The sequence below is a fragment of the Panthera tigris genome, chromosome A3 (genome assembly GCF_018350195.1).
Source record: "Panthera tigris isolate Pti1 chromosome A3, P.tigris_Pti1_mat1.1, whole genome shotgun sequence".
Taxonomy (NCBI): domain Eukaryota; kingdom Metazoa; phylum Chordata; class Mammalia; order Carnivora; family Felidae; genus Panthera; species Panthera tigris.
The window spans coordinates 27,130,137-27,256,061 of NC_056662.1; the positions used below are offsets into that span (position 1 = coordinate 27,130,137).

Genomic DNA, 125,925 nt, shown 5'->3' on the forward strand with positions numbered 1-125,925 from the left:
GTTGAGAAGTTGCTACAACGCTGATTTTTCTGGGTTTATGTAAAGAATGTTCACTTGGGTCTTCTAAAGCTTTTTTACTCTGAAAGAAGAGTGATTCTTTTGGCCATATCTGATCCAAAGAGTAAGTGCTCATGAAAAACAAAATCATAAACTTACTCTGCCTAGCAAGTCCACCTCTAGGAACTTATTTAGAAATTTTTTGTCCAGTAAGTAAAAGCATATGTACAAAAAGTCAGCTGCAATTTTGTTTGTCTTATCAAAGATCTGGTTGGGAATGCAAGCTGGTGCAGCCACTCTGGAAAACAGTATGCAGGTTCCTCAAAAAACTAAAAATAGAACTACCCTACAACCCAGCAATTGCACTACTAGGCATTTATCCACGGGATACAGGTGTGCTGTTTCAAAGGGACACATGCACCCCAATGTTTATAGCAGCACTATCAACAACAGCCAAAGTATGGAAAGAGCCCAAATGTCCATCAATAGATGAATGGATAAAGAAGATGTGGTATATATATATACACAATGGAGTATTACTTGGCGATCAAAAAGAATGAAATCTTGCCATTTACAATGACGTGGATGGAACTGTAGGGTATTATGCTAAGTGAAATTAGTCAGTCAGAGAAAGGCAAAAATCATATGACTTCACTCATATGAGGACTTTAAGAGACAAAACAGATGAACATAAGGGAAGGGAAACAAAAATAATATAAAAACAGGGAGGGGGACAAAACAGAAGAGACTCATAAATCTGGAGAACAAACTGAGGGTTATGGGAGGGGTTATGGGAGGGGGGATGGGCTAAATGGGTAAGGGGCACTAAGGAATCTACTCCTGAAATCATTGTGGCACTATATGCTAACTAATTTGGATGTAAATTTAAAAAATATAAAAAATAAAACAAGATTAAAAAAAAGATCTGGAAAGATCACATTTTACCCTGAATAGGGATTAGATGCACAAATTATGATCTATCTACACGATGGAACAGTATGTAACTTCTAGAAGCAATGAGGCTAATTTTTATGTGGCAACAAGGAAGATGTCTACCATATATTGAATAAAAACATTTTAGAGAAACACATAGTTACTTTTTGGTTAAAAAAAAGAGCTGTAAGAACACACATACTTATATGCATTTATACGTGTATAGAAAAAAGGTTTTAAACATCAGACAGATGAAGGAAATTTTACCTTGTCTAAAAATTATTCGGGCCTTCATAAACAGTAGTTTCAGAGCTCTGGTCACTTGTTTATAAAATCTCATCATAAATCATTAACAAAATCAGACTTCTATAGTTGGAAAGCAGCGGAAAGGACTGTGCTCTTTTCCACGTGACTGCTCTGCAGATATATTCATTCCAGACTATGAAAGGATTTCTTATGGAGAGGTATTAGAACTTAGTGTCTAAGAAAGGCTTCAGGACTCATGATCTGGTAGGGATTGGAGACACAGCTGAAGTCAGGCAGCTGCTCAGTTGGGTCCTTGGGACATTGATACAAAGTACCAAGGACAATTTGGGATGTTGAAATTACACGTGAGTATGAGAAGGACTTTTTGGAAGATATCCTGCCCATGGCTCTAGGGATCCTGACCAGATACACATTCCCAGTATGGGGTATCAGGTCTGTCCTGGGAGTACATTCTAATAAGGTCAAGCAGATTTCAGACACCCCTGAAAACCTTGTCTGAATGGATGGACAGAAAGATGACAAACCTTCCATGGGAAGTTCCCCACCCTAGCTCTCTTCCTTTTTCCTTGGTTCTGGTTACCTGGCAGCATCTGGAACAGGATCAAAAATACAATAAGGGTCAGGAGCGAGAATTTCATGGTCTTTAGGAAGAATGTGGCAGATCTAGGAGTCCAGAAAATTCTGCAGTGGGGCTCTGGACTCAGGTTTTTATTTGCCTCCATGGGGCGGGGTTCAGGAGGTGTGTCATAGGCGATGAAACAGAAAGAAGTACGAAGGAGCGATGATCAATTGATTGATTATTCACTACCCAGAACCTTGTTCTGAGGGGAGGCAGAAGAAAAGAAGAGCAGGTAAACAAATGATGGCAATATATAAAAGGGAAACCCACACACTAGAGTCTTCCTTGCCCCCCACCCCACCCCACTCATGGGAGTGTTGCCAAGGCTCTGCTCACAGTGCCTCCCCTCTACCTTGTTTCCATAACACTGCACTGGTACCAACCGAAAACTCTCTCTCCTTGTACTATGTTTCCAGGGAGAGGGGCTTAAATTAAGAGGGACTCAGAAAGGAATAGTTTAATGGAGCGAATAAACACGTTTGTATACAATGGGTAACATCCTGGAGACTCTTATAATCAGGATCTTTGGAACCAAGCAGGTCAGACTTCCTTATTTTATAGATGGAGCAGTGAGGTCAAGAGAGGACGAGTCACTAGCAGGCAGGAGAGTTGGGGAGAGGACTCTTAAAACCGGTTCTGAAATCATCAGACATGCCTTGTTTCCAGGGCAGATGAAGCGCAGCGAGGATACTTCCGAGATGGGCACCTGGGAAACAGCCCAGTGACTTCTGTGAAGACCTCAACACACAGAGCTGACTCCAGACCCAGCTGACACACAGATACAGCTCAGTCTTGTCTCTCTTAGGTTTCATTTTTGCCTTGTATCAGCTCTTGCGGGAATGAGTTGTATAACCTTATGTCCACATACCTGCTTGGACATAGAAGTATTAATAAATCTTCAGAGGAAGCACCTGATGTTCTCCATCTGAATGTTTGTGTGGGGGGTATTTCTTCTGGTCGTTTGGGAGGAGGCCATGGTTTATTTCTAGTTTTAATGGACTATGGTCAAAAACTGGGGCCTGCTGTTCTTTAATTTGGGGAATGTTGTAATGGTTTCTTTCTGCCAATGAACCAGGGTCTTTGGGATGATCTGGGACAATGTCCCCTATTAAATTAAGCTTGTCTACTCTTAATCAAATTCAAATATTCTTACTTAATTTCTATTTACATGAACTATGAAACACTCAGATAATTGTATTAAAATCCCTCTAGTGTAACGAAGCACTTAATAAAATTATTCTTATATTAGATTTTATACTACGAATGAATTTTGTTGCTTTATTTTATGGGGCATCTGTCTTTATTATGACTGTCACAACTTCTCTGTAGATTGTGAAATTTACTTTATTTATTTATTTATTTATTTATTTATTTATTTATATTTTAGAGAGAGAGAGAGAGAGCACAAGTAGGGGAGGAAGCAGAGGGACACAGAGAGAGAATCTCAACCGGGCTCCATGCTTAGCTTAGAGCCCAACGTGGGGCTCAATCCTATAACCCTGGGATCATGACCTCTGCTAAAATCAAGAGTAGGACGCTGGGGCGCCTGGGTGGCGCAGTCGGTTAAGCGTCCAACTTCAGCCAGGTCACGATCTCACGGTCCGCGAGTTTGAGCCCTGAGTCGGGCTCTGGGCTGATGGCTCAGAGCCTGGAGCTTGCTTCTGATTCTGTGTCTCCCTCTCTCTCTGCCCCTCCCCCGTTCATGCTGTGTCTCTCTCTGTCTCAAAAATAAATAAACGTTAAAAAAAAAAAAAGAGTAGGACGCTCAACTGAGCCACACAGGTGCCCCTTATTTATTTATTTAGTTGGTTCAGGTACAGTGTTATATTAGTTTCAGGTGTACAATATAGTGATTCAATAATTCCATACATGGGGCACCTGTGTGGCTCAGTCAGTTAAGCGTCCAACTTCAGCTCAGGTCATGATCTCACACTTCGTGGGTTCAAGCCCCGCCTCGGGCTCTGTGCTGACAGCTCAGAGCTTGGAGCCTACCTCGGTTTCTGTGTCTCCCTCGCTCTCTGCCCCTCCCCCGCTCGTGCTCTGTCTGTCTGTCTGTCTGTCTCTCTCTCTCAAAAATAAATAAACATAAAAAAAATAATTGCATACATTCCTCAACAGTCATGGTGGTAAGATTGTGAAATTCACTTTTACACAATAATTTACTTTTGTCTGGTCCTTGAATTCCACTTTGACTTTCATATTCCAGCTGTGCATCTGCTTTAGCATTTGCAGTTATTTTAATAGTCTATAAAGATTATTATACTGGGGCACACGGGTGGCTCAGTCAGCTAAGCGTCTGACTCTTGATCTCACCTCATTTCTTGACCTCAGGGCCGTGACTTCAAGCCCCACATTGGGCTCCACGCGGGGCATGGAGCCTATTTAAAAAAAAAAAAAAAAATTGTGCTGCACTTCCAACTTCCAGAATTGCAGATGAGAAGAATTCCAGAAATGAAGATGAGATGGTTTGATTCTTTTTCCTTTTGTCTTTTCCGTGGAAGTTTCTGACATGTATGACCTTCCTATCCTGAAAATATATATTTCTTTCTGTTTTGTTTTACCAGTTTATGTCTAGATGTGTGCTTTCTCTCATGGATAATGTGTGGAACTTGGTGAATACGGTCAGTACTAAATACTCAACAGTTTTCTTCAGTTTTCAGAAATTTCCTTCTATTATGTCTCTAATTATAACTTCCATATGTTTCCCTCTTAATTCTCGAGCTCATTCTTTGGGTAGGTAACATGGAAGTGTTCTTTAAAATACTTGTCCCTACTGGAGCGTGTAGCGAAAGCCTTCCCATGAAATCATGAACAAAGTGCAAGAAGCGTTCCTCCTGCTAACCATTTTAATTTTCTTGTATTTTGCTTTGCACTGTGTAGTATCTCTTCCATTTTGTCACGTAGATCACCAGTTCAGTTCGTCTTGTGACCATCCTTTGTTTACCTCCATTCATACATTATTAAATCTTTAATTATTTTATTTCTTTCCTCACTATGTCAAGCTAATTCTCCAGGCCTTCTGCCATACCTCCCAATCAATTCATGATGGTAAAAATATATGTGGGTGCTGTGGCCCCTGCAAACACCTTGTGTACCACCTGGGGCCTTCCAGGCTCTTCCTTTAATACAGTCTTAAACTGAGCATATTGCTTTGAGATCTAGAAGGTACTTTTTTGTGCTCCATTTTTATTTTCTTGATAGTCTTCTTTATGTGAGACAATAAAAATTTTATCTGGTTCTTCTATTAGTTGAACTTCCAAGAAAATGAGTAGGAGTAAATTGCTTTTGTCTGCACAGCGTGTCTCTTGGGGGAAGTGGCTCCCTCGGTGAACCTGCTAATCATAGGACCATAACCCTGTAACTGCTGGGAGGACACAAGAGCTGTAATGTGTGAATGGATTTTCTGTGTGGAATTAGGATCTCAAGCAGAGAAAACATGGAGACTGGAGGTCCCATGTCCTCATGCTAGAGGGGCTGGGATGAAAAACTGTGGCCCTCCCAGCTTTGAGGAGGGAGATGTGCTCTCTCTCACCTCATATGATATGGAATTACTCAAATATAAGTCAGTTCAGATTTGGGGCATCAAAAACAGGTGAATGACCACCATTACCCTTGATGTAATAAGTGTCAGAGCCAGATTCAGACCCAAGTCTGTCTGACATCAGAGTTTTTGGTCTTTATCACTATGATATACTTACTGTGAAACATTCATGCTTTTGCAAAGAGAATGTCCTCTGTGCTGTTCAGAAACTGTTTAGTTTGATGTAGTTTCACTTATTTATTTTTATTTTTATTGCCTGTACCTTTGGTGTCAATTCCAAAAAAATCATTGCCAACACCAATGTCAAAGAGCTTTTCCCTGTTTTCTTCTAGGAGTTTTATGTTTTCAGATTTTACATTTAAGTCTTAATCCATTTCAGGTTATTTTTTGTGAATGGTGTAAGACAGGGGTCTAGTTCCATTCTTTTGGATGTGAATGTCCAATTTCCCAGCACAATTTATTGAAGAGTCTGTCTTTTCACCACTGACTATTCCTGGCTCTCTGTCAACTATTAGTTGACTGTATATATGTGGGTTTGTTTCTGGGCTCTTAATTCTGTTCCATTGGTCTATGTGTCTGTATCATACTATTTTAATTATTAGTTTGAATTCAGGAAATGTGATGCCTCTAGGCTTATTCTTCTTTCTGAAGATTGGTTTGGTGGTTTGGGGTCTTTTGTGGTGCCATATGGATTTTAGAATTGTTTTTGTACCTTTGAAAAAACTGCCATTGGAATTTTGATAGGAATTGCATTCATTCCATACATGGCTTTAGGTAGTATGGATATCTTAACAATATTAATTATTTTAATCCAATATCATGGGATATCCTTTGATTTACTTGTGTCTTCTACAATTTCTTTCATCAGTGTCTTATAATTTTCAGATTGAGATCTTTCACTTCCTTCGTTAAATCAGCCACTCTATGGCTTTGGTTTGGAGAATTTAATCCATTTACATTTAAAGTAATTATTGATAGATAAGGATTTAACAGCACTATCTTATTACTTTCTAGCTATTTTGTAGTTCTCTTGTTCCTTTTTTCATCTTTTGCTGTCTTTGTGGATTGATCATTTTCTTTAGTGGTATACTTTGACTCCCTTCCCTATGTCTTTCATGCATCTACTGTAGGTTTTTGCTTCACGGTTACCATTAGGCTTACATAAAACATCTTATAGAAATAACAGTCTATTTTAAGCTGAAAAAAACTTAACTTTGATAGATACAAAAACCATACCCTTTTACTACATCCTCATTTTTTGTTTTCGATGTTACAATTTATGCTTTTTTATATTTTGTCTTCATTAACAAATTACTGTAGCTATAGCTAATTTAATACTTTATATGAGAGTTAAGTGATCAACACACCACCATATTCAGTATTAGAGTATTCTTAATTTGATTAAGAATATTATCTTTATCAGTGTGCTGCATATTTTCATGTTTTCATGTTACTAATTAGCTTTCATTCTAGTTTGAAAAATTCCTTTCAGCATTTCTTGTAAGAAAGGTCTAATGGTGATGAACTGCCTTAGCTTTTGTTTGTTTGGGAAAGTCTTGATCTCTTTTTCATTTCTGAAGGACTATTTTGCTAGGTAGAGCATTCTTGGTTGGCAGAGTTTTTTCTTCTAACATTTTGAATATATCATCCCAGTCTCTCCTAGCCTGCAAGGTTTGAGTGAGGAATTCTTTTTATCTTGCAACTTTTAGAGGTCTTAAAAGTTTTAGGACTATGTGCCTTCTCTGAATCTCTCAAAGCCAAGCCAAGTGCTAAGTACCTCCCATTTATTCCCCCTAGTACAGTTCCTTAAAGTATTCCGGGTTATGTGCCTTCACCCAATCCAGCAGAGTTGAGCCAGCCACCTGAGTGTGCTTGTGCATGCCATCTATGGGGGAATACATGTGATGCTGGCTACAGCAGGGAAGGGGTATGTGGAGTGCAAGTGATGTGTCACATGAGCTTCATGGGCAGACCTCTTGGTAGAGCCCATTAGGTTGTTAGTAGAATCCATGGCTCTTTGCTGGATTCACACCCCAGTTGCTGTGAGCCCCCAGAGCCCCCCTTTTTTTGCTCCTCGTTGCCACCAGACTAACCAGTCATGCTCAGAGTTCTGGGTGGGGCAAGAAAGAAGTGGGCCTCTCGGGTAGTGTCCTGCACAATGGGAGAAGCCAGGCACTCACTATGCTCTCACTTTCCTCATGGGAGAAACCGCAGGCTGAGGTGATCTCTTTTGGGCACTGAGCTGTGCAGTCTTGGGAGAGGGGTGATGCAGGTAATTTGAAACCATTCTTCTCACCCTTTTCACTGTATCCATTCTAATAGTTTTGCTTCACTGGGGTTCTGGGATTTCTGTCCTAGATTCTTGGGCTCCCACAAAGATACTCAGACCATGGGTGATGGTCAAAATCAGTGTTTCTTCAAAAATAAACTCAAAATGGATGAAAGACCTAAATGTGTGACAGGAAACCATCAAAACCCTAGAGGAGAAAGCAGGCAACAACCTCTTTGACCTCAGCTACAGAAATTTCTTGCTGAACACGTCTCCAAAGGCAAGGGAATTAAGCAAAAATGAACTATTGGGACCTCATCAAGATAAAAAGCTTCTGCACTGCAAAGGAAACAATCAACAAAACTAAAAGGCAACTGGTGGAATGGGAAAAGATATTTGCAAATGACATATTGGATAAAGGGTTAGTATATAAGATCTATAAAGGGGCACCTGGGTGGCTCAGTTGGTTGAGCCTCTGACTTTGCCTCAGGTCACGATCTCACAGTTCATGAGTTCGAGCCCCGCATCGGGCTCTGTGCTGATAGCTCAGAGCCCGGAGCCTGCTTCAGATTCTGTGTCTCCCTCTCTCTCTGCCCCTCCCCTGTTCATGCTCTGTCTCTGTCTCAAAAATAAGTAAACATTAAAAAAAAAAAAAGTCTCTTGTGGTTTGTTTCCCTCTCTTTTTTTTTCCCCCCTCGCTTCCCATATGTTCATCTGTTTTGTTTCTTAAATGCCACATATGAGTGAAATCATATGGTATATTTCTTTCTCTGATTGACTTATTTCACTTAGCACAACACATTCTAGCTCCATCCACATCGTGGCAAATGGCAAGATTTCTTTCTTTTTGATGGCTGAGTAATATTTTGTTGTAGTATTATGCTAAGTGAAATAAGTCAATCAGAGAAAGACAGCATTTCCCAAATGATTTTTTAAAGTTTGCATACTCTTATTTACACACTATGTCCTGGGGGGTTCCGGAAGATGGCGGCGTAGGAGGACGCAGGGCTCACAGCGCGTCCGGCCAATCACTTAGATCCCACCTACACCTGCCTAAAGAACCCAGAAAACCGCCAGAGGATTAGCAGAAGGGAGTCTCAGGAGTCAAGCGCAGACTAGAGGCCCACGGAAGAGGGTAGGAAGGGCGGCGAGGCGGTGCGCGCTCCACGGACTGGCGGGAGGGAGCCGGGGCGGAGGGGCGGCTCGCCGGCCAAGCAGAGCCCCCGAGTCGGGCTGGCAAAAGCGGAGGGGCCGGACAGACTGTGTTCCGACAGCAAGCGCGACTTAGCGTCTGGGAGGTCATAAGTTAACAGCTCTGCTCGGAAAGCGGGAAGGCTGGAGGACAAAGGGAGGGAGAGCTGCTGAGCCCCCGGACGGCAGAGCTCAGCTTGGCGGGGAACAAAGGCGCCAGCGCCATCTCCCCCGCCCATCCCCCAGCCAAAATCCCAAAGGGAACCAGTTCCTGCCAGGGAACTTGCTCGCTCCGCGCAAACACCCAACTCTGTGCTTCTGCGGAGCCAAACCTCCGGCAGCGGATCTGACTCCCTCCCGCTGCCACAGGGCTCCTCCTGAAGTGGATCACCTAAGGAGAAGCGAGCTAAGCCTGCCCCTCCAGCCCCCGTGCACCTTGCCTACCCACCCCAGCTAATACGCCAGACCCCCAGCAACACAAGCCTGGCAGTGTGCAAGTAGCCCAGACGGGACACGCCACCCCACAGTGAATCCCGCCCCTAGGAGAGGGGAAGAGAAGGCACACACCAGTCTGACTGTGGCCCCAGCAGTGGGCTGGGGGCAGACATCGGGTCGGACTGCGGCCCCGCCCACTAACTCCAGTTATACACCACAGCACAGGGGAAGTGCACTGCAGGTCCTCACCACGCCAGGGACTCTCCAAAATGACCAAACGGAAGAATTCCCCTCAGAAGAATCTCCAGGAAATAACAACAGCTAATGAACTGATCAAAAAGGATTTAAATAATATAACAGAAAGTGAATTTAGAATAATAGTCATAAAATTAATCGCTGGGCTTGAAAACAGTATACAGGACAGCAGAGAATCTCTTGCCATAAAGATCGAGGGACTAAGGAACAGTCACGAGGAGTTGAAAAACGCTTTAAACGAAATGCAAAACAAAATGGAAACCACAATGGCTCGGCTTGAAGAGGCAGAGGAGAGAATAGGTGAACTAGAAGATAAAGTTATGGAGAAAGAGGAAGCTGAAAGAAAGAGAGATAAAAAAATCCAGGAGTATGAGGGGAAAATTAGAGAACTAAGTGATACACTAAAAAAAAATAATATACGCATAATTGGTATCCCAGAGGAGGAAGAGAGAGGGAAAGGTGCTGAAGGGGTACTTGAACAAATTATAGCTGAGAACTTCCCTGAACTGGGGAAGGAAAAAGGCATTGAAATCCAAGAGGCACAGAGAACTCCCTTCAGACGTAACTTGAATCGATCTTCTGCACGACGTATCATAGTGAAACTGGCAAAATACAAGGATAAAGAGAAAATTCTGAAAGCAGCAAGGGATAAACGTGCCCTCACATATAAAGGGAGACCTATAAGACTCGTGACTGATCTCTCCTTTGAAACTTGGCAGGCCAGAAAGGCTTGGCACGATATCTACAGTGTGCTAAACAGAAAAAAATATGCAGCCGAGAATCCTTTATCCAGCAAGTCTGTCATTTAGAATAGAAGGAGAGATAAAGGTCTTCCCAAACATACACACTATGTCCTGAAAAATTTTATAGGTTTGGATAATGGGTCACATCCACTGTTACAGTGTCATACAGAATAGTTTCACCACCCTAAAACAATATCTCTCAGTCTATGAGAATAAAAAAACAAGCCACAGATGAAGAAATATTTGCAAATCACATATCTGACAAAGGACCTGTATCCAGAATACATAAGTTCAACAATGAAAAATTCAATTTAAAAAATAAACAAGAGACTGGGTGGCTCAGTCTCTTAAGCGTCTGACTCTTGGTGTCAGCTCAGGTCATGATCTCACAGTTCATGGGTTCGAGCCCCACATCAGGCTGACAGCATGGAGTCTGCTTGGGATTCTCTCTCTCCCTCTCTCTCTATGCCTCCCCTGCTTGCTCTCTCTCTCTCAAAATAAATAAATAACCTTTAAAAATTAAAACATCATAAAAAATAAACAAGATTCAGACACTTTACCAAAGTTGTAAGGGTGGCAAATAAGCATGTGAAAAGATGTTGAGCGTCATCAGTCATTAGGGAAATGCAAATTAAAACCGTAACAGGATACCTCTATACACCTAGTACAGTCACTAAAATCAAAAATATTGGCAACACCATTGTTTTTCATTTCCAAACTTTCCATTTTTTTAAACAGGTTTCATTTCTCTGCGAGAACTTTTGTCTTTCCATTTATTTCAAAACTGTTTACCTTTAATTCATGAGGCATGGTTATAATATCTACTTTGAAGTATTTACCTGAGAATTTTAATATCTAGGTAATTTAGGATTGCCATCTGTTGATTGTCCTTTCCCTTGAGAATAGGTCACATTTCCCCAGCTCTTTGGACACGGGTAATTTTGGATCATATTTCAGGCATTTGAATATTATGCTGTGAGATTCTGAGTTCTATTAAAAGTCCCCGGAGCATGTTGATCTTCTTTTGTTTTTGACAAGCAATCAACTTCAGATTCAGGTTGCTCGTTCTGCCTTACTTTCTGTGGGTAGTGGCTTCGGATCCATTTTCAAAGACTTTGCTGTCCTGTTTTGCATCTGTCTGGCCCATGCACCTTTCATGGGTTAATCTGGGAACTGGGTGGTTTTTTTTTTTTTTAATACTGTAAGTCAACACAAAAGCACGTGTCATTCTGCGTTGGGCCTTTAACACGCATGTGCAGCTTGCGGGTAAAGCCTAGCACTTATGCCAATTCATACATAGTAGTTGGTTACCCTCTTGTCCAACTCTCCTCTACGCTACTTCCCTTTACGTTATCTGGATCCCAAGGTCCTTCTTGAGTCTTCTGGCTAGAAAGATAGGTGTTTGTTGGAGTTTTAGGTATCTATACTACCGCACAGTTGCTGGAGTCCAGCCCCAGCAGGTCCAGGGGTTCCCGAAAGATGAACGGCGGCGTTGGCGACGATAACAAATGGATACAGACGACAGCAGCGTGTTAGACTGGCCGCTTTATTGTGGCAAACGCGGCATTATATTTGTTAGCAATTTCCTTGTAGCGTGCGTCATCTATGTTTCTCAGCTTTACCTAATTCTAAAAATGTTCCTTTGTGTAATCACCCATTAAGGAACCTCATGGTTATTTCTTTGTCACCTTCCCTCCTGCCTTTTGCTTATTGATTAATTTCTTCATACTACTTCCATTATGTACCTACGTTTACTTATAGCTTATAAAGCATTTGCTTTGCTATTTTCATGAAAGGTCATCTAGCTCTCAACACCTCAAGTGGAACGTTTACGGGGACATGACTTCTTAATTGTTCCTTTGAACCATTTGCGGTACAAGGAACAAAAGTATTCGCTTTGGTCTGGGGTGCCGGGAGGGAGCCAAGCGGGCCCTGGGAACCCACGCCTTATGCGCTCCCAGAGAGACAATGTATACCTAGGAGCTAATGAACCATTCTGTACCTTAACCCACCAGGTCCAATTATCATCCGGAATGCCTCCTGGGGGCCAAGTGGGCCTAGGGGTTGGAGTAACTTGTATCCATGGATACATTCCTTTGTTGCCGGAGTGGGGACTTCGAACCCATTTGTCCGCCTCCTTGGCTGGGAAATATATGGGGCTATCCTTCCTTTAGGTAGGGGACAGGCAGGCGGGGGTGGCACCGGCTGGATATAATGTTTCTTTTTTGTACTGGGGGTCATCCCCAGAAAATACCCCCAAGTTTGCCCCCATGGGTTTATTTTGAGTCATCAATGCCAGTTGGACCTTGGGGATGGCCATGATGAGTCACAGGAGGGATATCAGTAGCTTCCCATTCGGAGGGTCGCTGTGCGTTGCCCTTCTGCCAACCACCTGGGCTGTGCCATCAGGAAGGCTGGATGGATCGGCTCCCGGCACACAGTTATATGCCACTTAGATCACCTTGGGGGCAAAACAGTGAGGGGAAAATATAATGGAGATCTCTTTTATACATATTGGACCATAAAATATCCCTTTCCATGTCTTTTGTTTGTTTGCACAGAAAGTTGAGTTTTTAAAATCAGAATTTTGCACCTTTGTTACCATGGATGCCCTGTAGGTCCACAACTGGGCCTGTCCTTGGAGCTGGGCAGGGAGGGAAAAAGACAAAACCGTGGAGATCTCCGATCCATACACACACATTCTTTGGTTCACAGGGGACCCATTTTCTTCCTGCTTCTCTGATCAGGAAGTTAGCTTCCCCCAAAGGTTTTGCTTCTGGCACCTGCTGTCCAATTCTGCACTGAGGCTCCCTTTAGGTCAAAGCTGAGAGATAAAAGAAGAAAAAATCCTTGAGCAAATCACCCTCGTGTGTCATCCCTTAGATTTTAATTCCCATCTCCAATCGGCCTATTTTTAACTCTTTCCTCAGGTAGCTGCTTCTTGCATTTTGTCCAGAGTTGTAAGTTTTAATCAGTGGAAACAGGTTCTAGTGGACTTATTTCAACTTGATTAGCACACGAAGCCTCTATATCCTTCTCTGATGTTCAAATTGTCACAACTTTGGCCAGTGGGTACCCTTCCCGCGGATTCCTGTGTCCTTCTGTTTTGACCTCATTAATTTTTTTTTTCAACGTTTTTTATTTATTTTTGGGACAGAGAGAGACAGAGCATGAACGGGGGAGGGGCAGAGAGAGAGGGAGACACAGAATCGGAAACAGGCTCCAGGCTCCGAGCCATCAGCCCAGAGCCTGACGCGGGGCTCGAACTCACGGACCGCGAGATCGTGACCTGGCTGAAGTCGGACGCTTAACCAACTGCGCCACCCAGGCGACCTCATTAATTTTTGAAAGCTTCCTTCATAATCCCTAAAATGACAACTCTGTTTTATTAATGACATAGATGCTACGGGATTTTTCTTTGTTAGAGAGGAAAGAGATTACTGGCATTTCCTTATTTTCTACATGAATAGAGGAAATAAAATGATTTGCTGTTTCTTATTTCAACAAAATTTTGAGAGACTTTAATCATTTGAATTAATAACAATGCCAGGTGATAGATTGGCTAACCCCAGCAGAGAATTCGAAGCTGAGACTATGAGCTGCCAAAGGAAAGGTAAAGATTTATTTCTGCTTGAGTCTTAAAAACACTTCTAAACAACCATTTCCCCAAGAACATATAGGCATTGGGAAATTAAAAAAAACAGACGTTGTATTTGTTGCCAATTGTGGACTTATGGCTTTTGCCCCATGTATGTTCATGGAATATAGGTATATTCATGGGATATAGGTATATATAGGTATATTCATGGGATTTATTTGAGAAGCCATCAGCAATGATCTCAGAGGAGGAAACCTTGTTTCTGTCCTCCTGCAATGGATTTTGAGTGTTGATTAGTGTAGAATTTTATCTGCTTCCAGGCAAATAGGCTTACTTATTTTGTGACAATGCTTCTCTACTGCTTGTGAACAAGGACTGGAGTACCGGTGATCCCAGAAACAAAAACCTGAATTTGGAACATTCCTTGTCGTCAGTATCAGGGAACTGCTGCCCCCTGGTGGGCAAGCTTTGACTCACAGGAGGCTCAAAGCCACTCGGTAAGCGTGTTTTCTGAAGAGAGACTTAGTTTTCTTCTTTTCCTTGAAAAATAAGGGTTGCTCCACAAAAGTCCAGCTTGACCAAGAATCTGTAGTGTCTTCTGTAGTTTGCGAGACTTTTTCTTAAGGGTGAGACCATGTGCACTGAGAGGCCGGGAGTGGAAGATCCAAGAGGGTTCTGTGATCCCAGAGTCTCTGTCTGTCTTTACGACGCTCTGTGATGCCACCAAATACCGTATGGTTGCAGAGGCCACGCATCTTTGAATGTTGTAGAATGATATGACTGAGAAAAAAAAGTTTCCTTGAAAAGGTATCACTACATGGAACAGGTGAGGCGGAGGCTATGTACGGAGGTTATTGGAAAGGGTGTAAAGGTTTTATTAATGCCCCGGGGGGGGGGATTAAAAATCACCCCCAAATTCTTAATGCCTTAAATCTTCCAGAATTTCAAGAAAAAATCTTCAGCCTAGGAGAAAGAGCCAAGCACTTGAGGGCTGAACCATCAATTAAACTTTGTAACGTGCAGAATATGTTAAAGAAGTTAAAGAAGTCTGTCCTGTCTTCAGAGGACTTAATCTCATGAGGGGTTTTTTTACTTGAAAAGGTTCTTTGCAAATGAAAAAAATTAAGGTACTAAATTGTAAACTCTTTTGGTCCAAAAAGAATATTATGCTCTTTCCAAAGCATAAGAGACTGTTAAAAACTGAGAACAAACTGAGGGTTGATGGGGGGTGGGAGGGAGGGCAGGGTGGGAGGGAGGGCAGGGTGGGTGATGGGTATTGAGGAGGGCACCTTTTGGGATGAGCACTGGGTGTTGTATGGAAACCAATTTGACAGTAAATTTCATATATTAAAAAATAAAAAAAATAAAAAAAAATATTATGCTCTTTCAGGAATAAAATTTAAAAAAATATATAAATAAAAATGTATAAAGACCCTGCAAAATCACAGAGTTCTTAAACATTATTTAAATAGTGTTCTTGTATTCTAATATAAATACTTCCAATAAATAATGATTTGGGGTGAAAAAAGAGAAAATCTAATGTTAGTTTAATGATCTGAGTGTTCCTACTCGGTATAATATCAAGAACAAAAGATATGCAAATTGACTTTAGGTTAATAATGAGTGACCATAAAAAGACATTATGAAAAATTCTGTGAAGTTTTTCACATTACTTGGTTGAGAGAGAGATTTTTACAGTTCTCTGTTCTCACTAGTTCTCCCAAACAAGGGAAACATTTTTATTTTTGCTTTTGAAGTTTGGGTTAAATAATTCTGGGTTAAATATACTGTTTCTGAATTTGCCTCAGGAAATAAAAACACAAACATTAAATTGTTTTTTAATCCAAGGCTTTTAGTTTATTTATTATTTTATAAAATAGTTAAATACCTAAATTCCTTATTCTTTGTAGCTCAGTTTTTATTAATTATAATAATATTTAAGGAGATGAACTGTAAACCTAGGTCTTCAATTAAATAATTGATACTTAAACATAGAACATTTATGCTGTGTTCCTTGTAAATTTCAGATATGTTTCATTTATGTGGAGTGACAGTTTCACCACTTATGTCTTTGTTTCTCTGTCAAGTTGTTACTATAAACTATGACTTCATTGTCCTTTCAAGTGAACTTACATATATTTCCTGAACGACATCATTGAACTAGGATCTTTAGAACAATTTAACATTATGGCCAATAGAATAGAAATCTTTGTTCATCTTGATAACTCTAAAAAATGAAACTTTAGAGGGACAGAAAATGAAGTCTATAGTTACCACATAGTTTTAATTTTTAAACCTTATGTATTCCTATTGATATAAATTATTTTTTTCTTCTACCTGCCTAAGTTAAGTTGTTCTGCCATTCCAAGTATTATACATATTGTATTAAAATATGCTTGATAAGCTATTTTGTTTTCAGGGTGCCTGGGTGGCTCAGTAGCTTAAGTGTCCGACTTCAGCTCAGGTCATGATCTGGTGGTTCATGAGTTTGAGCCCCACATCCGGCTCTGAGCCATCAGCCTGCTCGGAGCCTGGAGCCAGTTCAGATTCTGTGTCTCCCTCTCACTCTGCCCCTCCCTCACTCACGCTGTGTCTCTCTTTCTCAAAAATAAATAAACACTAGGGGCGCCTGTGTGGCTCAGTCGGTTAAGCATCTGACTTCAGCTCAGGTCATGACCTTGCCGTTCCTGAGTTCGAGCCCCGTGTCGGGCTCTGTACTGACAGCTCAGAGCCTGGAGCCTGTTTTGGATTCTGTGTCTCCCTCTTTCTCTGCCCCTCACTTGCTCACGCTCTGTCCCTGTCTCTCAAAAATAAGTAAACTTAAAACAAATTTTAAAAATAAATAAATAAATTTTAAAAAGATATTTTATGTTTTCAACATTAAAGCTTACATTGCCATTTAATCATTGTTTACTTAAACACATACTGTTTATATACCCATAAGTACGTATCAAGATATATTGAAACTAGTGCACAAAGAAATTGGAGTTAAGTAGAGGAGAAAGACTGGTAGATCAGAGATAAGAAAGTTGCACTCAAAGTAGGTAGTCTGTTCTCAAAATGAATTAGCCAATATTTTTGGTTTTCTATGCATTTCGTACAGGCAGGCGGCAGACCTTTCTCCCTTCATCAAATATGTTTTCGCATATCCCAAAAGAGCGCTGACTCTCATTATGCATTTAGGGTATTTTATGACTTCGATAACTGTAAAAATAAGGGTCCCCTAGCTTCTGGAGTAGCTAAAATTTCTAATGATCCTTGTTTTAACATCTACAGTGGTCATTACGAACTATCGTGGCTCGAGTTATTCACACAGGCAGGTCTTTTCCTGATCTCACGCAGCTATGATTTGCTTTTTCTTTCCTTTTCAAATTACAGGTTTATCTTGAGGGCTCTTGGATTCCTTGGCTATCCCCTTGGTTGTAGCACCACCTGGTACTCAGAAGACCCTCCCAGTTCAAAAAGCAACTTGCTACACGGCACACGCCCTTCCATGCACCTATGCTTCTATGTTCAACTGACCAACTTCCTATGATGCTGCTCAAGATATTGCCCTTGTCCAAAACTGGGACTCAAATTTAGACCTTCAGAGACTGATGGGCATTTTTTATATGCAGACCAGCTTTGGTGTTCATAGGTAACGGCTTATTTGCACCAAAAATGTACTCTTTCACCTTGCTTATGTAGTCTATGGCCTGATGCACACAGAGAAAGGACATTTTAGCTCTAGCTAGGCTTGATTAGTATGTTCTATTTAGAGTCTTTCCAAATTGCTTAACGGTATTATAAAAGTGGTTTTACGTTTACGGGGTTCAGGCAAAGAAAATAGTTCATATCTACATTTGAAGGCTTTCTGTAAATATTTAAAGAGATTTTCAAACACATGAAGAGTGGTGCAGATAATTTTTTTTTTTTTAAACTGGACCAAATCTCTTTATTAGAACAGTTCTCTCTCTCTCTCTCTCTCTCTCTCTCTCTCTCTCTCTCTCTTCCCCCCCTCTCTCTGGTATAATTGACATATAACGTTGCTTTGGTATGGCAGCTTCTTCAAGTAGAGGGCAAGTCCAGAGAGGCTCAGCTGTGGGCTGTCAGCAGCCAGCTCTCCTGGCAACTAGGGGAGTAAAGTCCCGATGGCGATTCTAGCTGGGGCACCACAGTGAGAGATATTCTATAGTTGGAGGCCTTTCTGGACACCTCTGGATGTTGACCAGGTATAAGTCTAATGGACACTCTGAAAAAACTGTGGGTAGTCAGGACCTCTGCTGTCCTGGGACACCTGGGAGGCTCAGTCTGTTAGCACCCAAATTCAGCCTAAGTCACGATCTCGCTGTATGAGTTTGAGCTCTGCACTGGGCTTTCTGCTGTCAGTGGGGAGCACACTTGGGATCCTCTGTTCCCCTCTCTCTGTGTCCCCCCTCAAAAATCATAAACTTAAAAAAAAAAAGACCTATGCTGTCCAAGAACTGGAAGGAGCCTAAGAGCAGAAATTGATTCTCAAAGATTAGACTCTATTTTCTTTTCAAATGCATGCAATGATTTATTAAATAATAGTTTGTTGGCTGGACCAAGGAAGTATCAGTCTTGCAGATGAAAGGTGGCTGGCTTTGAAGTCCCAGTTTATAAATCCTTAACTAAAATGGGTGACTTGGAAGGAGGATGCAGGCTTGACATTAACTGATCTCTTGTAAAAATTCATATATAAAAGTGACGTTATCATCTGATTAAGGGACAATTAAGAAGTTTCAGAAAGGTTTGAGTGAATAAAAGGGAAAGTTAAGGAGAAAGAAGTGTGAAGGGGCCCTGAGGGAGGAGGTCTGGTAGAAGAAAAGTATATATATATAGAAGGTTTCTGGGGCGTCTGGGTGGCTCAGTTGGTTAAGTGTCTGACTTCAACTCAGGTCATGATCTCACGGTTTGTGGGTTCGAGCCCCGCGTGGGGCTCTGTGCTGACAGCTTTGAGCCTGGAACCTGCTTCAGATTCTGTGTCTCCCTCTCTCTCTGTCCCTCACCCTCTCACATTCTGTCTCTCTCTGTCTCTCAAAAATAAATAAGCATTTTTTTTTAAAAAGAAGGTTTCTGAGTATTTGGATATGAAAAAAAAGGAATTAAAAAAATCCTTCAGCTTGTGTTTTCTTGACTTTAAAATGTACATATAAGGGCCCCTGGCTGTCTCAGTCCATTGAGCACATGACTCTTGATCTAAGGGTTGTGAATTCAAGCCCCACATTGGGCAAAGAGCCTATTAAAATAATTAAGTTTAATTTAAACATTTTTTTAAGTACAGTATAATAATGGTGCGGGAAGAAACCATTTATATTTAGCAGTGATAATTATGGAATGTTGCACAATTTGCAGCCCTAACTCACACACAGGAAATGTTCTCACGTGGACAATATTAAAGGGTGGTGCATTCCAGAGGTGCCTGGCTAGCTCAGTCAGGACAGCATGCGACTCTTGATCTTAGGGTTGTGAGTTCCAGCCCCATGTTTGGGGTAGAATTTACTAGGAAGAAACAAACAAACAAACAAACAAACAAAGACAAGAGAAAAGAAAAAAGAAAAAAAAGGGGTAGTGCATTCTAGAAAAAGATCTCCTGGAAAAAGGGGCTAAGGCATCTTCTGAAACCTCAAATCTGAAGTGTCACTTAATGGCAATAAAGAGGAGAATTTTATGTGTAAAACATTACATGCTCCATATCTTATTTGTTAAAAACTCGCTTCGTCTGTCTGGAAGTTTTGAACTGGCTTCTCCTTCCCCCTCTTATTACTCATTGAGATTCCAGCACCTGTCCTCAAACTCTAACTCCTACTCACTGTTGGTGAAATAAATTTCAACAAGATAAGAAGAAAATGTTCCCTCCTCCCATGCAGTCTGCTAGGGAAGGAGACAAGATCCAATTTGATAAAACCATTCTGATGAAGATTAATGCTAACAAAGCAGTTTTGTAAACCACCCAGGCTTTATCGTTATGCCCTAAGAAATTAGCTGTAACTTCCGTGAGGTCTGTGATTCCAATTGGTGGTCCTATTTATTATATTTGTCATATTTTATCTTCCCTTACAGATAAAACGCCCCAGGGGATCACTGGATCTTCCAACTCCTCTCATGAGATAAAACAAATGAGGAAAACAACCCCCCAGGTTTCTCATCTAAACCCCAAACTGGCTATGTTTAAATTAATAGTGGCTGTTAAGAAAATATCGATTCAACAATATCATTTGATAAATATCTCTTCTACTGGCTTCCATGCCACCCAGTGTCTGTAAAGAAAATGGACTTTGTTGGGGCGCCTGGGTGGCTCAGTCAGTTAAGCGTCCGGCTTCGGCTCAGGTCATGATCTCACGGTCCGTGAGTTCGAGCCCCGCGTCGGGCTCTGGGCTGCCAGCTCAGAGCCTGGAGCCTGTTTCGGATTCTGTGTCTCCCTCTCTCTCTGACCCTCCCCCATTCATGCTCTGTCTCTCTCTGTCTCAAAAATAAATAAACGTTAAAAAAAAAAATTAAAAAAAAAAAGGAAAATGGACTTTGTTTAAGACTTCAGATAATTCTTCGTTCTCCTCCCGGTTCTCAGCCGCTGATGTCCTTGGGAAAGTTAACAACCGGGTTTGAACTTCCATTTCCTTATCTCTATCTGTAACTATTGCACCAATTGTTGTTTAGAACAGAGCCTGACACAAACTAGTTGCTTGATAAATACTGATTGACCTCAGTTTCCTCTTTCCCTTGTTTCCTTTGTTCCCTCTGTTTTTATTCCCACCTCTCCGCCTTCTTCGTGCCCATGGGAGCCAAGAGGACACGGATAGTTAATTATTTTAAAGTTTCCTTTTCTTAAAAAAACAAATCCAATGTGTCTCGCACACAAGGGCCAGTGGTTGGAATTTGCCCGTTTGTCTTACTAGGAGGGAAGGCCCACTTTTGTTACGGGTGCTGGCCAGTATCCACTAACTCACTCTGTCTAGCCGGGACATGTGTTAAATGTTGTCAGTCCGCTAGGTCAACTTCAGGCAAGTTCGGTCCCTGTCTACATGGCTGACTAAAAACTACCCTGCTTTGGCTAACATTGTCAGAGCTCAGCCCTGCCGCAAAAACAATTTTCCATCCTTCATGAACTAGCCACCCACTTCTGGAACCCTGCAGCCACGGAGCTTCGTATCCTGATCTCTGGTCCACAGAACTCAGATAATGGAGGACTCTCAGGGGTGCTGTGGTCCTGGCCTTGTTTTAGGAGACCGATCTTACATGAGGATAGCCAACAACTGTAGCCTGGCATGAAAAAAACAAAACCCAGCCAAGTAAATCTGAGGATCTAATTGGTTTTATTAAGCAATTTATGACATCCCATCTAGCAAATAGAAGGGAGCTCTGAGGAGTTGTACAAAACAGAAGGTTTTTATAGGAAAGAGTGTAGGGCAAGGAAGTTATTAGCAAAAAAAAGAGAGGACTGTTGTAGGCTATATCCCTTTTTGTGGGGAGTGGGGGAGAACAAGGGGTTTTATCATGCAGATAAAACTTTGAATGGGGTAGGGGTGGCGGGTTAGGGATGGAGAGGGCCCTGTGACAGATGACCTCATTGGTGCTGACAAAAAAAATTCCAGACTGACTAGTTAAGACTGCATTTCTGGGGGAGGCTGAAACTGCCATTAGGTTAGGTGTTGAGCCCTGGTTTGGTGACGTGGCTTAGCAGAAGAGATTCCATTTTGGGGCCTGTGGTTTTCTCTTTAACACTGGTTTCAGGCATCTTGGTGAATTTGCCCCCATGTTCATTTCTTGTCAGTATCTCTTTCCGGCCCTTTTCTGCCAAGGTAGATTTAAGAGACTGGGGCTGCAGTGCTCGAATGGTAGGAGGCTCAGGCAGGGGTCTTAAGTCCAGGCTGGCACTGATACGTGGGCCACTTATTATGCTGTTACCTGTTGTCTCAGCTCCAAATCCAACCGACCGTGGCCCTTTTTGTAACGCTCAGGCCAGCGCCCTGCACAACGCAGTCTTTCTTTGCAGTCGCTTCGTTAGGCTCTGCCAATAGGGGGTGCTAGAGGGACACTGCGAGGCTCGGGGAGGAAAGCGCCCACATCCTGTTTGCTTCCTAAGGGTTTCCCGTCCTCTCCACCAGCACTGCCCAGCCTTGCTCTTTCTTCACTCTGGCATCGGCAGTGCATTTCCTTAGCCGTAGCTGGGTCCAATCTGCAATATTCGAGTATTTACAGAGCCAGCTTCATTGTGCCTCACGGAGAAAGCAGCTCTAGCTGAGCAGAGCTCTTTGCTCAGAAGTCTGGGTTTCAGCTCGATGGGCCCCTTCCTCCAAGTTCCTAAGTTTTAATACTTTCCATCTCTTTTCTTGTTGCCCCAGCCATAGTGGCTGATTCCCGAAGTTCCTATCTCTGTGATAGCTTTGTGTCCTAATTTTTCAGTTCTTAAATGCCTCGTTCGTGATTCTTTATATTAAAGTTAATATTAAATTAGTTAATATTAACAGTCATGGTATGTTTCAGTATTAAATTCCTTCCGTAAAAACAAGTGATAGGGCTCTGACTGATACAAGACTGATACACCATGCACTTAGATGAAGGGCTAGGGTAAAGAGACTGAGTCCAAGTTGGGGAGAGACAGGGATCTCTGAGGGACTGCACTGGACATGGACAGATGGATTGGGGTGAACAGTGGGGGAGATATTGGGAAGATGGTTCAGGACTACTCTTAGGTGGAGAGTTGTAGTAGGGAAGTTAATGATTTGGATGGTCTGGATAGAGGATGAAATTTAAGGCCAGATGAACCTACGTGTGGGAATTAGGCAGGGTAATGGGCTATGTTGGGGCTATTGGTGGTACAGTTAGGTTGTGGTTAGCTTAAGGCTAAATCTGAGTAGACCCAGGGTAGAGTGGGGTTGGAAGTTGGATTTAGGATTGAGTCTGACCTTTGGCTTAGTCTGAGTGATGGTGTGAGTGATCAGAACCGAGGATTCGTTTGCACTTGGGTTGAACCTGGGTCTTGATTGGCCTTATCCTAAGTGGATCCATGTAACTGGGGTGAATCTGGGTCTACTGGAATGGAATTCAGTTACCTCCTCAGAATGAAAAGTGTCTAGTGGCTTTTCCCCATAATTTCCTAAATTACTTGGGTGGGAACTTCACAGGCACTGACTGGTTCAAGCATAAGAATTTGGAGGTTGGGTAGAAGAAGAAACAGGGCTGGTAGGTTCAGAGGAGGCGCCTCTTGAAGCATTTCCAGAAGAGCACCTTGGGGGAAGTTTCTCACAGCCTTCCACTATTCAGAGTCAACATAACCATTCTCCCACCCTCTCCTTTCCTTTCTCTTCTTTCCTAGCCCCTCCTCAACTCTCTGCTTATTGGAAATGGCCATTGCTCAATGGTTATTTTTGAATGGCCACCATTACTATCATACTAACATAATGGCAGTTTCAGCCTGCCACAGAAATGTAGTCTTAACTAGTCAGTCAGGAATTTTTTTGTCAGCACCAGTGAGGTCATCTGTCACAAGGCCCTCTCCATCCCTAAACCACCCCCACCCCTCCACGTAAACACACACACACCACCAACACAAAGGAAGATGAGGTAATCTGCATGATAAGACCCCTAGTTCTCCCCCACTCCCCACAGAAAGGGATAGCCTACAACAATCCTTTCTTTTCTTTTGCTAATAACTTCCTTGCCCTACATTCTTTCCTATAAAAGCCTTCCATTTTGTACAACTCCTCAGAGCTCCCTTCTGTTTGCTAGATGGGATTGCTTGATTCATGAATTGCTTAATAAGACCAATTAGATCCTCAGATTTACTTGGTTGGATTTTTTTTTTTCATGCCAGGCTTCAGTATGACAGTAATGACCAACATTACTGTCATCTTCTTGTGAAGAAGATGAAACACAGTCAAACTGGGCCCCAGAGAGGAAAGTGACCTTCTGAAGGGCATTTAGTAGGTCACAGGCAATGTTGAAACTACAATAGCCATCACACAGATATCTGTATGTAGTGAAGTTGGTATTTAAGAATGAAGATGTACTGTAGACATTTTTAGACAAGCAAAAATGGGAAGAATTTGCTGTAATAAGGTCTCATGAAAGGGCATTCTAAAGGACATGCTTCAGGCAGAAGGTCTGAGATTCCGGAAGGACAAAAAGTATGATATTTATAAAATACGTGGCAAATACAAGCAATCATTCACTTATAAAACACAACAATACTCTTTGGGGGAACCGAAAGCAAACAAGATAGAATTAAATTTGTGTATAAATTAGGAGATGCGTATTTGATATGAAAAGGTAAAGAAAGATTGAAAGGAAAAGAAGACACAAAGATTTCCAAGTGAATACTAAGCCGAAGAAAGCTTTTTTAGCTCAATTAGTGTTAGAAAAAATAGATCTCGAGGGAAAAAGCATTGCTGAGGTACAAAGGATCACTGCATAGCAAAATATGTTTTCGAACATATTCTTGTATCTAATAATACACCATAGGGATATATGTGTATAAAAATAATCAGAAATATGGAAATTGATGAATCTACAATTAAAGTGAGAGATTTAAAAACCCCCTTTCTCAGTAATTGATATTATAAACAATCAAGTTAATAAGTACTACTTAATAAGATAGAGCTAATATACACATGTAGAACACCACATCCTAACAATATTATTTTCAAGTATAGACAGAACATTTATAAAATATCATGACATACTGGGAAAATCTCAACACATTTCAATGGATTAATAACATCTGAGTCTCTCTTCTGATTATGTTGTAGGCATGAATTAGGGGCTACTTTTATTTGCTTTTCTTATTGAATGATATGGCTTTTTGGAGGGCTCTAGAGATCCAAATTTAAGTGGCTACAAAAGAATATCCAAAAACCCCATAGGCATTTAAAATATAACTCTTTTAGGGGTACCTGGCTGGCTTAGTTGGTAGAGCATGTGACTCTTGATCTTGGGATCATGGGACAGGTGAGTTAGACCCCCACTTTGGGGGTAGAGTTTACTTCAAAAAAAATCTTTTCCTTAAAAAAAAAAATCTAACTCTTTTAGTTTTATCAACTGAAATTTCTAGAAACAATAGCATCCTATTGGCAGTGAGCCTAATGCCCAGATGTTGGCCTCGAAGTCAGCTCTTTACTAATATATATATATATATAAAGTATATATATTAGTATAATATATAATATTACATAAATAATAAATATAAATAAATAAATAAATATAAATATATTTATAAATATAAATATATAAATATAAATATATATAATATATATAAATAAATATATATAAAGTATATATATTAGTATAATATATAATAATAATAATGTTATACATATATATAATATTATGTTATACTACATATAATCTTATACATATATATATGTATACGTATATACATATATATAATATTATGTTATACATATATATAATATTATGTTATATTACATATAATAATATTCCAATATATATTTGGAATATTATTCTGCCATAAAAAGGAGGAAGTCCTGCCATTTGCAACAACATGGATAGATCTTGAAGGCATCATGCTAAGTGAACTAAGTCAGACAAAGATAAGTACTGTATGATCTCATTCATATGTAGAATCTAAACTGGACTTACAGAAACAGGGAACAGATTGGTGGTTGCCCGGAGTGGAGGGTGCAGGTGGGGAAAATGGGTAAAGGTGGTCAAAAGGTTCAAACTTCCAGTTATAAGATGAATAAGTTCTGGGGACCTAACGTAGAGCAGAGTGACTAGTTAACAACAGAGTATTGTACACTTGAAAGTTGCTAAGAGAGTGAATCTTAAAAGTTCTCATCACAAGAAAAAACATTGTGTCTGTGAGTTGATGGATGTTAACTAAACTTATTGTGGTAATTATTTTGCAATATATACATATATCAAATCATTACGTTTTACTCCTTAAATGAATACAATGCTGTATGTCCGTTATATCTCAATGAAGCTGGGATAGAGACTGAGGCAGCCCTAGATTGCCAAACCATTTGTTTTCACTGCAAGGCCAAAGCTTTTCCCACTAGTACATGTTCATAAGTTGAGGGCTATATATACGTGAATGGAGAAATAATGTCTTTATTGTCAAAAAAGCTCTAATTGAAATTTAAGCATTTCCTTGATTTATGAATGTGGACAATAAATTCACTAGTATTAGTTATTCCTCTGACTTTACCACCAAAAGAAAGAAAAATAATCATATATTAAAGATGTTGTATATATGCTGAGATATCATTTATGCTCATCACTATTTTGAAATTGCACTAGTTATCATACCTGTTATTTGAACTTATTTAAGACACTAATAAATATTTATAGTTTTATTTCAATATTTTAAAAAGTATGAGGCATGCAAAAGGACACAGGATCCTGCTGGAAGAAATGTCTGCTTCCTAAAGTGATGATAATCTGGGCGTCAAACGTCATGCCAAATATAATGGATTGAAATACACTGAATCAATGAAAAGACATAATTGCCTAATGATACTCAGAGGATGGATAACCAGAAAGACTCATATGTCACCCTTTAGGGCAGCCACAAAGCAAACTTCTTACTTTGAACACCAGTAACTAATTTGAATGCATTACGTAGTCATCCTGCCTCTCCAGTAGGAGCTGTATTTCTAGTAATCAAATAGCTCTAGTTGATGAGGGAAAGTCCTATTTTACTGAGTTGTATCCTGAAAATCCTAAGGAATTTATTGACTCAGGCAAGGACTACAATTTGTGTTAAATCCATTAGGTGTATGATTGACATGGGATGACACATTTGTATAGGAAAAGTAGCACATATGGATTAATTGCAATATAAAAGGGGGAAACCAGCACTGTCCGATAAAAAGATCAGACACTCATCACTTTAATCCAGTTGTGAATCTGAATAGTGAGTGACAGGCAGATATTAAGTGATCCCTGATGTGTTGCAATATCAAGAACATAGCTTCACCTCTGAGGCATTTTTGCAAAAAAATATTACTTTGATTCAATAAAACCATTAGAACCAACCTCATATTGATGTGATACATTGGTGAACAGGCTGAAGAATACCAGACAAAACAGAGGAGGGGTCACCGTAAGAACAATGGGCCCAGTGCCTTCAACAAGTCAGTGTGCGACAAAATGGGGACCGTGCTAGATTGAAAGAGGTTGAAGGGATATAAAAATCACATACGATGGTTTGGGCAGGCCAGCTTTCCAGAACACTTTGCTCTAGGATGAACAAAAATGCATAATAAATTTTAAAAATACTTCAAAGAAAAGCAATCTATCAAGAGTAGTAATGGAAGAAATATAAACCTGAAAAATCAACCAAGCATGAAGACATTGGCATGGTGCTCAGAAGGCTCTCCTCCCACTAAGTCTCATGCTCATAAAGTATTAACACTGAGTTCTAGTTTGTTTTGCTTAAAACCATCCTTGTTCACACTCTTTCGCCCTAGCGTAATTATTAATAATGCTTTCCTTTATTCTCAAATGTGTTCTTTTTACATTCATTAATTATGGTTGAGTTAGATGGTCATCTCAGATCTTGCAAACTTTAAGGGAGCAATTAATTCCTGTCTTACACAAGATGTTCTGGAAAATAGAGGAAATGTAAGAGCTGCCCAGATGATTTTAGGAGGTATTATCTTGATTTCAAACACAGACAATGATAAAGAACAGAAAAACAATAGGCCATATTTCCTTTGTATGTATGTGCTTGAATTCCAAATGAAATTTGTAGATAATCAAACTTAAGAATATGTTAAAAATATACTATGATTAATTAGGGTAGATCTAAAATTGTAAGGATGATATAATATCAGAAAACCTAACCATGTAATTCTGTTAATAAACAGAAAAGGATTATAGGATTACCTTAAATGATCCAGAGAAAGTATTTTATAAATTAAAAAAACTAGAAGAAAAGAACTCACTAAACGTGCTAAAGACTAAAGGTCAAACTCTTGGGGTGAATGTTATATTTAAACAAGGAATTTTGGATACATTCCATTTAGAACTGGAAGGAAATAGTGCAAATGTTTACTGTAACAAGGGAGAACATGGCCCATGCTATTAGGAAAAATAAGAAATAGGTGCAAGGACGGAAAAGGTGGAGATATAATCGTCATTATTTGCAGATGAGACAACCCCTTACCCAGAGAAACCAACAGAATCAATCAAAGAACAAACTAAGAGAATTCAGAAGAGAGTTCAACAGGTTTGCTGGATATAAGGTCAGCTCATGAAAATCAAAAGCATTTTTCCATGTTACCAACGATCACGTGGAAGCACAGTCTTCCCACTTAACCATTCTAGTAATATCCAAACCATTTGTCAATTTTTATAAATTGTTGATGCAGTCTTCTATTTTGCTTGGCTGTTACTGTATAAATGTTGCTTTGGTTTGAGTTGGTTAAGAATAAGAAAATACATCCAACTGCTCTCAAAGGGCCCTTTGTTTTATGGCCCTTGTTAAACAGCAGGACCAAGGCTCACATTCCACACTCTATATGGCTCCAAAGCCCATGCTCTTTCCACTGGACTACATTTTCCCCTTGATGTTGGGACTTTGAAGGCTATGCCTAAAATCCAAATTCATTAATCTGGTGTTCAAAGTCCCCCACAATCCAACCTTCTCACTACTTACTAATTTGTATTTGCTAGCCCTTGGGCTAGATCTGGCCTTGCATCTGCTGCTAGGGACACAGAGATACTCAGTGCCCAAACTAATAAATTGGGTAAATGCAAAGTGAATAGGCAACATCACCTCTTTATCGTAGTTTCTGCGATTCTCTTTTAATGGGGAAAGTGAGCTTGCTTAAGCAAAAGTGAAGTACAGGAAAGGGAAGGAATAATGTTTCTCTTTGGCTTTACCCAAGGATGGATTATGAATACCTCAGTGCTAGGGGTTCTGTGCTTCTAAGTTCTGATAGATCTCCAAATAACCCTGAACTGCAGCTTGCTCAGCAGCTGGCCTGCTGGTCAACCCCGGGAAGGACTCAGGAAAGTTGACCGTGCTTCCCTGCTTTGGTGTCACAATCTCACTGCATTCTCTACCCAGCCTCAACAAGACAGAGGTCTGCCCTCTGCTTCCAGGACCCTCCTCCTTCAGCTCCACTCTGCTAGCAGGGAAAAAAGATGGAGATGTTTGGTGGCTTCCATAGAGCAAAGCTTACATCTGTTCTGTCTTTTTTTAATGACAATTTTTAGAAATTGTTTTTATTTTTAAGATTAAGCATACTTGCTAACAATCTAGACACAGTTCTTGCTGATTCTTTGCATATACATACATAAAATGGTTAAAAAATGATTCCCCAATTTTCAGGGATGGGATAGGAAAAAAGAACATGTTCATGGATGTAGCTGAATTCTTCTCGTTCTCAAAAAAATCTTTATTTTGCTACCAAGGTGCTCATCAAACCATAAGGAAAGGCAACTTTTCAAAAAGCAAACAAAACCCTCAATAGAGATCTAAGTACTGGGCCCAAATTACACCCCCCCCAAAAAAAGACACTGCTATTGTAAAAAAAAGTAGGAAGCCAAATCCCTATAGTTCATTAAAAAGCAACTTTAAAAAGAATTCAGAAAGTTAAGATTGGAACTACAGTGATGCAGACAGGATAAAAAAGCAGATAAAAAAAAGTTTAGCTCGAGAATATAATAGGTTTTGTCCTATTCTAGCAGAGGTAATGGAACTCTATGCTGCTGGAAATAATATTAAAATTGTCCTTACCAACAGAAGGTAGGGTGAGGTTAAAGGGAGAGAATATAGAACAAAAGACAGCAAAGGGACAAATTGTTCTGAATCTAGGCTTTACTTCCCAGGAAAGATGAATGGGGTTGAACTTCTTCTGAGCCACTCTCATTAAATTCTAGACTTGACTCAAAACCAGGGACCATGCACCACTAAGAAATAAAGAAGTGACTCACAGTCTTTATGGATATTAAAATATTTTTTTAAATTATCTATAAATTTCTATTCTGAAAAGCAGTAGATCAAAATGAAGCTAGGCCATCCAGTCAGTTATAGAATAAAGGGCTCCCTCCAAAGAGAACTAATTTAGCAGAAATCTAGGTTGGAAGGGACGTAACATGGAATAAATGAGATGAGGTTCTCAGCACAATTTGAATAAGGCTTCTTCCCCACCTCCATTTTAAGTAGTACCAAAGGGGCTCACATAAAATATATTAGAGGGATGCTTCTCAGAGGCAAGCAGGTCTATATGTCTAACTCATGACCCCATCTCATTACCTAACGCTTGGGGAAGAAAACAAATATTTAATTTTTATTTATTCATTTTTATTTTAATGTAGTTGACACACAGTGTTACGTTAGTTTCAGGTGCACAACATAGCGATTTGACAAGTTTAGACGTTATGCCGTGCTCAGCACAAGTGCGTCTGTCCCCATACAACACTATTACATTGACTGTATTCTTTATGCTGTACCTTTTATTGCCGTGACTTATTAATTCACTGGAAGCCTGTATCTCCCACTCCCCTTCACCCAATAAAAATTTAATTTTTAACTATTCAAAGTTTGGGACACATTGTACTATTTATGTTTGATATCCAGTTTTCATTTGCTGAGACTTACGGCTTATAATTTTCCCAATTATGCTCATTGAAAAATGTATGAACGTGCCTAAGTAATACCATATGAAAATATAAACCTTGTTCTTCCATATCTTTTACATAGGAAGAGTGAATGAATGGCCCCCTAAAACTTCTATGAAGTTACTTTGCGTATTTAATAAAACTAAGCTAAACTATTCCACTTTCCCATCTTGTGCAGTAGGAGGTAACTAGTCTTCAATCTCATCTGCCCAAATATCTCCATTAACATCCACGGCCTGTGTTAACTGTTACAACCAGTTAAGACATGGGGAATCAGGATCAGTGAAGTGTTCATAAGGGCCTGCTCTAGAGAAAGAACTCAATCCAACAGAAATATTGCATCCACACCATCTTGTTATATCCATCTAATTTCTCCACGGGAGTCTCACAACACGGGCAGGTTTTTAAATTCTTTTCTCGTCACTTCTTACTTTCCATCTCTCCCAGTGCCTTCTTACCACACCTCTGTTCCAAAAGTCTTTTATTGGCCTCACCTGCTTGCAAGTACTCATTTCATAAAACTTAATTTTTCTGCAGTCACCTTATGTTGAGAGATCCCATATGGAAGCGTCAGCCTGAACAAGGTACAGAAAGCAAAGTTGCAGCCAGGGAAGATGTCCATTGTGCAGCCAGGCTCCCACATTTCAGGTAGCTGGCAACATGACATCACATCTGCCATCGAGTCCGCGGTGGCTGGAGGGGAGGGCGATCATAACGGGAAAATAACTCTGCTTCCACTAGTTCTTTGACCTGACCCAGAGTGGCCACCAAAGGGCACCTGGGTCCTGGGCAGTTGAGGCATTGAACTTGGCCATCTCTGATCTGGATTTCAAAGTAGTCCTTCGGACAGCCTTTGAAGTACACATGCCTGCACTTCCAAAAGTACATGCATTCACTCATTCACCACCCACCTTCTCACACAAACAGATATTGCACAGGAACAAGCATTTTATCTGCTGAGCTTGATCCAAGTCCAAGATTTCCTGGCTCAGACTCAACCGTGATTCCACATCCTGTGTGGGGCTCTCACCCACAACTTCCTCTTGTTTATATCAGGTCTGGCAGGTCCTCCAAAGAGGCTTGAGCCATCCTCTGCACTTTTTTCTGAGAACCCATCTTGAGGTCAAAAGGAGAGACAATATTCAGCTAGGGTCTCTTCCTTAAGAAATTGCATCTAGGCAGGGTGCCTGGGGGGCTCAGTGGGTGAAGGCTCGGATTTCCGCTCGGGTCATGATCTCATGATTTGTGAGTTTGAGTCCCGCGTCCTCTGTGTGGACAGTTTGGAGCCTGGAGCCTGCCTCGGATTCTGTGTCTCCCTCTCTCTGCCCTCCCCCCGCTCGCCCTCTGTCTCTGTCTCTGTCTCTCTCTCAAAAATAAACAAACATTAAAAAAGAAAGAAAAGAAGAAAGAAAGAAATTCCGTCCAGGCAAACAGGACCACGCTGTCATGGTGTTCTTACAGCAGGTTGTCTAAGTGTTTGCAGAAGCAAATAGCACTCAAAAATGCCTTCAGATTTTGTGAAAAGTCTAAATAGATCCTGGTGTCTCCACCTTGGAAGGATTCTTGGGGTTTTTTTTGTTTTTTTGTTTTTTTTTGCAAATTCATCTCCGTCATAAATACTCACCAGGGCCAGCAATTCATCCTCCTGAGCTTCTAGGTTTTCTGACTACATTTACATCCGAGAAGCCGAGGACAATATGACACTACAGCCCGTGTTTCATTCCACTTTTGAAAGTGGTTCTTTTGGAAGGAGGAGAACTCTTGAAAAACAGTAGGTGTTCATTTATTGTTAGCAATCGTCATCATTATCCTTATTATCCTCACAACAGTCCTGGGAGGTAGGCGCCCATTCTTATCTCCATGCCTTTGCAGAAAATGAAGAAGTATCTACAAGTAAATTAGTAGAATTAACAGGAAAGCTTAATAACTTTTCTTGCTACAAGATCAACCACAATTGACAAGTGAAGGAAGAGTATACAGTAGAAACCAAGGGTACAATGGTAGTTACCAGGGTTCTGAGGGCAGGTGAGGGGAAATGGAGAGACGGTGGTCCAAAGGTATAAACTCCCAGTCATGAGATGAATAAGTTCCGGACATCTAATGTACAACATGGTGACTAAAGTTAACGATACAGTATCGTATACGTGAGGTGAAAGTTACTAGGGGAGTAGATCTTAAATGTCACCCCACAGAAAAAGGGTAACTATGTGACAGGATGGAGGCATTAGCTAATGCTACAGTGGTAACCATTCTGCAATATATAAGAGTATCAAATCATCGTCTTATACACCTCAGACTTACACAATGTTGTACATCAATTGTATCTCAATAAAGCTGGGGAAAAAGTCATTAGGACTACTCAAGGTATTTTCTCCCTTTCTGAGAAAAGTTATTTAAATCAATGCGCCCGCACATAAAATTCTGCCAAAAAAAGAGGATAAAGGTAAAAGAAAAGACACATTTACAATGGAATAAAAAAAACATCAAGTAACCAGGAACAAATCCAAAGAAAGTCAAGATTTCTATGTGGGAAACAAATAAATTGAGATCAATTCAAGAAGAGTAAAACAGATGGAGTACCTCACCTCCTATATGATGTCAATATTCTCCAAATTGATCTGTAGATTCAGTGTGATCACAATCAAAATCCCATGTGTTTTCTCTTTATGTGCATTGACAAGCTGATTCAAAGATTTGCAGACACAAATGGGCAAAGAATAATCAAGATAATCTTGAAGAACAACGTCGTAGGATTTAAATTCTGATATTTTAAGATTTATCATAAAGCTATAGTGATTAGGAAAGTGTGACATTGAGGCAAAGATAAATGAACTAAGTAAACAAAATAGAGTCCAGAAATAGACCTAGTCATCCATGACTAGTGGAGTTCTGAGAAAAATGTCACAAGTAAGGGAGAAAGGATAATGTTTTCAATAAATGGCACGTTATCAATTGGATATAAATATTGAAAAAAATCTCACACCATCCACCTAAATCAATTCCATATGGATTATAGATCTCAATAAGAATGTAAAACCTTCTTACTAACTTTCTAGAAGGAACATAAGAGAATATGTTTATGATCTTAGCATAAGTAAAGATTTTTTTTTAAGCATAAGTAAAGATTTTTAAACAGGACATAGAATATACTAACCATAAAGGAAAAGAGACAGATTTGACCTCATTAAAATTAGGAACACTTGTTGAACAAAAAGATGTCAATAAGATAGAGAAAAGAAAAGTCATGGAAGCTATTTTTAAAACATATAACCAACAAAGATATTGTATCCAAGCTCCATAAAAATTTCTTACAAATCATTAAGAAAAATTCAGACCATACTGCAAGAGAAAAGAAGGTCAAAGTCTTGAATAGACATTTCACAAAGTAGAACACCCAAATGACCAATGATCATAAGAAAAGGCTCTCAATCATACTGGTTATTGAAAAAGTGCAAATTAAAACCACAATGAGCTACCATTACACATGAACACCAGAATGGCTAAAATTAATAAAGACTGACAATATCAAATATTGTTGGGATGTTTTAAAATGGTACAACCACTTTGGGAACTATTTGACTGTAGGTAGAAAAGGTCATCACATGTTTATCTATGACCTATCAGTTTCTCCAACAGAAATGCCTATATATGTGCATAAAAAGATGTGAGCAAGAACAGTAGTATTCAGGGGCGCCTGGGCGGCTCAGTCGGTTCGGCGTCCGACTTCAGCTCGGGTCACGATCTTGCCATCCGTGAGTTCGAGGCCCGGGTCGGGCTCTGTGCTGACAGCTCGGAGCCTGGAGCCTGTTTCAGATTCTGTGTCTCCCTCTCTCTCTGACCCTCCCCCCGCTCATGCTCTGTCTCAGAAATAAATAAACATTAAAAAAAATTTTTTTAAATCATAGTATTCATAGTAGTATTATTCATAAATGACTCCAAACTGGAAAATATCCAAGGCCTATCACCATGTGACTCTCACAAACATAATGATGAACCAGACACAAAAGCCTAGTTATGTAGGATTCCATTTATATAAAGTTCAAAAGCAGGCAAATCCAATTAGTGAATCTATGACAGAATTAAATTCAGGAGTGTGATTAACTTTGGTGAGAGCTGTGTGGACAGTGACAGGGTAGGAACAAAATCAGGGCTTCTGAGTTGGAAATAATATCATATTTCTTGCCCTAAGTGGGGTTTACACAGTGTATTCACCTTGGGGTAATTCCTGTGTTGTACATTTTTTATTTGTGTATTTCACTGAATGTAGTATACACACTTTGGTAAGATAGTTCATTGAAAAAGTTGTGAGCAAATCTGAATGAACGGTAGGTATATAAAACAGTAATATTAAAACCACGTTTTAAAAAAAAACCATTTTTTCAATGTTTGTTTTTCAGAGAGACAGAGACACAGAGTGTGAGCAGGAGAGGGGCAGAGAGGGAGGGAGACACAGAATCCGAAGCAGGCTCCAGGCTCTAAGCTGTCAGCACAGAGCCCAACGCGGGGCTCAAACCCATGAACTGTGAGATCATGACCTGAGCCGAAGTCAGACACTTAGCCAACTGAGCCCCCAGGCCCCACTTATACCACATGGTTTTAAACCGTAAAAACATGACCAAAACAAGATATAATTTGGGAAGGGATATATGGGTTAAATTGTTGTAAAGCTCTTACATTCTCTAAGAAATGGTAAACTTCCTAATTTATACTATATTTTGATAACTCAAGCATGTATATTTTATTTTTTTTATTTTTATTTTTTATTTTTTATTTTTTAATATATGAAATTTACTGTCAAATTGGTTTCCATACAACACCCAGTGCTCATCCCAAAAGGTGCCCTCCTCAATACCCATCACCCACCCTGCCCTCCCTCCCACCCCCCATCAACCCTCAGTTTGTTCTCAGTCAAGCATGTATATTTTAAATTTTAGTGGCACAGCTAAGAAAATAATGGTTTCTTGTGGACAAGCTAATAGAAGGGTAAATAGAATAATAAAAATACCTAAGCTAAACCATGGTTTACTTTTAGTAAACAGCAGATATCCAATTTGCATTGGTATTTACACTGAGTTTACCATCACATCCTGTTTTTTATAATTCCTTACCAGTCTTGCTTTGATGTTCTATTCTTTATAATTCTTTATATTACCTCTTGGGTTTGCTCCTGACAGTGTATGTAGCACATAAGATTAGTCCCATGTTTCAACATACCCCAGTAAGGGTCTATTAAACTCAGTTTCCCTACAATCATTTCTTCTTTTTTTTTTTTTTAATTTTTTTTAAACGTTTATTTATTTTTGAGACAGAGAGAGACAGAGCACGAACGGGGCAGGGGCAGAGAGAGAGGGAGACACAGAATCGGAAGCAGGCTCCAGGCTCTGAGCCATCAGCCCAGAGCCCGACGCGGGGCTCGAACTCACGGACCGCGAGATCGCGACCTGAGCTGAAGTCGGACACTCAACCGACTGAGCCACCCAGGTGCCCCTCTTTTCTCCTTTTGATACTGTTTTGTAGTAGCAGATTCTCCATACAATTTGCACTGTAGTGTTGATTTCTCTTTAAACTGTTAATTAATATTCTATACATCCAACAAGCCCAAAGAAGTATACATACTAAAGCCATAATTAATATTATGATAGGATGACTTTTAAAAATTAAAAGAATACTGGTTTTAGGTAAATAGCCTTTGAAATTATCATTTTAACAATGTACACTTAAGGTAGATTCTTTTTTTAATTAAAAAAAATTTTTTAAATATCTATTTATTTTGGGGGGGGAGGGGCAGAGAGAGAGAGAGACAGAGGATCCGAGGCAGACTCTGCTGACAGCAGTGAGCCCCATGTGGGGCTTCAAGTCATGAACCGTGAGATCATGCCCTGAGCTGAAGTCAGCTGCTTAACCGACTGAGCCACCGAGGCGCCCTGTCTTTTTAAAATTTTTTAAAAAATAATTTTTATTTTTATTTATTTTTTAGCATTTATTTATTTTTGAGAAAGAGAATGAGAGCAAGCAGGGGAGGGGCAGAGTGAGGGAGACAGGATCTGAAGCAGGCTCTGCGCCGTGAGCACAGTGCCCGATGCAGGGTTCAAACTCACGAACTCTGAGATCATGACCTGAGATGAAATCAAGAGTGGGCCGCTCAACCGACTGAGCCGCCCAGGCGCCCCCTTAAAGCAGATTCTTGATTATCTATGCATAAGAATTCTCCTTTATCGGGGATGCCTGACAGCTCAGAGCCTGGAGTCTGCTTTGGATTCTGTGTCTCCCTGTCTCAATTCCCCTCCCCTGCTCTCTCTCGCAAAAATAAATAAACATTAAAAATTAAAAAAACAAAGAATTCTGCTTTATCAAACTGTTGATTAGTTTTAGTAGCTTGGTTTTCTAAATGCTCTACAGTGTGAGAGTTATTCTTCAGCTCTCCTTTTAGCTTAACCCAACTGATACCTAATGTACCATCAACATGTGGGGCTCAGTTGTCTAAAGCTTTCTGTAGACATTTTTCTTGCATGGGCCAATATATTTCCGGTCAATATCCATCAATTATTCTTACAAGTTAAATCACTGCCCACAGAAATAGTCTCATCTTCCCAAGTGATCCTTCCAAAATGACACAATATTTTATATTACTGATCATTAAAATTTGATTATGAGGTGCTCATGGGAGGGTACCTATAAAAATATTAGTGTAAGAAAATGGGCTGTTTGTTCTAAATCCTGGGGACAAATATGTCCAATCTGCCATTTCTAACATTTTCAGTATCAACAGTAACATTTGGATTATGGCGCCTGTCTTCTGTGTCCCCACGTCCTTGAACGACAGGCATCCATCGAACACACTTCTTCCACATCAGTGTAGGAGAAAACTTCCCTCCTTTAGTCTAATTAGTTACATTGGTTCAGCTTTCAGTAGTTTCGGTCTGCAAATCCCAACTTTCCGCTCTCGTATCTATGGTATGACCAACCTTTTTACATTATCCTGTAATCTTTCCATAGAAGGCTCCATGCCCAATACCAGTTGTTTCCATAAGCAGGTACAATCCCGTAGTTCAGCACCAACAAGTGTATCCTGTGATTGTTGAACAGCTAGTTGTTTGGGTTTACAGCTGAGGGCTTGGGGCGGTTCTTTAGCCATATTTTGTGGCCACAGAACTTCATTTCAAGCTGTCCAATTCCAAATTCTGCCTCAATTTCATTCTAGTTTTGTTCCTACTGCTACTCCTGTGGTCGACTATGATTCCATCCTGTTTACCTTTGAATGATATGTTTCCACAATTGCCCCAACGTATTAAGTTGTTGATGAGTATTTCTATAGGATAAGAGTTTGTAATTCCAGTCCTGGTTCTGATTCTTTCTAAACTAGTACTTCATGGCTCTTTGAGTTCGATCCTGGTCCTTTTGGCCCCTCTGTAAATATTTTCCAGAATGGTAAAGGCCACTATGTTCAAGTAAAGTTGATTCATATTAGCAGCAGTAATACTAAGAAATACAGTTCATTTGGTTCTCCTAGAGGCCTTAAATATGGAGACTAAAGATTGCTAGGTTATAAACAGGATAAACTCATTTTTAAGGGACTGTGTATACATCTGGCCACACGATGGCGGAATGAGCCTAGGGAAACAAGCAAATCCTTTCTATCTGAAGTGTTTTCTTTCCATTTTATCAGGTGAGGGGTTATCCTTCACCTCTAAATTCATCGAACTTCCAAACCTTAACTCAAAGGGAGAAATACCATACTTGCAAATGGGAGTTGGCCTTAATTTTCACAGAAACAGGTAAGGCTGTTGATCACCATAAACTAGCGGTTTGATATAATTTTGCCAAAGAATTCTTTAGGGTAAGGTTCATGTATTCTACTTCTCTGGAAAACTGGGGCTGAGAAGGAGCGTGATAAGTTATTGGTGTTTGTAAGTTCTTACAGATCCTCTGATTTACCATAGAAGTAGAGTGACTTCCTCTTCTGGATTCTAGATGTTTAGGAATTCCAAAGATTGGGATGATAAATTCAGTAAGGTTTTGCTCATTATTTGAGCATCTGCTTTAACCAATGGCAACACTCCTGGCGTTCTAGAAACCATATATACCATTACTGAACAGTATTTATTACCTTCTGATGGCAGAACTTCTACAATATTCAGCTATCACCAGGTCCTAGGTAATGTGGGCCTCAGTGGGCTTCCTTGATGTAACTTAGCTGTTGCATGTAACGTTCTGACAAACGGCACATGTTTGTATTACTTACTGATTTGGTCCTTATACAGGGGTGGTATAATTCCAAGGCTTTCAGTGTATTCATTTTGTTTGAATGATATTGCTGGTTAGAAGGCATGAAAAGCTATGTATGCGTAGAATTGGGGTATGGGAATAATCTCATGGGGTAATCCCCATATTCCTATGGTGCTTTTCTTAGCTCTCCTTGATTTCCAGTTTTCCAATCTGGGGGAGTTGCACATGTCTGAAACTGTGAATAGGAGTCCCTGGACAGAAGTAACAAAACTTCAATTTCCCCAGTCCAAACCTTAGTAGACACTTTTGTGCAAATTCATGTCCTTCAGAGAGCTCGTCTCGTCTGGTGTAAGTTCTACAAGGAATTCCATAAATTGCTGGGGCAACTGCAATGACTCTAATAAACTAGCAATCCGTTTCCATGTGATATTTTAGTTCCCGCCGATATTAGAAAGACTTTCTTCATCCAAACAGTATGCAGGCCTCACACACATATTTACTGTCAGTAGAGGTATTCACTTTAAGACCGGTGGCTAATGTAGAGCTCGCATTTACAGCTATGAGTGCGGCTGGTTGGCTGATTTTATGTTTGTGACAACATAGCCTCTAAAATCTCGTGAGGAGTGACTATTGCATAATACGCTTTTATATTTCCCCATGTGTCTCTCATACGGGTTTATTAGTGAACTGTATTAAGTCAGCACTGGGAATAGAAATATTAGCTATGGCAGCCGGAGGATGAGTATCTTCTACTAACGGCAAGGCAGTCACGTTCACTTCTCATTTTGGATCTGGCCACTGAACAGCTAGGTCAAAAAGTTACACCTGACTCGAATAGCATTAGCAGTAGACAAACTCTGTACCCATTAAACACGAACTCCCCTCCCCACTCTCCCCTTCTCCCCACCCCCCCCCCACCCCCTGAAAGTAAAAGTAATCACTTCACTTTTTGTCTCTATGAGTTTGACTACTCTAGTATGTAAGTGGGAGCATACAATATTTGTCCTCTTGGGACTGGCTTAATTCACTTACCATAATATCTTCAAGATTCATTCATGTTGTAGCATGTGTCAGAATTTCTATCCTTCTTTAAGACTGAATAATATGCCATTGTATGTATACATAACATTTTGTTTATCCCACCTTTTGGCTGTTGTGAATAATACTGCTACGAACATGAGTGTACAAACATCTGTTTGGATCCATGCTTGCTTTTTTTTTTTTTTTTAAGTATATTGGAATTGCTGGATCATATGGTAATGCTATGCTTAACTTTCTGAGGAGTCACCATATTGTTTTCCATAGGACTGCACCATTTTACATTCCCGTCAGCAGTGTATAAAGTTCCAATCTTATCGTTGCCAATATTTGTTATTTTCATTTTTTAAAAATGAAATCCTGAGGGGGTGCGGGAGAGGGGAAAATGGGTGATGGGCATTGAGGAGGGCACTTGTTGCGATGAGCACTGGGTGTTGTATATAAGCAATGAATCACGGAATCTACCCCCAAAACCAAGAGCACACTGTATACGCTGTATGTTAGCCAACGTGACGATAAATTACGTTTAAAAAAATAGACATGGTTGTATGTTTTCCCCTAGGAATACCTAGTGGTGGCAAGTAAGGGCTGCAAGATACAATAGGATGTAGTCCATTTTTCTAAATGGAGAGGGAAAAAAAAATCAAGGCAGCTAGCTTGGTAGAACAACCAAAAATAGAAATTGAGGAATGAAACAAAACTAGAAAACATATTTCTAACTCTGTATGGCCAGTTGAAGAGAGGAAATCTTAAACGATGAGAAAAAATTGTTTGAGGGAGAGTTAACTATCCAGTTCACAGCAGACAGCATTAAGAAGATCTTCATGAACATATCACTAGGGCAACAATTCAGATTGCCCATCTTTGAAGACACTAAGTACAGATCTGAGAACTCGCTCGCTATCAGATTTGAACTACTCAGCTCAGAGACGGGCCGCTGGGAAAAAAAGGCATCATTTCATCGTTTCATCACAATGAGGTCATCACCATCGCCACGTGTCATCACAGAGCTTTCAGAGTGAATGTAGTCGCACACCATCCAACTTCTGTTATGTGGACAGGCGTGTCTCTACACAGACAGGGCCACCATTTGAGAGTAAACGCTTTTGTTTCAAAAGTTGAAAAAAAAAAGTAATAAAAATAAAACCACCCTAATGAGTATGAAGTGATAGCTTATTGTGGGTTTGATTTGTATCTCCCTACTGATTTGTGATTTTGAGCCTCTTTTCATGTGCTCTTGGTCATTTGTATATCTTCTTTGGAAAAATGTCCATTCAAGTTCTCTGCGCATTTTTATTTTTATTTTTTTATTTAAAAAAAATTTTTTAACAATTATTTATTATTGAGAGACAAAGAGAGACAGAGCATGAGCATGAGAGGGGCCGAGAGACGGGGAGACACAGAATCTGAAGCAGGCTCCAGGCTCTGAGCTGTCAGCACAGAGTCCGACAGAGGGCTCGAACTCACAAACCGAGAGATCATGACCTGAGCCGAAGTCAGACGCTCAACCAACTAAGCCAGCCAGGTGCCCCACTCTTTGCCCATTTTTAAACAGGCATCAGTTGAGTTGTAGGAGTTCTATAGATAATCCGGATATCACTACTCTATGCCTTTTTAATATCCTTACCAGATAACATGATTTGCAAATATTTTCTCTCACCTCATGGGTTAGCTTTTCAATTTTTAATAATAATTCGATGCACAAAAGTTTTGCATTTTGATCAAGTCCAACATACCTACTTTTCTATTGTTATCTGTGCTTTTGCTGTCATATCCAAAAACAATCATCGCACATTCCAATGTCACGAAGCTTTCTCCCTGTTTTCTTCCAAGAATTTCATAGTTCTAGTTCCTATACTTAGGTATTTCATCAGTTTTGAATTTTTGCATATGTAAAAGGTAGGGCTAACTTAATTTATCTGTTTTGCATATCGATATCCAGTTTTCCCCACACCATTTATTGAGAAAACAATTCTTTCCGCCATTGAACAGTCTTGACACCCTTGTCAAAAATTACCCAAGCATACGCATGAGGATACCTTTCTGGGCTTTCTATTCTGTTCAATTGGTCTATAAGTCCGTGATGTTAGTAATGCACTGCTTTGTAGCTCTGTAGCTCTGTAGCAAGTTCTAAAATCAGAAAGTATGAGGCTTCCAACTTTGCTCTTTTTTGAGATTATTTTTGGTGGTTCAGGGTTTCTTAAGATTCCATATGAAATTTAGAATGCATATTTCTTTTTTTTTTTTTTTAATTGCTGGAACTTGGATAAAGATTGCATTGTATCTGTAGATCACTTTGGGTAGTACATAGACATGGGTGTCTTCTGTCTTCTTTATTTATTTTTGTCTTCTTTAGTTCTTTAGACATGGTGTCTTTCCTTGTTTGGACTTATTTAAATAAAATAGCTTATTTAAAGCCTTTGTCTACAAGATTCAATGTATGGGCTTCCCCTAGAACACTTGTTATTGATTGTTTTTTCCCATGTATGAGTCATACTTCCTTGTTACTTTGCATGCGTGAATGCGTCAGAGTTTTTCAAAGCCCATATGGACATCTCACTCTCCAGCCTTTCCTCCGAAGCTGTTTGATTAATCTATTTTTTCCCTCAACTGTTATTTATCTCCTCAGGCAGCTCTGACTAAAATATATGCCTGTAATTTTTTTTTTTTGACAAATGGCCCCTAGTAGGGTCTTTAGCAGTCAGTTCTGAGTCAAGTGAAATAAAGTCAAGTCTTTCAAACCAGTTTTCCAGGGAGCCACCAGACAGATCAAATAATGACAGTTCTTTGTGAATAAGGTCGGTTCTGTTCTTTCCAGAACTAAGAATGCAGGCTATCACTTTCAAGACTCTGAGTTTGGGAGTGGGAGATGATACGGGGGTAAAGGAAAATGCTAGAAAACTCACTGTCTCACTGTGTCCGCCTTTTTTCTTAAATAAGTGCTCTGAGGCAGTTAACAAGCCTTCGGTTAATTTTCAGAGTTCTAACAAAGTTGATTCTGACATTTGGCTGTGTTCTCATTGCTTTTATGGAGAGGTGAAATTTCAGCATTCTTGACTCCACCCTTTTTACTAGTGTCAGTCTAGACCTTTTACATTTATGGTAATTATTGATATATTGGGGCTTAAGTGTTCCAGTTTTTGTTATTTGTTTTGTTTCTTTCCACGCTTTCTCTTTTCTAAACTACCTGTGTGTTATTTCAACGATGTTTAGGATTGATCTAGTTTTGCTTATAGTGTTTTTTCTTTAAAAAATATTTTTTTAATGTTTATTTATTTTTGACAGAGAGAGAGAGAGAGACAGAGCATAAGCATGAGGGGCAGAGAGAGAGGGAGACACAGAATCCAAAGCAGGCTCCAGGCTGTCAGCACAGAGCCCGATGCGGGGCTCGAACTCACAGACCGCGAGATATGACCCGAGCCGAAGTTGGACGCTCAACCAACTGAGCCACCCAGGCGCCCCTAGTGTTTTTTCTTTTTTTTAGCATATTGCTTCATACAGTTTTCACAGTGATTGAAATATACATATTTCATATGTATATTTCATGTTCATATGTATATGAATTTCATGAATGTATTTCATATTTCATATGTATATATACATATATAACTTATCACAAACTGCTGGCATAAACATCTTACCATTTCAAGTGAAGTGCAGTAATCTTACTTCCATTTAAGTTTCTTTAGTCTTCTTACCTTAAAAAAATATAATTGTCTTAATTATTTTCTCTATATGCATTGAGCACTATGTCAAATGACATCATAATTTTTGTTACAACCATCAAATATGATAAGAAACTAATGAGAATTAGAGTGGTCTATTATATTTACCTCTATGTTTACCCATTTTAGTGTTCTTTTTTTCCTTTCTAAACTTTCAAGCCTTCTTCTCTTATCATTTCCCTTCTGTTTAGCTACTCTTTCAGGGTTGGCTTGCTGTCTACAAGTTCTCTTAGTTTCCCTGTGTCTGAGAATGACTTTATTTCCTCTCCACTCCTGAAGAATATTTTTGTCCAATACAGAATACATGGTTGACATTGCGTTTCTTTCAGTACATGAGAAATGTTATATCACCTGCTTCTGGCCTCCACAGTTTCAGATGAAAAATCATTTATCATTCAAATCTATGGTCTACCAAAGGAAGTTAATCTTTAGCTGTTTAAAAAAAATTTTTTTTTAGTATTCAGTTTTCAGAAGTTTGATTGTAATGTGACTAGGCATTGATTCCGTTAGGTTTATCCTATTGGGGATTTTCTTGGCTTCTTAAATCTGTAGGTTTATGCTTTTTCCCAAATTTGGGAGTATTTCAGCCATTATTTCTTCACATACATTTCTCAGTCTCATTCTCTCTCTCCTCTCATCTGGGACTTAGATGATATGGATTTTTTAATTTTTATTTATTTATTTATTTTTTATGATGGCCAGAATGTTTTTATTTTTATTTTTTTATATATTTTTTATTTTTATTTTTTTTCAATATATGAAGTTTATTGTCACATTGGTTTCCATACAACACCCAGTGCTCATCCTAAAAGGTGCCCTCCTCAATACCCATCACCCACCCTCCCCTCCCTCCCACCCCCCATCAACCCTCAGTTTGTTCTCAGTTTTTAACAGTCTCTTATGCTTTGGCTCTCTTCCACTCTAACCTCTTTTTTTTTTTCCTTCCCCTCCCCCATGGGTTTCTGTTAAGTTTCTCAGGATCCACATAAGAGTGAAGCCATATGGTTATCTGTCTTTCTCTGTATGGCTTATTTCACTTAGCATAACACTCTCCAGTTCCATCCACGTTGCTACAAAGGGCCAGATTTCATTCTTTCTCATTGCCACATAGTACTCCATTATGTATATAAACCACAATTTCTTTATCAATTCATCAGTTGATGGACATTTCGGCGCTTTCCATAATTTGGCTATTGTTGAGAGTGCTGCTATAAACATTGGGGAACAAGTGCCCCTATGCATCAGTACTCCTGTATTCCGTGGGTAAATTCCTAGCAGTGCTATTGCTGGGTCATAGGGTAGGTCTATTTTTAATTTTTTGAGGAACCTCTACACTGTTTTCCAGAGTGGCTGTACCAATTTGCATTCCCACCAACAGTGCAAGAGGGTTCCTGTTTCTCCACATCCTCACCAGCATCTATAGTCTCCTGATTTGTTCATTTTGGCCACTCTGACTGGCATGAGGTGATATCTGAGTGTGGTTTTGATTTGTATTTCCCTAGATGATATGGATTTTAGTTATTGTCCCACAGGTGCTCGAGACTTTGTTCATTTTTTTTTTTTCAATCTATTTCCCTCTGTTGCTCAGATTGGGTAAATTCTATTGACCTTTCCCTAAGTTCACCAATTATGTCATTTGTCATCTCCACTCTACCATTGAATGCCTCCAGTAAATTCTTAAAACTTCAGTAATTATATTTTTCTTGTCTAATATCCAGGTTTTTCTTTTCTTTTTTAATGTTTTAAAATTTATTTTTGAGAGAGAGAGAGAGAGAGAGAGAGAGAGAGAGCATGAGCAGGGGAGGGGCAGGGAGAGAGGGAGACACAGAATCCCAAGCAGGCTCCAGGCTCTGAGCTGTCAGCACAGAGCTCAACTCGGGGCTCGAACTCACGAACTACAAGATCATGACCTGAGCCGAAGTCGGACGCTTCATGGACTGAGCCACCAGGCGCCCTATCCAGATGTTTTCTTATAGTTTCTATTTTTGTGTGTGCGCCAAATTTCCTACTTTTTATTTGTTTCAAAACGATTATTAATTGTTTCTTGAAATATTGTATGATGGATGCTTTAAAATTCTTATCAGAAAATCCCAACATCTGATTCATCTTGGTATTGGTGTCTACTCACTGTTTTATTCTGCCATTCATGTTGTTATCTTCCTGTTTCTTGGCAAGAATGAGTTTTAAAAAACTATGTTCTGAAAGTTTTGGATATAATATTCTGAGACTCGGAGTTATTCTCCTCCTCCTCCTCCTCCTCCTCTTCCTCCTCCGCCTTCTCCTCTTTCTTCTTCTTAGCAGGAAATCCTCTGCTGAGATCTAGCTTGAAGGCTGGGCACTCGTATATATTTACACTCCCCTTTGGATCCTGCTGCTACTATCCTGGCAAAGCAGGGTGGGGCAAATGTGAAAGTACTTACACTAGTCCTGACTTACACTACGTTACTCAGTCTCTGTTGATGGTGGATGGAGATAGAAGCTCAGCTGCCCCCTGAGCTTAGCGGACGCTACTCCACAAGGGAATCACAGCCACTCCTGCTTCTGCCATTCAGGAGATGAAAGATTACCTCCCCATACGTCCCCACCAACATCACCTGGTGAGGAAGTCTGAGCACTTGCTTCTATAGAGAGGGGGTGAACACCATGGGTAGGGGGTGAAAGCCTTGTGAAACCATGGGGAAAGGAAGAGTGAGATTTTCCCATTGGTGTTAGGCTGGAGTAGGCGGAGTATTGCCAAGACGGTTTCTGTTGTTGGGCTACCCTTTCCCCAATCCTTTGGCCAGGCATAGGCTTTTCTTTGAGTGTTCCTTTTTTCACTTATCTGTTGATGAACACTTAGGTTGTTTCATGGATACTGTAAATAATGCTGCAATGAACATGGAAGGAAGTGCAGTTAGCTCTTTGACGTAGTGATTTCATTTCTTTCAGGTGTATATCTAGAGGTGGAATTGCTGAATCGTTTGTTTTCCGTAATGGCTGTACCGATTTACATTCCCACCAACGGTGCACAAAGGTTCTCTTTTCCCCACGTCGTCACTAGCACTTGTTACCTCTTGTCTTTTGGATAATAGTGATTCTAGCAGGTGTGAGGTGATATCTCATGGCTTTGATTTGCATTTCCCTGATGATTAGTGATGTTGAGCACCTGTTCATGTGACGGCTGGCCATTTGAACATCTTCTTTGGAAAAATGTCTACTCAGGTTATTTACCCACTTTTTAACTGGATTATTATTATTATTTTTTTATTGACTTGTATGAGTTCCTTTTATATTTTGGATATTAACCTTTTATCAGATATGTGGCTTGCAACATTTTCTCCCATGGTAGGTTGCCTTTTCATTTCTGCTCTGTCTTGAATTCAGTAACTGAAATAGTTCCTCTTTCCCTGTTTTTTCAAGTATTACAGTTGCTTTAGTGGGAGGGCTAGTATAACTCCATTTACCTTTGGGAGGACTAGTCCTGTTCCATTTGCCTTGTTGTGGCAAGATGTGGCAATACTATTCTAGACTTTTGAAAAGAGCCTTTTCACTCATTTCCAGATTTCCATTCAAAAGACTGGATCCCACCCATCCATCTTCCACATGATTCACTGGAGTCAGTGTGGCTTCTTCTAAAAAATTCTTTCATTCTCATTTCTCGGGAGATGAGCACTGAATTCCTCAGACTAAACTTATTGTCTTGAATAGTGAATTACTCTCTGATTTTTAGCAGTTGATTATGTTTTTGCCTTATCTCTCATTTCTGTCTTTCCACTCACTGGAAGAATGAAACACCCCAAAGGCACATACTTTCAGACAGCTATCATTTCTAATCTAGGCTCTATGTCTCATAAGATGGGTGGCTTAGGCATGTTACATCACCTCTTCAAACTTTCTTGTCCTCATCCGTGATGTAGAAAATATTACCTAACCTCACAGTGTTGTCATAAGTGTTCATATCTAGACCACGGTATTCAGTACAGAAACTGACACATGGTAGGTTCATGGTAAATATGAATTGCCATTATTTTTGCCTGATGTCTTTTCCTCCCTTCCCCCAGTTATACTTTCCCCTTCAGTTTTTCTTCCCCATCTTTTCTTTCATCGGTGCCTTCCCCCCAGCCCCCTTCCCCTTCTCCTTCTCTTTTTTTGGTCCATGATGCCGAGGACAGGATTGGACATACAGTAAGTATTTCGGAGAGAGGGAGACACTCTACTCTCAGGAGGATAAAGACAAATGTTTAAGGAAGGATTCCTTATTTCTTATAATTATGTATTACTTTCTCACTGCTTGCTTGCTTGCTTGAGCCATTCATTCATTCATTCATTCATTCATTCATTCAAATTTGTCTCACACAAAATGCCAACTGCCTCTAATTTGGCTTTGTTTCTTTCTGGGAAGGAAGGCCCACCTCAACATGGGTGCCGCTGGCACATCTCCCACACTTTCACAGAGTGCCCAGCTGAGACATGTGATGCATGTGATCCTTCTGCCTGGCTGACCCCAGGTATGTCTCATCCCTCTTAGTTCACTGCACACAACCCTGGCCCATTTCCAAAACTAATAAAGGCAGGGCATCGCTCTGCTGCAGTGATCTCTGTTCTGTCCTCTGCACCTGAGCCCTCCATTCTCTCAGGACATGTCAGTCATGAAGCCCTATTTAATGACCATTTCCATCCTCCTGATCCTGGTTCCTAAGACTCCAGGTAACTCAGGCCTCTCTCAAAGGTTCTGGGGTCTTGCGTGTGGTATTGTTATCTTGATGACCTCTGAGATGACTCCCACTCACATATCACAGGCACTACCTAAAGCCTTTCTGGTCTCAGACACGTTGGGAACGTTACTCCCAAGGTCCATCTCATGTCAAGATCTCCCCGGGTTCCGCTCTGCCAAGACAAATTTAAGAGGTTGTTGCTTCTTCTCTCCTGGGCTAGTGGAGTATCGAAGCATGAGGCATTTTAGGTAGTGCTGTTGCTGGGAGGATAGATTGATTCATGTGTTTGGTGTGCGAGATTGGATCCAAGTTGGGGAGCTATCAGATGAATCAACGGTAGTTTGGGAGAATGAGTTGTGGTGGGGATGGTATATGACCTTAGAGAGAGAGTAATATTAGAAAAATGAGTGGGCATGAGGAAGGGGTAAGCAATTCTGTTTATAGGATTGGTCTGGATTGATGCTCTGGTATAGTCTGGAGAGGGAAGGCTATTTTTGCCGAATGGAGCTGAGGGCGGAGTTGGGTAGGACTGAAAGTTAGGGTGAAGCTGGTGGTGGGGTTGTGTTTTGGATTAATGCTGTGCATTGGGTTGGGTGGCTTGGTTAGTATCCTGTTTGTGTTGAATTTTACAACTGAGCCTTAGGTGTTAGCTGTTAGCCTTGGAGTTAGCTGTTTGTTCAAGTAGGTGTGTTATTCAAGCTGGGCATATGTGGGGTGTGTCCGGGCAGGGGTTGGCTTAGCCTGAGTTTGGGGGGGTGATTAAGCTTGAGTAAGACGGTTGCATTCATCAGAGCAGAGCCGTGGCTGTTGAAATGGTGAGAGTGAATGCTGCGTGAAAAATATCTGGTAACTATTTTCAAATTCTTAAAAAAGTTTCTTGGGTGTGATTGGGGGTGGGGGGAGCACTGCAAAGCAATAAATATAACTGTAGGTAGTGAGGAAAAATGAAACTGGGAGGCTGGAATGTCCTTAAGTGGCTCTCCTTAAACTTTGACATGTACAGAAAGACACGGCAATAATCTCATCCCAGTCCCACAGAGAGCCAAGGTTGTCTCTTTTCTTGGGACTGAATTCAGAATTACTGTTTTCTCCTCCCTCTCTTATTTCTCTTTCCCCTTCCCACCCTCTCCCTACTTCACTTTCTCCTACCCCTTACTTCTCACTCTGTTTCATCCTCTTCACCTGAGAGACACTTGTCCTCATGTTCCGTAAAGTTCAGTTCCCATGTTAGAACAGTGGTAAAAACCACAGGTAAGTTTGCAGATAACAACAAAGGAAGACAAGTACTCCATGCTTCACAAGTTGTACATAGTGTTGCCTCCCTAATAACTATTTGATACTCTCACTTGGCAGTTCATGGGCAGGAACTGTTCCGGACAAACTTTTCTGGGGTAACCAAAGTCATTTTTTTCCTTTCGTCACCCCAAAACATATACTTAGGAAATTAATGTGTTTGAAAGCCGAGACTCTGTCTTTGCAACTTATGTATTCCTAGTATTGAGGTGAGTGCTTTGCACAGAGTAGGTTTATTGAATGAATTAATGAATACATATAAATGACTTATGCCTAATATATAAATAAATATATATTCTATATTTTATATATTATATATTTATTAAATATATAAAAAATATAAATTTATAAATATATATAAATTTTATAGATTAAAATTTTATAATTAAATTTAATATATAATTTTATAATTAAATTTTATAATTAAATAAATTTTATAATTAAAATTAATCTATAAAATTAAAATTTTATATATTAAAAATTTATATATTTATATATATTTAAATATTTATTTATATATTTTATATACTATATAAAATATTTATATATTTTATATACATTTATATATTATATATATATTATATATATATATATATATATATATATATATATATATATAAAGAACCTTACAAGTTGGGTGGGGAAGGATCGTGTTTGGGGTGCACAGGTGGCAAAGAAATCATGTATAACATTGCTTTTGGCTGTGTATGGAACTGTTAGAGTCTAGAGCATATGTTTTATTTTTTGATTCAAGCTGGGCATATGTCCAAAGTCGGTGAATGAGCCGGGCCATGTCTATGGGTGGATGTGAGAAGGTCAGGCAGGGTTGTGGCTCTCACTTCAGGCAGGAGCCCGTATTTTCTGGGAAACTCATGCACAGCACCCCTCCTCTGGCCTCTTCTCAGACCTGTCAAGTCAGAATCTCTAGAGACTTGATGTGAGTATACTTAACAACTCCCCAAGTTATTATAAAGTATGACCCATCTTATTAACCTCCTCCTTCAGAAACACAGTTGAGATTTCCTGATCTGGTGCAAACTCTCTCATTCCTATTTCTGACATGGGGAGACTGGGTACAGAGTACAGAGGGTCAGAGGCAAAGCTGATATTTAAAAGCAGATCTTTAACTTCAATTTGGAGATGGAAGGATGATCAAAGGTGACATTAAATGAACGTGGATATTACAATTTGAAATGGCAGGGAACTATATAGGGTTAGCATAGCTGCAGGATTGAGAAACTAGAAATATCTATAACAAAACCTTTGTTTCTTTGTTTAGCCACTGTAAGCAGAATCCTCCTGGGTCTGCCTTGACCTGCTTCCCATGTGGAGAGTGAGGGAAAGGCAGCTTGCCTGATCCTCATTCCTGCTATCTGTGTTCCTATCCATCTTCTGGTGATGGAGGTGACCTTGGGTGCCCTGGCTCCCATCCACTGGATTTGGGAGAAAATAAAAGTCCACCAGTTCAAATATTAGCCAGAAGAGTGTGAGTATCACTCTAGCGGGGCCCTGCAGACCTCCTCCTTTTGTAAGTAGGATGATGCCAAGAGAGGGAGGGGTTCCACGATGAGGGCAAGGATTAAAGTAGGAAATGCAGCGGTACCCTGATGTTGGAACATGGATGACGGGGCGCCATTTTTTACCTCCTTGTTCTGGTTAACCAGCAGGCTGGCTGATGCCGCAGCAATTGCGTGCCTTCCATGGGCTGGAGTGCCAATTTCTGGGGAAGTCCATATGTATATCAGTGCCCAGATGCTATGGGATGTCTGCCATTAAGACAGAGTACTTTATACTTTCTTTCCTCTCACATTATCTGACTTCACCTAGACTTGGGACATCTTGCTTTCTGTTGATACAAAATTAACAGAATGTTCTTTTTGCCAGACGGAAAACAATGTCAAATTTGCTTGTCCAATTTTTATTAATGTGGGTGGGCACTGGAGACCTCTGTGTGCTTAGCACGGAGTACGTGGCCTGGCACAGAGTGAGTGCTGATAAATGGATGTGAAATGAGGGGATGGGTGGGTGGTTGAAAAGGTTCTTGAATGTGAAGCTATGGAGTCTGGACTATCTATTGATAGCTGAAGAAGTCCTTATGCCTAAAGACATCACGCAGGAAGACGCCACCCTGCCCTAGAAATCCTCTCATATAGGGAGGCAATGTCACACAGAGAGGAAAGAGCATGGGCTTAGTATCAAATAGAGAAGAATTGAATCCCAGGCCGGGTCAAGTGCAACGCTGTAGAAATGTGGACAGAACAAGATTTCTCTTTGAGCTTCAGTGTCTTCATCTAAAGAATAGCAGTAACAATAAGCTTTTATGAAGGTTCAATGAGATATCATTTGTCAAATGCCTGACACATGGTTGAAGCTGGACGTATGATATGACTGTTAGTACTGTTTTCTTTCTAACGTTTATTTATTTTTGAGACAGAGAGAGACAGAGCATGAACGGGGGAGGGTCAGAGAGAGAGGGAGACACAGAATCCGGAGCAGGCTCCAGGCTCCGAGCTGACAGCACAGAGCCCGATGTGAGGCTTGAACTCACGGACCATGAGATCAGGACCTGAGTCGAAATCGTCCGCTCAACCGACTGAGCCACCCAGGTGCCCCTGTTTTCTTTCTAATGGCTCCTTTGCCTTTGAAAGTTGCAATAAGTAACTAAATCTATTGATGACTAGCATTTATAGAAAGCTGAGTGAGTGTCAGGAACTTTGTCACTGGGGTATTTCCAGCCAAGGAGCCCATGTACACGTGCACGTATTTGGATGACTGATATATAGCTATCAGTGGTCAGTGAGGGGCTTTAGCCATTTGTGGAAAGCGCGTGGCAGAGGTTTGTACAGTGAGCACATGTGTATATGCTCAATATATGTGTGAATGCCGACGTGTGCACTTGTGCCTGTGCGTGTGCTCCAGCGTGTGCTCCCCAGGTACACGCAGCATCTGTTTCTGTGGGGCCAAGGTACAAAGAGAAACGGGTGTGGTACGTGTTTGCTCAAATGCTTCAAAGGACAAAGGCACGCAGGGGCTGGATGTGCGTGCCCTGCCTCAGCGTGGAGCCCGGCTGCCCCTGACGGAGCTCTGTGTGAGAAGCGTACCTCTGTACGGACACTTGAGAACACGTCCAGTGGGTGCCCCTGAAACCCTGGACCCTCAGGAAAAGCCTTTCATATCAGCAACAGTGTCTAATATTTAATTACTTCTTACTAGGTGCCAGCTACTTTTCTGAGCACGCTACATATGCTAATCTAACATCACAAACGTTGTTACACCCATTGTGAAAACAATGCGACGGTGGGCTAGCCAACCAAAGTATCTGGCTAAAGGATGACAAGTTATAATGACGGAACCCGCATTTGAACCAAGGTGGTTTTGACTCCGGATCCTGTTAATACTCTCAGGGCTTGTTCTCTCGAAATCATGCTTCCCCACTCCTGTTATCACTGCTGCAAGGACACTAAACATGACTATGTTTTCCCCAGGTGACCTGTTCAGATCCTACTATGGCAACAGCCAAGAGCCTTGGATTCCATGCCAGCTGTACCACGGCATGTGCAGAAACACCTGCAGAAACAATGAAATTCAATACTTAACCTGCTCAAGTGATCAAAAGTGCTGCCTGAAACTGTCTGTGAAGGTAGCCCGTCCTAACAATGTGAAGGATTATGACTCCGACTCCAACCTGTCAGTTACAAACATTTCAAGCTACTCTAAAATTTGAACATCACCAACCATACCACCACCCCCCGGAGTAATTCTTCCCTCATTCTGGAACACCCTCTCCATAAAAACGCATTCCTTCTCACGTGTGTGTCTTTCGTCTGTGAGCCGTCATCACTGGACAGGGGAAGGTTAGGCAGAAGCTGGGGAGCAACAGAGTACTGGAAAGGACACTGGCCAAGAAAGCAAATAGGATCCTGGAGTAGCTCGGTAAATGTTGAGGGTGCCAAGGAAGGGAGGAAATCACATTTCGGCTCTGCTTTGGTACCACCAAGAGGGCTGTGATTCATTCTTAGGCAGCAGGGGGAAGGTGACGACTGTACTGAGTCTGGATTATCCAGTGAATATGTAGGGGAGATCACTGAGTCCTCTGAGTAAAACGTCGTAAGATTACGACGAGGGCAAGATGGCTGTCTTTGATATCCAGACAACCATCCTGGCCTGTTTGGTATGATGTGGTGTCCTCAGGAAGAACCAGAACCAGACAGATGGATGACGAGGACTGAGTATAGGAATCTGTTGGACAAATTCGAGCAACATTTCCTGAGAGGTAGAGGCGTTGGAAAGTGGACCAAGCAGGGTTGATCCTGAGCATTCTTCCGGTTTCGAGTCTGGAGGACCATTTCTGGGTGTGAGACAGAGGTGGTTGTGGTCATGGTGAGAGAAAGGGAATTGAAACAGAAGCTGGATACTGTACTTGATAACCTTTAAGATTCCTTTCATTCCTGAGAATGTAGGGATATTAACTTTCCACTCCAAACTTAATCACAACTAATAGTTGGACATACTATGGAATTATCATTGTGTTATGTAGACTCCTTTTCCATGGCTAATGCTTCATCTCTCCCCTCTTTGGATCGAAACTTCTAGAAGTTTGAGTCTGGATTATTTTAATAATAATTTAATAATCTTCATAATGTTTCCCATTATTAGACAAATGACAATTTCAGCCCAGATGGACCAAAGGCCATGCACTCACTAAATGACCAATTCATACAGCCGGATTTTAATTTTCATGGAACTTAGAAGTCTGGTGGGAAATCTTAATGATGTTTATGTCTTTGAGATCCACTGACATTCAGACATGTTTGTCAGACAGGGGATAGGGGCTTGACAGAAGCCAGGTTTCAAGAAGGGAGGCAGAAATTTTCTGGAATAAGTAGCATGATTGGACACAACTTTTAATATTTAAAAGAATATATTGGTCCCAGGTTCAGCACAGGAGTAATATTTCAGACTTTCTACTTCAGAAGTTTTTGTAAAGGGAAAATGGTTGTGGAATTCTAGGCTTAAAGCAGATTCCCATTTCCTTGGTTTCCCCATGTCTTCAAGAAAGAAACATGCATATGAAGTCAGAAGGGTTTGTTCTCTGTTCCCCATCACTGCTCAGAAGCTGTGTGATCTTGGGCAAGTTCTATATTTACATGTTCAACCCAGACGACATCTCTGAGGCCCAGACCCCCATATTGAATTATGTATTTGCTAGGTTATCATGGATTTCTCAGCTCTCTCAGATTCAAGTGTCCTAAACTGAATTTCCACCCTGTTTGCCTGGCTTTTCTCTGGTCTTCCCTTTTGAGTAATCGACACCTACCAGTCATCCCATTGCTCAACTCAGAAACTTGGGAATCATTCTAGATCCACCAATTCATCTCAAGTCACCATGTCCAAACCATTAACATGTGCTTTTGGTTCCAACTCAAACTGATCTCCATTTAATGATGAAGTCAGCTTTTGCATAACCAAAAGGAGAGGAGGGTTCACTATTTCCTTAAAGTGAAAAATCTTAACTAATCAAGAAATCCTTCATGTCTTAGTCCCTTGAATGTACTTTTTTTTTTTTTTTATTCTTTTAGGGATCTTCAATGCCATCCACCTTTGCTTTTCTCAACAAGTAATTTCCTTTGTTCAAATGTGTATTTGTCTGTATTTTGATCGTTATTAGCATCCTTATCAAACAGTGTCTTTGATGTTTGCTATTTCATAAGGTCCACCATCAGCTTCTCTCATTGTTCCTTCTCCGGTTTCACTTTCTCCACTGCTCATCAACACAAGTCTTACAAGGATTTTTTAGGTATATTAAGTTATAAAAGAAAGCCTGTGATTTTGATGGGTTAAAGAGGGTAGAGAGTGATTCCCAGCCTCTGCCTGATGGGTATTCTTCTTCCTTCCTAAAAAAACAAATCTAATAAATGGCAGACATTTATTTTAAACTTTTGAGTCTGGTCATTCTTGCCCAACAAGTTGGTGTCGTTTGTAAGATCTGAGGAAGGGTGGAGGTGGAGTGTAGGATGAGGAATGAATTTACACACAGTCTTAACTCTCAGATCCTCCTCTGTATCTCCCCTCTGTGGCCTGGAGATTCCATGGCTCCATGCCTGAGTTCAGAAATGCTTTGTATTTCAGGTAGGGACTATAATCTGAGTTCAACCACGTAGTTTTGCTGGTCTGTTAACCCTTACCACCAATAACTGAGAAAACTCGGGTCTACTGTTTTTTAGGTGAGACTCTATTCAGTGGGGTTCTCAGTCAAATGGTTAAAAAGAAAGCCTCATCTCTAATCTCTGTTTAGCTTATTTTAAATAAGCATAACTTTAAATATAGCATGACTATAGCATAACTTAGTATAATGTGGAATTGGTGACCGGAGATTATCTCCAAACTAGTATTGTTTTCCTGCTTCATTCTTATGCTAGGATGTTCCAAAATATCTAAGAGAAAAATCTGGAAATCTCCCATTTTGGCCAGAAAGTAGTCATGATATTTATGGTGAGAAGAAGTTTACAAAAGGAAATAAAAATTCTAAATTCTCTCCTTTACAGATATATCTACAAGAGTTTGAAAACATCACTGATGAACTTCAAAGGGAAAAAAACCCTGTAAGCTTTTTCAGATACACATAGAACAAATGCCTTTGACAAAATAATAATAATAATAAATAATAATAATAATTTGTACTCAAAACCATCCTATTGCCAGCCTCTATATGCCTCAGATTTTCTACACAACAACTCCAGATACTCTATGAAACTGCCTCAATATAAGATTAAGCCTTCAAAACATTCTTGCCATGTAATTTTTTAATGTTTAAATGAATACCACCTAGAAATGATGGTAAATAGATGTTATTCCATTTAGATTAAATACTCCAAAGACTTTTGAGCAGATTCACTCTGTGTTATGGAAATTAACTCTCCTGCTGTCCAGAACATAATCAAAAATGAGATCAAAAATGAGAACTTCTCCTCAGAGTATGTTTAGGATTACGAAGGGCAAAGGGGTTGAGGAATTATTATATTTTAAACAACAAAAGTGAGTGTAGAAGGAGGTATTGAATACATGCTAATATTGAATACATGTAACAAACAACTCTGTTTTAACATGTAAGGTAATCCCTATTTTATAGATCAAAGGCTTTATTTCTTTCAGAGTCCAGAGTGTTAACCATAACACAACGGAACCAAGGCTTTATTTCTTTCAAACACACACACACACGCACACACACACACACTGAAAACACCACCCCCCAAGCAAAAGCATTTTGGAGTATTACATATGCATTGTAAATTATTTTGAAATAAAATCATGTTTAGAAAGGCACCATTCTATCAAAAAATTGTGAAGGAAAATGATCCAAAATTTGGAAATAAGTAAAAGAGATTACTGGGTGTTCTTTCAGTGGAATGCTGGACATGATCTAGTAGATCCCCTGGGATTATAATTCTATTAGGGGTGTCCACGATTAAATTAATTTTCCACTGACTAAGCTATTTAGAAACTTTGTATGGGTAGTGGTTAATTAACAGAGAACTGTATCATTGCCAAAATTCTTTTGAGAGTCATTACAAACTATTCCCATCCATAGCAATGCAAAGGGACAGATACAGTTGGATGCCCCTGACTTCTTTCTGGTGGGAAACAGCCCTGAATGTTAGAGTTTATTGCTCTTCAGTATATTAAATAGGTTTACAATTTCTGTACATTTGCAAATTTATTTCAGAGTTCATTTGATGGATTATATTCATCACTGTTTCTCTGAACCGGTCTTAACATCTTACTGATTTCTTTATTCTTTATGAGTTAAATGAAATCACGGAAATCTTTTCATTTTATGTCTACCTGTGACATGTTTTTAACTTTAGAACTTTATACTATGCTCTGTTTCATCACAGTAAAGATACACGATAGACGTACAAAACGTGGAATTTGTATTTGTGGTTTTGTAATTTTTTGCAAGAAAAGCAGAGTGATACTGACTGCGTATGAAACAAAATTACATGAATTAAATGGTTTTTATACTAATGATACATTTTTTTTCTAGTAGAGTTATAAAATCAGATGGACAATTTTAGTTTTGGCCTGATACAGCCAAGCTATAGATCGGTAACTGACAAAGTAGTTGGGCATCCGATCAGGGTCCCCTCAATGGATAGGACCACTCTGTGTCACTTTGTCAGTCTTTTATTTAACAGTAGCATTTCCTGTGTTTTTCTAGAAGAAATTCTTTCTTAAAACAAGGCCAGAAAGATATTAACCTATATTTCCTGGATATTTTAGCTTGCCTTGTTTATCTTTGAAGCTCCAGCCATTCCCAGAGGGTCTGGAATACAGTTGGCATTCAGTACATATACGTGGGTAAGTGAAAGAAATGAACAATTTTGAGCCTTGCTTTCACTGCCTACGAAGTCTTTAAAAATTTACTTTTGATATTCCATTTTTAATATGGAGTACATTTCTCTTATGTTTGTGAGAGGGAGGAGTATAATTACACTTTCCTGAGAGGTACAACCAATTTAAAGCTGCACTAACTGGCTAGTCCTATTTTCCCCCTGATTTTCCACTTATGTCCATCATATATCAAAATTCCCTGTATGCATGGTCTGTTTCTGGGCTCCCTATTGTGTACCATTGGTCATTATGTTTATGCCTGCATCGATATTTCTCTATGTTAACAACTATAGTCATATAAATAGTTCTAATATATGGTAGATTAAGTCGCCATCCTATTTATTTTCCTTCAGAAGTTTCTTGGCAATCTTGACCTTTTACCTCTACATAGTTTTCTATTAATTTTTTTTTCAATTTCATAAAACTATGTTGGGATTTTGGTTGGCCTTGCACTGAATCTGTTGGGATTTTGACTGACCTTGCATCAAATTAACAAACCAATTTGGGAAGAAGTTACATCTTTACAAAACTATGTCTTAATATTCACGATCATGGATCATTTTTCCACTCACTTAGGACTTTTTTTTAATGTTTATTTGTTTTTGAGGAGAGAGTGTGGGTGAGGGAGGGGCAGAGAGAGAGGGAGACAGAAGATCCAAAGTGGACTCTGCACCGACAGCAGTGAGTCCCACGCGGGGCTTGAACTCACAAACTGCGAGATCATGACCTGAGCCGAAGTCAGACACTCAACTGACTGAGCCACCCAGGCGCCCCTACTTAGGATCTTTTAATGATTTCTAGTGGAATCATATCTGAAGACACGGCTTGTAGGTTTGCTGAGAGGTAAATTAAGACAAGAACATGTAGGGCTTTAATGGTCACATCCTGGAAGTAACTTCCATAATTTCTCTCTTCATACTCCTGTTTAGAACTGCATTGCCAAGAAAACCATAAGACTTTACTGAAAATTCTTTGACTTTCCCAGAATTAGAATAACTTATGGTCTCCATCTTTAAGCAGAAGGCAGATTTTAAAGGCTGCATCCCCTCAAAGGGGGGTAGGCTCCCTGACTTCAGATTTGGCCAGGAAGAACAACGGACAAGGTGAAACCTTCTAAAGTGAAACCAGAATCCATAGAGAACAATGACGACAAAGATTTTTTTTTTCCCAGAAAACTTATGCCTCACAAATAAAATGTCCCTATTTTTACATTGATGGCATTGCCATGGACCAGTGACTGCTGTGTGTCTTCTTCTCTTTTTTGAATTGGAGTCTTTGTTGCAGGTGTCTTGTCTCTGCTTCATTATTTTATTTTATATCTAGTGTGTGTATCAGGGGAAGGAGCAGAAAACTTGTTCTTGGTTTATAGGTCATGATTAGGAGGAAGTAATCGTGAAAATTGATTACCTGGAGATCCTGGAGTTTTGAGCTGGAGACGGTGACTGGAGAAGGCGCTGGCTTGTCCTCTCAGGGGAGGAGAATGTTCTGTACACGGGAGGAAGACAGAAATACGAATTTGGTAGACTGGCAAAGAGCGGCTAGGTAATCTTAAATTCTATTTCTTTTTCCTACACATTCCAGCCTCCTTTACAGTTAGTTAGCTGGGGGCCACGTAACTGGCTCTGCTAATGGAATATGGACAAGAGTATAATATGCCACTTTAAGGCCTTGCTCCTAAAATCTCTGGTGAGTCAGCTTTCCTCATCCTCCATATTGTGCAACTGGAAACCAAGTACTTAAAGCTGGCACAGCCACAAAATGGGAAAAATCAAGATGCTGGAGTCACCACTTGGAATCACCGTCCTGAGTCGTCCAGGAGAGTCAGGTGACCAGGAATGGAGGACGATGTGAGCAAAAAACTAACGTTTATTTTCTTCAACCAACGAGTTTTTCGGGGTTGTCTGTTGTAGCAACTGGTATTAATAATCATCCCAAACCATGTATTTTCAATGACCCAAGAAAGGGATTCTAGGTATCCCAGTCAAGGATAAAGAAATCTTCCCCCATTATCTGGTTCACTCCAGATTTCTGACATCCCATTTCTCTTTGTAAGTGTGTTTTGCTGAATGTGTTAGATCACCTTAATTTGCAATTTCATGAAGGAGTTACCTGTTGGATGGGAGGATGCACAGGGACTGGCTGGTCGATTTTCCTGGGAGATAATGGAGTTGTTTGGGGCAGCCTATGGCTCTTCTGGCTAGAAATTTTCCCTTTGTCACATGTTTACTTAGCCAAATTTTCAGTATTTTCTGTAGTCTTCTTCATAAGTATTCCAATTAGTTTTTGGCCTCTACTGCCTGCAAAGCAGAAGGAAAACCACAATGACTCAAAGGTATCAATGAACCATTCATAATAATAAATGTAATAACATATGTGAAGAAGGACCCGCAAACTTAACAACTGTGGTCAATAAACATGATTACGTGTGTAACACATCTAGCTCAGGCCTCATATATACCTATTTCCTTGAACCTCAGATACATTTTCTTGCATATTCCAACACTTGTGAACTTTGGATGCATTGTACCATCGATGTTAAGAGCACCTTGTTAATCAACACAACATCGGAATAAGTTGTAAGCTACATGCTTAATCACATTGAGAAAAACCATTAAACGCTATGGTGTCTTAATATGCCTTGAAATTGTATTGTCACTTTAAGCATTATTAAAGAGGTCAAGGTCATTCACAGAGATTCTAAACAGTAGTTTGGGAATACGATCCTATGCATAATTGCCAGGGGCTAAACTTTCATGAATATTTTATTGATATCTTATATACTTTGTAAATGATAAAAGGATATCCAAGAATGAGATTGTTCCAAAAGATAAAATTGTTGCAGGCACACAGAAAATAGGATGTGTCATAGTTCAGCCAGCGGATAACTGAGTAAAAATCAAGGTGTTAAGTCATACTCCTTACTATATTAGATTCGGTTGCATTATTTTCAGCATTTAGCTGAACCAATTTAAAAGGACCCATTTTTACATGCCTCTCCAGATTTCCTTGACCCCATCTGCTTCACAGATCTTTGGCTATTTGCTCACAGGAGAGCCCTGACCACCACTGACATCACCACAACCCCGATACCTGCCAGATGGAACAAGGATTGTGCTCCTGCATGATGCCTACATCATGCGGGGAACCCAACCAAAGCAAAGCCATAGAGCATCTGGATGCTTTCACCATTTCTGGAGAAGTACATCTTGGGGAATGGAGTTTGGTTATGCAATGACTGCTCAGAAGGGCTGTTTGATGCAGTTTAGAAGAGGCAGGGAAATAATGCTCATGAGGCAAATTTTGATCAATAAGGGCCTTAAGACAGGAAGAGGCCAGCAGGTTTGTTCCTTTGTCTTATTCCCCTGAAACACTGTTCTGATTGGCCAAGCAACTGATGATGTTTTTTCTCGAAGCCATGGAGAAGCCATCGACAGCTTGGTAAGGCATCTCTGGGGTCCATCTCTGTTCTGGGATTATCATCCCAACTGAAGTGTTAGTATACAAGCTTTGCCTCAAATTCTGCTTTCTAAGGCAGTGTTTTTCAAACTTGTTAAAACCCAGGTTGCAGAGCCCACCTCCATAGTTTCTGTTTTAGTAGGTCTGGGATAGAGCCCAAGAATTGTATTTCTAGTAAGTTTCTAGGTAATAATTATTGATAATAGTCCGTTATGATCCTTTTTATTTTGAGTCATCTGCTGCAATGTTTTCCTTCATTTCTGGTTTTATTTGAGTTTTCTCTTTTTTAGTTAGTCTGGCTAATGGTTTGATTTGTTTATTTTTTCAAAAACAACAAATCTTAGTTTTGCTGATTATTTGTGATTGCATTTTTTTCCATTCTTATTTGAATTATTCCTACTCCAATCTTTATTATTTCTTCCCTTCTGCTAACTTTGGGCTTAGTTTTTTTTTTTCCTGGTTATTGGAGTTGTATTGTTAAATAGTTTATTGAGATTTTTCTTCTTTTTAATGTAGTCATTTATCACTATAAACTTCTCATTTAGTACTGCTTAGCTGAATCCTATAATTTTGATATGCTGTATTTTGTTTTGTTTATATCAAGATTTATTTTATTTTATTTTTATTATTATTTTTTTTAGAGAGAGACAGAACACAAGCAAGGGAGAAAGGCAGAGAGAGAGAGAGGGACAGAGAGAGAATCATAAGCAGGTTCCACACTCAGTGCCAAGTCTGACACTGAGCTCGATCCCATGACCCTGAGATCATGACCTGAGCCAAAATCAAGAGTTGGACACTTAACCAGCAGAGCCACCCAGGGGCCCCTGTTTATATCAAGATGCTTTTAAAATTCCTTTTTGATTTTCGCTTTGATCCAACATTTGTTTGAGAGTGTATTGCTTAGTTTCCACTTACTAGTGAATTTTTCTTTTTTCTTGATGTTATTATTGATTTTTTATTTTATCGATTATGTTTGGAAAAGGTGCTCGGAATTATTCTGATTTTCTTAAATTAAGACACGTGTGACATATGTGATCTGCCTGGTGACTGTTTGGTGTTCACTTAGGGATGTCTGTTCTTCCACTGTCGGGTAGAAAGACCTGTGTATGTCTGTTAGTGTTCAACTCAGCCATATCTCCATTGATTTTCTGTCTGGATGTTGTATCCATTATCGTAAATGCGGTTTTGGAGCCCCAACTATTATTTTATTGCCATCGATTTCTTCCTTCAGATCTGTTAGTATTTGCCTTATATATTTAGGTGCTCTAATATTGGGTGCAAATACATTTACAATTGTTATGTCCTCTTGATGAATCAACTTCTTTATCATTATATAATGATTTCTTTGTCTCTTGTGACAGTTTTTGACTTAACATCTTTTTGTTAGATGTAGCCGCTTTTCTCTCTTGCTTAACAATTGCACAGATTCTCTTTTTCCCTGTGGCTTTACTTCTTTCCTCTTTCTCTCCCTCCACTCTTCTCTCTTTTTGCAAATTGTACACTTTTAATTTAATTTCAAAAATTCCCTTTGCATGACAACAAGGGGTCTGGAGAAAGCAAAGTCATAATAATGAGGAGAAAGGAAGAAGAAGAACACTCACAAACATGATGCCAAGTGCTGACTGCCCACTGTGCTCCCTGGCTAGGAGAGACGTGGGATCAAAGGGAAAAGCAAGAAAAGTTTTTCTTGACACAAATAAGGGTCCTGGGGCATGCCACTCTAATCGAATTGCTTGGCAATGCAAGATGCAAAAAAAAAAAAAAAAAAAAAAAAAGGAGACTGTGACATCTCAGGACCATGGAGCAGATGCACCAACATGAAAGGGAATCCTTTAGGTACCTTCCAAGGTGCATACAGGGTCTGAAGCATAGTAGGGTCTGTATCCGTGTCCATGAACACGGTAGGTTAAGAGCACCAGTTGAGAGGCTTACAGCAGGAGAGAGACTGAGACTCTGAGACTCTAGCACCCACTTGCCTGGCTGTCCTAGGAAGAAAGTTACTTCCCTGATGGCTGCTCTTGCAGCATAAGCCCCTCCCTCACCCTTTTGCCCTCACTTTCACGTAGGTGTGTCTTTAAATTTAATGTCTCTTGAATTTTGTTTTTATTTATTTATTTTTATCTATTTAGCCTCTTTGCCTTTGAGCTGAGAAGTTAATCCATTTATGTTTAAAGTAATTCTTTTTTTTTTTTTAATGTTTATTTATTTTTGAGACAGAGAGAGACAGAGCATGAATGGGGGAGGGGCAGAGAGCGAGGGAGACACAGAATCGGAAGCAGGCTCCAGGCTCTGAGCCATCAGCCCAGAGCCTGACGCGGGGCTCGAACTCACGAACCGTGAGATCGTGACCTGAGCTGAAGTCGGACGCTCAACCGACTGAGCCACCCAGGCGCCCCTAAAGTAATTCTTGATAGGTGAGGAATTACTATGCCATTGTGTTGTTTTTTGTTTTGCAGTTTGTCTTTCTCTCCCTCTCATGCTGTCTTCCTTTGTTATTTGCTGATTTTTTTTTGAGAGTTATTTGCTTTGATTCTTTTCTTTTTATCTTTTCTATATCTATTATAGGGTTTTTTTTTTTAGGTTAGTTTGAGACCTGCATAAAATATCTTATAGTCATGATCATTTAAGTTAGTAACAACTTTAGTCTCATAAAAACTCTGTAATTTTATCCCCCTCCATGCACACTTGGTGTTCTTGTAGAGTTTGCTTCTTTTTATATTGTGTATCCATTAACAGATGTTTGTCTTCTTACTTTTATATTACAGTTTATATTAATTTATGCACCTCTAAAGTTCTACATTATTTTTTATCTGTCTATATATTTAACTTTACCAGTAAATTTTATGCTTTTCATATTTATGCTGCTTAGTGTGTTTTTATTTCAAATTGAAGAACTCCCTTACCCATTTCTTATAAGGTAGGTCTAGTGGTGACAAACTTCCTCAGTTCTTCTTTGTCTGGGAAAGACTACCTCTTTTAGAGGATAGTTTTGCTGGGTATAGTATTCTTATATCAATGTGGGATCTGGGCAGTTCTATTGGCTAGGGTTAGCACTGGTGAAAACTAAAGGGCAAAATCTTCAGTGGCAAAAGCTTCGGTGGCTTCAGGTGTTTCCAGTAGCAGTGAGGGCTGCTTAATTCCTTGGTGGCAAAGAGTTCTGAGGTCTTCTCTCCTTTTCCCCTGCACATGGAGGCCATTGCTGAGGAGACTCCTTTTGATGCTGAGATTTGCTAGGCTGGGGGATGGGGTGATGCAGGTAAAATGCTTCCTACACTTCTATGCAGGTATCCTTGGGTTTTGTGCTCCACTGGTAGCTTCTTAATTGTACTCTGACACTCCCTCTGAGCTATCTGCATCAATGGAAAGTTATTATATGTTGTTGTTGTTGTTGAGGGATGAGCACTAGGATCTCCTAGTTTGCCATCTTACTGACATTGCTCCCTAACTTTTGTTTTTTACCTTCCATCTATTCCTACTTTTCTTACCACCAATTTCCCACTCCCATCTTTTTTCCCCTTCTTCTATTTTGATGGCTAGTATAGTGCTGGATACGCATTAAATACTACTGATAAATGTGAAATGCTCCTGATAAGAGTATAAAGAAATGTATTTTTTAAGTTTCTTTTTTTCCTTATAATTACTAGATTTTTTCATTGTTTAGCTGATGGACTCATTCTAATTTGTTTCATGCAAAATACAAACTGTTTGTTTCTTACTGGGAAGGAAGGCCCACCTTTCTGTGGGAGCTGGCAAGCTCCTACACTCACATAGTGTGCCCAGATGAGATATATAATACATGTTATTTTTCTGCCTGGCTGACCTCAGGCATATCCCATCCTTCTTAGTTCACTGCCCACAACCCTGACCTACTTCTGAAACTAATAAAGCGGGACATTGCCCTGCTGGAAAGATATTTATTCTGTCCCCTGTGTGGGCTCTTCATTCTCTCTGAATCTGTCAGTTATGAAGACCTATTTAATGATCATTGTCATCCTTCTGATCCTGGCTCTTAAGACTTCAGGTAACTCAAGCTATTTTCAAAGGCTCTGGGGTTCTGCATATGGCTTTGCAATTTTGGTGACTTGGCATAAGGCAGCTCAGAGATGTTAACCTCAAGTTTTTATCATGCCAGGATCTTACTGGCTTTGTACTGCAACAATTCATTTGAAGGTTTGGTGCTCCCGGGTAGAGCAGTGGGGGAGAGTATTGGATATACAGCAGTGTTAGGGTAGCAATGTCACTGGGATGACAGCTTGGGACATGGCTTATGTGTGATAAATTGAGTACAAGTTGAGGATATGTAGGATCAATCAAGGGGTTACTTTGGAGACTGGGAAGTGAATTGTACAGAGAGGATGGGACCTTTTGTTTGGGGGTAATGGTAGAAAAATAAATAGTAATTAGCTGGAAGTGAGTGTTTGTATTTATGAAATTAGGCTGGGCTGATGGTTTAGGATAGGCTGGGCTGGGTACATTTGTAGTTAAATGGATCTTGCAGTGAAGTTGAGTGAAGTTGAGAATTGAAGTAGATGGAGTCTCCATGTGGGCTGGTTGTTGGTTTGAAGCTAGGTATTGGTCTTCGGTGACTTGATTAGTGTTGTGTTTGTCTTGAGATTGGGGATTGGGTTGGCATAAGATGGAGGTAGGCCTGGGATTTGGAACTAGGTATTGGTGTTGGGTGACTTGATCAGTGTTGTGTTTGTCTTGAGACTGGGGATTGGGTTGGCATAAGATGGAGGTAGGCCTGGGATTTAGAACTAGATTTTGTCAGGTGTTTGTTTCAAGGAGACTGAATGTGAGGTTGAAATGGATAGAGTTTGTACTGGGCTGGAGTAGAGGCTGGCTGGACTTGAATCAGACATCTGAATTGATAACAGCAGAACTGTTATTAAAATGGCAATCAGTTGGTTCTGGATTACATATCCAATGTCCTTTTCCAATTTTTCAAAGACTTCCTTGAATGTGATTCTCACTGACCATAATAACACTAATGTAAGAGAAGGTAGCAAAGGTAAATGAAATCAGAAGGCTCAAATGTTTCCAGATCTCTTCAAATCGTGGCATTTACAGTAAACACATACACCAGAATACAACAAAAGACAACAAAAACAGAATCTTTAACTATCCCTTTAGACAACAAAAGTTGTTGCTTCTTTCTTGGGTTTGAGCTCCATTACCATGTTTAGCCTTTTCCCCTTTTCCTCCCTCTTCTACCTTTCCTGTTCTATCACTCTTTCCTTTTTACCACCCCTTTCTTCTTACTTTCCTCTTCCTATCCCCCTCTTCCTTGACCTATTTTACCTTTTTCCTTGAGGGATACTTGTTCCCATGCTCAGTAAAACATTGGAGTAGTTATGGTCACTGCAAGTGGGTTTACAAATAAAATGAAGGTAAAATTTTATGCTTCAAGAATTATAAATAGTTCTGCTTCCTTAATGAACTTAATGGTTATTGAACACATCCATCTTGAAGAATGCGTTCCCAGGAAGTATCTTTTTTTAAATTTAAGTATAATTAACATACAGTGTTATATCAGTTTCAGGTGTACAATATGATTCAACAATCCTACACATTTCTTAGTGCTCATCAAGTACATTAAGTGTACTCTTAATCCCCTTTATCTATTTTACCCACCCCCACCTCCCCTCTGGCAACCACCGGTTTGTTTTCAGTATTTAAGAGTCTGGTTTTCTTTGCTCGAGAGTCTCCTTTTTTCCCTTGTTTGTTCATTTGATTATTTCTTAAATTCCCCATAAGAGTGAAATCGTATGGTATTTGTCTTTCTCTGACTGACTTATTGCACTTAGCATTATACCCTCTAGGTCCATCCATTTGTTGCAAATGGCAAGTATATACAGCCATATATATATATATGTATATATATATATATATATATATATATATATATATATATATACATATATATATATGGCTGTATATATGTATATACATTATGGCTGTATATACATATATATCACATCTGCTTTATCCATTCATCTATTGATGGACACTTTCATTGCTTCCATATCTTGGCCATTGTAAATAATGCTGCAATAAACATAGGGGTGCACATATCTTTTTGACTTAGTATTTTCATTTTCTTTGGGTAAATATCCAGTAGTGGAATTACTGGATCATATGGTATTTCTATTTTTAACTTTCCAAGGAGGCTCCATACTGTTTTTCACAGTGGCTGCACCAATTTGCATCCCACCAATAGTGCACAACGGTTGTCAGGAACTATTTTCGAACAATCTCTTCCCATAAGAAAATCAAAGTGCATATATGCATATGTATGCTCTGGATGGAGCTCTTGTTAGAAAGGGCACATTGCAGGTTTTTGGTTGTTGATGTAGTTGCTACTTGATTTATGACTTGTTAAACTGATCTTAAAACACAGATTGTATATAGAGAGTAAACGGTCTGGGCAACATCTAAATGTGAGTGTAAAAAGGTCAAGACTAGGAAAAGTTGAACAATTAACATCAAGTAGAGGTTTATCACAATTGGGGGGCCACTCTTGCAAGGCATCCTTCCTCTGATCTCTGCCCTTACTGAATGAATGTCTGGAGGAGGTGATTAAGAGTGAGGATTTTAATAATTTCCCCAAGACAATTATACTGTATTCATGCCCCTATAACTTCTTTTTCTTATACCCACTTGATATCTGATGCAAACAAACACTTCTAACCCAATTTCTGAGACAGAGACTAGTTTTAGAGAGTTTAGGCATTAAACCATTGTTAGAAGCCATGCTGGGATTTGAAAGCAGATTTCTATCTCCTGATCAGAAGAGGAAAGGCATTCAAAGGTGATATTAAGGGGCGCCTGGGTGGCTCAGTCGGTTAAGTGTCCAACTCTTGATTTCAGCTCAAGTGATGATCTCACAGTTTGTGAGATTGAGCCACCAGTTGGGCTCTGCACTGGCAGCACGGAGCCTGCTTGGGATTCTCTCTCTCTTCCTCTGACTCTGCTCCTCCCCCACTCAAGCACACTATCTTTCTCTCTCTCAAAATAAATAAAAATTTTAAAAAGTACTCAGAGGTGACATTAATTTTATTTGTGTATCAAAAATGCATGATCATTCAGGGCAATATGAAGTGAGAGAAGCTGGTTTGGAGCAAAGAGGAGCAAAGGCCCTTTAACAAAACTTTTGGAGATTTCTTGAGGTGCCACTGTCGGCAGAATTCTGCTGGGCTGCCTTCAGTCACTCTGCATTGGAGAATGAGGAAAATGTATCCTTCCTGATACTCATTTATGGCATATATGTTCCCACCCATTTTTCTGGTGACTGCAGATAAGGGAGGATAGGCTGTTGCAACTTCCATATAAGGTGGTTGGGAAGGGAAACACTCCAGGTGAGTTGTTAGCCAGGAAAATGTAAGTGTCACTCTCAGGAAGCCCCTTGCAGATCTCCTCCTGTAAGTGGGATGGTGGCAGGAGAGAGAGCTTGTCATATAAGGGGAGTGAGGATTATGGTGGAGAACACATGGTGGATATCCTGATGCTGGAGTATGGATGAAGGGTGCAATTTTTCACCTCCTTCCTCTGTTTGATCAACAGGTTGGCTAATGTAGCAACTGAGTGCCTTCGCTAGATTTCTGTGCTAGTTTGTATATACCCAGCATCCCAATGCTGAATAGAAGTGAATACTTCTTATCTTTATTTCCTTTTCTGTATCACAATCTCATCCCTTCTTTTTTTTTAATGTTTATTTATTTATTTTGAGAGAGAGAGAGAGAGAGAGAGAGAGAGAGAACAAGAGCAAGTGGGGGAGGGGCAGAGAGAGAAAGAGAGGGAGAGAGAGAATCCCAAGCAGGATCCGTGCTGTCAACACAAAGCCCAACACGGGGCTCAATCCCACGAACTGTGAGATCATGACCTGAGTGGACATCAAGAGTCAGTCGCTTGACTGACTGAGACACTCATCCATTCTTTAAAAAGGAATTTCCCATTCATTCTTTTCTTCCCCCGGCTTTATTGAGGTATGACATGTGTAGGGGTAAGTGTACAATGTGATGATTTGATACATGCGTATACTGCAAAATGATCGCCACAAAAAGGTTAGTTAGCACCTCTATCTCCTCACATAATTCCCTCTTATGGGATGATAACATTTAAGATCTATTCTACTAACAACTTTTAATTATACACCACATTATTGTTAATTATAGTCATCATGCTAGACACTAGGTCCCCAGAATGCCATCGTACAACTAGAAGTTTGTGCACTTTCACCAACAACTGCCCATTTCTTCCACCCCCAGCCTCTGAAAGACACCATTCTACCCTTTGTTTCTTTCAGTTCAGCTTTTTTAGATTCCACTTATAAGTGAGAATAGGCAGTATTCGTCTTTCTCTGTCTGAATTATTTCCCTTAGCATAATGCCCTCTATGTCCATCCATATTGTCATAAAAGGTAAGATCTCCTTCTTTTTTATGGCTGAATAGCATTCTATTGTGTGTGTTTGTGTGTCTGTGTCTGTGTCTATACATACATTTGTCCCATTCTCTTTATCCATTACTTCACTGATGGGACAGTTAGGTTGTTTCCATGTTTCGGCTATTGTGAATAATGCTGCAATAAATATATGGGTGCCGATATGTTTTCAAGACAGTGATTTCGTTTCCTTTGGGTATGTACGTGGAAGTGGGATTGCCAGATAACATGGTAATTCCATTTTAAATTTTTTGAGGAAATGATTCCATTTTCTACAGTGGCTATACAAGTTTACATTCCCACCAACAGCGCCCAAGTGTTCCCTTCTCTCCGCACATTGCCAACAATTTCTATCTCTTGTCTTCTGGTGATAACCATTCTATCAGGGGTGAGGTGATTTTGATTTGAATTTCCCTGGATGATTAATGACGTTGAGCATCTTTTCATGTACCCGTTGGTCATTTATATGTATTATCTGGAAACATATCTGTTCAGGTCCCCTGCCATTTTCTAATTGGATTGTTTGTTGTTTTGCTAGTGACTTGTATGAGTTCTTTTATTTATTTAGTTAGTTAATTAATTTTTATTAATCTTTATTTTTTTGTTATGATTTTTTAAAATTTATTTTTTAATTTACATCCAAGTTAGTTAGCATATAGGGCAATAATGATTTCAGCCCTTGTTTTACATTCATCCGCATTCACCCACAGCCCCTCCAGCAGCCCTCAGTTTGTTCTCTATATTATGAGTTCTTTATATATTTAGATATTAATGTGTGATCAGGTCAATAGTTTGCAAATGTTTCCTCCTATTCTGTAGGTTGCCTTTTTATCTTGCTGATCGTTTCTTTTTAAGTGCGAGAGTTTTGAAGTTTGATATAGTCCCTCCCGTTTATTTTTGCTTTTGTGGCCTGCGCCGTTGTTGCCACATCCAAAAAATTGTTGCCAAAACCAGTGTCAGGGCACTTTTTCCCTATGTTTTCTTCAAGGAGTTTTGCCGTTTCAGGTCTTACATTCAAGTCTTTAATCCATTTCAGGTTAATTCGTGTGAGGGGTATAATACAGGGACCCAGTGCACATGCACTTATCCGGTTTTGCCTGCACCGTTTACTGAAGAGACTCTCCTTTCTCCGTTTAATCTTCTTGGCCCCCTTGTCAAATATTAGTTGACCCTATATGCATGGCTTATCTCTGGGATCTGGGTTCTATCCCACTGGTTGATGTGTCTATTTTGATGACAGCCCCATCCTGTTTGATTACTGTACTTTTATAATAAAATTTGAAATCAGGAATTGTGATGCCTCCCATTTGGTTCTTCTTTCTCATGACTGCTCTGATTATTCAGGTCTTTTGCGATTCGAGGCAAATCTTAGGGTTGCTTTTTCTATTTCTGTGAAAAATGTCATTGGAATGATCGCATTGATGGCTTTGGATGGTATGGACAATAACATACCATATGTAAAAACATATGTTTTAACAATAATAATTCTTTCATTTTGCACATGGGATATCTTTCCATTTATTTGTGTTTTCTTCAATTTCTTTAACCAATGTCTTATAATTTTCAGTGTTCAGACCTTTCACTTCACTGGTTAAATTTATTCCCAAGTATTTTATTGTTTTTGATGCTACTGTGATTGGAAGTGTTCCCTTTATATCTTTCTCAGATGGTTTGTTAACAGTGTACAGAAATACAACTGATTTTTGTATGTTGATTTTGTATTCTGCAACTTTACTGAATTCCTTTATCGGTTGTAACAGTTTTGGGGTGGAATCTTTAAGGTTTTCTATATGTAAGATCATATCATGAACGTAAGGGAAGGGAAGCAAAATTATGATGATTTTACTTCTTCCTTTCTGATTTGGATGACTTTTATTTCTTTTTCTTGTCTAACCACTGTGGTTAGGACATCTAGTACTATAATAAATAGTAGTGTACAGCCTTTTCTTGTTCAAACCTTAGCAGGAAAGCTTTCAAATTTTCACTATTGAGTATGATGTTAGCTGTGGGGTTGTCATATACGGACTTTATTATGGTGACGTATATTATATTCTTTCTATACCCAATGTCCCAAGAGATTTTATCAGGAAAGTATTTTGAATTTTGTCAAATACTCATTCTGCATCTATTTAGATAACCATATGATTTTTATCCTACATTTTATTAATGTGATGGATTTCATTTATTGATTTGCATATGTTGAAGCTTCCTTGCATTCCAAGGATAGATCCCATTTGATCGTGGTGTATGATCCTTTCACTGTGCTGTTAAATTTGGTTTGTAAGTATTTTGTTCAGAATGTTTGCATCTGTATTCATCAGGGATATTGATCTGTAGTTTTCTTTGTTTGCAATGTCCTTAACTATCTTTGGTATCAGAACAATGCTGGCCTCATAAAATGGATTTGGGAGCATTCTCTCTCCTCTTTGATTTTTTGGAAGAGTTTGAGAAGTACTGGTGTTAAATTTTCTTTAAATGTCTGGTAGAATTAGCCAGTGAAATCATCCTGAGCTTTCCTTTGTTGGGAGGTTTTTGATTACAGATTCAATCTCCTTACTTATTATTAGTGTGTTCAAATTTTTTATTTCTTCGTGATTCAGTCTTAGTAAGTTGGATGTTTATAGGTATTTATACAACTTTTTGTAGGTTATCTAATTTGTTGGCATATAATTGTTGATAGTGGTCTCTTACGATTCTTTGTATTTCAGTTGTGTGAGTTATAATTTCTCTCTTTAACATTTTATTTATTTGATTCTTCTCTTTTTTTCTTTTTTTCTTAGTTAATCTAGCTAAGGGTTGTCCCTTTTGCTTATCTTTTCAAAAAGCCAGCTTGGTTTTGTTGATCTTTTCTGTCTTTCGTGGTCTCTATTCCATTTATTCCAGTCTGATGTCTGTTATTTCCTTAACCTGTGCTAACTGGCCACTCATGTTACACTCCCTCTCCTACAGGGAAAGTGTCTCTTTCCGAACTGGGCTGCCTGAGCGTGGGGGAGGGGTGACAGCGTGACTCAGTGTACCTTTTCTTATTTCTGGGCTTCACCGAGGTTCTGTAATCATTCACCTGAAATCCACTGGCTCTTGGGAAGGTATTTTCGTGCACAAGTAGTTGTTCAAACTGATGTGTGTCTTTCTTTTTTTTCTTGAAGGGGGGGAGTGGTAGAAATTCCTGTGTCTGCTGTTAAATCCCTACAGTAACTTTCGTTTCAGTTGTTGTATTTTTCAGCTCCAGATTTTCTGTTTAATTCCATTTTTACAATTTCTCTGGTTGATATTTTACTTTTGTTCATGTATCATTTTCCTGCTCTTGTTTGGTTGTCCGCGCTCTCCTTTAGCTCCTTCAGTATATTTGAGACAGCTGTTTTAAAGTCTATCGGCAAGTCTCAGGCCTGTGCTTCTTTGAGGTAAGTTTCTGGAGATTTATTTTGTTTCTTTGAGTTAGTCTTGTTTCCCTGTTCTTTGTATGCCTTGTGATCTCTTTTTGAAAACCGGTCATTTGGAAAAACGGCTCCCACTCCCAGTCTTTACACACTGGCTCCATTCAGGGGTAGACGTCACTAATCTCGTGAAAGCTTAAGGTCCTCTCTGGCATCTTCCAGGCATATGTCCTCCCTGGGCCTATGGTGTGCTTCCCCCAACCCTGATTCTTCCATATACACGTTGCTTTAAATGCCTTAATTTCTCTTAGAAACTTACACCTGTTTACTGTCAAGGCCTTATATTCCTCTTTCCATAATCTCTTGTCATGAGGCTCCTATGGGACCATAGTCCCCCGAAACTCTCACAAGTCAAGGTGCTCTCCGCTGCTTTCAGCCCTCGCCAACCTGATACCCAAACTGTGCCACCATTCTCATCAATGCTCTGAGTCAAGCAAGGCAGATATGAGTTCCTCAGGCAGCCCACACACAAGCCGGAATATTGTAAGAAGATGCCACTCTTTTCCTTCCTTCCATGCTGAGGGAGGAGCTGGGAATCGGGTGGCTTCCTCCTGACCATGCCACCTTGCACCGAGGAGTGGGTGGAGCAAGACTGGGCAAAATGCCACAAGTGTTCCTACCATTCTGAATGTGGCTTTTTCTTGCTCAGGTGTTCCCTTGGTTAATGCAGCCTCTTCTTCTTCTTCTTTTTTTAATGCTTACTTATTTATTTTATTTTGAGAGAGAGAGTGCGAACAGGGAAGGGGCAGAGAAAGAGAGAGAGAAAGAGAATCCCAAGTAGGATCCGAGCTACCAGTGCAGAGCCCGAAGCCAGACTCGAACCCATGAACCATGAGATCATAACCTGAGCTGAAACCAAGAGTCAGATGCTTAACTGACTGAGCCACTCAGGTGCCCCCCAGTTGATGCAACTTTTTTTTTTAATTTTTTTTTTAATGTTTATTTATTTTTGACAGAGAGAGAGAGAGAGAGAGACAGAGCATGAGCGGGGGAGAGGCAGAGAGACAGGGAGACACAGAATCCAAAGCAGGCTCCAGGCTCTGAGCTGTCAGCACAGAGCCCGATGCGGGGCTCGAAACCACAGACCGCAAGTTCATGACCTGAGCCCAAGTAGGACGCTCAACTGACTGAGCCACCCAGGCGCCCCTTGATGCAACTTTTTAACTGGTTTCTAGAATTCCCACAAAGCTACTTTGGTCCACATGATGCTTAGTTGGTGTTTCTGTGGGGGAAATGAGGGCCTGGAGTTTCCTAGCCTATTGTCTTCCTGATGTCACTCCAGAGTCCTGAGTCACGTAGACCAGAAATTAAACCTTGGCTCTCTCGTTTTTCAATCTGGGGGCCTTAGCAGGAACAGTCTCTCTTGGTGCTTCAGATTTCTTATGTGAACAATGGAAATAATGATAGTTTGTTGTAAGTTTTCATTGAAGTAACATACAAAAATTCTCAGCACAAGTAGTTTTAAGTGTTTGATAGTCATTATTTTCTTTCCAAGGGACTTTTTTTTTTTAAGAAACCCAACTGCTTCTAATGAGTAATGCTTACAGAATACAAGCTATATGAAGGGAACTGTACCATTAAAGTATTTTCAGACAGAAGGCTTGTATACCCATGTGTATATATCTGAGTAACTAGTTTGTTGGCCTGTGCATTGATGCGTGGTTGTGAACACACACCTATGGGTGTGTCCGTGTTCAGTTTGTATGTGATAGTGGATCTGTGAATAAATTGAGTTGTATACATGTATCCATGCCAACGTGCACATGGATACACAGTACCTGTTTCTGGGAAGGTGGGCACTGCAAAGGGGGTTTCAGCTGTAATACATATTTATTATTTCAAAGCAATGAGGCACTGATAAGCATGTGCACTAATATGCATGTGTCCTGCCTTAGAGCAGAATCTGGCTATGCCCAAGGAACTAAGCATCAGAAGCACATTTCTGTTCAGGCAAATGGGAACTTGCCCCACAAGTACTCACATAGGCGAAGCCTGTAGTCTTAAACTTTCAGGGAAATACCTTTAATAATAATAGCAATAGTAGCAACAACAACAACAATAACTATAACAAAGGCTGACGTTTACGTAACTCTTAGCAAGTGCCAGACTCTATTCTAGGGACTTGACATGCCTTAACTCATTTAATGACCACAGCAACCTCAAGAAGTAGTCTTTATTATTATTATTTCCATTGTTCAGATGGGAATGAAGGGACAGAGAGCCGAAGTCACTTGTCCAAAGACCAAGATCTCGTAAATAACAGAGCCCAGGTTTGAATCTAGATGGCTTTGATCCCAGCTCCCGTGCACTTCGCATTCTATGTCTTCTGTCATCATGGCTGCATAGAGACTGACCATAGCCGTATCTTTCCCAGGAAGCATGAAAAAAGCATTCAAAAGATCGAAGATAGAAGAAACCTCTAAATGTCACCAAGGCTATGGAGTATGCAGAGATCGATGCGGAAAAGATGAAACGGAAGTTCACTTCTGTCGTAACAACAGAAGGTGCTGCATTAACTCAGATTCAACCATCCTTACTAATGTTATAGCGAAGGAAATTGAGTGGCCAAGATTAATCACCACAAGTATGCCTTTTTACTGAAGACCCTCAACGATTTCCCCTTCTGGAAAACTTCCTGTCAAATATTTTCACGATAAAATTGCATTCCAGCCTCCCGTGTCTGTCTTTCATTCTATGAAGATTCATGATCGGAGGAGGGAAGTTAGGTGGGAGCCGTGGACCTTGATAAAAAGGCTCCAGCCAAGAAAGCAAATAAAATTCTGGGATTGTGCTCAGTAGATGTAGAGGGTACAGAGGAACTGAGATTATAGTTTACCTTGCTTGCTTACCACGTAGCGTGAAAAAGAATAAGCAGGCACTTCACAAAATTGGGTATCTAAATGGTCACTAGACATAAGACAGGGTGTCCATACGCATTAGCTATCAAGGAAAAGCCAACGAAAACTTCAGTGAGATGTTACTCAGCATATGCCGAAGTGGCTGAACACATGACAATTTCATATGTTGGTGAGAATAGGGAGGGACTGGGACTCTCATATACTGCTGGTAGGTAGATAAAAGAAAAATTGAACATACGAATTCCATATGCTTTACCATAGCCACTTGAAGCACATACATAACAGAAACATACTTTCACCAAAAGGCATGTACAAGAATGTTCATGGAAGCATTATCTTAACTCTAAAGCATGTCAACAAGAGAATAAATATGCTATATTGCAAAGAAAATAGACTATTTCTCCACAAAATAACACTAATTAAACTCAAAAGTACAATGGTGAGTGAAGAAATAATTCCCTTTTATACAGAGTTTAAAAATAAGAAAAAATTAATATGGCATTAGATATCAAGATAGTGAGGGCACCTGGGTGGCTCAGTCGGTTAAGCGTCTGACTTTGGCTCAGGCCATGATCTCACGGTTCATGAGTTCGAGCCCCAAATCGGGCCCTGTGCTGACAGCTCAGAGCCTGGAGCCTGCTTCTGATTCTGTGTCTCCCTCTCTCTCGGCCCCTCCCCTGCTCACACTCTCTCTCTCTCTCTCTCTCTCTCTCTCTCAAAATTAAACATTAAAAAAAAGGTTTTTAAAGAAATCAAGATAGTGATAACTTTTACGAAAGAAAATAAGATGAACTTCCATAATGCTAGTAAAGTTTTATTTTTTGACCGAGGTAATGGTTACATGGGCTTGTTCACTTTATGATAATTCATCAGACTATGTACTTAGGATTTTTGCACTTTTCTGTAGACACGTTATGATTCAATTAAAATGATTATTTTAAAAAGAGACCTAAGAGACTTAGGTTATGCCCAGAATTCTCTGCAAGGGTATTCACACCATGCTGACTTCCAATTCGAACGGCCCTAATCTTTAAGGGCGTGTTTTTTTTTTTTTTTCCCTGAAACTTCCCCGTATGCAAATTAGTCACACATTCTGTCCAGGAGAGAGAGGCTTTGTCCTGCACCTTTTCAGTTAAGCCAGGCTACACAAAGGTAACAAACGATGAGGATCTCAATATCTCTAGGAAATTGAGGCCCCAAATGAGTTATTAATAAAAATAGTGTACTCATACTTTTCCAAAGAAGATATCCAGATGGCTAACAGACACCTGAGAAAAATGCTCAACATCACTCCTCATCAGGGAAACACAAATCCAAACCACAGTGAAATACCACCTCACACCTGTCAGAATGGCCAAAGTTAACAACTCAGGCAACAACAGATGTTGGCGAGGATGCGGAGAAAGGGGAACCCTTTTGCACTGCTGGTGGGAGGGCAAGCCGGTGCAGCCGCTCTGGAACACAATACGGAGGTTTCTCAAAAAATTAAAAATAGAACTACCCTACGACCCAGCAATTGCACTACTAGGATTTTATCCAAAGGATACAAAAGTGCTGATTTGAAGGGGCCAAATTATGGAAAGAGCCCAAATGTCCATCATCTGATGAATGGATAAAGAAGATGTGGTATACATATACCATGGAATACTACTCGGCGATGAAAAAGAATGGAATCTTGCCATTTGCAACAATGTGAATGGAACTAGAGGGTATTATGCTGAGCAAAATAAGTCAGAGAAATACACATATCTTGTGATTTCACTGACATGTGGAATTTGAGAAACTCAATAGATGAACATAGGGGAAGGGAAGGAAAAATAGGACAAAAACAGAGAGGGAGGCAAACCATAAGAGACTCTTAAATACAGAGAACAAATTGAGGGTTGCTAGGCGGTGGGGGTGGGGTAGGTTACATGGGTGATGGGCAATAAGGAGGGCACCTTTCGGGATGAGCACTAATTATAATAATGTTTTGGGGAGCATTATAATATTTGCAGAGTTAAATGTGTAACCATAGTAATATAAAATGTACAATGGAGGTTATTGGCGTGAAAGTGTTCTAAGGTCCTAGTATGTTGGCAAAAGCAATAATTTACATTAGACTATAATAAGTAAAGGATGCGTGCTATAATTTCTAGGGTAGCCACTCAAAGAACTGTAAACCAAAAACAAAACCATGTAACTGACAAGTTAACAGAAGGAAAAAGAAATAATAAAATTTCTATTAGGCCAAAAGAATACAAGAAAAGATGGGTATAAGAATGTAAAACAAGGGCTCGCTGCGGCAGCACATATACTAAAATTGGAACAGTACAGAGAAGATTAGCATGGCCCCCGTGCAAGGATGACACGCAAATTCGTGAAGCGTTCCATATTTTTAGATATGTTTTGGGGCCAAAGAAGGTTGTTTGGAGAATGCATCTGGGATGAACGAGGGCTACCCCTCCCCCGGCCCACCCCCCAACTGGGGTGTCTCTGCAGGCTGCTTTTCTAGGGATGCTAGTCACAATAGTCTTTATTTTTGTGTCTGTGCGAAAGTGCCAAGAACCCCTCCACATTTGTAGATCCACAACTGTGTTTATAAGCTGTGTGTGTCCTCTGTATTATTATTAACTATTTTTTAGATTTTGCCTATAAGTTATTAAAGACTGATGATGCTGTAAAAAAAAAAAAAAAGAATGTAAAACAAGAAGGAGAAATTAAAAAAAAAACCCACTATTTCTGAAATGACTGATGGGGCCCCTGGGTGGTTCAGCCGGTTGAGCATCTGACTTCAGCTTGGGTCATGATCTCACGGTTCATGGGTTCAAGCCCCATGCTGGGCTCTATGTTGACAGCTCAGAGCCTGGAGCCTGTTTCAAATTCTGTGTGTGTCTCTCTGCTCCTCTTCCACTTTCTCTCTCTCTCTCTCTCTCAAATATAAATAAACATTAAAAATTTTTTAATAGAATAAAATGACTGAAAAAACTGAAATAAATTCATTAACTTAAATGCAAATCAGCTAAATGCTCCAATTAAAAGACTATTATTTCCAAACTTGGTAAGAAACAAAGTCCAACCATATGCTGCCTATAAGAGCCATACTTAACTATAAGGATATAAGACATTTTATTCCATACTGGTCGCAGAGAGCCCTTTTCTGACTTTACCGTCCTGTGAATTTGTTTATGTTCAGCAGGGAAACACCATGGTCCACCTGGTAGCAACTAGTTCAGCTATCAGATGTAGGCTGTGTTTTTTCTTTCTCGGTGCTGACCAAAACGGAAAAACAAAATCGCCAATTGACGCCATTGGCAGAAAGAAAAGGCAAGCCACCGAATTGTATATGTATATATACATATACAATTGTATATACATATACATATACAAATACATATATACATATATACATATGTATATATACATATACAAATGTATATAATACATATACCTACAACCTGACAAAGAACTCATATCTGGAATATAAAAAGAACCCCTACAAACCAATAGGAAAAGAAAGACAACCCAGGAGAAAAATAGGAAAAGGCTTGAGCAGGTATTTCACAAAAGAAAGTAGCCAAGTGGTTAACAAACATGAAAATAAATATGAAAATGGGTTCAAGTTCATTTGTGCATCAGGAAAAGGCAAATTATAGCCATAATGTGATACCCCAATACAGTTATCAGGTGGTTAAATTGAAAAGATATACAACAGCAAGTGTTGGCAGGGATGTGTACCAACTAGAACTCCCGTCGTGGTGGGAGTATAATTGGTTCAGCCAAATTGGAAAACTGACGGTATCTACTAAAGATGATCAATTACATGCCTTGTGGTCCACCATCCCTAGATATATACTCAACAACAAACAATATGGACATATTTCACTGTAAGACATGTTCCAAGGATGTTTATAGCATTGCAATTTTTACTAGTCAAATAGTGGAAACAACCAAATGTCCATCAAAATTAGGATGAATAGGGGCGCCTGGGTGGCTCAGTCGGTTAAGCGTCCAACTTCAGCTCAGGTCACGATCTCGCGGTCCGCGAGTTCGAGCCCCGCGTCGGGCTCTGGGCTGATGGCTCAGAGCCTGGAGCCTGCTTCCAATTCTGTGTCTCCCTCTCTCTCTGCCCCTCCCCCATTCATGTTGTGTCTCTCTCTGTCTCAAAAATAAATAAACGTTAAAAAAAATTTTTTTTTTAAATTAGGATGAATACATGACTTCTGGAATGTTCATAGAAGGGAATGCTGCACAGCAATGAGAATAATAAACTATTGTGGTATGTAACAACATGGAAGAATCTACAAGTGTTCCACTGAGCTTAAGCCAGATACAAAGGAGAGTTTTCTGAATGATTTCAGTTCTCAAAAACTTTTTAAAAGCAAAAGAAATTGGTAGAAGTCAGGATCACGGTTACCTTTTTGGGATGAAGCATGATGGGAACTCAAATGTGGGAACAAACTCTTTTCTTACTCTTTGAGTCATACTTTCTCACCTGGGATGAGGCTGCTACCTCAGGTTCTATCTGTGGAGGGCTATCATTTGAGTTCTTATAGGCTGGTCAAAAGGACCAATATTAAAATTGTTGTTGTACTCATCATTCCTTAACCAAGGATTAAACCCCTTCTTTCTTCATCTTCCACTAAAACAATTAAATAATATATGCACATATCAACATCTGGGTCATCAAACATGGCCAGATGTTTCTGAACTTTAGCTTGCTCTTAAGCCAACAACTACTGTATCTATCGACAATCTGTATCCAGAGAATACTGCCTAGTTATTACACAAGTTATTCTCATGTCTGGGGAGAACAAAACATCCCTTAGCTTATTCCCACCTCAAGGAAGGACTCATGGTGGGATTACCTGGCTCATAACTATTTTTCTAGTTATATGCATGCTGGATCCTTCTGTCCCCAGCACACATGTTACCCATTTGGAAAGAGCTCTCCTGACCACCTTATCTTAAGAATTTGCAGAGCCCAAGTCTGAGGAAGGCCATTTTGAGAAGGCAGGCCAGCAACCAGATGGCAGGCTAACCAACCATGGTACTGGCTACAGAGCCAGAAATAACCCTGTCCTCCTGTGGACTCAGCTACAGCCCCATCTGACCGTGATCTTGTTACCAGCACCATGTCAAAGGACCTGGGATGAGTCACACCTGCCTTTGCCTCAGGTAACAGGCCCATGGGCCTTGCTCCAATCCCTCTCAGTCATGGTTCAGAAGCAGTCCTGCCCACACAAGAAACCCAGCAGGAGACATCTATACACGCCCCTGGAGGGCATAACTATAAAAAAAAAAAAAAAAAAAGCAATTAATCAATAAATCTCATTTACAAAATCATCAAAAATAATTAAATACTTAAGAATAAATCTATCCAAAGAAGTGAAAGACCTGTACACTGAAAACTATAAAACACTGATGAAAGAAACTGAAGAAGACACAAATAAATAGAAAATAAATATCTTGTGTTCATGGATTGGAAGAATTAATATTGTTAAGGTGCCCATACTACCCAAAGCAATCTACAGATTAAATGTAATCCTTATTAAAATTCCAATGGCTTTTTTCATAGAAATAGAGAAAATAATCCTAAAATTCATATGGAACCACAAAAATCTCCAATGAGCCCAAGCCATCCTGAGAAATAAAGCTGGAAGCATCACATTTCCTGATTTCAAATATACCACAAGGCTATAGTAATCAAAACAGTATGGTACTGGCATAAAAACAGACACATTAGACCTATAGAATAGCCCAGAAATAAACCCGCTTATGTATGGCCAACTAATCTTTAAAAAAGGCACAAAGAAAACACAGTGGGAAAAGGCTAGTCTCTTCAATAATGTTACTTGGAAAACTGGGTATCTACATGCATCAAAATAAAATTGGACACTTATCTTATACCATACCAAAAAACATCAACTCAAAACTGATTAGTGACTTAAACAGAAGACCTAAAACCATAAAGCTCCGATCAAAAAACATAGGGAAAATCTTCATGACATTGGAAATGATTTTGTGAATTAAAAAAAAAAATTTTTTTTTAATGCTTATTTATTTTTGAGAGAGGAAGACAGAAAATCCCAAGCAGGCTCCAGATTCTGAGCTGTCAGCACAGAGCCTGATGCAGGGCTCGACCTCATGAACGGTGAGATCATGACCTGAGCTGAAGTCAGACACTTAGCTGACTGAGCCACCCAGGCAACCCTGATTTTTTGGATTTGACTCCAAAAGCATAGGCAACAAAAGTAAAAGTAAGTAGACCACATCAAACTAAAATGTCTCTGCACAACAGAATGAAGAGGCAACCTCCAGAAGGAGAGAAAATATTTGAAAACTATACATCTGATAAGAAGTTAATATCCAAAATATGTAAAGAACTCATACAGCTCGGTAGCAAAAATCCAAATAATCCCTTTAAATAATGGGCAAAGGACCTGAGCTGACATTTTCCCAAAGACGACATGCAATGGTCCATAGTTATATGAAGAGGTATACAACATCACTAATCATCAGGGAAATGTAAATCAAAACCACAATGAAATATTCATTCAATCTGTTAGGATGGCTATTACACCAAAGACAAGACAGAGAACAAGTGTTTACAAGGACGTAAAGAAAGAGGGTTGCTGGTACACTGCTGGTGGAGTGTGAATCAATACAACCATCATGAAGAACAGTACAGAAACTCCCCAAAAAGTTAAAAATGAGGCTATCTTATGATCCAGCAATTCTACTTCCGGGTATATATCTGAAGGAAATGAAAACAGTTATCTTGAAGAGATATCTGAAGTCCCTTGATCACTGCAGCATTATTCGCAATAGCCAAGATACGGAAACTACCTAAATGTTTGCCAGTGGATGAATGGATAAAGAAAATTTGGTACCTAAATATCACATGTACATATACAAGTACACGCATTTACAGTGGAATATTATCCAGTGTTAGAAAGAAGGAAATCCTCCCAGTTTGGAAACTTGGATAAACCTGGAGGACGTTACGCTAAGTGAAACAAGCCAGACACAGAAAACAAATCCTCTATGATCTCATTTATATGGTGAATCTAAATTAGCTGAACTCACAGAAAAGAGCAGAAAGGCGTTTGCCAGGGTTTGGAGGAGGAGAAGGTACGCACGAAATGGAGAGACGTTGGTCAAAGGGTACAAACTTTCAGTTATGAGATGATTAAATTCTGGTGATGTAACATACAACATGGTGACTGTTATTATTAATACTTTATTTTATACTTGAAATTTGCTAAGATTGCAGATCTTAAATGCTCTTATCTAGAAAAAAAGATAACTATTTGAGGTGATAAGCATGTTAAATTAACTAGATTGTGTGTTCATATATCAAATCACCACATTATACGCCTTAAATATAAGCAAATTTTATTTGTAAAAAAATTTAAGGTAAATAAATAAAAGGACCCTTCTGGTGGCGAGGAAAGAAAGAATATACATGGCTTAGGGCAGGTAGAAGTATTGTTTAGGTGTTACTTACAGAGAAGCATGTTTGTCTGGCAAGAAGAAGCTTCTCAGCAAAAGGGGAAGCCTATTTTTAAAAAGGGTGAGGGGGTGCCTGGGTGGCTCATTCGGCTGAGTGTCTGAGTCTTGATTTCAGCTCAGGTCATGACCTAAGGGTTCATGGGATTGAGCCCTGCATCGGGCCCTGCCCTGATAGCATGGAGCCTGCTTGAGTTCTCTTTCTCTCTCCCTCTCTCTCTCAACGTGAATAAATAAACATTAAAAAAAAGGAGAGAGAGGGAGAAAAAAAAGGGTGAGAAACATTAATTTCAAAGAACACAAGTTGCTTGTGAGGTCCATGGTGGGAATGGAAAGGGAGAGTTTGAGGTGAACAGGGATTATCACAAAGGAAGTATAGAACTGTGTAATCATCATACAGCTTTTGAAGAGTTTGAAAGGAAAAATAAAAATTTCAGATTTGGGTTTTAGAAATGATCCACTGGCAACTATATGGAAACAATGGAGGGAGTCAAAGTGATGATGGGAGACCAAAAGACAAGTGGGATATAAGCGTTACAGTATGTGTATTAATACTTCAAAGTATGTGTATGTGTATGTATGTTGTATTAATACAACAAAGTATCACAGGCTGAGTGGCTTAAACAACAGACATTTATTTTCTCACAATTCTGGAAGCTAAAAAGTCCACGGTCAAGGTGTCAGCAGAGTTGACTTCCTCTGAGGCCTTGTTCCTTGACCTGTAGATGGCTATCTTCTCCCTGTGTCTTCACGTGGTTTGTCTTCTGTGTCCTCACCTCCTCTTCTTATAAGAATGCCAGTCATATTGGATTAGGGTTCAGCCTAATGATTTTGTCTTTATTTAATTGCTTCTTTAAATTTAGACTCTATCTCCAAATGTGGTCATGTTCTGAGATACTGGGGATTAAGACTTGACCATATGAATTTGAGGGGACACAGTCAGCCAGTAACAATGGGCAAGAAAAGATGATGGCTGAATGGGAATAGCAGAGGCCGGGATGGAAAACAGGTGCTATGGAGGCAGCCTTGGAAGGTCTTTGTAGCCGACGTGATGTGTAGGGGGCAGTGAGGAACGAGAAGATAACTAAGATATATTTTAGGATTATGGTTTGAATACTTAGGTTGAGGCCAATTTCCTGTTTCTCCGTCTTGTCATCCTCCATGCCTTTGCTTTCTAAAGTGGAATCTGAAGTCATGGATCCAGAGAGTGGATTTTTACCATAATGTGAAGAATAAAGAAGGCTTTGGGAGTTGAAAGGCTTATGGAGTTTATTACCTAGTCCAACACTTTCATTTTGGGAGTGGGCAAAAGGAGGCTCAGAGTAGTAAGGGGATAGATACAGTCACATCCTATTAGTGCATCTGAATTTCCGCTGCACCCTTTTCACTTCTTTGGGACTATGGTCTGGAGGCATGTTTATACAACCCTCTGACACCTGCGTCCGTTTGTAGGCATAATTGCTCTAGCCAAAAATGCAGAAAAACGTGTACAAGAACAGGTGGCTTCTAAGGCTTTTCTGCAGCCGTTGGTGTGGTCTGGGTTAAAGTTTAAATATTATTTGGCATCTCTGTGCCTAAGTAAGCGGAGATCCAGATCCATTGGCCTCTGAACTAAGACTGCTAAGTGGGAACAACTCCTTCCTTAACTGCAACTCGGGATCATTTCTATTTGTGCCTGGATATGCAAGTTAGGGCTGGATTTGTTACACATTTTAACCACAAGGAGGCTCACAAGTCCTTGCCTTCCGCCACACCTTCCACATTAAAGAGGTTGGGTTCTGGGTGCTGCAGTAATGATTTTCCACTGGGAAGAAGCATAATGTCTAAACTCGGGCATCATGGGTTCAAAATCCTGCTACTGAACTATTAGCTCAGTGGTCAACGGTACCTGGGGCAAGTCGCTTAAACTCTCTGTGACTTGGTTTCCTCTTCTGGCAAAGAGACATAAAACTACGCTGTTAACCTCATGGAGCTGTTAGGACAAAAGGAGACTATGTATGTAACATGCTTAGGACAAGGCCTTGCACCCATAAGTTCTCAGTAAATGTTGAGGATTCGGGGGGTTGTTTTTTTTGTTTTGGGGGTACTGGTTGTTTGTGTGTGTGTGTTTTGTTTTGTTTTACTATTTGCCCCTTTCATTTGGGTAGGGTGGCAATGGTTGTTTCCCAGTCAGAGGGCACGCCAATCTTTGGAAAGCCAAGTGCGATTAGGGAACTGGGGTAAGGGATAAATTCCAAGAGTGAGCCCATGAGGCAGAATCTTGGGCTAAACCTTGAGCTAAAGAGGCAAAAGAAGACCTCTGGACCAAACACACTGACCTACCTCAAGAGTCTAGGATGAGGCGTTAGATAAGAATGTGTGGCTCAGATGGAAGCTGTGTTAGCCTGGAAAACTTCCATGTTGAGGGACGTAGCAGCGCCTGGTCAGAGGCTTAGGAATTCAGAATCTAGATCCTATAAGACTGTCTTACAGTGAGAACCAGTAATATCAGTCAAACCCTGGGACAACCTAGAGATATCAGGCTACAGAGGACTAGAGAGGCAGGACGGAAAGAGAGCTGGAATGAGCATATTTTCTTTAATGGATTATGTGAAGACCCAGCAGGTGTCTAAGGAGCTAGGGACCATGTAGGTCCTTTACTGACTCATTATTCTGGCTGTTAAAAGTCTTACGTCAGGAGTTGGTGCATGTTGAGTTGTTCTTGCCTTAAACTGACATCTTATCTGTTGTTTCTCATAAGGGTTTAAGGATATGTGCTTTCCATCAGGGATGCAGCAAATTCTTTTTGGCCCACATTTTTCTTTCTTCTTCTCATTTTCTTTGCAAGATTGCCTGCATCTGCCAATTCTATAACTGCACCTTTTGACCCATCCAGCTATCAAAATAAACAAAAAGATGAATAAACAAAATACATGAAAAAGAGTAGAGACTATTCGACTAAGGATGTTAGTATTATAGTAATAATGGTTAGAATGAACTACTGAAATGTAATGGCATTCTTGGGAAAATTAAATAAGTCTGTCCACGTAGAAATGCTTAATACTGGTCGCGACATGTACAAGATAAGAGTAGTTATCTCCCTTCCTTCAACCAGCTCTAACTGGACTTTATTTCTGTACTTGTGATGTTTTCACTTGTCGTTTTTCAGTCTCACCAACACTCGTTCCTCCTTGTCCCCAAATCTAGGTGCCTGCCAAGGAATGGACCTATACCTTTAATTTCCTGTTTTTTGCCCCACTCTGTTCATTATTCACTCAACAGTGCTTTGTTGAACACCAGAGCGTGTCCCAGGCACTGTTCCAGGTGCGTGACCCAAATGACGCCCTAGAACAGGGCTTTGAACATTGAAAGATCAGTGTATATTGCCGACCTGCAGGCTGATATTCTGGATGGTGTAAAACTCTGCACTTAGGTGACATTGTGGCTCGACCTTATCTGGATCTATAAAACACAGAGTACACACCCAACTTCCCAACACCCTGGGTTCCTTTGAGAGATCATAGTATCTTGATTACCTCTATTTGTGTTTTTCCCCAAACTCCCCTCCTGGAAGATAATTCCCAAGTCTCTCTTTCTCACTTGGATGTTCAGAATGGAAAAATCAGAATTAAGATGACTCTGATTCCATGAATCAACGTGTAAATTCTTTCCCCAAAATGTCTTTTGCAGCTCTAATTCCCTCCCCAAGACCAATTAGCCCTCACTAGAGTTTAAAGCAGGCTGAAACCAACTCAGTATTAGCCCAGAATTACCTTCTTTTGCTTCTAGAACAACTCAGTGATTGACAAAGATTTTCAGTTTGAAAAGCTGATCCAAGAGAGGGTGCAGCTTCTAGCAGCAATAATCCAAAAGGAAATCATGAAAATAAAAATCATAAACTTTAGGGACGTCTGGGTGGCTCAGTCAGCTAAGCATCCCACTTGGGCTCAAGTCATGATCTCATGGTTGGTGAGTTCAAGCCCTGCATAGAGCTCTCTGCTGTCAGGGCATACCCGCTTCAGATCCTCTGTCTGCCTCTCTCTCTGCCCCTCTTGCTCTTGTTTGCTTGCTTGCGTGCTCTCTCTCTGTCTCTCAAAAATAAATAAACATTAAAAAATACCTTTAGGGGTGCCTGGGTGGCTCAGTCGGTTAAGCGTCCGACTTGGCTTAGGTCATGATCTTGTGGTTTGTGAGTTCGAGCTCGAGCTCCGCATCTAGCTCTATGCTGACAGCTCAGAGACTGGAGCCTGCTTCGGATTCTGTGTCTCCCTCTCTCTGCCACCCCCCCCCGCCCCGCCCAAGGATAATCATTAAAGTTTGTGGTTTTTAATTTTTTTTTAACGTTTACTTATTTTTGAGAGACAGAGAGAGCCGGCGGTGGGGGGGGGGGGGTGGATAGGGGCAGAGAGAGAGATACACAGAATCCAAAGCAGGCTCCAGGCTCTAAGCTGTCAGCACAGAGCCCCTCACGGGGCTCAAACTCATGCGCCGTGAGATCATGACCTAGCCGAAGTCGGATGCTTAACCGACTGAGCCACCTAGGTGCCCCTCTCAAGGACAAACATGAAAAAACAATAAACTTTAGAATCCCCAGGAAGCTTAAGCAGAAAATATTTCCGTCAGAAAGTTCTTCACTGCTCAGTCATAAAATCTATCGTATTGTTAGAGCTACGGCCATGTTCAGTCTGGAATCCAGAATCACCTGCCTTAACCCCAGCTCCACGCCTTGAGCCTGTTTTTGCAAAACTCCAGATATCGGGCGTCAACCTACAAATTTTTCACTACACGTATTCTAAGACAAGAGCAAGATACCTCTCCTGACTGCTTTAAAGGAACGTTCAAATCCACATAACAATGGAGAAGCAAAGTAATGGGACCTGTTATTATCAGAGGCAGTAGCAATTGAAAGTAGGTTGGAGTGAGAGACACCTGGGATGAGACCCCGTTGACATTTGGGACAAGGATATTAAGGACACCAGGGATGCTGCAGTTGCTTCTACATACGGAAGGGACATCATATGAGAAACCTTGGGCTCCGCCCATATTTGCCATCATGAAAAACACCATAATGGTCGGAAGTGACAGACCACCCTTATTATGGGACGTAGTCACTATACCAAGGCTTTTCACTACATCTCAGTTATCTCTGTAGATTGTCTTCACGGCCGCACATGATCAGTTTTTCAATAATTCTATGCGTAGAACCCCATTCTCACTCCCTTTTCCCTCCTCTCCATGGTCTGGTTACCTGGGGAAGCCTAAGCCAGGAGCACAAGGACAGGTAAGGCCAGGAACAAGAGTTTAATGTATCCTGAGAGGGAAGAGGAACGATCCGGCAGCATACTGATGTGCCAGGAAAGGTTGGTCTTCACTCGGATTTTATTGTCTTGGGTGAGGCTGAGTCATGGCCAATAAATCAGAGAAGGGCAGACCGCCCCACCACCCGTCAGCTTGTGGGTTAGCAACATAAATCGACGATCCAATGTTCAGAGCCCTTCTCGAGACATCATCTGGGAAGGCGGAAGGCATTAATTAGCAGAGGACCTAGAAGTCTGTCACGAGTCTGTGACACTGTGGAGAGAATGGACCCACTTTCCAAGAAGCCTTTCAAGCTCCTCTCCTTGGGCAATGGAGCCTCCTCCCTTATGTTCTCACAGCCTTTCTGCTTCCTTCTTTCTGCCATAATGTTTTTCATGTTGAGTCGGGACTAAGGATTTTTCTAGTTCATCTCCCCCATCAGACTGACATTGTCAAAGGCAACTTTTGACAGTGAGCCCCTGAAGGTAGGGACTGGCTATAATTTCTGTATATCCAGAGGGTCCAATGCACGTTTGTTGAAAACAATGAATTAATGAATGCATGTTGGTATTCACTCATACCCTGATAGATCTTAGAACTGGCATTTCTCAGCTATTTAAATGCAGCCTCAGAGAGTGGAAGATGTTTGCCTCGGGTCATACTGCGGGCAAGAAAAAAACCAGACTAAGACCCTCCTAACCCAGCCCAACATCCAACTCTTTAACTATGCCTTTACTCCTTATTTCCCACTCCACATCCTTAATACTGGCTCCTTCTGCGACTTTCTTAGACTTCAGCCATCAAAGAGTACAGCAAAAATACCTACCCTCCCCCCTCGCCAGATTCTCCAACAAAAAGGGGAGACTGCCTGGGCTCCATCAGTAAGTGTGTCTGTGAGTCCACTGGGTTTTCTTTTTGGAGTCCTTAGTCTGTGGTATAGTCATTTTACACCTTTTGATGGGCCGAGGGCTCTTCCAGTCTACTCTCTTCTTCTTTCAGTTGCAGGTATCAGGGACAGCCTGGTGCATATCAGGAGACCTGTTTTGCCCTTGATATCCAAGTAGTCCCTTCTCCACGAAAAGCAGTGAGCGTGAAGCCATCCACTGAAGCCTTACTGTCTTTCAGTAGCCATCGTAAGCACTTTCCATACATGAGCCCCTAGAATCCTCACAGGATCCCGATAGGCAAATGTCATTTGCCCAGGGTTACACAGTGCTTAGGAGTGAGGTCTGGATTCGGGTCTGGCTTACTTGTTTCAAGAGCACATGTTCTTTCTATTACCCTGGGGGGATTATGCCTGAATAGCGATGGAAGGAGGGATCTATTAACGTGAAAAGCAGTGATGGGTGGATGAGAAGTAGGGTCACTATCTTCTGAAAGACATGTTCTATGCAGGCCTAGAGGGCAGAACCAGAAGTCTTGGCTGGAAACAGCAGCGGGGCAGGTTTTCACTAATTGGACAGACCTCTGATGATTAGAACCATCTGAAACTGGTCGGACTGACTGTCTGGGAGATGGGGTGGTTCCTGGTGTCCAAATGCTACATACGGAGTCTGCCTGACCACTTCTCTCAGGTCCTGCAGGGAGGACTGGTGAACTGGCTGGTGTGAATCTCTGTACTAGACAGAGTTCTGAGAGAAGAAGAAAGCAAATTCTTGCATTCTGATGGGGGTGGGAGACGACAAATACGTAACACTACAGCCTGTAGATAATATGGCAGGTTGTTAAGTTTGTAAGAAGATACACAAATGACTAAAGTTTGGGCTAGGAAATTGATAAAGACCATTCTCTGCAATAGAACTCAAGCTCAGAAAGGTCAAATGACTTTCTTAAGGCCACACAGTTGGTAAGCCATGAAGTCCCAAATGACTCCAAATCCATTGCTCCTTGCAACCAGGGGAAAATGTCTCACCAAACACATACATCTTCTGGCTCTGTCTTCATTTTTTAGTTTAATGTAAATCTTATCTTGAAATTATTATAGATTAAGAGGGAGTTGCAAAGACAGTAAAGAAATCCTGTGTAGCCTTTGCATAGTTTCCCCAAATGTTGTTTTGAATAACTACAGCACAATGTCAAAACAAGGAAACTGACACTGGTGCAATGTTTATGTATATTTCTACGTCATTCTATCACAGGCATTGTTTAGTGTAAGCAATCAATATGCGGAACTGTTCGATCACCACAAAGATCTTCCTTGTGCTACCTAGCTCCCTACTTCCCCAACATCCCTAACCGACGGCAACTAACAAGATATTCTCCATTGTTCTAATTTTGTCATTTTGAGAATGTTATATACATGGAATCATACAGTACACAACCTTGTGAGATCACTGCATCTATCAATAGTTGTTTCTTCTGTCACTGTGTAGTATTCCATGGTACGGATGTACCACAGTTATAGAACATTTGGCTGTTTACAGATTTTGGTTATTACAAACAAAGCTGATATAAATATTTGTGTACAGATTTTTCTGTGGACAAAAGTTTTCATTTCTCTGGATAAATGCCTAGGGGGTGAGTGCTAGCTTTAAAAAAAAAAAAAATTGCCAAACTATTTTTCAGAGTGCCTGCACCATTTAACATTCTCGCCAACAACGTATGAGAGATTCAGTCTCTCCTCATCAGCATTTGGTATTGCCATGGTTTTAAATGCTATCTGTTCTAACGGATAATGTGTAGTATCTCCTGCTGGTGTTAATTTGCATTTCCCTAATTGCTACTGATGTTGATCATCTTTTCTTGTACTTAGATGCCATCCTCCTTGGTGAAATCCCTGTTCATTTGCCCATTTTCTAAATGGAATATTTGTGTTTCTTATGAGGAGTATGTCTTTACTTTTTTATCGAAGCATAACTAACATACAGTGTTATGTCAGTCTCAGGTATACAATACAATGATTCAACAATTCTCTACATTACCCAGTGCTCACCATGGTAAGTGAAGTCACCATCCGTCACCAAACAACGTTATTACGATCTTACTGACTCTATTACCTATGCTGTACTGTTTGTCTCCATGAATTATTTATTCTGTAACTGGAAGTTTGTACCTCTTAGTCCCCCCTTTTTCTATCTATTTCACCCACTTCTCCCCAACTCCCCTCTGGCAACCACAATTTGTTCTCTGTATCAAAGAGACGATTTTTGTGTGTCTTTTTCTTTGTTTGTTCATTTGTTTGGTTTCTTTTTTTTTTTTTAACGTTTATTTATTTTTGAGACAGAGAGACACAGAGCATGAACAGGGGAGGAGCAGAGAGAGAGGGAGACACAGAATCTGAAACAGGCTCCAGGCTCTGAGCTGTCAGCACAGAGCCCGACAGGGGCTTGAACTCACGGACCGTGAGATCATGACCTGAGCCGAAGTCAGACGCTTAACCGACCGAGCCACCCAGGCGCCCCTGTTTGGTTTCTTTAATTGCACATATCAGTGAAATTGTATGGTACTTGTCTTTCTCTGACTTATTTCACTTAGCATAATACTCTTTAGGTCCATTCACGTAGTTGCAAATGCCAAGATCTCATTCCTTTTTACAACTGAGTACCATTCCATTGTGTATACATATATCACGTCTTTTTTCTCCATTCATCTATTGATGGACACTTGGGTTGCTTCCATATCTTGGCTAATGTAAATAAGGCTGCAGTAAACATAGATGTGCATACATCTTTTCAAATTGGGTTAATATCCAAAATATATTAAGAACTTATACAACTCAACACACACACACACACACACACACACACACACACACACACAAATAACAATCCAATTAAAAATGGGAAGAAGACCCAAACAGACATTTTTCCAAAGAGGACACACAAATGCCCAACAGACACACGAAAACATGCTCAACATCACTCATCAGTAGGACAATGCAAATCAAAAACCACAAGGAGATATCACCTCACACCTGTGAACAACTAAAATCAAAAAGACAAGAAGCAGCAAGTGTTGGTGAGGATGTGGAGAAAAAGGAATCCTTGTACACTGTTAGTGGGAATGCCACTATGATCCAGAAATGCCACTTCTGGGTATTTACTCAAAGATAATGGAATATTTTTAATTGTTGAATTTTGAGAGTTGTGTATGTACTCTATTCGAGTTCTTTGTTGGCTATGCAGTTGGCAAATAACATCTTTCAGTCTATGATCTCTTTTAATCCTTTCCATCTTTTTTTATTCATTACCATACCTAGTTACGGTTTTCTTTTTTGACCTTTTTTGTGGTGGCAACATTTAAGATCCAGTCCATTGGCAAATTTGCAGTATATAATACAACAGTGTTAACTATAGTCACGTTGTTGTGCAACAGAGCTTCAGAATTTACTCATCTCGCATAATTCAAATTTTGTACCTCCTGAAACCATCTCTCCACTTCCCCCTCCACACAGTCTGACTCCTGAGAGCCCACATGTAAATAAGATGGTGAGGTATTTTTCTTTTTTTCATCTGGCTTATTTCACTTAGCATAATGTCTTCTGGGTTCACGCACGTTGTCAAAAAATGGCAGGACTTCCTTCCTTTTAAAAGGCTGATTATTGTGCTCGCTTCACCAGCACATGTATTAAAATTGGAACGATACAGAGATTAGCACAGCCCCTGCACGAGGATGACACACAAATTCATGAAGAAAAGTCTGATTATTATTCCACTTTTATATATACACACTTTCTTTAGCCATTCTACCGTCAACATACATTTGGGGTATTTCCACACCTTGGCTATTGTAAATACTGTGAAGAACATGGGAATGCAAATATCTCTTCAATAGAATGATTTCATTTCATCCAGCTATATATCCAGCAGCGGGATTTCTGGATCATATGAGAGTGCTATTTTTCATTTTTGGGGGGAGAAACTACCATACTGTTTTCCACAGTGGCTGCACAATATTTGACAATATCACCTTCTGTCTGTGAACGCAGGATATCTTTCCATTTATGTCTGTCTTCAATTTCTTTCTTTCTTTCATCACTTTGACCCATGATTATAAGACGGCTACCTCGCCTCCAGCAACATGACTGTGATTCAAGCAAAGGGAAGTGGCAGGACAAAAGCTAATGGGTACCTGCCACTTGAATCTTTGCCCCGTCCCTCTGAAGTATCTTACAAGATCCCCCACCAAAAATATTCTGCTTAACATCACTGGCCATAATTGCATCACGTTTCACCACTCTGTGTTTGCCACATTTGGAAACGTTGTTGACATGGGCGTGCCGCTGCACCTAAACTATCATCCAGACACAACAGGTCGTGCTAAGGAGCAAAGAGGCGGAAAGGCCCAGAGCGCACTCACTCCTCAGCAGATAGCACTAGGCACACGGAGTTCTCCAAGAATGACGGCATCCCTGTGGGGCCAAACTAACGATCCCGTTCTTGGAACATCAAGATCTAATCGCGCTGGCGGCCCGCAGGCACACGCCAAGCTCTGTGGAACATCACACTGGGTCAGGTGAGGAACCGCATGTTCAGACCACCCCCCGGGAGCAGAGCAGGCTGGAGACGTGGCAGACGGAAGAGCTCCGTGGACAGGTGATCAAGCGGAGCTCCTGAGAGTTCAGGAAGCTGAAGAATTTGGGCAACTGATACCAATCTGCAGCCCCTGGAACACACGGGGGCTTCTCAGAAAGCCTGTCATCTCAGGACACAGTATGTGGCCAGGCAACACTCTGAGCGTCGGTGACAAAGTATTCAGGGGCAAAGTTCTTTTATGCAAGCTGCCTATGGCCCTGCTCACTGCTTTGACCTGTTACCACCTAGGTTTCTTTTTGTTAGCTTTTGATTTAGCAAATAATTCACATAGATAGGCTCACTAGCTTCCAAATCAGAAAGTGATTACCTTGATTTACGTGCAAAGATACTTGAAGAAAAATGTAAAAAATCTATATGTCCTAAACAGATCATCCAATATATGTTCCAGAAAACTAATGCTACAAGGTAAAATGGTATATTGAATTGCTGCTATTATTTAATAATTAATGACTATAATTTGCCTACATTAGTTATCATCTATTTTCTTCTGTAATAAATGAGGGTGTATCTCACTTATATCTTATCACTGGAACCTTATTCTTCCTTCTACAATGTGAACTCATTACTTGCTAGACAGGGTACAGGGATGTCATTTTAGAATTTTCATTATGGGGCTCCTGGGTGGCTCGGTTGGTTGAGCGTCCGACTTCGGCTCAGGTCATGATCTCACAGCTCGTGAGTTCGAGCCCTGTGTCGGGCTCTGTGCTGACAGCTCAGAGCCTGGAGCCTGCTTCTGCTTCTGTGTCTCCGTCTCTCTCTGCCCCTAACCCCCTTGCATTCTGTCTCTGTCAAAAATAAATAAACATTAAAAAAAATTTTTTTAAAAAGAGTTTTCATTATTATGGGGCACATGGATGTCTCAGTCAGTTGAGCGTCCAACTCTTGATCTTGGCTCAGGTCACGATTTCACTGTTTGTGGGATAGAACTCTGCGTCAGGCTCTGTGCTGACAGGAGCCTGCTTGGCTCTCTCTCCCTCTCTCTGCCCCTCCCCGGCTCGTGCTCTTTCTCTCTTTCAAATAAATAAACTTAAAAAAAAGAATTCTTATTATTAAACTCCTGGGTTGGCATAAATATTCTTGGGTGCTGTATTTGCATATAAAAAATTACTCCATCTTTCTGCTTATGTACCTTTTATAAAGAGAATAAAGCAGGAAATTTCAGTGCCATGCATTCCAAAAATATGTTTTTCTATATTCATAAACATCTTAAATCAAAAGCTAATTGAGGATAGGCTTAACCACATAAAAAATGCTTACAATCACAATTTCTGTTCTGTCTATTAAGTATGGACAGGAAATCTAGGATTACCACACTTTGAGGAAAAGCTGCAATTTGACAGAAAATAAATTAAAACAATCAGGCTCTCACAGTGAGTATATGGCTAGTGGCAATGCCAACACTCTTCAAGACTTTCTTCTTAACAAAGGTCTAGTCTCTAGGGAGAAAGAATTTCACAGAAGGCAATTCCGAGACTTTATCCCGGATGAAAGGTATTGGGGTGCCCGGGTGGCTCAGTCAGTTAAGGGTCCGACTTGGGCTCAGGTCATTATCTCACAGTTGGTTGGGTTCGAGCCCGGATCGGGATCTCTGCTGACAGCTCAGAGCCTGGAGCCTGCTTCCAATTCTGTGTCTCTCCCACTCATGGTCTCTCCCTCCCCCCCATCCCCCCCCCAAAAAGTGAATAAACATTTTAAAAAATAAAAAAAAAAGAAAGGTATCTTGCCCACTCCAACCTGCTCTAAACTTATTTCATCTAAGGAAAAAAATAGGCGACAGGGAAGATATCTTCAAGGAAATACATTGGGGGCACTGTTCTCAGGGAAGGGAGTAACAGATGGGCAAAAGAGTATATGCTGGGAAAGGGGACAGAAATACTGGTGAAGGTCACAGCCCTGAGACACAGCCTCAGTAAAAGTATGGGACAAAATCAGAAAAATTTAGATCTTTTTCCTTCTACCACATTGTACCAATATACCAAAAAACCTTCAGTATGTTAACAGTGGATTTCAGCTGAAAGGGCTGAACACAGACTCTTGGTGTTTCTAAGCAGACTTAGATCGTTTAAAAAGATATAACTAAAACTCTAGGTCAAGCACTTAAAACAACGTAAAAATAAGTTTAAATGATATGCCAAGAGACAGAGAAAGAAAATGCAACCATGCAGGGCCATAGGCAACTTGCATAAAAGAACTTTGCCCCTGAATACTTTGTCACCGACGCTCAGAGTGTTGCCTGGCCACATACTGTGTCCTGAGATGACAGGCTTTCTGAGAAGCCCCCGTGTGTTCCAGGGGCTGCAGATTGGTATCAGTTGCCCAAATTCTTCAGCTTCCTGAACTCTCAGGAGCTCCGCTTGATCACCTGTCCACGGAGCTCTTCCGTCTGCCACGTCTCCAGCCTGCTCTGCTCCCGGGGGGTGGTCTGAACATGCGGTTCCTCGCCTGACCCAGTGTGATGTTCCACAGAGCTTGGCGTGTGCCTGCGGGCCGCCAGCGCGATTAGATCTTGATGTTCCAAGAACGGGATCGTTAGTTTGGCCCCACAGGGATGCCGTCATTCTTGGAGAACTCCGTGTGCCTAGTGCTATCTGCTGAGGAGTGAGTGCGCTCTGGGCCTTTCCGCCTCTTTGCTCCTTAGCACGACCTGTTGTGTCTGGATGATAGTTTAGGTGCAGCGGCACGCCCATGTCAACAACGTTTCCAAATCTGGCAAACACAGAGTGGTGAAACGTGATGCAATTATGGCCAGTGATGTTAAGCAGAATATTTTTGGTGGGGGATCTTGTAAGATACTTCAGAGGGACGGGGCAAAGATTCAAGTGGCAGGTTACCCATTAGCTTTTGTCCTGCCACTTCCCTCTGCTTGAATCACAGTCATGTTGCTGGAGGCGAGGTAGCCGTCTTATAATCATGGGCCAAAAGCATGTGCTAGGAGGGTGTGAAAAAAAGGGTAGATGTTGCCTGGTCCCTGATGTCAGTGTGAAAGTCTTATAGCATTCCTTGACATTATACCATATGAGAAGAATAAAACCCTAATGTGTGCGACACCTTTTTGCATGTTTTTGTGTTTCACATTTCCTCCTAATTAACAGGTCATATCCAAATATGTGGGTTGCATCTAAAGTGACAATTAGAAGGAAGTTTTTATCACTAAATGCTTACAGTTAAAAAGAAAAAGGGGTGCCTGGCCGGCTCAGTCAGTAGAGCATGTGACTCTTGACCTCAGGGTCGTGAGTTCAAGCCCCACACTGGGTGTGGAGCCTACTTAAAATAAAAATAGAAAAAAAAATTTTTTTAATTAAAAAAAGAAAAAGAAAGATCTCTATAATCTAAGATCTTATCTCAAAACTAGAAAAAGAAGAGCAAAATAAACTCAAAGCAAGCAGAAGAAAGGAAATAATAAGGGGAACAGTAGGAGAAAAATAAAATTGAAAACAAAAAAAAAAAAGAAAAAAATAAACAGAAAGCTGATTCTCAAAAAAAAATCTGTAAAATTACTAAGTCAAATTTCAAAATTGACAAAGATAAAAGGAAGCAATTCAGAAACCATCAATGTCCACAATGAAACATTGATGTCATTAAGATCCTACAGCCATTAAAAAAGATAAGAGGGGCGCCTGGGTGGCTCAGTCGGTTAAACGTCCAACTTTGACTCAGGTCATGATCTCGGGGTTTGTGAGTTTGAGCCCCGTGTCGGGCTCTGTGCTGACAGCTCGGAGCCTGGAGCCTGCTTCAGATTCTGTGTCTCCTTCTCTCTCTGCCCCTCCCCAGGTTGTGCTCTATCAAAAATAAATAAATGTGTAAAAAAAAAAGATAAGAAAAGAAGAGCGCCTAGGTGGCTCAGTCAGTTGAGCCTATGCCTCTTGATTTCAGCTCAGATCATGATCTCACAATCATGAGATCGAGCCCCATGATGACCCCCCCCCCACCAATAGGTGTGGAGCCTGCTCCTTTCTCTCCCTCTGCCTTTGCCCCTCTCTAGTTTGCACAAGCATGTGTGCTGTCTTTATCTAAAACAAATAATAATAATAATAAATAAGATGGGAAAACCACAAGAAATTTTTCACTCAAAAATTTTACAACTTAGAAGAAATAGGTCGATTCTTCAAAAACCAAAAACAATTTAAACTCGATCTTGATGAAATAGACCACCTGACTAGTTCTATAGCCATTAAAGAAATTGGATTTCTAATTTAAAAGCTTTCAAACAGTAATCTCCAGGCCGAAATGCTTTCGCTGGAGAATTTGACCCAATATGGGTTTTCCCCATTATCTGAGGGTAGAACGTTTCTATGAACACTTTTGTAAGCCCAATGGCATAAAGCAAAGATGAAATTACCATTAATTCATATGGAGAATTTGTTGAGCGTTTCCAGACTGAAAGATAACCTTTCTTAGTCTTTCTGATATCTTGGGACACAGCCTGCTAAGGGATGCACAAAATCCAGACAAAGCCCAGATGCTCAGAGACGTAGTGCAAAGCCATGGCAACTTGATGCTGAGATACTGAGTGTAGTTCCCAGGGCAGCAGCTTGGTGGGGCTATTCTGGCTGCTCTAGGTGTGAGTTGCCTCAATAATGACTCATTGCAAAGCAAACGCGTAACTGATCACTATTTTTGCTTTTCGCCTTTTGTAAAAGCAAAAATCCTCTTCAGATTTCTTTGTTAGCAAAAACAGGTACTAATGTAGGTCTTTCATAGAAGCAGAGTGGTGTGACCCAAACTTTCATATAGTGAGGGATACCTGTATGTACAAAGATTTAATCTCCTCCAGAAGCTAGAAGAGAAGTACTTCCTAACTCATTGTATGATATCAGCATTACCCTACTACCGAAAACTAGAGACATTTCTTTTTTTTTTTTAATTTTTTTTTAAACGTTTATTTTTGAGACAGAGAGAGACACAGCATGAGCAGGGGAGGGTCAGAGAGAGAGGGAGACACAGAATCAGAAGCAGGCTCCAGGCTCTGAGCCATCAGCCCAGAGCCCGACGCAGGGCTCGAACTCACAGACCGCGAGATCGTGACCTGAGCCGAAGTCAGCCGCTTAACCGACTGAGCCACCCAGGCGCCCCTAGAGACACTTCTAAAAACAAAAACTACAGACCAAATGCCCTCGTGAACTTACATGCAAATACCTCAGTAAAATATCAGCCAATAGAATCCACAATGTATAAAAAAATCAGATACCAGGACCAAGGGGAAGCTATTTCAGGTATGCAAGATTGGTTTCATATAATTAAAAAAATAAAAAAATCAACGTAACCATATCAATAAGGAAATTATAAAAATAATATGAGCCTATTGATTGTCACAGAAAAAAACATTTTACAAAACACCAGTTCATGATAAAAATTCTTTTCAGGTGAGGAGTAGAAGGGAATTACTTCAATTTGATAAAGAACATCTACAAAATAAATCCCTCATATTTAGTGATCAAAGGCTAACTGCTTTCACATTACCAGTACTGGAAGTTGTAGTCATCACAATAAATCAAGAAATAATAGACAAAGATTTAAAAGGAAAAAGGGGCTGCCTGTTTGCAGAAGACATGATTCTCCAGGTGAAAATCCCATCAAAAATCTATTTTAAAAAATCCACAAGAATCGACTAGTGAGTTCAGCTGGGTTGCAGGATAAAAGACAAGACACAAAAGAATTCAGGTTTCTACTTGAATCTGTGTCTCCTGAATTACAACTCTAACGGCCCAAATAAATGTCTGTTTGGTTAAAAAATTATTCAAAAGTAAATTCCATTTCTATATATTAGCAATAAACTTACAGAAACTGGAATTTAAAGGCAGTAGTAATTACAGTCACTCCCAAGTAAATGGAATACTTAGGTATACTTTTAACGAAACAAGTTTAGGGGCGCCTGGGTGGCTCAGTTGGTTAGGCGTCCGATTTCCGCTCAGGTAATGATCTCCCAGTTCCTGAGTTCGAGCCTGGATTCAGGCTCTGTGCTGACAGCTCAGAGCCTGGAGCCTGCTTTGGATTCTGTGTCCCCGTCTCTCTCTGCCCCTCCCCCACTGACTGTCTCTGTCTCTCTCAAAAACAAATAAAACATTAAAAAGTTAAAAAAAAAAAAAACAAGTTTAGGATCTGAATGCTGAAAATTACGAAATTCTGATGGAAGCAAAACAAACCTAAATATGCAATGAGTCATACTGTGTTTACGGATTAGAAGACTTCACATTGATCTACAGGGTTAGTGAAATTCTTATCTAATCTAAGCAAGATTTTTTGTAGACATAGACAAGTTTGTTATAACATTGATACACAAGAACATCAGCCCTACCATCCTGACAGAGTATAAAGTATAAAGTAAGAGGTATCATTCCATCAGAGAGTAAGGCTTAGGTACAGCTGTGTTGTATTAGTGGAGGGATTGGTGGAACAAATTACAGGATCGAGAAACAGATCAGACAAATATGCTCAATTGACTTTTGGCAAGGCCATAGTGAATGAAAGGTGGGACCCTTATGATGATGGAACTGCTCCGTATCTTTTAAGTGTGGTGGTGGACACACAAACCTAATGTGTGGGAAAACCGCACGGAACTGCAAACACACACACTATCACAACACACACATGCACACACAAATGATTACAAGTAAAACTGGGGCATCAGAATGAGATTGGGGGGATGTATCAGTGTCACCATCCTCGTTGAGACTGTACTATAGGCTTACAAGGTGTGACCATTGGGGGACACGAGATAAAGGGCAAACAGGCTCGCTCTAAATTATTTCTTACAAGTACCTGTGAGTCTACGATTATTTCAGTTAGAAAAATACTGGCAGGGGCACCTGCGTAGCTCAGTCATTAAGCATCTGACTTCGGCTCAGGTCATTATCTCACGATTTGTGAGTTCGAGTCCCACATCAGGACTTGAGCCCCACTTCGGGGGAGCTCGAGCCCCGCCTTGGATGAGCTCAAGCCCTGCATTGGGTGACCTCCAGCCCCGCTTCAGGTAAAACACGAGCCCCACTTTGAGTGAGCCCCACTTCTCTCTCCCTCTCTCTCTCTTTCTCTCTCCCTCTAGTGGGATTCTCTGTCTCTCTCTCTCTGCCCCTCACTCACTTGTGCCCTCTCCCTCCCTCTCTCTCCCTCTCTCTCCCTCTCTCTCAAAAAAAAAAAATTAAAAAAAATATTGGCAGATGGAATTGGGCAATATATAAAAAGAATTAAAGTCATGACCAGGTGGGATTTGAAAGGTGGTTAAATATTTGAAAATCATGAATATCACCTAACAAATTAACAGGCTAATAGAAAAAAATCAAATGATCCAATCAATTGATGTATAAATAGCATCTGAATAAGTTTCAAATGCATTCATGATAAAAACTCTAAGAAAACTAAGAACGGGGATACCTGGTTGGCTCGGTCAGTTGAGCATCCGACTCTTGATTTTGACTCAGGTCATGATCTCATGGTTTGTGGGATCGAGCCCCACATCAGGCTCTGTGCTGACAGTGTGGAGCCTGCTTGGGGTTCTCTCTCTCTCTCTCTCTCTCTCTCTCTCTCTACCCCTCCCCCCACTCATGCTCGTGTACATGTGCTCTCTCTGAAAATAAATACATAAACATTAAAAAACACTAAGAATGTAGGGAAACTTTCCTAACTTGATAAAAAAAAAATCTACAAAATACCTACAGCTAATGTTATACTTAATGTACTTAATGTTAGACTTAATGGTAAAAGAATGAATATCTCTAAGATCACAGAAATGCAAGGATACTCACACTCACCATTCTCATTTAATGTATTCTGAAAATTCTACTCAACACGGTAAGACCAGAAAAGGAAATAAAAGATAGCGTTTGGAAAGGAAACAAGAAAACTGTCCTCATTTGCAGCTGACATGGTAGTTTATGTAAAAAAGACCAAAGAATCTATAAAAAAAAAAAACAACACCTCCTAAAACTACTGAGTTGAGCAAGGTCCAGGATACAAAATCAACACATAAAAATGAATTGTATTGCTGTATACTAGTAAGGGTATGTGAATGCTGAAATTAAAAGTATCAAATTATACTTACGTGAATGTTGAAATTAAAGGTATTAAATACTTAGGTGGAAATTGAAAAATATTTTAAATCTTGTATCCTAAAAACTACAAAACACTGATGCAAGCAATAAATGCTAAGTGAAATAAGTCAGTCAGAGAAAGACAAATACCATATTGTTTCACTGCTCTGCACAATTTAAGAAACAAAACAAATGGACAAATTAAAAAAGGGACAAACCAAAAGCAGACTCGTGACTTTAGAGAACAAACTGGTGGATGCCAGAGGGGAGGCGGATGGGGAATGGGTGAAAGAGGTGATGGGAATTAAGAGTACTTTTATCTTGATGAGCACTGAGGAATGTACGGGATGGCCGAATCACTATATTGTACACCTGATACTAACATGACACTGTATGTTAACTATACTGGAATTAAAATTAAAAAGAAAGAAAAAAACAAACAAAAAAGGACAGAAAGAAATTTAAAAGACACTTAAATGAAGTGGCGTAAGCATACCTGTTCATGGACTAGAAGACTCAACATTTCTCCCCAAACTAATACACAGGTACAACTCAATTGCTATCATAATCCCAGGAAGATCTTTTGTGGATATGCACAAGACTATTCTAAAATCTGTATTGAAAAGCAAAGGAACCGGTATATAGCTAAAAAAAATTTTTTAAAGAAGAATAAAGCAAGAAGAATCAGTACACTATCTTAGGACATATTATACAGTTACAGTAATCAAGGGTATGTTGTTTTGTCAGAGGAACAGGCACACAATCAATGGAAGGTAACAGAGAACCATGTATGGCCGAATAATTTTTGACAAGTTTTGACAAATTGCCAAAGCAGTTCAATGGAGGAAGGATAGTACTTTTAATAAATCGTTACTGCAAAAATTGAATATCCACAGTAAAAAAGGAATCCATCTCAAACTAAACTTCAAAACTTAGACAAAAATGAATACAGAATGGATGTGGCAATCATTCAGATGGAGAGGAGGATACTCTAGTGGAAGTCATAAGCTATTGGTCTGAAATAAGTGGAATCTTCATGTAGCATTCTGCTACCGTTGGTGTATATGTATGTTGCTGCGTATAGACAGAGGAGAAGTAATTGGCCTCCTCTAGGGTTAAAGAGAACAACTTCCTTTGGGAGTTGTTTCTTTCCATCAGACTCTATACTTCCTCAGGATTATAACTCATTTCACAAGGCCTCAGTTTCCTTTAAAAGTTTCTGGAACAGAGCATGATTTTGTCATGCACACTCAGTGGTGCAAGTTAATGGTTTGGTGTTCTGGATGGTGTCCCCATTTCTGGTTCATCACCCACGATAGGCAAGTAAAGGTGACTATTTAGAGTCCTAGCTGGGCAAAGTGCTCTGGATTCCTCAGGACACAGAGCTTCCTCTCTGCCAGAAGCCATGAACCTCCTGATGCTGGCCTTCATTATATGTGGGTTTCTAAATCTGGTGACCAAAGGTAATGGAACCCTACAACATAGGCACAATGGAACTAGGATGTTGTTGACCTTGGGCTTTCAGGTGTCTTGAGGGGAAAAGAGGGTCTGCAGGAAAAGCCTTGGGCCAATAAAGAACCACAAAAATGGTCTCATTATGGCAGCTCAATGTCCCTACTCTAAGACTCTGTTGGAGGCACCTATCATGTTAGGGTATCTTCTTTTTTTTTTTTAATCTTCTTGGCCATGATGTATTTTTTTCTATTTTTTTTTTTTTAACGTTCACTCACTTTTGAGAGAGCACAAGCAGGGGTGAGGCAAAGAGAGAGAGAGAGAGAGGAAGACACAGAATCTAAAGCAGGCTCCAGGCTCTGAGCTGTCAGCACAGAGCCCAACGTGGGGCTCAAACTCACGAACAGTGAGATCATAACCTGAGCCGAAGTTGTACGCTTAACCTACTGAGCCACCTAGGCACCTCATGTTGGGGTATCTTCTGAGACATTTCTCTAAAGGCATGAATTTCCTCAATCTTCTGAGCAGCTCTTGCTAGCTCTCTCTATAACTAACCAGTGTTAACCAGTGAAATAGTAGGCTTCTCATATTAGATCGATATGAATGGGCTTATTCCTGCTTTTTAGTAATGCTACTTTTGAGAATTATCCACTTTTATTGAAAAGCAATACTTGCAATTGATGGAAAGTATCAGGCACTTGATAGGTTTATATGAGTTTAAGTACTCTCTTATGCTAGAGTAATATTTCTGCAATCTTTCTTTCAGAATCCCTCAATCTTACCAATTTCTTGTATATCCTAGCAGATATAGATAGATAGATAGATAGATAGACCGATCTTAGATTTTTTTTTCTTTTTTAGATCTTAGATTTTTAAAAACCCAGTGTAAATGAACCATGTGGATTCTTCTGCAAGGTACAACTACTATGTCTTAAAAATTTCTTATCAATATAGAAACTTACTTTATTGTTATTAATGGATGCACAAGACTTAAAGAAGGTGGGTGAATTTCTGATTATGAACTATTTGCTGACATTTTGAAAAGTTTTGAAATAGTAAAGAACTAAAAATAAAGTTTTGTTTTGTTGCTCTCCCTCAGATTTCTTGGATACTGTGTGAATAAAAATGTGTAGCCTACTTTTAAATTTTCTATTATAATGTAAGTATTTTCCCATGTATTAAATATTTTCCAACAACTGAATTTTCAATAATTGCACAAAATTTCATTGAATGGATGCTCTGCAAATCATTTATCCAATCTGATAATTGGACATTTACGTCCTTATTTTTGCTAATAAGTATATTTACGTTATATTTACAAATTAGTTCTATATAACCATTCTCAGCCATAAATCAAAAATTTTAAATGAAGGATAATAAAGATGTAATTGTTTCTACTTCATTCAGTATGGAGAAATCAAACTTCATATATATTTATTGTGCATTTTCATTTGTCTACAAATTGTGTGGTTCTGCCTGTTTTTCCTTTTTATTTGGGGGGGTAGCTTTTATTCCGGTTGATTTATAGATCTTCCCTTATAGGTTCCGTTTTGAAATTTAACTACTTAATGTATTTGAGTTTATTTTTGTATTTTCAAGTAAGAGAGCATCTGATGATTTTGTGAAGTAACTTTTTACTAAGCCAAGTTGTCCATCAATGTCAATGGCTATATTTAACTTGGTGCCATCTGATTCTGCATCTGGTTATGTTTTAGGCAGAATTCACACACGGGAAAATGTTTTGGCGAATGGCTTATGTGCCCAAAATGATACCATTGTTATTCATATTCTTTAGTTTTATGATTTTGAGATATTGGTGGTGGAGGTCACAAGTTTTAACAACATAATTCCGGACTGAGGACCTTTGGGGAAAAAAACCAAAACTGCTGTCATTCTAAACAAAAATACATTCAATGAGAGATTATTCCCAATTGCCATCATTGCGTTGCTTAAGCCACATTCTTGGAGTTGTCTTTGGCATTTTTATCTGTGACATCTGTATCTATCAGGGAGTCCACTGGCAAATTGTGTCCAGAGCCAACCAATCTCACCACCTCCACTGCTACCACTCTGGGTCAAGTCACTACCATCTCTCACCTCCTATTGCCGTAGCTTCCTCACAGGTATCTGTCCTTCTACACCTGCCTCCTGCAGTCATCTCACAAGATAGCAGATGGCATAATCTACTCCCAAGAAAAGTCAGATTATGTACCTCTTCTGCTCAAAACTCTGCAATGGCCCCCTCTTTACTCAGAATAACCAAGGTCCCAACAACGGCTCACCTGCTGTCTGTGATCTGTCCCTTATGAACTCTCTCACCTCATCTTCTACTCTTCTAGTCTTTGCTCCCTTCACTAGAGCCCCACTGGCTTCATTGCTCTTCCTCAGACATGCCTGGCTTGCTCAGCCCACAGAGTTCTGTCTGTTTCCTCTGCTTAGATGTACTTGACCCAGACTCTGGTGTGGCTAATTCCTTTACCTCCTCCAAGTCATTATTTAATTGTCACCTTCTTTCAAACCCTATGCTAACTTCTGTTTAAACAACTGTCAGGGGGTGTCTGGATGGCTCCGTTGGTTAAGCGTCCGACTTTGGCTCAGGTCATGATCTCACGGTTCGTGGGTTCAAGCCGTGCCTCGGGCTCCGTGCTGACAGCTCAGAGCCTGGAGCCTGCTTCTGGCCTCCCCTGCTCACGCTCTGTCTCTGTCTCTCTCTCTCTCTCAAAAATAAATAAAACATAAAAAAAAGAAACTGCTAGTCTGCCCCCATGACACCCCAAATAGATTCTGCTGAAATCTATTCTCTCTTACTTCTGCAAACCACTATCACCTTCTCACATATAAGGTAATGTATTTGTTTTTCATCGTCTGTCTTCCCCTGCCAGAAAGCAAGCTCTATGTGATTTTTTGTCTGCTTAGTTCACAAATGTACTATACGGACCTAGAATAAAATCTGTATCATAGTTAGGGGCTCACACTTTCTTGAATGAGGGGCATTCAAGAATGGATATCCTAGAGGAAAAGAAAACTTGAGAAACAATCTTTGTAGAAACAAGGAATGAAGAAGTGATGTCAAAGTTTGTCTCGGAAGAAAAAAGTGGAATGTCTACACTTAAAACTTACAGAAAATTCTAACATGAGCAAAGCAAATCGGAGCCAGTAAAAAAAATAAGAGAATGAATCATCGGAGAAGAGGAATAAACTTCTTGGCCCAGGGGAGGCAACAGGAGACAAATTACTGTTATCTCTATATATGTAAACCCATGAAAGGTGCTTTTCATACATAATCAAATTAAATCCAGAAAAGGTTGTTTTGAGAACGGCTTCCCTTTTTTAATACATACCGGGCTTTCTCCAACATAGAATCTTTGCTCTAGCTGCTTCCTCTGCCTAGGATACACTAACCTTTCTACATTGCGGGCAATTTGCTGAGAAATACGGTCATATTTACTTGCCTGAAAAATGATCGTAAAATGGAGCAGGCTAGCTTCACTTTATATTCAGATCCTCATCCCTCAAATTATCACATTGCTTAGAAATCCTACCATATTTCTTTTGTGAGCTCATCCTTCCTCTTTCCCAGACAGCTCTTTTGTACTGACCTTTCTTTCTCTTTAATTCTCCTGCTCTATTTCTCTACATGACTCTCCCTCCCAGCTTATGACTTTATCCCACACTTCAAGATTTAAAAAATTCAAATAGTCACAAGAAAAGATGCTCAACATCACCAGTCATCAGGGAAATGCAAATCAAAACCACAATGAGATATCACCTTACACCTGTCGGAATGGCTAAAATAAAAAGGCGAGAAGTAAGAATGTTGGTGAGGATGTGAGAAAAAGAACCCTTGTGCACGCCTGGTGGGGAATGCAAATTGGCACAGACACTGTGGAAAACAATATGGATTTCCTCAAAAAAATTAAAAATTAAAACTAGACTGCCATGGGGTGCTGGGTGGCTCACTTGGTTGGGCGTCCCACTCTTGATTTCAGCTCAGATCATGATCCCAGGGTAATAGGGTCAAGTCCTGTGTTGGGCTCCACGTTGAGTGTGGAGTCTGCTTAAGATTCTCTCTCCCTCTGCCCCACTCTTTGCTCTCTCTCTCTCTCTCTCTCTCTCTCTCTCTCTCTCTCTAAAATGAAATTTAAAAAAATAGAAACACCATATGATCTAATAATTCTACTACTGGACATTTACCCAAAGAAAATGAAAACACTAATTTGAAATATATGTGCATTCCTATGTTTATTGCAACATTATTTCCAATAGTCAAGATAGGGAAGCAACCCAAGTATCCCAATAGTCAAGATAGGGAAGCAACCCAAGTATCCATCAATAGACAAATGGATAAGGATAAGACAAAATATTATGCAGCCCTAAAAAAGTATAAGATTGTGCCATTTACAGCCAATATAGGTGGACTGAGAGAGTATTTTGCTAAGTGAAGTAAGTCACACTGAGAAAGACAAGTACTATATTACTCCACTCATATGTGAAATCTAAAAAACCGATTAAACAAATAAAATAAAAAAATTAAACATTCAAATAGAACTTTTTCTTTTTACCACGGTCAACATTCCTACCAGTATGTCTTTGCACCCATCTTCTCTTTCCCTCTTGACATAGCTGAGGACGTGTGCCTTCTCTGCCTCAATCTGTCGAATGTGATTTTGATCCTTGCCAACCATGAAGAACTATGCCTTTCTTTTGTCTCATTTCCCTATTCTGCATTAATCTCTCCCTTTCTACTGGTTTCTTCTTAAGCGTCTTCAAACATGCTCTGTCATTTCCCTGAAAAATGCTCCCTTGGTTCCATATTGTCCTCCAAGAACCTCTCCATTTCTCCGCTCTTCCTCACATGGAACTTAAGAGTTTTGTCTCCAGGTTCTACTTCGACTTCTCTCATTCACCTTTCACCAACTTCACTTTTCTTTCTTTTTTTTTTTCCTTCTCACTCTGAAACCACTCCTCTCATGGGTATCAGTGACAATCATGTTAAACACAATGGACACTTCTGCCCATATCTTACTCAACTTCTCCTCAATATTTGCCTACAAATGTCCACTCACTGTTTTAAGAAACACTTTCCTCTCTTGCATAACCTAGTTACACTGATACAACTTTATTTGTATCCTTTTGGCATTTACCATTTCTCATGCATACTAGCCTGATCTGCACCTTGCCGTTCTCCCCAAAGCGTGGTTGATTGTGTACGAAATGCCCCTGTACAGAGCAATCCAGAAAGGACAGAAAATTATGAGCTCACTCTGGGATCATCTATCAAATATTGGCTGGCCAGGTGGCAGATAAATACTCCAGCTCCTCTCATTCTCAAGGAGAATTCTGAGGCACTGGCTGCCACAGTTTCCCACAGGATTATGCTCTAGTCAACCACACTGGTAACTAACTCTATAACTCACCTCTTCTTGGCTTTCTTACTTTCCTAACTACCGTATTTCCAAACTGATTCCAGATGGAGGAGAATGCCTCTCGGTTCACTTGTTAGACTCAAATTTCCCCCCAAGGTCTGCTTTTGGAGAAACGAATCTAATTCTCTAGTGTCTCATTCTCTTGTTTTGTTCCAACTTACCTGGTTGTTCCTTCTGGGTCTTTTTCTCCTATTTGAGCTCTTAATATTGACACTCACCAGAATTTAATCTTGGTCCCCTTTTTATCTCACGTTATTCCAGCTCACTATACTTTATCCATTACTGTAGTCTGAAATATCCATAAGCAACGATTCCAAAATTTACACCTAGAGTCCGAACTTGCCTACTGAGATCCTACAGGTGTTTCCACCGCCTTTTTTGACATTCTAGGTGTATGTTACATGCCCTGAAGTGAATACTTGAGCCTGCCTTTTTCTCTTCCTTCCAAAGCTTGTTGTTTCCTCAGTTTACCATCCTGCGAATGGCAAGTACCACTAATCTCCCCTATCTCAACAGAAATGCAGGAATGCACTTTGATTTCTCCATCTTCCTCTGATCTCATATCCAAACAACCCATGTCTTAAATCGACCCTCTTTTTCCCACAGTTCTCGAAGCCCCAATTCCAGTCACCATTATATCATACCTAGCCAAAGCTTCTAACACACCTTCCTGATTCTGTTCTTTCTTTCCCCTAATCTAATTTCCACATAAAATCCAAACTAATCATCTAAAGCATAAAATAAATTAGTTCACACTGTGTCTTGAAACCAAAATGCTTAACAATGGTGTCACATGACTGGGTGATGGCATTGGCCACTTGAAGTTCACTTCATCTTAGGCTCCTTGTCACATTACACTTCAGACTCATCAGCCTCCTCCAAACACATGATGCAGTTTCTCAGCAGTGGGACTGAGCATTTGCTGATCCTTTCTCTGCTTTCTGTGTACTTGGCTGGCTCCTTCCATCCTTCTTGCCTTGGCTTAAATATTAGCTGTACATAGGTCTCCCTCTCTACCTCTCTTTCTTCCTCCTCCTCCTCCTCCTCCTCTTTCCTTCTTCTGCTTTCCTTCTTTCTCTCTCTCCCCACCCAGCCCCCGTTTCCTTGATGGCATATGACACAATATTTAACATACAGTTTCATTTTTTGGTCTCCCAATGGCTTGTAGCATTTATCATATTGCTCTAGATGGGTAATGGTTGTCAAGTTTTTCAATTAATGCTTATCATATTGGTGCTAGAGTTAAAAACTTATCCTACTCATTTATTCCCTGCAGCTGGCTGGGAAGTCAAAAGATGTTGGAAGGATAACATCGGGCACTGCAGAAAACGATGTTTTCATGTTGAAAGGTACAAGCTGCTTTGTATGAACAAGCTAACGTGCTGCATTCCCATAAAAGAAGACGACGGATACACTAAAACGCCACCACGTCCTGTACCCTTTGAAGAACGGATAACTGTTAATACGAATGACTGGGATTTATTTTCTAATTCCCCCATATCTTGGTTTGATGATGAGGTAACAGTTAACCCAACTATACCTGGAAACCTAAGAGAAAATTCTTCCACAGCTCCGGCACATTCTCTTGAGACCACTGAAGGTACAACTAATTAACATTTCTTCTGGGTATGGGACACTAGAGATATGCACTGGGAATAATATGTAGGGACCCAATCTTGCTGATGTTATTTCACCAGGGACAATTCTATTGGGGACTGGATGGCATGCAGACGGACAGAATGCTACTGCCAAGACAAGTACCAAGAGTTACCCTACAGTTGGAAATGTGTAAAGGGAAGTGCATAGAAGACACAGGGGTTCTCTTTATTGGGCTGAAATTCCTTATCTGTCTTCCTCTGATGTATTAAAATATATTGGTCTCAGTGAACATTTTGTGTGTCTGTGTATTTTTCCATACCAAAAAAAAAAAAAAAAAAAAAGACCACAGTTTGGAGCTGCCTTTATGGTTGAGACAAGGATTTTGATTTTAGTAATTCCTGAACCACTCCTATCATATACGGAGGAACCTGTGAAGGCACATAAAAAGTTCCAGACAAGTCCTCCCTTTCCCATATTCCCCCCATCCCCACTTTATTGCAAGTTATGAATTTAAGTCCTTATCTGTATCATAAGGTCAAACTTTGTTTAAGGCTTCAACCAGAAACTAACCCAGTTATAGTCAGAAACCACCTCATTCTGCACAAATACTGTGTTAACTAGACAGCAATGAAACTGTGACTTGCCTTGAGAGCAGCATATGAAATTAAAAGCTGCATCACAAATTCGACTCACCTTTCCGATGTTCTTTCCAGTCAAAAGTCCAACTTCCCACAATGGTGACCTCACAGCATGCCTCTCCAGATCTTTATCTTGTCCGTGAATGCCTGTTGTGTGTAGGGTTTCTATGCTTTGTGTGCCTGTATGCATGTTGAGTGATGGTTTGTATGGTGACTGATGAGTCAGCAAGTTTACTCTTTGATATCACAAAGAAGCAATTATTAACTCTAAACTTGATTGATTATTAATGGGTTGGGCTAAGTCTGGGATGCTACTGGGGCGCCTGGGTGGCTCAGTTGGTTGAGCAGCCGACTTCGGCTCAGGTCACGATCTCGCAGTCCGTGAGTTCGAGCTCCGCATCGGGCTCTGTGCTGGCAGCTCGGAGCCTGGAGCCTGTTTCGGATTCTGTGTCTCCCTCTCTCTGACCCTCGCCAGTTCATGCTCTGTCTCTCTCTGTCTCAAAAATAAATAAACGTTAAAAAAAAAAATTTTAATTTGGGATGCTACTGAAAGCCAGTCTCGGGTGCCTAAATGTCTCAGAATCAAGAAGGTTTTTTCCTCTAATTCTTTTGTCTAAGTCAAGTTTTGTCTAAGTCAAGTTGCCAGTGACTGTGACTGCAGTTTGGATATTGGCCATCAGATCACTGACCTTTCAATAGACCTCTATTCCAGTAGATCTTAGACACCCTGTTAGGCTGACAAGCCATCCTAGCTTGTCTAGGACTGAGGGTTGTCCCAGAACTTGAGAGTTAGAGTGCTAACATCAAGAAAGTCTTTAGCAAACTAGAACAAATTGATCACCTTCTCTCTAAATTGCTCTTCTCTATTTCTTTGCATAGTGGACGCTTCATCACACGGGTCCTGTGTGGACTCTTCCCAGAGGCATCTTTTCACTATGAAGGCCTCCCTAAACCACCAGTCTGCCTCAGCCTAGACTACTTTTTTTTTTTTTCATATCTTTGCTTCAAATGTCAACTCCTTAGAAACAATCCTTGGCCATGAGACCACTCCTCACTACTCTATATTATTTTCTTCTTCTTATGCTCTTTGAAATTATTTTGTATGTTTAAACAAATTGTTTTTATTTTTCTATTTTATTTATTTATTTTTGAGAGAGAGAGAGAGAGAGAGAGCAGGGGAGGGGCATAGAGAGAATCTGAATTCAGAATCTGAAGCAGGCTCCAGGCTCCAAGCTGTCAGCATGGAGCCCGATGCAGGACTCGAACCCACGGACCGTGAGATCATGACCTGAACTGAAGTCAGATGCTTAACTGACCGAGCCACCCAGGCACCCCTATTTTGTATATTTCTTCAGTCTCCTACTGAATTATTGAGTTATTTACTAATTTATGGCCCGTCATCAACACCATAGTGTCCATATAGTCCTAACACCTTGATCTTGTTCATGGCCATGTCCTGACCTACTAGACCAGTGCCTTGCACATGGTGGATGCTCAATAAAACCTTGAGAACACGTGGTTCATGCAGCCATCTCAATAAATATGAGAAGGTCACACAATATAAATCAGTAGTCTTCAAAGTGGGACACCAGCTACAAAAAGGATTTCCAAGGTGTGCACACTGAGAATTTAAGGAAATAGATTTTTAGACCCTTGATTTCTGAATGTCTTAGCATGATCAGAGAATTCTTAACAGACTTTTCTTTTCTACCTCCACTTTCTCAGTTTCTCTTCTCCCACTCTGAAAAGAAAACTTAACCTCTCACCCATCCTTTATCTGACAATCATGGATTGCCCAGAGTGGACAAATCTCCAAGTGTCAAACCAGTGGATAATTGAAATGTTTGTGCTAGTGTTCACAAGATGAGTAATCATAGACTTTGGGTAACAGATCTTTTGGAAATCCAAGTGACTCAAATTTTGTTTATCAAAGCAATGATAGCAGGAAGAATCAAGCTAATGGTGGCTAGAGCTTTGAAATTAAGCTTTTTTGAAGCTTAATAATAGCTTACTAAAGAATTTTTGGCATATAACTTGTAAGGAGTTAAAAAAAGCTGTGTGATCTACTATCTGTGTATTATCTATCTATCTATCTATCTATCTATCTATCTATCTATCATCTATCATCTACCTGATGCCTAATCTTCCAACTTTTACATCTACCTATTGATACAATAAGATCTTTCAGTGTTTACATTTTTCAAAATAAAAACTGGGGAAAAAAGTTGATGCTGACTTTCACCTCGTTCCAGTAAAAAGTAGTATTTATCTAAACTAGTAGAAAGAGGGGATGGGATTCCTGGGTGGCTCAGTCGGTTAAGCGGCGACTTCGGCTCAGGTCATGATCTCATAGTCCATGAGTTTGAGCCCCACATTGGGCTCTGTGCTGACAGCTCAGAGCCTGGAGCCTGCTTCAGATTCTGTGTCTCCCTCTCTCTCTGCCTTTCCCCTGCTAATACTCTGTCTCTCTCTGTCTCAAAAATAAGTAAAAACAAAACAAAACAAAAACATTAAAAAAAATTTTTTTTTAAAGAAAGAGGGGCACCTGGGTGGCTCAGTTGGTTGGGCGGCCGACTTGGGCTCAAGTCATGATCTCGCAGTTTGTGAGTTCGAGCCCCATGTCAGCTCTGTGCTGACAGCTCAGAGCCTGGAGCCTACTTCAGATTCTGTGTCTCCCTATCTCTCTACTCCCCTGCTCATGCTCTGTGTCTCTCTGTCTCTCAATAATAAATAAACGTTAAAAAAATTAAAAAATAAAATTAGTAGAAAGATAGCACAATCTATTTACTAACAAGATGCATTTACAGTAAAACAAAAAAGTTATTTTTGGTTGATAATTATTTGTCATGTTTGACAATACATTTATGCATCTTTAATCAATTTTGTTCCAAATATTGCAATGATGGCTCCATCTTGAATATGTTGTTAAACATTTAGAGCTTTCTGTTCATGGAGATTTTACAATAAATCACAATATATATCCATCTTTTGTTACAGGCAAATATGATAGAACGATCAATAATAGACTTTTAAACATAAAAATATATTACATTAAGATTTAATTTTGTGGGGAGGGTGGAATAAAAACTTAAACTGGTGGAATAAAAATTTAAAGAGAAAAAAACGATGTAATGTTTCTAATTGCTTTTCTAAAAAGCTTTTCATATTTATTAAATGAATAATTGCCATTATTATCTATTCAGATTGAATTGAAAAACTAAATTATAATTTTTACATGTCAATTTTTATAATACACCAGTAATCATATCTTTTTATTATATACATTTATGATGAAATATTTTATTTTTCCGTTTTAAATAGTGTTAGGAAAACCACACCCTCAAAATTCAAAAAAGTTTGAAGACCACTCCTAAAACGTGATATAAGGCTTCAAACGTTACCTGACACAGACCACACCAATCATTCCGTTTTTCCACAATTCCTAGATATTACATTTTCATGAATATATGCTTTCTCCATCATTCAGCATGATAATCTTCATATTCTTTTTATCTTTGTCCTTAAGGATCCCCTGTAGCTCAATAACCCATCACTTCACTACGTGGGAACTGACCACCAAATTGCTGCTACCTTTATATATAAACATAGTATTTGCATTTGGTTTCTTTTTGTAGTTCCTAGCTCCAGTCTGAAATTCCCCATCTCTTGGGGTGCCTGGATGGCTCCGTTGGTTAAGTACCCAACTTGGGCTCAGGTCATGATCTTACCATTCATGGGTTCGAGCCCTGCATCAGGCTCTGTGCCGACAGCTCAGAGCCTGGTGCCTGCTTTGGATTCTGTGTCTCCCTCTCTCTCTGCCCCACCCCTGCTCACACTCCATCTCTCTCTCTCTGTGTCAAAAATAAATAAACATTAAAAAAAATTTTTTTACTGAAATTCCCCATCTCTTGAGCTATACTGCCCATGTTACATATATGATTTGATATGTTAGACATATATTTCCTCCATTCTCTGGGTTTCTTTTTCATTTTATTGATCGTGTCTTTTACAATATAACAGTTTTTAATTTTGATGAAGTTCCATTTATCTTTTTTGCTTTTGGTGTCATGTCTAAGAAATTATTGCCTAACTTAAGGTCATGAGGATTTACACCTGTGTTTTCTTCTAAAGGTTTTATGGTTTTAGCTCCTACATTTACCTAATTGATCCATTTTAATTTACTTTTTTGTAGGATGTCTATTAGGTCCATTCAGTCTAAAGCATGGTTCAATTCCAAATTTTTTAAACTGATTTTCTCTCTCAATGACCTATCCATTGCTGAAAATGGGGTACTGAAGTGCCCTGTTGTCATAATCTTGTCTATTTCTCCCTTCTGACATGTTAATATTTGCTTAATACATTTAGGTCCTCCAATGTTGGTTGTATATATATTTATAATTATTATATCTTCTTGATGTACTGACACCTTTACCATTATATAATGACCTTCTATGTCTCTTACTACCAGTTTTGGCCAACGGCCTATGCCCCCATTTTCTTTTGGTTTCCACTTGCATGAAATGTCTTCTTCCATCCCTTCACTCTGAGCATACATGTGTTCTTAAAGCTGAAGTGGGTCTCTGGGAGGCAGCATACAGTTGGGTCTGGTTTTTTATAAACCTCTAGCTATTTTGTGCCTTTTGATTGGGAAATTAAAACCATTTATCTTTTGAGTGATCATTGACATGCAAGAACTTACTACTGCCATCTTACTGATTGCTTTCTGGTTGTCTTGTATTTCCATTGCTCCTTTTTTCCCCTCTGTTTCTAACTACTTTTGTAAGTTGCTGATTTGCCCTGGTGGTGTGGTCTGTTCTCCCCCTTCTCCCTCCTTTTTTTTTATCCTTTATGAACCTACTTTAGATGTTTGCTTGGTGGTTTTCTTGAGGCTTCCATAAAACCTCTCATAGATAAAACAGTCCATTTTATGATGGTAGGAACTTAATCTGCATTCACCTATAAAGTCTCCTCCCTTTTTCTCCTCCCCTTTTATATTTTTGATGTCACAATGTACCTTTCATGCTGTGAATTCATTAGCAAATTATAGTAACTATAGTTATTTTTAACACTCTTTTTCTTTAACCTTTATACTTAAGTGGTTCATATACCACCCTATTATAAAATTAAGAGTTTTCTATATCTGACTAACATTTTCCAGCTTTAGCAGTGGGCTGAGTACTGTCATATGTTGTCGTGTTGCTGGATTAGCATCTTTTCATTTCAGTTTGGAGAACTCCTATCAGCAGCACTTCTTGCAAGGCAGGTCTGGTGGTGAAGAACTTCCTCACCTTTTGTTTGTCTGGGAAGTCTTTATTTCCACCTCATATCTGAAGGACAATTTTGCCAGATATTCTTGGCAGGCGATTTTAAACCTTTCATCACTTCGCGTATGTCACTCCACTGTCCCCTTAGGGATTCTGCTGAGAAATCTGCTGACAGCCTAATGGGGTTTCCTTTGTAGGTTACACTCTTCACTTACTGGATGCCTTTTGGGATCTTCTTTGTATCTTTGATTTTGAATAGTTTTATTATATTATGTTTTGGAGGTCTTTTGGCCTTGAGATAATAGGGCAATCTATTTATTAGCTTTGTGAATTTGGATGTCTAAGTCTTTCCCCAGGTTGGGCAGTTTTCAACTACTATTTCTTTAAATAAGATTTCTGTCCCCTTCTCCCTCTCTTCTCTCTCTAGATTCCCGATTATTCCAACATTTCCCCTTTGATTCAGTCCCATAGAATGTGTAAGCCTTCTTCACTTTATTCTTTTTTCTTTGTTCTCTTCTGTGTTCAAAATTCCTATCCCCTAAGTCACTTATAATATCTTCCACCTGCTCTCTTCTCAAAAAGATGTTCTCTGTTATATTCTTCACTTAATTCATTGAATTCTTTAGCTCCAGAATTTCTATTTGGGTCTTTTTTAGGGTCTACCTCTTTGACAAAGAGTTCATCTTGTTCCTGTATTTTTTTTCCCCTGAGATCATTGAACTGTCTTACTAAGTTTTCTTTAGCTCATTAAGTGTCTTCAAAACAGCTATTTTGAATTCTTTATCAACTCAATTGCAGTATTCTCTAACTTCTCAGCTGTTGGAGAATTATGGATATCTTATGGTGATGGCCTATTTGATTCTTCACGTTCCTACATTTTTGCACCGTTGCTTTCACATGTGAAGCAGCAGAAACCCCCTTAAATCTCTACTGGTTGTCTTCCCATGTGGGATTCCTCCTTGGTGTCAGTTTACCTGGTGTTTCCTAGGTTGTGTACGGGTAGACCAGCACCACTCTTCTTGTTCCATCTTGTGACAGGATTTTTAAGCTTTTATTGTTTTCTCTTGTTATAATTCACCAGTGTAGCTGCTGGAAACCTCCCTTTAGATTCCAGAAGGTGGCACTGCTGCTCCAGTTTGTGGCTTCTCCTTGCCCAAAGACCTGGGTAGGAACTGCTGTGGCTCCCATGAGCCACACAAAGATCTGGCTGTGGGGGGTCGGAAGGGGGGTTGTGGGCTTAGCACTGGGTGCACACGGGTGCGGGCGGACCAGGAGAGTCTCCAGTGGGATACTCCCAGAGGTTTGTAGGCAGACTTCCTAGCAGAAGCTGCTTTCTCTATAGCGTTTTAATATTCTTATCTGCTTTCTTCCGTGTCTCTCCCCCCAACCTCACCTCCGGCATGGGGTTCTTTTCTCAGTACTCTGGGTTCTTCTGAAGAGAAACAAGTTTCTCCAGCCACAACCCATACAACTAGGGTAACTGGGCACTAACTCACTGCTTTCCACCCAATGCCCCCAACGCTGGACAGCTTAGCCCTGTGCAGTATCACCCTAGGTGATTCTGGTAAAATTCCCCTCCACTGTGTCCAAACTGATATCCTTCCCACTCTGCTGCTGTGCTAAGCCCAGGCAGTTGTTTTGTGGTTTTTTGTTTGTTTGTTTTGTAATGCAAGTGCCTGAGTTAAGCTTTGATTGCTGAGGCATCCACTTCAAAGAGGCAGCCAATTCAACAAAGGCTATCTCTAATAAACACATTGCCAGCCACAGAGCTAGAAAAAGAGCCACCCCCCCCCCCCCTTCAATGAGTTTCCTTTATTTCAGAGATTTTGGTTGAATTTGAAAACTAACCAGTTGGGACACTAGTTTTTTCTCTCCCCGTGCTTTAAATTCCTGCTCTTATGTTTTAAATTCACCTAGTTAGACCATAATACCCTAGGCTCCAATAAAAGCAGAACCCCAGAACCCTGTGTGCACTCTCTTTCTATCCAAGACTTTGCTATGCAGCCTCAGGTGTGCTATGTAATTTCCATGCTCTATAAGTAATGAGACTTTATTTTTTCAAAGTTTCCTGATGGTTATTGCTGAAGGGCACCTTGCAATCATAACCACAAGGGCTCGTCCAACCACAACACCAGTAACTGATAGGCTGAGACTGGCACACGCAATACACCTTCAGGTAGGCTGGATTTCTACAAATTCTCTATAGATTGGTTTGCAATTTGTAGACGATCATATAAATGACATTGTTCTTAGCAGTGATTTTTTAAATAGGACACCAAAAGAACAAGGAACAAAAACCAAAATTAACAAGTGGGATTATATCAAACTTAAAAGGTTCTGCACAGCAGAAGAAACTATCAACAAAATGAAAAAGGCAACCTACAGAATGGAAGAAAATATCTGCAAACCATATATCAGAAAAGGGGTTAAGATCCAAAATATATAAATAATGCATACGACTCAATGACAGAAACACAATCTAATTTTAAAATAGGGAGGGGAATTAAATAGACATTTTTCCAAAGAAGACATCCAAATGGCCAACAGACCCATGAAGATGCTCAAGATTATTAATCATCAGGGAACTACAAATCAAAACCACAATGAGATATAACCTCACACTTGTTGGAATGGCTGTCATCAGGAAGACAAGAAATAACAAATGTTGACATTAACAACTCAGGCAACAACAGATGTTGGCAAGGATGTGGAGAAAGAGGATCTCTTTTGCACTGCTGGTGGGAATGCAAACTGGTGCAGCCACTCTGGAAAAGAGTACGGAGGTTCCTCAAAAAACTAAAAATAGAACGACCCTACGACCCAGCAATTGCACTACTAGGCATTTATCCAAAGGATACGGGATACAGGTGTGCTGTTTCGAAGGGACACATGCACCCCCATGTTTATAGCAGCACTATCAACAACAGCCAAAGTATGGAAAGAGCCCAAATGTCCATCGATGGGTGAATGGATAAAGAAGATGTGGTAAATAATTTGACAATAAATTATATTCATAAAAAAAGATGTGATACACACACACACACACACACACACACACTATGGAATATTACTCAGCAATCAAAAAAGAATGAAATCTTGCCACTTGCAACAATGTGGATGGAACTAGAGTGTGTATTATGCTAAGCAAAGTAAGTCAATCAGAGAAAGACAAGTATCGTAGGACTTCACTCATATGTGGATTTAAGACACAAAACAGATGAACATAAGGGAAGGGAAGCAAAAATAATATAAAAACGGAGAGGGAGACAAACCATAAGAGACTCTTAAATACAGCGCACAAACTGAGAGTTGCTGGCAGGGTGTTTGGTGGAGGGAAGGGCTAAACAAGTGAGGGGTATTAATTAAGGAGGGCACTTGTTAGTGCCCTGGGCACTGGGTGTTATATGTAAGTGATGAATCACTAAATTCTATTCCTGAACTTATTATTGCACTATATGTTAACTAACTTGGATTTAATTTTTTAAAAATTAAAAAAAATCAATGATGTCTTCCAGTCCTTTTGAAAGTTGCTTGTGTTACTGCCAAGTAATCACCTTCCCAGCAGCCCTCCCTCCCAAATTCTTATATACCTTCTGATAAATTCCAAAGTGCTTAGTACGTGTGGTTTTACGTGTGGTTTTACTTTGTTGGGAATTAACGAAGAGTTTTGCATCGGGGAGGATGGGTATGGTGCAAGTAAGAATTAGCAAATGAAGATAGAGAATTCTGAAAGCCGGTGTATCCTAAGAATGTAAACATCTGGAACCCGCAGAGATTTGAAGAATCCTAGACTTTCAAAAGCCATGCAATTGATGTAAGTCTGAAACAGTTTTATCACATCTTTCCTGTTAATCAGGAAAACCCCATAAGGTGATATCTGGATTAAACAATAAAGGTATTTTTGTTCAATTAAGGAAAAAATTATAAATGGTATGCATGTTTTCAGATGTTTTCTTTAGACAGTAGTAATGCCACTGGCTATTTCCTTTCTTGTGTTTGGTGTTTATTTCCTGATTCTTGTTAATAATGCACACGCTATACAAGAAAACTATTTTTCAAGTCTATTTTTAATTGACATAAAAAGAAAAACTTTTTAACTCTTGCAAACAAACACAACCTCCCTGGCTGACCCATTTAAATAATCAAATAATTTACTCTCCTAACTCTTCGACTCGACAGAGCATGATAGGTGAGTTATCCAGAAATATATTACACTCATGTCTTTTTATAAGAAGTACATTAAAATGTTGTACTTTTCCTAAGAAACATCATGTTCTTTATTCATCCCATCTTGCACATGGGAACAGGTACTTTTTTAGCCCTAAGGGAGTCTTGCGAAAGGAAGACTCTATGGAATCAATCTAGAAGATCATGTTCATAGACTCTCTGGCAGCAGGGGACAGAAAAGACACACACACATACGCGCGTGCACACACGCACACGCGGGCACACACACACATGCACACATGCAAGCACACACACAGTATTGAAGTGGGAGTATGGAGACACCACTTTTTCTAAGATGCAGTCTTAATGTTACCTGTGGGACAAAAGAATGTGAATTTTCTAATCACGGAATTGGTGAAAAAGACAGTGCAGATTAGATACAGAATGTTCTCTCCATTGCACAAGCAATGTATTTTGTTAACATAAATAAACTCTTCATCTTGAAAACTCAAAAATCAATTTATCAGCCCCACTTTGTTTATATTTCTGTCTCTAACCAGAAGAGAGTCCGTGATCTACTTCAATAGCTCTCTAGCCAAGAACTAGGGCTCCTATGTTCTTCTTCTTTTAGTCCTTTAATTCCTTGGACACCACAATCCTACATTAACGCAATTAATGTTGTGTACATTTCTGAATTTAGATAGACCAGTGTTGCCGATGGCATCACACAAACACATACGTTGATACTACCATAAATTCATGGAGATCACTCTCAATTAGTTCATCTACACTGTCCAGATGCTATCGTATCGAATGCTTACAGCCAGAGCCTGAGTGAGAGACTGTTAAGTTAAGGGATGAGCATAGAGATGGCATAATCTCCAGAAGCTTATTCTGTCGATATCAGTGCCCTGGTTGGGATCTAAAATGAGTTTCCATGATTCAAAACTATTTATTGATTGATCTTACAGACGAACATGACTAAAAGCAATTCAAAGGAAAGTCTGATCTTTCAAACGAGTTATAACGCAAGAGAAATCAAAGCCTGGGTAACAAAATCATTCGTATAATTTCCAATACCTGCACTAATAGGAAATGTGTTGCTAAAGTAGCATATCCCCCAGAAGAAGTCTCCCCCAACCTCCTCCAAGAGAGAGCCACTGAGATCCATGGACAAAGGGAATCTTCCCAGAGAACAGAACGGAAAAAATACAAATTGAAGAATTCTCTATGTTGGCAGGAGAGAAACCCTTGCTATTGTCCATCAGGACAATGCTCTATTGCGGTGTTACCTCTGTCTCTTCTCCCCCCTTTCTGCTGTTTCTAGATGAAATTTTATTGTAGTCATCCTATTATTCCTCTATCATTGTATATTGCTTGTCTGTGAGTCATTAAATATATCCAGGATGTGAGGATGAAAGTGGGCTGCCTTTTGGACAGACTGAAGTGACAGACACAACACCCAGAGATGCTACACTTAGCTGAATGCTGCCAATGGAGAATGCTTCATTGTTTGTATTCTTTTATTCATAACTAGATGTGAGCACACGTCTACCTTGGTCTAACAGGGCAGACAGCCAAAGTACAGAAAGCACAGATTATTCTCACCAGTAGTCTACAGCCGACAGAAAGCATCAGATAAGATGGGGTAGAACATGCCGTGTCTCTGAATTCCACGTGGGGGGAAAGTGGGTAACCTCAAATTTCCTGTGCCCGCCCACATGGTACGAAGCCCACAGTTCAGAAGTTTGGGAACACACTTCGTATCATGCCATCTGTTCTAGTCTGGTGCATAAGAATCCAAGTCTCTGAGGAAGGTGACATGGTGTGCAACCCACTGGACAAAGAGCTTTGGCTGCCACCTCCTGTGGCAAGCCTGGCCATGAAGCTCCTCCTGATCATTGCAATTCTGCTGTTCCAGAAGTCCACAGGTAATCCAGAGCTTTCCAGGGGCTCGCCCAAATCAACAATAGGATGGAGTATTTCTAAGAACCAAGGGAATTTTATAAGTCATGGCAGGAGAAGATAGGCCCCCTTGAGATGGCTGAAGTCTACCCAACCTCACCAGAAATTCCCTCTCCCTGATGCCTTCTACCGTGGTACTGTTCTTTAAAAAAAAAAAAAAAAAAAAGTATTGACAGAGCTGAAAAGAGGCCATAATTTCCTCTGGGAAGGTGTCATTATAGAAAGGAGTGAGACCATATCTAGGAATGCTCCTATTTATTAGGATACAGTTTTTACTCTGCCACCTAGCCATATTTTCTTCCACTCCAAAATATATTTTAGTCTACAGTGTGTGGATAGTGGAAGAAGCACAAACTGTGGAGTCAGGTGTGAGAAATATGCCTTCAATATCTACTGGCTGGTCAACTTTGGATAAATGGTAAAGGCTCTCTGAGCTTCAGTTCCCTCATTGTGGAGATAATGACACCTGGATCATAGGGGCTTTATTAAATAACATTTGTAAAACATCCAGCATAAGGCTTGGCCCATACTAAGAACGTAAAAATTCATTTTCTTTCCTCTTTCAAAAGCAGATCTCTTATATTTGGCTCTTACTATAGGATTAGAAGTGGTCCGTCCCCAGCCCCTCAAACTCCTAAGAATCAAAGGAATTCTGGAATCTGGGGTTGGAGGCAGCATCTCTGTTTTCAGTCTTCATCTTCTGGGGTCTATCTCAGGGGATTATATAAGTCCAGAAGCCAAAATCTGAACATCTTAACTCTGTAGATCACTAAAAGTATTTAGGTTCACTAAAGAAAAGGCTATATATCAAGGTGAGCAAAGTCTGGGACTGAACATTGGAGAAACCCTCACTCTAGAAGTGGAAGAGGAATGAGGACTCAGAGAGGAGTAAAACAAGTTCAAGATTATTATGATGACATAGAAGTCAAAGGAAGACCTGCACTGGCAAAAATGTGCAATGCTGAGAATCGGGGAGGAGTATTACTGAGGGAAAAGAACACCTGACTGAACAACAAGACAGTCTTTCTTGATCATGGTAGGGAGTATGAACCCAAGAACACAGTCTGACTCAGACATAAATACAGAGTAACAAATACTATTCTCTGGGCATTACAGGTGGGCAGTGGTAGAGAAGTGGTGCCCTGCGGCACCCAAACAGTGGCAGATGTGCTGAGATTCCCAGATGGAGTAATAGTTCCATACCCTGCAATCAAAGCTTCCGTTCCTTTATTTTCCCAACAAGAGCTGATGCTTTGGGGGGGAGTCCATTGGATGTTGGATGGAAGCCCAAAACCCAGGAGGAAATAAATATGAGTGATCAGTTAGACATAAACACTGAGGTTTACCTTCTTGGAGCATCCTCCATAGGATATTATGAGTATATGCCTGCCGGTTTTCCATACACCTAATCCCTACAAACATCCTCTGTCTTCCCCATGACCAAAGTTGCCTTTTAGTCTCAAACACTGATATTGGCCTATTGTTCTTTATATGCACAGTAACTGAACAACTTAAGAGATGCTGGGGTGAATATATACGAGGATATTGCAGGAAAATATGCAAAATAAGTGAAATACGTGAAGTACTATGTGAGAATGGGAGATACTGTTGCCTCAATATCGTGGAATTGGAAGCACGTAAAAAAATTACAAAGCCACCTCGTCCAAAGCCAAGGACATATGCAGTGACTTTCCCTCAAGATTATGATATAAACATAGAAAATTATTCAAGACCCAAGGCAAACTCTACTTGAATCAAGTACAATTTTCTGTTCCTTTACTTCTCAACCTATTCTAATAAAGTAAGCTGAAGAGGTCCACATCTTCTTCCTTCTGATTCCTTGACACCACCCCCCTCCCCAGAATGACCTTACAGTAGATTCTAATAAAGCTCATTGCCAGTTTTCTGACTTGTTTGTTCTTTAATCAGAGATCGAACACTCAATACACCAAGTGATGAACTGATAAGGACAACTCAGAACCTCTCCCTTAGAAAGGGGATATAACCAGCACATAAAAAAACTATAGCAAGAAACTCAAGGAAGTTGTCATGGAATTCAGGAGAGGCAAAGGTGAAGCCAAGTATTCAGGGAAAATCGCCAAGTGAATTTAAGATTAAAGTGGTGCCTTATAAAATGTGTATGATTTCAACCGGTAAGTGTTAGTGAGAAGGCAATTTGCATGAACAGAACAAAATCAACAAATGGAAGGAACAGGACGTTTCAGAAGAATATACACGCACTTTGTTTGGTCGATGAATAGGTTCCCAAAGACAAACTATGGGGTAATCTAATTTATTTAGTTCCTATGCAAAAGCAGTGAGCTGTGAAGACAGAGATGAATAAAACTCCACTACTATGGAGCTCACTATATAAGGTAGAGGCAGAAATAAATACATAACTCCAAGACATAAGTTTTTAGTTATTCCTTTGTTGTTATTTTACGTGTTACCACTAGTAATGGATCCTTTTGGAGACTGGAGTCCTTTGAAGTTTGGAGGAAACGTAAAGGACTTAGGAATTGGTTTCAATTGCATGAGACTTTATTGCTGTCTTGAAATACAAGATGACATAATGATAATTCATGTATACAGTCCACCTAATTCTTAAAGATATACCTTCTGGATATGATTCACATGAAAAATGTCCTTTCCCACTACATTTCACATTCGTTTTCCAGTTTTGTTCCTTACGTCATTGCACCAAGGTAACGTCCACCACACAAATTTGTGGCATATGCTCTCTTAATCACCCTCTTATCTCCCGTTCTAGGGCTGGGGCAGGGAATACACACGAGCCCAGAGCACCTTGCAATGCCAGAAAGCCAGAAAGTGTTTTAAAACTGAGAAGGCTGGGGCATGTTAATGGGACACAGGAGTTAGGTTGAAAGAATTCTGAACGACCAAAGTTGGGATGATTTGACTAATAAAATAAATAACATAGCATTGGATTGTAATACAATGTAGAAATAAAATCCAGGAGTCCACACTGATCTGAAAAATTAAATAAATACATTGGCGAGAAAAGACAGATTTTCTGTGCAGAAGAATTCCAAGTAAATTTATGTAGACGCTCCCTCCTCAAGGAGGGG

At 40.0% G+C, this 125,925-nt stretch overlaps 4 protein-coding genes, 1 long non-coding RNA gene, 2 other non-coding genes and 1 pseudogene across 8 annotated transcripts; 5 read left to right on the plus strand and 3 right to left on the minus strand.

Moving 5' to 3' along the window:
* Positions 1–12,897: 12,897 nt before the first annotated feature.
* On the minus strand, positions 12,898–60,099 carry LOC122236981. 2 transcript variants are annotated; one of them, XR_006215175.1, is made up of 4 exons: positions 59,918–60,099; positions 59,216–59,293; positions 43,347–43,403; positions 12,898–13,074 (listed from the first exon to the last, which is right to left on the minus strand). It is a non-coding gene; the product is annotated as an uncharacterized LOC122236981 (long non-coding RNA). The 2 variants fall into 2 exon arrangements; XR_006215174.1 differs by lacking the exon at positions 12,898–13,074 and adding an exon at positions 32,248–32,328.
* Positions 30,630–32,113, minus strand: LOC102972787 (annotated as a pseudogene).
* On the plus strand, positions 48,050–53,141 carry DEFB116 (defensin beta 116). The gene is made up of 2 exons (XM_007073533.2): positions 48,050–48,116; positions 52,903–53,141. Exons 1-2 carry the CDS (start codon positions 48,050–48,052, stop codon positions 53,139–53,141), a joined length of 306 nt encoding a protein of 101 aa, XP_007073595.2.
* An 18,169-nt stretch (positions 60,100–78,268) lies between the features above and the next one.
* LOC122237575 lies at positions 78,269–78,375 on the plus strand. Its single transcript, XR_006216161.1, has one exon. It is a non-coding gene; the product is annotated as a U6 spliceosomal RNA (small nuclear RNA).
* Positions 78,376–86,104: 7,729 nt separating this feature from the next.
* Positions 86,105–88,808, minus strand: DEFB115 (defensin beta 115). The gene is given in 2 exon segments (XM_042979718.1): positions 86,105–86,362; positions 88,715–88,808. Coding segments are annotated over 2 exon segments (333 nt in total). The 3' UTR covers positions 86,105–86,123.
* A 4,498-nt stretch (positions 88,809–93,306) lies between these two features.
* LOC122237467 lies at positions 93,307–93,410 on the plus strand. The gene has a single exon (XR_006216081.1). It is a non-coding gene; the product is annotated as a U6 spliceosomal RNA (small nuclear RNA).
* Positions 93,411–103,730: 10,320 nt separating this feature from the next.
* DEFB125 (defensin beta 125) lies at positions 103,731–110,995 on the plus strand. Its single transcript, XM_007073661.2, has 3 exons — positions 103,731–103,788; positions 110,480–110,803; positions 110,901–110,995. Exons 1-3 carry the CDS (start codon positions 103,731–103,733, stop codon positions 110,993–110,995), a joined length of 477 nt encoding a protein of 158 aa, XP_007073723.2.
* An 11,758-nt stretch (positions 110,996–122,753) lies between these two features.
* DEFB127 (defensin beta 127) lies at positions 122,754–124,589 on the plus strand. The gene is made up of 2 exons (XM_007073532.1): positions 122,754–122,802; positions 124,336–124,589. The coding sequence occupies exons 1-2, from the start codon at positions 122,754–122,756 to the stop codon at positions 124,587–124,589; spliced, it is 303 nt and encodes a 100-aa protein (XP_007073594.1).
* The last annotated feature ends 1,336 nt before the right edge of the window (positions 124,590–125,925 follow it).

Bases quoted from the DNA above. Each gene is read 5' to 3' on its own strand.
- DEFB116 (XM_007073533.2), top strand. From the start codon at position 48,050: ATGTCAGTCATGAAGCCCTATTTAATGACCATTTCCATCCTCCTGATC. The intron at 48,117-52,902 runs GTAACTCAGGCC...TGTTTTCCCCAG, and splicing joins CCTGGTTCCTAAGACTCCAG to GTGACCTGTTCAGATCCTAC.
- DEFB125 (XM_007073661.2), top strand. From the start codon at position 103,731: ATGAACCTCCTGATGCTGGCCTTCATTATATGTGGGTTTCTAAATCTG. The intron at 103,789-110,479 runs GTAATGGAACCC...TATTCCCTGCAG, and splicing joins TCTAAATCTGGTGACCAAAG to CTGGCTGGGAAGTCAAAAGA. The intron at 110,804-110,900 runs GTACAACTAATT...TTATTTCACCAG, and splicing joins TTCTCTTGAGACCACTGAAG to GGACAATTCTATTGGGGACT.
- DEFB127 (XM_007073532.1), top strand. From the start codon at position 122,754: ATGAAGCTCCTCCTGATCATTGCAATTCTGCTGTTCCAGAAGTCCACA. The intron at 122,803-124,335 runs GTAATCCAGAGC...TTATATGCACAG, and splicing joins GCTGTTCCAGAAGTCCACAG to TAACTGAACAACTTAAGAGA.